At 31.6% G+C, this 144,179-nt stretch overlaps 2 protein-coding genes and 1 non-coding gene across 4 annotated transcripts; 1 reads left to right on the forward strand and 2 right to left on the reverse strand.

Moving 5' to 3' along the window:
* Nucleotides 1–24,010: 24,010 nt before the first annotated feature.
* On the reverse strand, nt 24,011–83,024 carry LOC143052165 (NADPH oxidase 5-like). The gene is made up of 17 exons (XM_076225122.1): nt 82,948–83,024; nt 56,338–57,151; nt 48,446–48,460; nt 44,519–44,630; nt 42,507–42,657; nt 41,087–41,297; nt 39,507–39,898; nt 38,504–38,679; nt 37,743–37,934; nt 36,952–37,084; nt 35,503–35,676; nt 31,857–31,880; nt 29,260–29,309; nt 28,094–28,150; nt 27,212–27,421; nt 26,352–26,627; nt 24,011–24,802 (listed from the first exon to the last, which is right to left on the reverse strand). The coding sequence occupies exons 1-17, from the start codon at nt 82,970–82,972 to the stop codon at nt 24,671–24,673; spliced, it is 3,144 nt and encodes a 1,047-aa protein (XP_076081237.1). The 5' UTR covers nt 82,973–83,024; the 3' UTR covers nt 24,011–24,670.
* An 11,526-nt stretch (nt 83,025–94,550) lies between these two features.
* On the forward strand, nt 94,551–94,657 carry LOC143052980 (U6 spliceosomal RNA). Its single transcript, XR_012971319.1, has one exon. It is a non-coding gene; the product is annotated as a U6 spliceosomal RNA (small nuclear RNA).
* Nucleotides 94,658–97,297: 2,640 nt separating this feature from the next.
* Nucleotides 97,298–135,192, reverse strand: LOC143052166 (uncharacterized). Of its 2 annotated transcripts, none has more exons than XM_076225124.1 (21): nt 134,232–135,192; nt 120,073–120,238; nt 117,614–117,723; nt 113,482–113,636; nt 112,639–112,798; nt 112,155–112,269; nt 111,090–111,234; nt 110,348–110,507; nt 109,661–109,920; nt 108,560–108,719; nt 107,375–107,489; nt 106,240–106,387; nt 104,919–105,084; nt 104,120–104,234; nt 103,509–103,653; nt 101,688–101,823; nt 100,727–100,853; nt 99,879–100,038; nt 99,136–99,304; nt 98,503–98,605; nt 97,298–97,580 (listed from the first exon to the last, which is right to left on the reverse strand). In XM_076225124.1, exons 1-21 carry the CDS (start codon nt 134,331–134,333, stop codon nt 97,342–97,344), a joined length of 3,156 nt encoding a protein of 1,051 aa, XP_076081239.1. In that variant the 5' UTR covers nt 134,334–135,192; the 3' UTR covers nt 97,298–97,341. The 2 variants fall into 2 exon arrangements, with proteins under 2 accessions (XP_076081239.1, XP_076081238.1); XM_076225123.1 differs by lacking the exon at nt 134,232–135,192 and adding an exon at nt 124,989–127,553.
* Nucleotides 135,193–144,179: the final 8,987 nt, after the last annotated feature.

Raw genomic sequence — 144,179 nt, forward strand, 5'->3', positions numbered from 1 at the left:
ATTGTATATACATACACCTACATGGCATGACTTACCTAAACAATTTTTTCGTCTGATCTGTTTGTTTACATTATGATATTAATGTGTTCATGTCAACTTCCATTAAGTGATAAAGTTTGCAATTTAATCATTTTTATTTTGGTACATGCTCAGTTAAAATTAAGGGACTTATTTACGGCGATTTATTTTCGCGTTTTTTTTTTTTTTGTTTTTTTTTTCATGCTCGCGAAATTGGCGAAAAATGAGTTGTTCCCAAAAATAAGTTGTCCATTCAATTGATGTGTTTGAGCTTTTGATTTTGCCATTTAATTAGAGACTTTCCGTTTTGAATTTTCCTCGATATTCTGTATTTTTGTGATTTTACTTTTTACAGTATTCTGATATCTTAAATTCTAAAACTTATATTTCGTTGTTATTTGGTTATAAGAAAAAAGAATTATCGGTTAGACTAATTTAAACAATATTATCATTTGAACAATAAAAATATTAGTGCTTGTCTTCGGCTAAACGTTCATAATAATCATAAAGATGAATATATCTGAAAGAGAACTGACAGAAAAGGCACATGAAACGATTGAGTCGACAATAAACTGACAACACCATGACTTATAAACGATAAAGACAAAAAGGCAAACGACAGTACAAAACTCACAATATTGATAACGATTCCCACCAATAACTGGGGATGATCTCAAGCATAGATTTTATGTACTTTCTTTCATAGTAAGCATGTGTGTTTCCTAAAAATTTCACCATTGTAACCATAGTTGATGGGTGCGATTAATTTATTGCGATTTTAATTCTTGGCTTTTGTTTAACGAACATAATTATCATCAAGATAAACATATATAAAAGAGACGCAACAGATACCAAAGGGACATTCAAACTAATAAGACTAAAATAAACGGACAACGCCATGGCTAACAAAAAGAAGAAAAAGACAAACAGACAAACAACGGTACACAAGACACAATATTGAGACTGAGTAACACGATTCCCACATAAACGGGTATGATCTCAAACATAGATTTTATTCATTTTCTTTCATAGTAGGCATGTGTACTTCCTTTAAAGTTCACCAATGTAACCATGGTTGATGAGCGCGATTACTTTATTGCGATTTTAGTTCAAATGAAATTGTTCCTTGAACTGGATTTGACATTGGTATTTCTTACCTAATGCATATCCTTCGACTGACATTTGAATACTGTATACCAACTATTTTTCCCGAGCAATTTTTTTTTTTGCGGCTTTTGCAAGTATAATAATTACGCGAAAATAAATTATCGCGAATATGTAAAACTTGGATATTTCCTTATTTGACTTCATCAAGCAAATTTGAATATCGGGCAATTAATTCTCCTATGAATGGACTAGTACGGGCTAATCACGAAATAAAGTATTCGCGAGAATAAGTTGGTTTACAGCATATTACCGAACTGTCAATAGTTTATAAAATTGAGAATGGAAATTGGGAATGTGTCAAAGAGACAACAACCCGACCAAAAAAGAAAATATGTCTTTACATGAAGTAAATATTAACATATTTAGGCCTAATTGACTTACCTATACGTATAAAACCACTAATTCATAGCCCCATCGCTTTCTATGTTAAATTCTGCAATTTAAAGCATAAATGGCTACTTTGTCTTAAGTTCAAATGAAGTAGCAGTTTTTTCATGTCAAAACTATACCTTATCCTGACTTGTGTTGAAAAAATCAACATACCTTTTATTGCATATTAGAGCGTACTGTTTTACCGAAGTTTGATAGTACCCAAATATTCCACCTATTGACAAATATACAGCTATGCGTAGGAACTATTTTGTTTAAAATATGTACTACTTTCTTTTATGTTCTTTCCGACCGGGCCAGAATTAGTGGTTCTATACCTATACTAAGTTTTGAAAGACCATGAAGTTAAACCTATATATAAACACTCACCTGTGATTTCGGCCTTTAATAGCTGACTATGCGGTATGGGCTTTCCTCATTGTTGAAGACCGTACGGTGACCTATACATTGTACTGTTAATTTCTGTGTTATTTGGTCTCTTGTGGAGAGTTGTCTCATTTGAAATCATACCACATCTTCTTTTTTATACTCAGTCAAACCTTTTTTCGTTTCGGATTAACGATTTTTATAATCACCTCAGAAATTGTGAAAAAAAGTTAATGTCTATAACTACAAAAATCTTATACTATGAAACAAATTTTAACAGATTGTAAAACAAAAAGGGAAACATTAGTATTTAGTTGGTCGGTCATACGTACTTATTTTGAGAGATAGAATTAAAAGAACATTTATTTTTGACTGAATGGGAATTATTTCAAAATGAAGGCATGATAAACGAGGCCCCTCATGGGGGGGTCCTAGTAATCACATAATCACCATTTTTTTGCCAATATAATCACATAATCATTAAATATTTGCTTATCTTTAGTAATCAAATAATCATAAACTAAAAATACAGTCCTAGGTAATCAAATAATCATGAAATATTTGGCTTAATAATCAAATAATCATTAAAAAAACGGCCAAGTAATCACATAATCAAAAACCCCATGAGGGCCCTCATAAACCTTAATAATTCTTACCTCTAAAACCCTTTACTTTTTCTTTATTGTTTTCATGGTCTTGAATTTACGTGATATTGGAATATATCCAATATTTGTATTTAAACATATTATTTAATTTAAGTAGTTAATTGATGTTCAATATATTCAAAGTAAGAATGAGTAAACTATTTGTCACGTGATATCACGTCAATTTTCATTACATTATCATGTATACAATTTGTGTATTGTAAATGTACAAGTGTTATAAGTTATCGTCAATAACTGTCTAAATCGCAATGATGAAATTCGGGTTGCTGCATAAATTGTCATCTATATTTATTTTCAATTCTGTTTAATCATTAGATATGACTTTCAAACCTATCACAATTGGAATAACTTGATTTATTTTTGATAAGAGTGTCAGCTCAAGGTTTTTTTTTTTTTTAAATTGTAGAGAAAGTGCTTTTTTTTCTTCGACGAAATATATTTTGACAAGAAGTGTTGTTGGGTAAAATTTGTTTTGTAAAACAGTAGACATTTAATGTTGAATCCAGAAATTATTCAACGCTTGGCAAACTGTTTTCTTAACGATATAAATGAGGCATTTTTCAATCCTTATCTTTTCCTGAAATGGCATACCAATAGCATTGACTAAACACCTACTCAACTATGCATGCATTTCAAAGGACAGGTATCATAGGACTAAATATAAAATTCAATACACGACGCATCATTTTTTAAGGATTTAAATCTATCATATTGTAAACGAAATTAATCAGTAGCATATATTAGTATAAAATGGTATTTTATCTTGATAAAATTAAATAGCAGATACACAGACAAGCATTACAAAAAATTAAAATTGCATAATAACAAGGAAATACAGAAATGTAGTGCAACAATGCAAGTAAAAAAATAAGATCGGCATCATGAGGGTGAAATTATAATGAAGTAATGTAATATTTTTTCTGTCTATGAAGAAATAACATAAAAAATTTGGTGCACACTGAATAACGCGGGTAGCGGGTTATTTAACAGTGTGCACCACATTTTTTATGTTATTTCGAATAGACAGAAAAAATATTACAGTCATTTCTTATAATTTAATTCTAAATTCCATTTTAAACCGTAGAAAACCATGAAAAAACATTGATGACGTCACGGTCACATGACTAAATTATGTCTATAGGCTCATAACAAAATCACGTCAGCCAATCAGAAGACGCGTTACATCCAAAATTAAAATATAATGAAGTAATGTAATATGTAGTTGATGCATCTGCATTTCCTTTGACATGTTTATTGCAAACAGTTATATTTAGCTTTCGAATTACTTACATGCTCAAAGTTATATAGGGGGTCAATACGGTTTCAGTGGAGATTGTTGTAAACCTAAAATCAATGTTGATGAAGTCCTTATTAAGAAAACTAATCAAAATGCTAGGCGAAAAAATATTACACACATTTTCAAAAAGTTTTTTTGGCTTAATCATGTCTTTTTGATGTCTTGATACAATGCTCAACACAGGCTAACTTATTTCAAAAGATTAATGAAAAACAATAGAATCTGGCAATACTTCTCAATTGAGCTTGGGAAACTTAACTTCTTATGTTATAGGATGAATCTAACTAATAACGTGAGTTTTGTCATTCTTCAAGATATAAAGTAGATGTAGTATTTTTGCGTATAAGACAGCTACATTTTTAAGCAGATAATCGTAAAAATTTATCACGAATGACTTCAACTTTATATATTCCCTTTCGATTTTTTTGTATGGGGGGATTTGGGGGAGGGGGGGGGGGCGGGGAGTAAGGATTTTTTTTTAATTTTATGGTTTCTTACTCGAAATAATTGACTTTCTTTTTAGAAATATTTTCTTTTTTTTTAAACATTTTATTATCTGACATAATAATAATTTGTATTTCCCAAAGTTTTAAATTCATATGGACTTTAACAGAAAGACTTCAAATATAGGACTATCACATGAATATTTTATAAGTTGTTTTCAAGTTAATATGGAAGATTTTAAAAGTTGCATGAAAAGACAAAGTGATTATTTAGATAAGGAAAAACGATAAAACATCAGACGTTTGAATGTTCCCTAGTTTCTCATCAGAATATATTTTCTGCAATAAAACAAAAAATCCATTTACCAAATGTCTCATCTTTATGAATTTTGCAGTTTAAATGTAAGATTTTGTTTGTTGTGTTGAGCGTTATATATTTTAAAACAATAATTCATATTAAGTTGTTTTAAAAGCCAGATGAACCTTAAATAAATTTTCTTTATTTTCCAAACAAATTTTTAAAAGTTTCCATCTGACACCTGATTAAAAGAGACTCATCGATTTTGTCAGTGTTATGCAATGACAGTCAATTAAACATACCCAAAGTGATTTGGAAACAGTGGAGAAAACTTAACTACTTTTCGTGGTACTTCAGAAGCACAACATGTACCGTCTAACATATATGTTAGTTTTCTTGTTTGCATGGGCAATATGTGAAATAGTTATTATCAAAAAACAAAAAGACATAATATATATTGGACACACATTGTTTACGATATCTATACCGACGTGGACAGTGTGTGCCCATTTTTGCTCGAGAGTGCAGGTATGCAGATCTATCAACTTTATAGCATGGAATAAAACTTGCCAGATAAATGATGCTGATCCCGGGGAAAGTAAATGTGGACTCATTGAAAGTACTGGGAATAGCTTTCTAGCATCCTCGACATTTCCAAAGGTAATTACGATATAGAAACTATAAAACAAAATATTGCAAAATATTTTTAGAACATTTAGGATAATAAAATATTTGATCTTATACCATGTATAATGCTTTTTTTTCGAAAGAAACAAATGAAATGAGTAATATTTAATTACAAACTGGGTTTTAAAGAAGTTTTTGCCAAAAAATTGATCGTATTCATCATACTTATTGTATACATATTTTAGTTTTTAGAAATGCAAGCTTTCAAAACCGAAAAAGCTGTATCAGGTTGCAATTATAAATCCTTTCAATTCTCTATTTAGTCGTGAATGTTTTAAATCGCAATAACAAAGTCACATTTTCATCAGTCCTCAGTAATTCGCACGCGTTTTTGTCTAAATTTATAGTAAAAAATAAATAATCAACATTTGAAATCTTCCTCTTCTAAAGTTGAAAATGTATTTGAAAACGCTTTTGATCTTTCTGTTTTATATTTCACAACTTAGCAGTTTATTTTCTATTTTTAAGCTAAATGTTTCATGATTGTTTATTGGGAAATATTGATTATAACTTTTCTAATCAAGTTAAGTAAATCTTTATTTTATTAAAACTTTATTGCTTAGCAATTATTTCTTCAATACCGTAATCATACCCTTGATTAAAAGACCGTTTAGAATTTACTGCCTATGTTCAAGTTTTCGCGTAATTTGTCTTTATGTAAATATCTTTTAAAAATGATCTTTTAATATTTTTAAGTTTTAGATAAACATAGTTCAAAAGTCATAATCTTAAGCTTCAATCGAAACAATCTGAAAATGCCTTGTAATAAAAAAAAATACCTCGGCTAAACGTGTTTTAACATATCAGTGAAAAAAATTCGAAATGGTTGAAATGAACATTTTCATTTAATCGTTTGATCAACTTTAGCAACTAGCTGGTCAATGCACAGGAAATGATTGTAAGTGCAACGAGGCCTGTATGCCAAGGGGACAGAATTACTACTGTGTTCCAATACCTGAGTTATCTAAATGCAGCAAACGTAAGTTTAATATTTCATTACATATGCATTTATACTCGTTATTGAGATAGACAAAGTATTTTCACCCATGTCATTAAATGTCTTTACCCTCCTCATTTGTTGTTGACAGGAAACCGCATTTGCCCCGTGTATTTGCAGCAGGCTATTTGAAGAATGAAAAACGCTTATTTTCAAAAAGTGTTTGTCATATTCAAATTTTATATTACAGCGATGTTCTACGATGATTGAAAACAAATAGTTCCGGTATTTCTTTCATTTATGTTGTTTCAGAATAAATTAATACAGAAATTTTCCATTATCTTCTTATTAATACAAATGGAATGTATCAATAATTCAAGGCAAGTATGACATTGACAAATTGCACATATCACACCAACAATCATTGGCCTATATAGAGGAGGACATGTATTTTAAATATATTACATGAAAGACCAGTATGTAAGAAGTCAAAAACTGGAAAATATTTAGCTCATATAAATATTATTACCACAAAGTGTCATCATAAATGCACATTACGTATATATCCGATATTCAAAATAAGTACTATACTAGTCCGAAACGAAAACAAATCTACCTTAAAATTATTTTTAGCACTTCTCCCACGTGACTGCAGTGATCTTCCTGTATGAAGTGAATCGGGAGTACATACATCATACATACAATCTACATATATATCCGATATTCGAAATAAATATTAAACTAGTCTTTAACGAAAAAACATCAACCTTTTAAACTACATTTTAGCATTACACCCACGTGACTGTGGAGATCTTCCCGTAGGAAGTCAATCGGGGGTATTTACAATATACCCGTCAAATGAAACGTTTGATGTTTACTGTGATATGGATACAGCAGGATTTGGATGGACCGTAAGTGTAGTGAAGATGTAGATTTTTATTTAGAAATATCCATTACGTAAATGTTACATAGTCTTGTATTTATATAATACAGATATTCATTTGTACTGTAATTCACTTTTGTAAAACTGATGTTTATTTCGCAAAACGAGTGGAATGAATATCAGTTTTCCCAGATAAAAATATACGATATATTCATCAAATCAATAGCCTGATTGTTTCATTAAATGAAAAACAAAAATTAAAGGTTTGTTTTATTTTATTTATTTTATTTTGTTAATTAGTCTTTTTTTCTATTATCTTATTCTTTTCAGGGTTAGTGACATTGTTTTAGGAGGGGGATAGTATTTACTGTGTATGTTTCTAAATTTGTTTGTATGTCTCTTTCATCTCGCGGGATCTGTAAATTCGTATGAAAACCTGCGAAATTTTATTAAGGATATTATGTATTCCTTGACTGTTTATTTGGATTTTTGCTCCATTGTTTTTGTTATCTATACATACAAATGTTGTTTTATATTGGCAAATTCAACCAAATTTGTTATTCGGATTTCTGTCTAGATATTAAACGAAATGTACAAATCTCGAGAGTATTATATAATTCATATGTAAGACTTTTAATATTTATATGAAAAATTTATGAATTTTCGTGATTACAGCAGGTATTTATTTTATTATCAAACAGACAAATTTTTATTGTTTCATTCTTTTTTTATAACTTTTCAACATAAGGGTAGATATTTTACAACATAAGGGGAGATAACTTTGCAACATAAGAGGAGTTAAATTTGCAATATAAGGTGAGATAACTTTGCAACGTAAGGAGAGATAACTTTGCACCATCAGGGGAGATAACTTTGCAACATAAGGGGACATGAATTTTGTAATAAAATGATTTGTTAATTATTCCCTTTTCATTATATAGCAAAAGAAAAGTCCATTGATTCTTTAGTTTTTATATGAAAGCATATCATTAGAGATATCTTCTCATATTTTATCTTTAACTATATGTGTAATTTTCGTATCACACACAATTGTTTTCCCATTGTTTTTTCAATACTTCATCTTTATAACTGCTGACATGCTTGTGCAACCATACATTAGCATAAAAGGAAGCCCAGTGACCCATACTTTTAAATATATCTTTTTTAAAATGCATAATATAAATTTTTTCTGAAAAATTATTAAAAAAGTCAATGAATTTCAATTTAAACCCTGCAAAATTTACCCGATAGGAATTTACGTAAACGTTATAGAGCATCAATATGAAAATATTCATTGCATGATTCCTTTATCAATCTATAGTCAATTACAACAAAAAGGTGACTGAGATCTGTAGGGTAAAAAGCTAAAACCAATAATAACTAAAACAAGACTAAAATTAACTAATTGGGTTATTTTTTCTGTATTAGAAATATAAATTAATTAGCATACAATGGTGATAGATGGAAAATCGAAAACGTGTGAAAAATTGTGAAGATCAAACATTTTAATATAAACAATCTGCATCCATTTCTTTAGGGTCGTAAATAAACTAACAAAATATAAACGTGTTTTACGTCTACGATACTGATTGTAATGCGTTTAACACTTTTTGTTAAACTTTAGATTATGTTAGTTGACATAGTTGACAACTGAAAGCTATGATAGTAAGCCAATTCAACATTTCAATCATCATATTGTCATATTATAGTTTTTTTCTTCGTACAACATCATCTCAAAAGCAGACGGTTTATGCACAGTGTCTATTAGGACATGATAACCAAATGTCTTACACAAAAACAAATGGATATAAAAGATAGCCATATTCCAGAAAATTAGGACCTTGAATATTATATAACATCAATAATGATGTGCGTTGAATATCAAAGTTAAATTCACTTCTTTTATCTTGTTCTATTTCATGTGCTTTATACAGGAAAACTTATTTATAAAAAAGAAGATGTGGTATGATTGCCAATGAGACAACTCTCCAAAAGAGACCAAAATGACACAGAAATTAACAACTATGGATCACTGTACGACCCTCAACAATGAGCAAATCCCATACCGCATAGCCAGCTATAAAAGGCCCCGAAATGTCAATGTAAAACTATTTAAACGGGAAAACTAACGGCCTTATTTATATGAAAAAATTAACGAAAAACAAATATGTAACACATAAACAGACGACGACCACTGAATTACAAGCTCCTGACATGGGATAGGCACAAACATGTTAACGGGATCCCAACCCTCCCCCTAACCTGGTACAGTGGTATAACAGTACAACATAAGAACGAACTACAAAACTCAGTGGAATTTACCTTGAATTAAATTAATGCTACATTTGATTAACTCAATATTTAATGCTCTACGTTTCTGATATTTGTAAAGGTTTTCCAGAGCAGAATGAATGGTAGTACGGATTTTAACCGGGGATGGATTGATTATGAAAATGGATTTGGAAATTTGACATCTGAGTTTTGGTTGGGTAATTTTTTACATTTCATATAATAAAATTTAATTTTAAAGAGGTAGTATTACCTATTTACTATACACATTATTTCTAAGTTTATATACAAGTTTTGGATAGTTCTCTATTTATTTCTAAAACTATTTACTGTATACAAAATTTAAGTTTATAATTTTTTAACACAAGACAACCGTCGTGCTATCGACGTTTACGCTGTAACGTAGACACCAATAGTCTATGTTCGATATCTCTTAAAGAAAAACAACTCAAGTCGTTTTCACGGTTGCGAATTTTGATATGTTAGCTGTTTATTCTAAAATATATTTATTGACTTTAAATGTTAATTAAACTTTCAACAATAAGTATGTTTACTAATGTCATTGGTTAAATCGGATTCAAAAATAACAACAAACAAAAAACATGTATTTCTTTCGATTCTTCAATGCAAAACACATTTTTTACACAACACATAGGATTTAAATAATATTATTTTGTTTGCACTCCAGTGTTTGCAAGTTGTGTTTTTATTTTCAATTATTTCATTTTTTTTGTGAGTGATGGACCTGATACAAAAATTTTCACTATTATGTAGACTGTGTTTTTATCTTCACTTCAGTTTTCGTTCTCGACCTTGTTATTGTCGTCTCTACTAGACTTATGAGTTTAAGGTCTTCCTTTTTTATCATTCCCCTCCTTTCACAGTATTGAATTCAGTACATTTAAAAAATAAAAAATGTATCCATTACGACGTTTTTTTTAGAATAAGTTAACCACACTTTATGCAGGATCTACTCACATTTCCGGAGAACTTTAGATTAACCCCAGTTTTTGATGGGGTTGTGTTGCTTAGTCTTTTGTTTGATATGTTTTGCTTTGTACACTATTTTTTTGTCTTTTGATCTTTTTCTTTTTTTTGTCATGAAATTATCAGTTTATTTTCGACTATTATTTTAATTTTAAACAGGAAATTACTTCATACATCTTCTTACTTCGACTGGAAATTACAAGCTTTTTATCCACCTTGAAGATTTTGAAGGGAATTTTGCATATGCAGAATATTTCGACTTTAGTCTAGGAGATTCTGCAACAAATTATAGGATCGAAGTCGGAGGATATTGTGGGACTGCAGGTATAACATTAAAATTTCATCTGTTTATAAATATCATATATAAATGAAGAAAGTAAAATGACAAAAATACTGAACTCCGAGGAAAATTCAAAACGGAAAGTCCCTAATCAAATGGCAAAATCAAATGATAAAACACATCAAACAAATGGACAACAACTGGCATATTCCTGACTTGGTACAGGCATTTTCAAATGTAGAAAATGGCGGTTTAAACCTGGATTTATAGCGCTAAACCTCTCACTTGTATGACAGTCGCATCAAATTCCGAAGATATAGGATGAACGTTAATGAGACAGCAAAGTAATGGACATTATACAACCTTTACTTAAAATCTGATCATTTTAGTATCTTCCGTCCTTGATATTCATTGAAGAAATTGCAAGAATGTAAATTTGAATTTAAATAGCACGTTATGAATTTGTTACATTCGAAACGTGTTTCTTGATAATTAACTTCATCAGGATTGAGCTTTAATACAAAACCACTGTTTTAATTTAATATGAGGAAATCGGAAATTTATGACGCACAAGTGGCAAAATATTTTTCATTTCCATTGTAATGTTGTTAGGGAACGACCATTCAACTTCAAGGTGGAGATGGGTATAATGAATCCAGATTTTCGATTGCATAAAAAAAACTAAAAAAATTCTGACTCGGAAAAAACCATAACCCCCCTTTTCCTCACCTTGAAATTAAATGGTTGCTCCCTTATAACAACAACCATACAAAGGAAGAACATTTCCGAAGGTGAGGTATGTTTACATTCACTTAGTATTAAATTGCGATAAATGTGGGAAACGATTAACCACTACAGTTATGTAGAGGTTTTAGATGAATTACGTATTATTGATGATAATTTTAATTCTGTGACTTTTAAACCCGTTTAACTCCTCTTCCGAACAATCTTAAATAAAGTTTTTCTCGTAAATAAAATGGTCGTTTGAAAAATCGTATTGCAAATGTATTTGCTGTAACTCATACAAAGCCTTCTTCTATAATAAGAAGAGTGAATATGTTAGATATACTTACTAGAAATGTATCTAATTCCAATTTCATCCAATGTAGATCGAATTGGAAATTGCTAATCTCGTTGACCTTTAATAAGATATGCAAATTTTGAGACCTGAACGCAACTCATCAGTAAGAATTTTTATTTAAAAAAGAGGCGGAAGATACCAAAATTGGCATTCAAATCATCAGTCGAAGACAAATCTACAATTCATGCCAAAAACGAAAACCAGGCAAAACACAAATAATAATACAGCCTAAGAAATACTACAAAGCAACAGGATGCCCCTCAACAACCGGGTGTAATTTCTAAAAGGTACGTTAAAGAAGTCATCTTCCTTATATGGCAACCGTCGATTTGATTCATTGTATTTTTTCGACTATTACCAATTATAAACAGAATATTGGTTTGTTTCATAATCTTTCTTCACTTTCTTCAATGTAAGGGCAAATAATTCAATTTAATATATAAATATTCAGAAAATTTACTTAATATTTTGTTTTGTATATTTTTTTTACTAATGTAGCAAGAAAACTTTTTTTATAAAACATTTTTATTATCTGATATCATATAACCAAAGCTATCTTTGCATATTTTATTTCTGTATTTTATTGTAAGGTTTTGTACCAAGGAATATGACAGTTGTTTTTCCATTCGTTTGATGTGTTTGCGCGTTTGATTTTGCCATTTGATTGCGGACTTTCCGTTTGAATTTTCCTCTCATTTCGGTATTTTTATTCTATTTTCACCGAAAAAAAAGGTTTTTAATTTGGAATATATACAATATTATGAAAGAAATCTTAATCTAAAAAAATAATAACAACAAAAAAATAATAATAACACACGATTGATACAACGATAATTCTAGTGTTTTTAATTTTAGCTCTTAAAAATTTATTAATCAAAAGTATACAAAGAAACACAGATCAAAATCAAAATCAAATTATTCATAACGACTGCACACGTTTAAGGCTTCCTAGATATGTGTCTGCCTATGTGAAGTGCAAACTGCGAATTATATAGTGTCCATCGAATTTCTTATGATTAAAAAATACCAGTTGTTAGAACATGTATAAAGTGCCTAGAAAACCAACCCAACGATGTCACAGTAGATTTGATTCTTTACTTCCTCCCCAAGCGGGGATAATACATTGTGTATTGTATCAAATGTCCTTGTTTAATTCCTACGAGAAGTAACACCTCCCGAGAATATGCAAGAAAACAATATACTATTATAACTTATTTTTGGGGAAACATCTATTTCACTTCAATTTTTGGTTCAGGTAAAATAAAAACATGAATTTAATTTTGAAATATTTTTCCTAAACAAATGAAATAACTTTCAAACGAAATGGTCTATTATAATCTAGTTGTTCCAAGTGTTTCTTGCCTATATTTATATGGAAATCAAACGAACCAATCTTTATTTATTTGCTCAGGAGATAGCCTTTCGTCCCACAACGGCACGATGTTTTCTACTATAGACAAGGATAACGACCAACGTTCAAGATTCAGCTGTGCACGTCACTTTAAAGGAGCATGGTGGTACAAGGCATGTCATACAGCTAATTTGAATGGGGAATATTTAGGAGGACAACACACGAATGCTCGCAAAGGGATCATATGGACAGCATGGAAAGGCGTTAAATACTCACCAAAGTCTACTAAAATGATGATCAAACGACACTAAGAACCATTTTATGAAAGACTAACAATTTCTAGTTCAAAAGTACACAGTCAAATGAATGGTATGAAAGATGTTTAATAAAGTAACCTTTAAATAAATTGAAGATAAGATTATAACATATATGCTTAATATAGAGAAATACATATTTGTATTGTGTTCGTCTTTTTTTTTTAATTAACTAACTATTTATTTTCGGTTTGATGGAAGATCAAGTTTTAAACTATGAAACATCGTAGTTAACAAAGTATAAGATAATGCAGGCGTCTTTTTTTTTGCAAAAGACAATAAACAAAACATTCACAATGCATTGCCTTAGATTTCTCTCGAAATTGACTTTGTCTTAAACAGAAATTTTGATTTTAAAATCATCTGAACATTTTGAACCTAAAGAATGAAGTCTTGTCTATAATTTGAAGTTATTATTCAGATTTTTTTAGATATGTTTCCTGTACTTAATCCAGTTTATTCAATTGCTATTCAGACAACTCAACTGAACACAGAGTAAACATATCTTAATTGCCTATAACCAACGGATGATTTTATAGGGTATTTGGGATATAGAGAGTAAAGCGATACTACAACAGACAATGCTTTAAAAGTCAATGGATATACTGGGGCTTTATTACCTGTTTGTCAAATATAAATGAAGGTATGGGATAAACGTCAATGAGATAGAAACCCATCATACAAAAGTAAAGCTATTGTCAAGTTCTTATTGTACTAGTGCCCTTTCTGCTTTAATAAACATTGGAACTAACTGCATGAATTAAAAACACTTTATTTCAACAAATTTTGATCTGTAATGTATAACTCACGAGTTTCATTTAGAGTTTCATTGTAATATGGAATTTGGTTACTAATTTGATTTGAGAGGTATATAAACTTTTTAATTTTAAAAGTGCACACATTACTAGTATAAAACCGAAATACTGGGTTTTGGAAACAAGAGGAACTTATATAAATCCGTCTCACTTAACACAATGACAACATTTGGAGCATAGTATAAATAATTAATATTACATATTAATTATTCGGTTTGCCCGTAACTAAGAAGTCAATTTGATCGAAAGATGTCATGAACTAATTTCCTATTGTGGTCTTACATTAAGGTGTACATATATGTAAATGATGCACAAATTAAAGTTAAATTACAAGGTTTCAATATCTAAATCGACATAAAACATGTAAAAATTTAAATGTTTAAAAATCTCCCTGTTTCCAAAACAAAGCTTTGTACAATTTCAAAATGTTTAAATATTTTCGTTTTCCTTATCACTGAGGAGTTCACTACCTGATAATAATGTTTGTATATTAAACTGTTCTTTGTAATGTGGAATTGGTGTATGTCCTAATGAGTCTATAATTAAGACATTCTAGCAGACAGTTAACTGCTGTCAACTTGTCGACATACACAGAGGCAGGCATGAACAATATTTTTCTTGAAAAGGTGTTCATGTACGCCACTGCAGTTCAACCGGAGTGAAGCATGAAGTATTTGCCCTTCCTACAACGAGTATTAAAATAGGAAGTTATTTTTCTAATATTATGTATTAAATACTTTTTCAATGTTATTTTTTTAATCTACATTGGCTAGAGGTATAGGAGGAGGGTTGAGATCACATCACCCAACCAAAGAGACGGAAAACAGCCCTTAGTCACAACACACACATTGAATTTGATACTTTATTAGGGACTTTTTGTTTGGAATTTTTCTCGGAGTTCGGTATTTACGTTTCCTTTTTCGTTATAACTTCAAGTCTGGATTCTTCTTTCAGTTTCAAAATTAAATTTAGTGTTAGAACAAAGTTTGTTGGCTTCTGTGACAATACCATTCGATTCTATTCATTTGATGTTTAGTTTGTCTTTTAAATGAGTTGGTATGTTATCCAAAACAGTATCCGCATATGCGAGTATATGCCTGATGAAACTGACATAAATAACTTGCATCGACCCATCAAAACAACACCTGATACACAAATTTAATTACACGTTTAGATATTTGGATGATATTTTGGCTTTCAATAATGACGACTTCAGTTTGTACAATCAAGAGATTTTTTCTGCTTAACTGAATTTAAATAAAACTGAAAGTAGCAATGAACACTGCCTCTTACTGGATCTTGATTTTTCTATCTTTAATAGGAAGCGAATACCAAAATTTAAGATGAAATATTATGGTCTTTCATTTCCTATTATTAATTATTCATTTTTAGATGGTGACTTTCCCTTGACACTATCTTATGTTGTTTATATATCTCAACTTGTTCGATTTGCTCGTGTTTGTAACTAATTTGATTTTAACGAAAGAAATTTCTATATTACGGAAAAATTATTACACCAGGGTTTTCGATATCACATACTAGTCAAAACATTTACAAAATTTTATCATCGGAACAAGGATATCATTCGTAAATATGAATCAACTTGCAATCTTGTTTCACATCCAATCGTTTTTGATAATATTCTATACAAAGCAAACTAAATGTCGTTATTTACCTCAAAAGCTACACAAACCTTTGAACAGACTTATTATGTAGTACGGATACTGTTGTCAGGTCATTCACAATGGCATTATTTGAAACTAATATTGATTCAATCATAGGGTCTTCGCATCGAAAAGAAACACATTTATTCTGAAACCAGTTGTTGTCTCGATACGGGTTATGTTCCTCTCACATATTTTATGATAGTATCATACTTAACCCATAACGGAAGGGATTGTGCATGATTTTTATATGATATAAATCTATCAATCATTGCAATTGAGGTCTGAAGCTGGCATGTCAGTAAATACTAGAAGACCTTAATTGTTAGCTCATGTATCATTGTAATTTTGCTTAGCTTCTTCTGTTACCTATCCTGACATCGGACTCGGACATCTTTTAGAGTGAGTTTTACTGTGCTTATTGCTGTGTGATTAGCTTGTTCATTATATATTAGCTAGAGGTAAAAGGGAGGGTTGAGATTACACAAAACATGTTTTACCCGCCGCATTTTTGTGCCTGTCCCAAGTCAGGAACTTCATGTCTTTGTTTAACTTATTTGTTGTTTTTTTTTATTTTAGTTCATGTATATGTCTCGGTGTTAAGGGTGACCTTCATTTTCACTGAACTAGTTTGCATTTTTGTTAATGTGCCAGCTGAAGCTCGTTTCCGGGTGCGGGATTTTCTCGCTTTGTTGGAGATCCATTTATGGCCTTCGGCTGTTTTCTGCTCTTTGTCAGGTTGTTGTCTCTTTCACACATTCCCTATTCCAATTCTCAATTTTATAGCAGATGATTACTCGCTATAACTTAAAATTTTAGTTTCTCAAAAGATTTCAGCGCAGAGTAACTTTATCAATTATATAAATTACATGACTTTCCCAACAACTGTTTTCTTGAAATATAAATCCTAAATGTGTACCTTGCTCAACCTCTTGTTTAAGCGTATCATTTATATATTAATTGATTAAGGTTTTACTGTTTTTATAGATATGGTCATGGTTTCGTATTTTTTTTCTGATAAAATTAACGAGCAATTGTTGAGACCCTACGTGATTTTTACCAGAGTTCATTAAATCAGCCGTAGTATACTCGGCCTCCACCACTATAATGATGTATCATCAGCGAAAAGTTAGATGTTGCATGATGAGTCGCATACAATAGTATTCATAAATAATAAAAATAATACAGGTTCTAAAATTGAGCATTTGGTGCACCGATTTTAATACTATTAACATTAGAGGTATATCCTCCTATGATACATTATGCCTTCTCTCGGATAAATAACTTTTGAACCATTTCATGAAGATCCATCTTATTCCACATTTTTCTAGTTTATGAATGAGGCCTTTATAACAGACCCGGTCGAACGCTTTACTGATATTTTAAAACATAACTCGGATTATATTCCAGAGCATAGGACTTTCGCAATATCGTGTGCGATATAAATAAGTTGACTAACAGTGCTATCTCCTGCCATTACACATTGTTGCATCTGTGTTGATATCTTACAGTGAGAAAAAATAAATATTTAAAAACACATTTTGTCCATCGTTTTACCAATAACAGAGAGTTTGGTCTATAGTTGGATATCTGTTAATAAGAACCACTGTTGAAAATTGGTATCACATTTTCTATTTTCCAGTATGAATAAATGCACCAATGAAGAGATTAACGGAACAACAGAGATGGAGAAAAGATTAATTCGCGCGCCAAATATTTAAGACATTTAGGACCAATGTTGTCGAGGCCTATTGCCTTAGACAAGTCTAACCAACACAATTGGTCATAATCTTCCTCTTGCGTTATAATTATGTTATCTAAATTATGACATCATTTAAATTTAAGTTTTGAACATTTGTACGCTCGATTGCTCCCCAACATATTCTTAAAATCATTTGCCTTGTCTTAATTATCGCCTAATAGATATAGGAAGATGCGGTGTGAGTGCCAACGAGACAACTCTCCATCCAAATAACAATTTAAAAAAAAAAAAAAAAAAAAAAAAAGTAAACCATAGTATGTATTTCTAGTAGGATAGGGGTATCCTATGATTTGGAAGGAAATCCAGCCAAGTTCCGCAATTATTTCTACAAATTCTAAATGGATTATACATGTGACTGTATTTCAAATTATAGGGATTTTGAGATTAAACGAAGAGATTAAGCGAATGTCCTTTGCTGTCAATGTTACCAAAAGAAATACAAAGATTACCGCTGTTCCAAATTCAGACGTAGAGCGAACAATTGCAGCCTTTACATATATGTTTAGTACATCCAACATACTCTAATTGTTGATTGCTAATATATTTTCGTCCCAAACAGGTATGAAGTATTTATCACTGGCCGGTAAGAAAACAACAATCACTATATTAATCTGCAATCGCAAAGGGCGTTCAAACATGGTTGAATTGGATTAGAAAACTAGACTGAAATGTAAACATGTGTATAATTTCCACCGCTAATGAAAATACATAACATGCGTTTCTGATAGGTTTAATGAATAAGTAGAGTATAACCTTTGACCCAATTAATTTGTTTGCTATTGTCCTATGAACTTTAACATGTTTAACTATGAAGCCGGTTTCAATCATTCGTGTGTCTGACATTTTGAGAATTCGAGATTATTTTCTGAGAAGCTAATACAAAACGATTTTTTTCATGATTTCTATTAATTTTATACATTGCTCATATCTGGTTTTTGTTTGATGATAAGATACATAATGATCGGCTATCCTAATATACACGAACTAATCATTAAAACAAGCGTAAAGTCTGTGTGCTTGGTTTTAAGGGTCCTAACGAACCTACCTATATCATGTATATGGAGGTTTGAGAAACCGTGTTGTAAAAACTGTATATAAACACCAAATCAAACTGTTTGTTCATTTCGGATTTACAAATTTGTATAACCTCCTCCGAAACAGTGAAAACAGCATAGATGTCTTCCTTCTAAAATATTTTACCTTGCCACAAATGTTCACAGAATTTAAAACAAGAGGGGTACATAAGCCTTTTGATAGTCAGAAGTGTTTCTTTTTGAGCGATAAATCTCTATTTCACTAACCGAATAATTATTCAAAAAAGGCATGTTAAACCTTAATTATTCCTACCTTAGAAACATTATAATTTTTGTTTACTGTTTTCATTGTCGTGAACGAACGAGTTATTGTAAAATATCCCATGGATTTCAACATATCGTCATTGATACTAAATGTGTACTATGCATATAAAGTGTAAGAAAAGTCAGAACAATATCATTAACTTAACAACTACTCATTCATGCATAGGACATTTAGGATAGGTTTTCAAAGGACCAAATATAAAATTCAAAACATGACGGATCATTCTCAGAAGGACTTCAAAGTTTGCCATGTTGCATATTCGTTTTTATATGATGTTGAAAGAAAAGATTATTCCAACTTGATGAAATTCATTACAAATACAAGCATAACCGAATAGAAAAACTGTATAAAAACACTGCAATACAGATATTAAGCGCGACGATTAAGTTAAAAAAAGATATCGTCATCTTGAAGGTGAAATTAGATGGACAGGTGAAGTCATTAAGTATGTAATTGATTCATCTGCATTTACTTTTACATATGCATTGCAAACAGCTAGAAGGGGTCTCAGTGGCCGAGTGGTCTAAGTAGTTACTACTGTAATCACTAGCCGGTCAACACCGAGGTTGTGAGTTCGAACCCCGCTTGTGCGGGTGCACTCGACTCCAATCTTACTTGACTAGGATTGTCAGTTTTCCTATCGAAGGTCGGTGGTTTTGTCCGGGCACTCCGGCATCCTCCAACCAATAAAAACCGGCCGCCACGAAATAGCCCAAAAGCGGTGTTTAAAAGTGGCGTCAAAAAAATGTATATCAAATCGAATCAAACAGCTATAAATATCTCTATAATAACTTGCTGTAAACAAGGAAAAAAAACTAATGAAGTCCTAATTAGGTAAACCAAATAAAGTGAAAGACGAAAATTGCGGACTTTAATGAACTTTTTTTTTCTTCTAAATTTAGCACTTTAACACATATCTTTTATTTCTACTTATATAATGCAAAACACAAGCCAAAGTTCAAAAGATTAATATAAACATAAGAACCTAGCATTACTTCTCAATTTAGCTTGGCAAACTTAAGTAATTATGTTTTAGGATGAAGCAAACTGAGGATGTGTCTTTTCCTCTCTTTTCTTTGATATACAATCAGAATATATAGTATGATTGTCCATAAGACAACTATATTATCAGGCAGATATCTAATTTAAAAAAAAACCCAATATTTATCAAAATTACCGTCAACTGTATTTTTTACCTTCCTAATTTTCTTTTTTTTTTAATTTATGTTTTCTTACTGGTAACTGTTCATATTCTTTTAAGAAATAATTTTCTTTTTGAAATTTTATATCATCTTGAATTCTATATGAAACTGAATTAAAAATAGTCTGTATTTTTCTAACTTCCTATCGACTTAAGCAGAAAGTATCCAGATGAACGACTATCCAAAGAAAATTTTATAAATAGTTTGAAAGCTAATATTGAAAGGTTTAATGGAAGATTTTAGAAAATGAATGAAAAGACAAAGTGAATATTTCGAAAAGGAAAAACCATTTAAATAATAAAACATCAGATCTTTGAATGTTCCCTAGTTTCTCATTAAAACACTGATTTCAATAGTTATGTTATGCAATAATGACGAAAATCAATTTACCAAATGTCACTTCTTTATGAATGATGCAATGTGAATGTGAGATGGTCTCTGTTATGTGGAGCGTTAATCTTTTTCTTCAACATACACATATATTTTTAACAGTTACCTGACAACTGAATACAACGAGATTCATTTGCTGGTCGATCTTGTCAGTGTTATGCATTGAGAAATATTCATCAATTTCGGAAAAAAATACTTTTCATGTTATCTCAAAATGCACAATATGTATCGTCTAACATTTTTGTTGATTTTCTTATTTGCTTTGGCAATATGTGAAATAGTTGTTATCAAAAAAACAAGAAGACGTAATATATAGTGGTCACGTGTTGTTTACGCTATCTATGCCGATGTGGCCATTGTGCGCTCAGTTTTGCTCAAGAGTGCAGGTATGAAAATCTATAAACTTTATAGCATGGAATAAAACTTGGCAGATAAATGATGCTGATCCCGGGGAAAGTATATGTGGATTCATTGAAAGTACCGGAAATAGCTTTGTTGCTGCCACGACTTTTCCACAGGTAATTACGATATAGGATTCATAAAACAAAATATTGCAAAATAGTTCCAGAATATTTAGGATAATAAAATACCTTATCTTATAATGCTTTTTTCGAAATAAACAAATGAAATTGGTCATATTTGATTACAAGCTAGTTTTAAAGATGTTTTGCCATAGATTTGCTCGTATTCATTGTAAACATATTTTAGTCTTTAGAAATACAAGTTTTCAAAAGTTCTTGATATAGTAAGTACATTCAGAAATTATTGCGATATTTGTATAAATGCGAAAAGGTGAGAGTATCATGTGTATTATTGTAAAAGCTCTCAATTTTATTTTTAGTCATGAATTTTTTAAATTGCAATAATGAATTTCACATGTTTATCAGTAATTAGTGATTTGCAATAAAAATTGCACGCATTATAATCCAAATTAATAGGACAAAATATATAATCAACAATTGAAATCTTCCTTCTCCAAAGAACATGTATTTATATTGATAGATATCTAATGAAAGTTTCATTTGATAAAATATCTGATAATTTAATGTTAAATTTGAAATAACACAATTATAAAATGACTCATTAAAGCTACATGTATAAGACATTAAAATGACCATACGCCATATTGCTATTTGTTCCTTATTTCAGAATATGTCAAACCTTGACAAATAATTTGAATGACATCGCAAGAAAAATGATGTCATTACATTGCAAAGTGGGTCATTGTTTGACACAAAAAAAGTCACGCAAATAAGGAACAACTGTCACAGAAATCTAAATAGCTGGTGTATACATAAAAAGCAGATTTTAAAACTTCTGTGCAAGCTACAAATTTTCTGCCAAGGAAAATCTTTATTAAATTCCTTTTCCTCAATACATCCTATAATGGCGATATGTATGTATACCTAATGATCTCATTCATCAATATTTTTTGGGTCTGTATATAAATGTTTTGGTCTAGATCTTGATGGCAAAACTTAATTTTTAAAATAGCGTATATATATGATATAGTACCACTTCTATTACACTATTTTTCAGGAAAAATGTAGGATCACAATAATACAAATTTTATAAAGAAATAATTATGATACGACTAGTAAAACAAAAAAAAAACTTCTTTATTTATGAAGATATGAACCCCTTAATTGTGAGAACTTTTTCAGTTTACCAACAAGAACCAGACCCTTTGTAACCATCACCTTTAGTGGCAAATTATACATGTTATAATTATATATTGTGTATATTAATTGCATATTCTAAATTAGGTATAAATACTAAGCTAAGGTTGTAATAATCCCAGTGTATGTTTACATAACACGATTTTGACTTTTCTGTTTTAGATTTTGTAACTTAGCGGTTTATCTATTTTTAGGCTAAAAGTATGTGCGCCCTTTACATAATGTATTAAGACATGCCTGAAGTAGGTTATTCTAGGAAAACGTACCATGAGCATTTTAACTAATATCATTTACATTTTGTATGTTCATATAGCAATTTTGTCATTTGATATTATACAGATCTCAGATCTTCCATCAGAGAGTATTTTATATGTCGTCGTCGTAATTCGCATTCTTTGACGATACTGTATCTTTAATATACCCCAAAAAATGTATCGATGAGTATTTTGGAGATGGGGTGTGTATAACGTATTATAGTCCATTATGTGCGAGGAAAACATATTACAAATAGTTTAATTTTCAAATGTTACTGATTAGTTTGTTTATTGTAACTAGTTGATTATAACTTTTCTAATCAAATACAATAAAACCTTTATTTTATTGAAACTTTATTGTTTAGCAATTATTTCTGCAACACTGTAAAAATTAGTTATACATTTCAGTAAAAGACCAGTTGAGATTTACTGCACATGTTCAATTTTTGTTTTAACTTATTTTGTCTACATGAAAACACGTATTGGAAAAATGATGTTCTAATGTATTTTATTTTAAATAAACATATTCCAAAGTCAAGGTTCAGTCATAACAACCTGAAAATCCAATTGTGATTATTTTTTTTTTCATCTCGGCTGAAATGGTTGTAACATCGGGAGAAATTCGGACAAATGATTGAATGTTAATTTTCATGTTATTGTTTGGCCGCTCAACTTTCAGCAACTAGCTGGTCAATGCAAAGGACATGATTGTAAGCGCAATGAGGCCTGTATGCCACGGGAACCGGCCTACTATTGTGTTCCATTAGAAGCTGGTAAAACTGTCAATAATGTTGAAATAGATTTAAAAACATAAATCCAATACACATTAATTGGACTATTCACGCAATTGAAAAGGTGAAAAGTAAAATAATATATATACAGTAAGAAGTTGGGATGCTAATTTTTTTTTCAGTATTATATATCATGATGGGTGAAAAAATATCATAGACTTAATGATCTCATGTGCTCCAGAAGGGTAAATAGTTATCAAACGTACCAGGATTATAATTTAGTACGCCAGACGCGCGTTTCGTCTACATAAGACTCATTAGAGACGCTCATATCAAAATATTTATAAAGCCAAACAAGTACGAAGTTGAAGAGCCTTGAGGATCCAAAATTCCAAAAAGTTGTGCCAAATACGGCTAAGGTAATCCATTCCTGGGATAAGAACATCCTTAGTTTTTCGAAAAATTCAAAATTTGGAAACAGGAAATTTATAAAAATGACCACATAATTGATATTCATGTCAACACCGAAATGCTGACTACTGGGCTGGTGATACCATCGGGGACGAAACGTCCACCAGCAGTGGCATCGACCCAGTGGTGTAAATAGTTATCAAAGGTACCAGGTTTATAAGCAGAACGTACACATCGGCAGTATAAAATTACCGTATTTTACGATCTGAGGCATAAGATAAGCAAACAAGTTAAAGGTTTTGTATTTATTACAAATGTAGCAAACTTTACAAAAGATATATTACTTGTTGATTTCTGTACTACAGAAACTTAAAAGAAATTACAAAATGACATCATGATGTAAAGTTCACAATAATGTGTGTCCATAGGACACAATGCACCGGTATGCTCTTTAATCCAATCCAGTTTAATTCTGAAATTACACAACTTTTTCCTGAAGTCACAAACCAGTTGAAGCTAGCTGGGGCCCTGTTTAAACTATATTTTGTGCACACAAATATTTAAGGATACATGTTTAAACCATTGTGAACGCTTCAAACATTCAGAGCATTTTTATCGCTTTAATTTTCAAATAAAAAAATGGATCATAAGCTATCAAACTTTCAAAATATTCATATTCTTCCCTGGCTCATTACTGATGACCTTGGTATTTGCGACACTTGAAACAATCAGGACGTTGTCTATGTGACTTTTTTCCCCCGGATTGGACTAAATAGCTATAAACAGTGTGTATACACCGCCCGTAACTTTCAACTTACAAGACAGATAAACTTTATAACACGTCTAATCTATGATGCCGGTTGTCTTTAACGAACCTTCTAATGGTCAAAAGGAATGCTTAACAACATCTGATTCACTGAAATTAAAAATAGTATCAAAGTTTTCCGATGTTAAAAATTTTCCTTAGAAAACGCAAATGAAAATCTTTCAGCTGCTTCTTTTATTATCTTGCCCAACTGTGGTGCACCGCAAAAGAACACTTTTATCTTTCCTTTCTTCTCTCCTTCAAATGATTTGAACAGCTGAAAATAATAATAAATGTTATATTGGTTATCGTTATACGAAAAATTAAAACAAAAACAAATAAAAGAAGAAGGTGTCTGAGGACACGAACGCCCCGCTTAAAATGGACAGACAGACAGAGGGACGAAAGGACGGAAGGTCAAGGGTAACGCATACAAAGGGGGCATACATATTTTGTAAGTGCTTTCGTTTGGTGTTTTTTAACCCTTGATTTTGCAATTTGATTAGGGATTTTTTCGTTTTGCATTTTCCACGGAGTTCGGTATTTTTTGTATTTAACTTTATATCCTACGAATATAGGTTGTCTTTTGACTCTGGAGTTTTAAATTTGTCGACAGGTTCCAAATTATATTCGGAGGTAAATATTTTTTGTATTCGGTCAAGAAAGAGTAAATACAAAATATAAAACCAAGGTTAAAATCGGTGCATTATCGAAAAAAAATGTATTAAAAGTAAAATCACAAAAATACTGAACTCCGAGGAAAGTTTAAAACGTAAGTCCCTTAAGTTATCAAATGGCAAAATCAAAAGCTCAAACGAATGGATAACAACTGTCATATTCGTGGCTTGGTAGAGGCATTTTCTTATGTAGAAAATTGTGGATTGACACCTGGTATTATAGCTAGCTAACACCCTGTTTTAAAAGAAGGTTAGATTATATCAAAAATATAAAAGGCATGGGTTTTTTTAGGCTAGACCCTTTTTATATAATATTTACGTAATATTTACTATCTTATTGTAATTTTTTGTTGATAAAAAATATACTATTCGGTTTTATATTTTGTATTTGCTATTAAAAATTTTAAAATTAGAGCATATATATATATAAGCATGATAAGTTAGACGAAAAAGATAAAAACGAAAAAGCTAAATTTACAAAAAATCATTAAAACCTTATTTTTTAGCACTGCGTATATAACTTATCAAATAATACTTTCCGCTATTTAACCTAGTTAAAACCTGTTATAACAAAGTTAATCTCATTCATTTATCCTAGTATATAATTGTAAAAAAATAACTTTATTTATTTATTTAAACCATAAAATGCTGTCATTCCATTAAGAAATAGGTATAGTTTATATATAAAACTGGTATGGATTTTATAGAAACTCGGACCTAAAATTTCTAAATATATAATTAATAATAAAAAAAAAATAAAAAATCAGTTTATACACTTTTTTTTAATAAATAAAAATTTAATATATTGTCACAAATGTAAAAATTTTAAACTGCATTTATAGAAGATCTTTAAAAAAATTAGAATTACATTATGAATAAACCGCCCAAAATGGTATCGTAAGAGGACTTACAACCCAGTTTTAGTCATGCCACATAGTCAGAAAATTAAATAAAACTGACGTCAAACCATTCCTCCACTTCCCTATACGACAAAAAAAATAGAAAAAGAGTAAAATTGCATCCCAAATTGCATATTTATCTATTGATATTTATTTCTTTTTCGGTAAGCCTTTTAATTATTACCCTATATTTCGTTTAATTGACCCTGTAGCATGTCAATTCTTCATAAATTATAAAATGTGTACAAACCTGATTCCAGTCAGGACGTCCTGGTTGTGTTTTAGTTTTTAACCCCGTTATTAAATCCTTGTTTGATTTTTCATGCATGAGATCTAATGCAATTTGTAATCCTATGCCTTTCATGTCTGTCTTTTTCTGTGCTGCTGTCATAAACATATGCATGTCTATAATTTTACTATCATCTTCTTCTTCGTTATCAAGGGACTGTTCGATTTCTAGGTTTGTTAGAAGGCTTACGAACCATTCGAATGATTTCTGATCTCTGTTTATCCACACAAAATCAACCTGCAATTATTTAAAAAAAAAACAACATTCAAACTTTTTTTTTAATTCGAGAGTTTCTTAAACTTAAGATTTATTTGTTCCTGATCCAAAACATGTATATGAACGTCATGATCAGTAAACGTGCTTTTCTTTTTTATAATTAATCATATCGTTTGTTTCCAGTTTGAATTGTTATCAAGGGGCATTTGATAGCGTACGTCAAGGTTAGATTAACATGAAGTTCATACTTTCAAGGCTAACGGTGGAAGACTCATTGTTGCTAAAATTCTGGTCCTGTGGTAACATTCATGCATGTACCACATCACCTTGTTGATATATCTAACCAATAACTCAATGTTTTAATTTAAAATGAGAACTCAATACTACATTGTGCAGTGACAATCAAGAACGGTGGAAGAAATACTTTCCTAATTCTACGACCAGTTTTCTAGAACTAATCTTCTGCTCGAAGGAATACAACCGAAATGCACCGTCAGGGATTTTCAACAGTCTTACAGTGATATTATATTCCTCGATTTTATTCAGGTATTTGCTTTTGACAGACACCAGGAAATTCAATGTGAAAACTTACGTCTGGTACTTACCTTTCTTGTTTTCATTGCGGTATGAGCTATTGATCCGAACCAGGAATGTGAACATTTAGGACAGGTACGTTTGGATTCTTTATATCTGTACATTATACTTTGAAGAATGGACGCCATTGGGGTTACTCCTATTCCTGCTCCAACTAATATTGCATGCTCTGTTTGGAAAATTTCTCTAGTTGCTGTCCCATATGGTCCATCAATGTAACACTAAAATAACATAGGTTGAGTAAAAATATATTTAAAAACAAGAAAATCAGTTCACATCATACATTTTTAGAATGCCCTACTAGAATTATCCTATCGTAGGCAGAGATTAACAACAAATAACCTTTTATAACAGCTGATAAGGTTTGGGTTTTTCACATTTTTGAAGGCCGTTTGTTTTCCTATAATTGCATACATCCAGTTCATTTTGTCTCTTGATAATAGTTATCACATGGGCGATTATACCACATCTGCATTTTTTAAAATGATACGTTTTCCGTGTGTATTATACAATCCTATATCTGTAGAAACCTGACACTTCTTACCTTTCCAAAGAGCCTTAGTTTATCTATGGTTTTTTGGTGAGATTCCTGTTGAAGGCTTAATCTTTATTTTTCTTTACAAAGTTTTTAAAGTTGTATGGCTGTGTCAGTTGTTTTTCCAAGACTTAATAATTTGTGTGTTGCTCCATTTGCGTCTAGTATATATTAATAAAACCAAAACCTATTCACCAACTAAAAGGAAAGAAATGGGTAAAAATGATATTGGCTTCCCGTTTAGGTGTCGATTTGACCCTTTTGGTTGGGTTAGGAGTCGACCAGATGCTGGTTTTACCTTTTCTAGAGGTGCCGAACTAACAATGCCGAATGGATTTGACTTGAGTGTAATACGTACCTTTACTTTCACATGCTTGTTTTTCTTTTTTATTCTGTTTTGCTTCTCAACTTCTTTCTGCCAAATTATAAAGACATACTAATACATTGAATATTAATAAGCGTTAAAATATATAGGTCTAGCTTTTATGTCAATATATGATTCTTTATCATGCCTGTCAATTTAGAAAATCAATTTAGTTAATCAAATGACGACATTGAATAGAAGGATGATTTGTTTTGATTATTTTTTTTGCAAAACGTCCTGTGACAAATAGTTCATGACTAGTCCGAAATAAAATGATTTGATCAGAATTGGAAATTGAATGCGATGGCGAACGTTTTGAGAAACATTGGCTACAATTAGATATGTATGCTGTCGAGGTTCAGAGATTCTCTCTTATGGCACCAAGACTTAAGGTAGCACAATACAAAGATTTTTCATCCCCAATCAGACATCTTTAAACTGGTGTAATTCCACTCATCTTTCTTTAAATTTTATAAATGAGGTACCAAAAGAAAGAAGAAGGACCAATCTTTCAAATTGTGATAATTTCATTATGACATAATTATTACATCATCAATTGTTATGTAATTAGTTGCCATATTGTGATGTCTATATTTGAATGAATTTAGCTTCTTTGTTATTCATAGCATCCCAAAATATTTTATAAATTCGTGCACAGTATCACTAATGGCATCAGTTTTAAGTTGTCTGATTGGGAGTAACAAAATCTTTGTATTGTGCTACCTTAATGGAAACGTTTTAGACTAAAATCAAAATTAGAATATTGAACATTATTTATTTACAGGAGGTTTCTTATGTTTATAGGAAACGTCTTTGGTGCCACATCATTGTAGACCGAAAGAAAAAGGAGCATGCTATATAAGTCATTGTATTGCAGAAATAACCTAGGAAGTATCAGTGACAGTAAAGAAAACGAAACATTAATTTGTGAGAACAACTGAGTAGACTAAAATTAAAAAATTAAATTCAATGGCATTTTTCAGCGCGTCGTACATATAAAAATGAAAAATAATGTATTATAGGCATTTAGACACCGGTCAGATGATTGTCCAATGGCAAGTTGTACATGTATATTCATAACGAAAAATGGCCAGTAGATATTCATTCATTAAAAAAAATATGTGAAAGGGAATATATCTTCGTTTGTACTTATGACTTACCGTGTCGAAAGAGGGCTTAACGAGGCCCATTGATTTGCTTCTTTGACGACCTGGACAATAAAAATAAAAATCATTATAACATTCGTATACTTTCTTTGTTATCACTGACCATATTAATAATAATCACAATCAATGCTTATATTGATGGAATAGAAATTGGAAAATATATTTCAAAGATTAGAGAAAGGCTAAAATTGAACTAAAAAATAGCACAAAACTACAAATGTATTTATCATACTAAAAGGGTGATTAATCACTGAACACGCATTACGAAGTGATATACATGTACACATACGCATTTTTACTTTTCTTCAAGTGACAAGACTATACACATTACATTTCAGAACTTGAATACACTTAAGAAGTCAAATCTTAAAATCGGAAAGTACAATTGAAAATCTATCTTGATTATTATATATGAGAGCCCTCATGGGGTTTTTGATAATGTGATTACTTGGCCGTTTTTTTAATGATTATTTGATTATTAAGCCAAATATTTCATGATTATTTGATTACCTAGGACTGTATTTTTAGTTTATGACTATTTGATTACTAAAGATAAGCAAATATTTAATGATTATGTGATTATATTGGCAAAAAAATGGTGATTATGTGATTACTAGGACCCCCCCATGAGGGGCCTCATATATTAACATAACGAACTTGAGACAAAAATAATAATCTTGAATAAATAGATAATATTAAGACACACTGCAAAGATATACATTTAGTAAGCTTAATAAAAACATCTCTCAAACAATATTCAACTAATAGAAACTCGTTTAATCTTTCGAGTACAGACCACGTGCAAAGATAACGTGATATTCAGGAAACGCTATCCAACACGGTACTTTCTGTTGCACCTTACTAAAAAAGCAATATGATTAAAATTGGATCCTAATTAAGTCCACACTCGCTGACAAGGATCACGTGACAAGGATCTACGTTCTGTTTAACACCCTTTCGGATACTCAAGTGTTGTCGTAATGATACAAACCTTCAAAAATTAGAGACATAATTTTCATTGGTTGATATAAAATGTATCAGAACAGAAAGTAGGATGGAGTGTTGTAAGATCCTTGAAAGCGAGTCATGCACACGATCTTTTGTTAATCATGATCTGTATCTGAATCACTGGTCTGTATTTTAATGATGGTCTGTATCTGAATCATGGTCTGTATTTTAATGATGATCTGTATCTTAATCATGATCTTCGCATAAATCTGTATTTTAATCATGACCTGTATTTTAATCATTTCGACTAGTATATTTACTGTTGATTAATTCTATATTTGTTAGGGTACTTATAATGTTATGATGTTGACCATGCATTAGTCATGTTAGTTGTATTCGCTCGAAAAACATATTATATCAAGTTTATATTTTCAATACAAGTTTAAGCAAATGTAATAAAAGCATACAAGAAAGGACAATAAGCACTCTATCTTGTAAAGTTATAGGTGTCAGACCACCAATTACTCCCTCCAATTAAGAATGTAAAAGTAGTCCTACTTTGACACAAAATAGTGCTTTTGATGTCATTGTTTACTTTATAAACTAACCAACAAATTGTTATGGGTGCCACTGTGACCTGGAGATGACTGACTTGTTGAATCATATTTCAAAGGGTTTAGTAAACTATTATTCTACAAAATAAACTCAAAAGGGATACTCTATTAGAGTGAATCGTGTGTTCACTTGAAGAGAAGTGAAAACTTCATTCTGGAAATTTTGAAATGAAATGAATTTATATACAAGAGTCCATGTTTGTCCCATAACCTCGTATCTATTTATTTAATTTCCTTGTTCATTGAGATAATTCGTTTTACCTGCACATTAAAAAGACAAGACGTTATTATGACAATACTTTTCTGTTAAGATACATACATAGAAGTTAAAAGTAATAGTGAGTTTATATACTAGTAGAAATAACAGCTGTGGTGGTTCCTTGTCTTCTATCTGTTTGACTTTGATTCAGATACCCGTACGTTGCAAGGGAGAGAACTCCCCGCAAGTTGCAAGGGTGAAACTTAACTTAATATACTACATGCAATGATATATAAATCTACGGGAGCAAGAAACATGAAACGAATATTTTTGTTAGGGCAAACATTAATAGTGGTTGCTTTATTTAGGATGAAAACTAGCATAATAAACTGCATGCAATGGTACATTGTACTTAAATATTTGGAAGCAAAAAACATAAAACGAATATACTTGTTAGGGCAAACATTAATAGTGGTTGCTTTATTTAGGATGAAAACTAGCATAATAAACTGCATGCAATGGTACTTAAATATTTGGAAGCAAGAAACATAAAACGAATATGTGTGTTAGGGCAAGCATAAATATTGCGGGTTGCTTTATTCAGACAAAGCAAGCATTGACCGTTTCAGAACATAAAGGTTTATGGGAAAATTTATTGTTCATACCCCAAAATCAAATAACGTCATTTGATTGGTTGAATTTCCATAGTTTATAAAAACAAATTTAACCAATCACGACTATTTGAAAATATTTCCGGTATAACCCAGTATGCATTAAGTTCTGAAACGGATAATTACTGATCAAGCATTCTATTGTAAAAATATTCTTACCAAACTGCATGGCATTTAATACCTCTAGTAGAAAATATGTTTCATGCATAAAATTTGTAAATGCATAAAAAGTAAAACATGCTTTCATTTGTTAACTATAGTGAAGTATAAAGTAAAAGGAACATTTTTAAAACAAAATTTCAAGAAAGGACTCTTAGATTCATTTATGAAGATTACAACAGTTCTCATGAGAACCCGATAGAAAAGTCTTAATTACCGTCTTTGAAAATTATGAGAATAATTTGTTAATCTCATTGCAACGTTTTAAATAATTATAAATAAAAATTCAATTTATTTACATAATGTAATTGATATTTAAATTTAGGACTATCTTTGTTTTACATTACAGGTTGCAACATTACTCCGAAAAGCCAAAACAACGTTGTTTCTTTAATTAGTGCACATAATATTGAATAACCTGCCAAATCACCGTACATGGAACCATCTTTGAACCATTTAAAACACTTCTACCTTCTTTTCAAATTAACAGGTCATGCTGGTGATGTTCATGTATATATATATATAGTGCTTTAAAAAAAAATGAAAAGTTTTTGCATGCCTTTTTTCGGATCTATGAGTGTTGCATACGTCGGCAGTGTGATGTTTTGCGGACTTATCGTTGTTATTTGTTTTTAGCAATAACGATATCGATAACAGATTACTAAGACTTTTGCATTTTGAATGCCCCTTTTGGTATCTTTTACGAGGTACCTTCAATTTGAAATATTTTGCTACAGAGAAATGAATCTCATTATCACAACTTGCACTGTAGCGAAAAGTGTAAAGCATAAAGCAATGATTAATTTCTGTGTCATTTGGTCTCCTGTGAAGAGTTGTCTCATGGGCTCTCATACCATATCTTATTTTGTATACTTATATTCATATACAATGCGCAGTTACGGTCTTATATATTTTCAACACCAAACCGTTATTCAGTTATTCATAAATTATGGATAAAAGTAGTTTTCCGATGATCAATTCTAATATTTTATTAACAGAAAATAATAAGGATAAAAAATTTGGGAATCGCATGAATTCAAAATAGAAGGATATAAATCGGTGTATCTCCTGCAATGCATTCATCACACGTCACGTTATTATGCATGTTCCAGACCATACGAGTACTTGGACCGTACGCGTACGGTCCGGACCGTATACGTATACTCGTACGGTCCGACCATACGCGTCGGTACGGTCGGACCGTATGAGTATACGCGTACGGTCCAGCTGACCATACATGTTTTGGGATCATATGGGTTAAATGTTAACAAACATTTATCAAAATCTTTATTTTTAGTTATACAAATTGTTATTATTACAATTAGATGGATAAAGTGAATAAGCGAACAATTAACATTAAATATTAAATTTTGTTTAATTTTATATCCGTAAATTCTATATTGTTACTCTGTCCCAAGATGACACTTGCTTCCACAAGGAACGTCATATATTTTTAACATTAACATGTTTTGTTCATCATGTTCCTTTGCATATGCATTTTTTGTAAAGTTCATAAATATTCTAAAACAATTGTCCTCCCACATTATGTTTACTTCCGATAACTTCAATGTCAATGAGCATACTGGGCTGTAATTAATGAATTAATGACATGCTAAGTACAGGAGATTAACATATTAAATAAGCCTGATTTTTTACAAATAGTTAAAATATCAAACTTTTATTTCAATAACTATTCAACTTTTTATGTTAATTTGAGATAAAAGTTATGTTGATCTGTTATATACATTTGTATCTAATGAACTTGACCAAATTCTTAATATTAGTCAGACCGTACGCGTACGGTCCGACCGTATGCGTATATTGAAAAAGTACGCATACGGTCCAGACCGCACGCGTACGGTCCAAATACTCATACGGTCTGGAACATACACTCAAGTAAAATGTCACAATCGTGTATAAGACATTATCGAAAGATTTACTATTGTGACAACTATTTTATTATCTAAAGATTTAAAAATGGGAAAAAATGGCGCTGGTCAGTTTAGACATAGACAGTTATACATAGTGTTGGTCAACAAATCACATGACAATGACAATTAAATAATTTATATTTCAGATATTATTCTTATAACAGCAATTTGCAGGTTTGGTATTCGTTTGTTCAACCGTCGAATGTGGTGGTTATCTCCAGGTGGCATTTTTTCTACCTATAACTACTAGTGTAAGTGATAAATTTGTCCTGGTAAAATATGTCTGGGCGGACAAACATTACTAGTATAAAAAGTCCATGGTAACAGAATTTACTAGTACATGTATATTTAGTCCTATGTTAGTAATATATGTCCCCAGACTAATTTTCCTAGGAAATCATGTCCTTTAAAATCATATAATAAATTCAATTACATTTAAACCATGGAAATTTAAATGTTTTGTTTTAGTATGTTTAAGAGTTGCATAGTTATATTTTTGATATCATTCATGTCCCCAGACTAATTTTCCTAGGAAATCATGTCCATGTCATTAATAGTCCTAAGTTAAAATGTCCATGTCCTTAATTTTAAAGGTGAATATGAATGTAATATGTTTTAATTTTGCTAAAGACAAAACGAAAAAGTTGTGTATCAATCTGTTAAATAAAATTTGTCTCCAGACTAATTGTCCTAGGAAATCATGTCCATGTCATTAATAGTTCTAGGTTAAAATGTCCATGTCCTTAATTTTAAAGGTGAATATAAATGTAATATGTTTTAATATTGTTAAAGAGTTGTGTATCAATTTTTTGAATAAAATTTATGTCCCCAGACTAATTTTCCTAGGAAATCATGTCTATGTCATTAGTATCAGAGTTTGTGAAAAGTGGTGGTCCTCAGAATTTAACCACCAAAATGTTGCATAGGACTGATGCAATTTTAGCATTTTTCAATAGAGTTAAATAAATAGTGAGGACCAAGAGATTTTCTTCAAGGACCACCAGGGAAAAAAAGATTTCGTGAACTCTGTAGTATTCCTAGGTAAACATGTCCATATCTTTTATTATAAAAAGGAAATTGTATAAGCAATGGGAACTCAATATTCATGTTTTAATTAGGTTATAAGGGAAATGTCCTTTATTTTAATTGGAAAAAAATAAGGAAATTTTTCAATCTTATCTAACATTTTTGTCATCTATTTTAAAATAAATATATTTTATGATATAATAAAACTATAAGAAAAACAAGTCTTGGGACAATTATTCCTAGGAAAACAAGTGCCAGACATAATTTACTAGCTATGGACTTATTTTCCTAGGAACATTTGTCCTAGGACTTATATTCCTAGTAAAATCATGGACATGGACTTGATTAACTAGGGAAAAAAAGTCGGGAGGACACATTTTACTACCGGACCAAATTTACTGTTACACTAGCAGCTACGACATAAATGATAGCGCTTTAAGGTGGTACCTAACACTACAGGGAGATAACTCTGTAAATTCAGCTAAACGTTTTAATTACGTTGTGTTGTAAACAGAATATTGGTGTTTGTCAAATTGCTATATAATTACCAGTGTAATTTATATTTTTGTTAAAGTGTCAAAGTAAATACTTTGACAAAATTTTATGAAAATTAAACGAGCCAAATTAATTTTAGTGAAAGTGTTGAACACAAGCAAATCAATCAATAGTTGTTTTGTTATGTTTCATACCAATTGTTGATTTTCTCCTTGAACCTACAGCAGACTTTCGTCGTCTTTCAATGTCATCCATTGGACAATGGTCATCTTCTATGTCCTCGGTTTCTGCGGGGTCGTACTTCTCAAAGTGCTCGTATAATTTCTTTGTCCAGTGACCAGCTGATCTTACATGTAGCCATAACCTTCCTGTTAAAATATACAACAAAAAAACTGTAGTAAAACACCTTACTGAATTGGCCGTTTCAGAATCTAAAGCATCATGGGTAATTTCATTGTTCGTACCCCAAAGTGAAAATAACGTTACGTCATTGGTTGAATTTCCATTGTTTATAACGTTTTAAACCAATCAAAACGCTTTGGTGTACGCTTTTGAAAATATTACCCAGGATGCATTAGATTCTGAAACGGCAAATTCATACAGGCATTTGTGATCAGTTTTACATACTGTAAATCAATTAGTTGTTGCAAGCGTTTCATTTTCCCGACTTTCGCTAGCACAAAATAACGCAAATAAAACGTCACGACAACGAAATAGTTTTCCTATATGTTTAACTTCATTAAATATATTTGAAAATCGCGAATGAAAATCGCCGTAAAATGGACTAAAGGCGAAATAAAGTATAAACAAAAATAAGTTGGTTTACAGTATTGCATACCAATATTAGATATTATGCCATTTTAATTTCCTATACCGGTATTATTATTTTTTTCAATTATGGCTGCTGAAAGTCTTGTGGCAGTTATCAATCGTAGGCAGACATATCACTTTAATCGAACGCATTATTCCGGGTCCGACCAGACCAGTTTGTTCTCTAATTTCTTCAATGAGCGTGCATTGTGAAGCACTCCAATTCAAAAGTTTTATTGATCGGGAGTCGAACCCATTACCGCCCGAACTCGGGTCGGCAATTCTCCAACACAACTAACAACGTAGTTCTCACTGACGTCATACGAATTTAAGGGTACAGTACATCTAAGGATGTTTATTCTTTAAATATCAGCTTAACGTTTTAATCATGTTCTTTTAGTACAGAGAGATAAGCTTCGCTATGATCACTTATTGGTGGGGTTCGTTTTTTTATTTTTTGTTTTTCTAGGTTGTGTCATGTGTTCGATTGTTTGTCTCCTTGTCTTTTTCATTTTAGCCATAGCGTTGTCAGTTTTTTGTCGATTTATGAGTTTGACTGTCCCTCTGGTATCTTTCGTCCCTCTTTTAGTGCTTTTCAAAATACTATTTATCTATCGAAACAGTTCCTGTAAACGGTGTGGTTCAAATTGTTTGAAATTTTATACTTTAGTCAAAGGTCAAAGTAAATATTTTGTCAAATTTGATAGAAATTAAACAAAACAAATCTGTTAGCGAAAGTGTTGGGTATCCCCATAGGCATTAAGCATTTATGTAATGACTCGACAACAGCGAAACTGATCCCTCCACATTCTTTATTTCATTTAAATACGTACCGTCCATCTCAGGTGCACTACTTATTGTAAATGGGTGCCATTCGTGTTCAGCAATTGCAGGAATTTGTATATTCAAGTAATCCCCAGCCTTGTATGAGAAATTGTCAGGTCTTGTTATTTCTAAATGTGTGACCTAGGAAGGAATAAAAGAGTAGATCGTAAATGAGAATTTTATGTTTGTCTTATGACATTTTAGTGGGGAAAAGTTAAAGCAACGAGTTTGTATATACATCTATTACAATTGGTGTTAATATATTTAAGCCTAAGGGATCTTACAAAAAATAGCTATCAAATGGGCATTGTGCATGACCATTTTCATAACTTTTTTCGTTGTAGCTCTCAAAAATTACATTTACAACATCAAAAAGTTAACCCAGTTACATGTACATATCTGCAACTCTTTAACCTACGGAGCTAAAAATATACGTTAATTTATCCAATAATGATAATATAAAAAGACCCGTCTTAATCTTATTGTTTAGCAAGAGTATGGATAAATATATAAAGAAAGCACTTGAAGATGAAAGTGCAGTTTGTTGAAATAATTATAATTTTGTGAAAACAAATGCGCTAAAAATGGCGTTGACAGAAAACTACATACAGGAACAATATGAAATTGCAGTTGTGTGTTCGCCACCTTTAATAAAAATTAAACATAAAAATAATGATTAAAATTAAATGAATTGTTTATTTGCATTATATAGAAAAGAGGTAACTGTTCGCTTCACAAGGTAAATTTAGTTTGCGACAGTAAAATATACCGATGGACGTTTACAAAGCTTTAAACTTACCCCAGATGGCAATAATGTTATTTCTTCAATATAAGTATTTCCATATCGCGCTCTCTTTATAAATTTTGATCTTGAAAGCTTTTCCAAGATGAACAGAAGCCCAGGAGCTACAAACCATTTCCAAAAGTTTGAACCATGGATGATAACAAGAATCCAGAATGGTACATACAACATATGTGTCCAATAGAACACCTACAAGAGAAAAATAACATTGTGTATATAAGAAACATAAAATTATGTGTATAATGTATAACAATTATGTGTGTCAAATTTAAACATTTAATACGGAACATATGTATATTTCGAGCATAACAGCTACAAATAGAACTTGTAATACATGTGTTATAAGTAAAAACTGCGGTATGGGCATTGCTCATTGTTGAAGACCGTACGGTTACCTACAGTTGTTGATTTCTGTGTCATTTTGGTTTCTTGTGGAGAGTTTCTCATTAGCAATCATACCACATCTTCTTTTTTTATATACATCCCTTGGCATAGGACTTACTGGTGAACGGGAGATGTCAAGGTGACCATATAGATTAAGTATATGCATGGTTTTTTTTTCTTCCTTTAAGTGTTTAATTGGCATACGTTCCTTTATATAAATTGGATGAAATCTTCGAAAACATAATGTTGTTTTTTTTCTTCTTAAAGCTGATTAATACTATACTACACATTTGACGGTTGAAATTTATAGACTTATTTTATTTTCAAATTATATTTGACTTTACCTCATGCATATGTGCATACATTGTACATACCTGGAAGTGTCCACTCCTCCGGACAAATGGCATAGAACAGATGACCATTATGACCACTATAATATCTAATCCCCATCCAGTCAGAATAGCTGTGTCGTAAACCCAACCAAAGCCCGCCTTGGTAGTAAATAAAATCTCCCAAAGTTTCAGATCGTCTCTGGATTTATCGAGTAAAACTATGAAAAAGACGAACATTTCATATAAAAAAGTATTATCTACACACTCGACAACTATTTAGAAATTTAATTTCTGAGCTACAAATGTATCTGTCTGTTATCTTTTTTCTATTTCTTTAATTTTGAAATATAATTTGTAACGTAAAATTATTTTTTTCTATTTTTTTATTTTAAAGGAGGATGTGTCTTTCTTCATCATTTTTTTTTTAGAACATTATATGCGAATAAATGAGACACAAATATAAAATTGATTATATATATGAAACACACCAATTCGCTATTTTGAACATTATGACCTTAGATAATGAAATGGTTTCATTTCTACGTATAAACATCGTTTTTCATTTTTGCAATCTTTTCTTTTCTCGTACTATCTTGAAAAAAAATAATTAATACATTAGTCGTTTCTTGCTCTAAAAGGTATACACAGGACTGATCAATGAGCTTATATCATCAGTGATTGAATAACGCCATTGGCAGGTATTTCGAGAAGAGAAGAAATTTAAAACAACAATGTGTCCATAGACATGGATGCCCCAATCGCACTATCATTCCATATGTTCATTGGACCCTGAAATGGGGCTCAGAACTCTAATTTGGCATTAAAAATCAAAAGATCATATCATATGGAACATTTGTATTAAGTTTAAAGTTGTGTGGACTTCAACTTCATCAAAAACTACTTTGACCAAAAACTTTATCGTGATGCGGGACAGACGAACGAAATAATGAACGAACTAACGAACGAATTGACGGACGGACGGACGGACAGACAGACCGAAAAACATAATGCCCCTAGGTGGCGCATAAAACAGAACAATACTTACTTGCATTCCCCAAATGAGCGATTGTATGAACAGCGCTGTAAAACGCTATCATGATTCCGACCATTTTGTGAAATAAAATATGTTGATCGATCGGCAGCAAATTGCCTATTTTTGTCATGCGCAGATACGTCAATGATTTACGCAGCATAAGAACGAGTATAAACATACAGTTGAAATTTAAATTCATTCCACAAACTCTGGCAGCAATGATAAATCCATTCGATGTTCGATAGTTCCAACCAGCATAAATTCCAAATCCAATGTTTGCCAAAACATACCACAAAAAGAACAAAACTTTTCGTACATTATTCAGAATATATCTTTTTGTGAAATATCTTGAGAAGCCATCTTTCTGTTTCTTCTTGACTGGCGGCTTCATCCATTGGGCGGCACTGTTAAAATAAACGTTGGTAATCAGAAAGATAGTCTTTTGTTTATAATAGGTTACAACACTCTTCTATGTTCATTTGTTAATTTTCAAGCAGTTTTTTGGAGGAGTTTCTAAATTTCATTGAAATTACTCCATAGATCATATAATAGAATGCACTCGTCTTACCCTTGTCATTGTGTTTATGATTTACTCTCGATTTTATTGATTTGTTTAGTTCTAACCGGTTTCATTTGTGTTTTTTTTTTTTTTTATTGGCAAACAATCATTCTACATAAAACAGATCGCGTTAACCTTGCTACTTTCGACAGATACATTTGTACTTGTATTTCGCCGTGGTTTAGCCTTTTTATGCTGAGGCGACGTACATGTAAGACAAAATTCAATCAATTAATAGATAAATACTAGATTGAGGCTCGAACACCTATTATAAAAGTTATGTGTGAGTTTAGAATATAGTCTCGCAAGTAAAATGTATTTGCGACCCAAACATAAAAAGTATAAGAAATATCATCGAAAGTTTACTATAAAATTGTGTTCAATATGGTTACATTTAGCTAGAACTAGAATTTAATACACTCTTTGTGTATATGATTTAAAGTTAAGATTCAAGCAAAGTTTCTATTGTTTCAATTGTCCTATTTTAACGTTCGGGGGTTATTTCGTGAGGGGGAATAGGACCTTTATCGGGACTCCGGGATCGGGTGTTTTTAAGCTCGGGATTTCGGGATTGACCCTTTCGGGATCCGGGAATCCTTTTTTTCGGATTTCGGGATGTCGGGATTTGCTTTATTTAAATTTGGGACCTCGGAATTGTGTTTTTTCAAGTCCGGGATTTCGGGATCAAGACCCCTCCTATCCCCCCTCTTTCGTGCACTTGTTTTCTCGTGATCTATTATTACCACTATTTGTTAATCCGTGGCCTTTTTAATAACGTATCAGACAGTATGGGTTTTATTTATTGTTGAAGAAAATATGGTGATCTAAAGATGTTTTATACATCATATTCGTTAGTTCACTGGTCGGCGTGTCCAGATGACAATCATACAACTCCTGATTATTTATTTGTAGAAAGGTACAATGTATGTTAAACTGAATAAATCTGTAAGAAAAACAAAAATCAATGGTATTTTTCACTCAGTGTAAAATTTTGGTTTCATTCACATACGGACTTTTCGGAAAAATGCTATACCTGATTGACAAATTTTCAATAACACCCGGATGTTTCTCTAGTTCCGCTTTTAGTTCGTCAAATGATATTTCCCCACTTCCGTCTTCATCAGCTGATTCAAACAACAAAGCAGTCAGACTGTCTAAATCATCCTCACTCAGCTGTAGGGAACTTTCCTCCATGCACGATCTTAGGACTGTCTTCAACTCATCGATATCAATAGTACCACTTTCTTTTAAGAAAATATTAAAATGTTTAGATAATGCTTCAAAAAAAAAAAAAAAAAAAGGTACTACGAATTGTGTATAAGTTTCATAACATGTGGTTGAGGCAAACTAAATTTGGCGAACACAGACTTTGTTGGGCGTACGGACGGACAAGGGCAACATTCCATGTTTCCTCTGCCGCGACCGAGCATGACAATTACTGTTACTGGTACGAAAGAAATTTCAAATATTTCAGTGTAAGATGTGACCAATATTTCTTTCTCCCAACTGGTGATGGTAATAATATACGGCTTTTTAATATACAGCGGCGAATCAAATGCATATTCAGGACGCAAACATGTTAATGTTATACGAATATTAACCCTACGTTGTTCTAGACCAACACATTGAGTCGGAGTTTTTAACTTGCTAGTTCAAAAGGAAACAGTATAAAGGAAGACATAACATCCCCACCAGACACATGTTAACCAATCTATGCTCTCATTTCATTATATAACTGGCATATGGTGTTCAGAACACATATCAATTACAGTATAAAATCTTTATCTTGACCCGGAGGATATTCGAACCCTTGACTTCCCGCACTCGAGGCGAACACGCTACGAAAAGACCCCCCCCCCCGCGGAAATATCATATATTGGTATAACATCTGATTATTTTGAGTTTACTAATAGAATAGTAGCAAGTTTATTGCCGTATTTAATTATACATTTCATGATGCAGAGCAGGAATGGTTCTGCTTATAAAACTATACGTACTTGTGTAGCAACCGTATGTGCTTTTGCTCATTGTTGAAGTTCGTGTGATGACTTATAGTTGTCAACTTCCTTCTTTGTCGTTTGATCTCTGGTTGAGAGTTGTGTCATGCATTTATACAAAACCTTCTTTTACTTATTTATAATGTAATCAATTGCTGCGTAGCAAGTGCATTTTGAACATGAAATCATTCACGATGTTTCTTTTTAAAAATATTAAAAGTATGCATATACAACATGCATTTCGGGGCCTTTTATAGCTGACTATGCGGTATGTGCCTAACTCATCGATAAAGGCCGAACGGTGACCTATAGAAGTAAACATATGTGTCATTTTTTTTCTTTTTTGGAGAGTTGACTCATTGGCAATCATACCACATCTTCTTTTTTATATTCATTTAGGACATGGTTTATGTCATAAATAAGAAAATAAAATTATTAGTTTATTTAGTAAACTACCATTTGCATCATATACATCAAAGAGGAATTTGAGTTTTTCTGCCGGCGTCCCCTTGGTCAGTTTACGGAGACCAACCATGAGTTCGTCACATTCTATAGAACCACTTTTGTCGCTGTCGAACAAGGTAAAGAAACGTTCAGCAAAAAAGGACTGAAAGAAAATATGAATAATGTTAAATAATACGCATGTTTTGTTTTAAAAACATATTTTATTGTATTTTTTTTAATTTAACTTTGTCTAGACTTTAGATGGGACAATTGATATCTTGAATTGAATAAATCAACGTCCAGTCCAGTGGCAAATATTTCATGAATGTTTAAGTATGATACCATTAATTGAACTGATTTAGTCTATTAAACTTCAAGTGGCTCATATTAAATGCATGTAAGACGTTTGAAACATTGAATTAAATTCATGTTGTGTGTTTTACGTCCAGTGGCAAATATTTCATGAATATTTAAGTATGTTTGTAATCTATAATTGAATTAATGTTGTCTGCTTAAAGTCAAGATGCAAATATCTCATAGATATAGGAAGATGTGGTGTGAGTGCCAATGAAAAAACTCTCCATCCAAATAACAATTTAAAAAAGTAAACCATTATAGGTCAATGTACGGTCTTCAACACTGAGCCTTCACACCGAACAACAAGCTATAAAGGACCCCAACATTACTAGTGTAAAACCATTCAAACGGGAAAACCAACGGTCTAATCTTTATAAAAAATTGAGAAACGAGAAACATGTATAAATTACATAAACAAACGACAACTACTGTACATCAGATTCATGACTTAGGCAGGTGCAAACATTTGCAGCTGGATTAAACGTTTTTATGGTACCAAACCTTCTCCCTTTTTCTGAAACAATAGCATAACATCACAACATAGAAAAACACACGATAAAATATCAATTGGCAGGCTTAACTCAATCAAAAAACGTAAATTAATACACTATGAACGAATAAATTTGATCTGCGATATCTGAATGCAAATGCACAGTTAATAAAATATTAGGGACAAACATTCAAGGCCAAAAATCAAACAAACAAGTCCAAATAAAGCCATGGCAAGACACCACTGCGAAATATTTAACCCTTCGAAAATTATCACTTTTGAAAAAAAACGGTTTTAATAATACAGGTAAATCTTGAAATTTATACAAATGTAGTAAGTGAAAATTAGAAGATATTCCAAATAATCAAAGCTGTTATATAGACAAGATCCACATTAATATAAAATAACAAAAAAGCATTATAAACAGTATCAACAGGTCGAATTAACAAGAAAATACGATTTGAGAGTACTCGCAGTTACTGACAGCTAGTTAAAAGCCAAAAACAATTAATAATAAAAAATCATGCAACAGAGACTAAAATCAACTAAAACACATCCCAGGGATTTAGTATTTTAACGTCATGAACAGTCAGAGAAGACATGACTTGTGCAATGCCTAAAATAAATGTATCGACAGGTAGTAAGATAGTGAGAAGCGACTTCTATAGAGATACAAATTAACGTGTCTGTGTCTCTATACATCCCGCCTCAAAAGAAGAAACAATTTAGTTATGTTTTAATTTGCTAATGACAAAATCGATAATAGTGCCAATGTAAACTATATTCAGAGATCTAATTACAATATAGGTACGATAACCCTTACTTATAAGTTTGTTTAAAGGTTCGATAAGTTTACACGGATCACATATTGCATGTTAAGGACGACTGATACTTTGAATTGATTTCATGGTGTCTGCTTTACGTCTTGTGCCCAATATTTCAGGATGATTTGATACCTTTCAAAAGAACGGTATACATGTATCTTGTATATAATTGTCTGTTGTTAAGAATTATGCTAAAAGACAATGGAATTGCCGAATGTGTCAAAGAGACAACAACCCGATAACCCGATCATAAAGTAAAAAAATCAGCCAAATTCTACCAATGGGTCTTCAACCCCAACGAGAAACTTCAAATTCAATCTTTGATTCAGAGTGACTTTAGACTTTCAATTTACCCTTTTCACCCCCAATGCATTTTTGAACTCTTCCAAACTTATCTCTCCATCTTCCCCTGCAATCTTTTTGAACTGTACTTCCATCCATGCCAACCATTTAACCTCTTCATCTCTATTTAAAAAAAACATACAATCATTGTAATATCAAAACACAGATCATTTAAAAATACTATAATTGTTGAGAATAATTGAAACGTGTTAATGGCAGATAGCTATCTATTACATGTGTAACATGAAACAGTACATGTTTAACGTTCCAGAGTATCTGTGACCGCTCCCAGCTTTTGTTGTGGTTTGTGTTGCTCGGTCTTTTGTTATCTAAATACAGTACTGTGAACTTGTTCGTAGTCTTTCGTGTTTTTTTTTCTACAGCGTTGTCATTTTTCTTTAACTTAATTGTGTTTTGTATTTTCTCTTGCGTCTTTTACCTCTTTGTTATAGAAATCCAGAAACGACCCATTCCGGCTAAAAAATGCCTTGGTAAAAGAATATACTTAAAAAGTTCATTAACATGTCTCAGCCGGGGATCTCTTACCATTAACTAATTTATCAGATCTTGCATAATGTTTTTGTTATTAAGTCCGTCGCAGTGTATTTTGTATACAATTCGCCGTTTCAGAATCTAATGCATCCTGGGTAATATTTTCAAAAGCGTACACCAAAGCGTTTTGATTGGTTTAAAACGTCCTAAACAATCGAGATTCAACCAATGACGTAACGTTATTTTCACTTTGGGGTACGAACAATGAAATTACCCATGATGCTTTAGATTCTGAAACGGCCAATTGTCTTTCAGGACTGCCTCCCGGATCATCTGATATCAGGTGGAGTCAGTTTTCAGTTTTCTATGTATTGTTTGTTGAATAAGCCAGGTGTGTTTTTTCAATATTTTTTCATATTTTCCCGAGAAGTCGTTGGCTTTTCTTTTACTTATGATTTAGATGTTTTGCCAGTGAGAAAGCTTTTCATTATGTACTTCAATGATACAAGCGCATATCAGGGTTGATAAGATGCTCGTGCGAATAAGCAATACAAAAGCCTTATTTTGACACAATCTAGCAGTAATAAATAAATAGTTTTGACTATTTAAAAGTAAGCGCGCGCCGGTTGCGGCTTTTATGAATCCAAACCTGTGGTACATGTATATATTAAAGTAAGCTTAATGTATTCTAACTTTCATTTATGGAAATTAAGCTAGAATGTTTGCCATCACGTAAATGCTTGATTTTGAATAAAATATTACAAATAACCTTCAGTGACATATTTAATACAATCAGTGAAACACATGGGGGAATGACCTTGCGCAGTACCAGCATGCATTGGATATGCACGTATTTGACATGAATATGTCAACAACAAAAATCTAAACAAACAAGTTCGATCCCGGCTTCAAGTTTATATTGCGGATTTAAGAATGATTAAGATATTGAATACTGAATTTCAATTTTCTATTGCAATGATATTTTTTTGGCTGCGCATATGCAGTGTACAAATTAGGAGATGTGGTACATGTATATATTATTGCATAATTTCAAAACGTGAATGACATTGTTTTATTTACGAAGACAACAAAGAACAATGGCTGAAAATACAATAAACAAATACAAGTAAGAGCATGGCAAACAAATTATTGAACGATGTTAGCAGGCAATAATATTTGAAAAATATATAAAAAGTAAACTAAGTAAAATGTTTATATGCAGGAGAGAAGTAAAACGATATAAGAAAAGTATGTTAGTATCAACTCATTGTTATTATAAAAATAAGGATATGCGGTATGATTGCCAATGAAACAACTATCCACCAAAGTCAAATGAAGCAGATGTAAGCAATTATAGGCAACTGTATTGCATTGAACAGTGATAAAAAGCCATATGTAAAGTCGGCTATGAAAGGCCTCAAAAAGAAGAATATGAAACAATTTGATTGAGAATATAAACAGACAAATTTATAACGAAACAATTTACGCAGAGCAAATGCAAGAGAAATATCGAAAATTACTAAACTTCAGGCTCCTGACTTGGGACAGGCACATATACAGAATGTGGCGGGGTTAAATACTTCAGGCTTCTGATTTGGGACAGGCACATATACAGAATGTGGCTGGGTTAAATACTTCAGGCTTCTGATTTGGGACAGGCACATATACAGAATGTGGCGGGGTTAAATAATACAGGCTCCTGGCTTGGGACAGGAACATATACAGAATGTGGCTGTGTTAAACATGTTTGAAGACTCTAACAATTCCATTACCTATGACAGTTGTGTAACACCACATCACAAGAACAAGCTAAGAAAAACAATAAATAGAAACTAACCATTCGAAACAGCAATAAACGACTGCGAATAAATTGCAGGCTCTCTGCTTGCTTGCTTGCTTAAGGTGAAAATTATTTTGATATAACAATTTATAAACTTGTAGTATTTTTCAATAACTTATTAAATAACATTATTACTTTACTAAGAATATTAAATGATTTTACTGAACATATTGAAATATGTGATCATATTTGATACAGATGACCTCTTTTTTCCCCCTTGTCATATTAAGAAGGAAATATATATAAAGGCATCGACTCTCCATTGCATTTTACATGTATATGAAGACATCAGTGGCTTTGTGTCGATATAAAAATTTTACACAAGTATGTATAACATACAGGAACATTTTTTAATCGATGTTGTGTTTATTTTATTTTTGATTCAAATAGATTTGAACTTTATTTCACTTTTTTTAGCGATATTAAGAATAGAACAATACCTCCCCCACTAAAAAAAATTTGAAAGGTTGGTGCATTTTATACATTTTGATGATTCAAAAAGTCATTTCATCCGGAAGATATCTCTAGTAAAAGTAACTATTTGTTTTCATAAACGAGGTAAAACTGCCGTCTTGTTTTTTTTCGTCTTTTTTCAAATCATCTGTTTTGCAGACTTATGATATCTATTATATTTTCTAATGAAATCTGAATTCGTATTAACGCAACATTGAAAGTTATTGAATGACATATTCGTGCTTTTAAACAAGATACGAAGTTTAGAGGGAAAACGAATGATTGATATGTAAACATCATTTGCAGTTTTAACGAATAACACAAAAACGAGTTTGCTTTGCAATCTGTAACATAAATTTACATAGTTTTCAAAATATCGTCCTAGTTCTCCATTTTAATTAAAGATTATCTTGTCTGTTACAAATAACATCACACAAAATAAACATGAATGAATTAAACAAACACGCCTTCTATTTTAAGATAATCATCTTCTTTTATATATGGAAATAAAATATGAGAGTATTTTCAAATAGTGTAAGACAGAGTAAGCTCTTATTGTATATACAACCATTTATCTGAGTATAATTTGTAGCAATAATATATGCCTAATTTGTAATGGATCTAAGCATATGTGTAGCGTTTATATCTAAGTATGATTTGTAGCGTATAATGACCTCTATAACTAAGCATAATGTGTGGCGTATATATAAGTATAATTTGTAGCGTATAAAGATCTAAGTATGATTTGTAGTAATTATCTTGGTATAATTTGTAGCAACTATATAAGCCGACTTTTTAGCAAAATTATATAAGATACATGTACTAAATACAGTAAATCAGAATTAAGATTTCTTTTGAATTGAATTCAAATGGCGGGGAAAACGGCAATGCAGACGACTGTGTAAAAAGCTGAGTTTGAATGAAAGCGATAAAGAGTGGTTAATTCAGAAAGATCATTTTCATTCCGCTGGAAAAAACAATCCTCAGAGATGAAAATAAAAACTGAGATTTCCAATCTTTAAGATTGGAAAATGCAGTTAGTAAATGTTAATGTGAAAAGTTAAATAAGAGAACAACTTGAGATTCCGTACAGTGAAATGGCAAAAAAACTGTGTTATTGATCTGGCATATAAACATGCTACTGAAATCTTACCTGCTATTAAAATAACTAAAAATAACCAGCAATATTTGTTGCATTTTAATTACTATTATATAATTTTGTAATACAAGTAGTTTGAAAATACCATTGAAAGAGCAAAATCTGATGTTTGATATCAAAGAACTATCATAGTTTATACAATACTTTCTGAAAAAGGAAAATGAATAAATGATAATTTTGTCGTTAGTTCGTTTTATAATCTAAAGAAAACTATTCGTAAACTAAACCATTGATAAAAAGTAATAATGTTTAATTTCATGGATACGAAACGGCCTTGCCATTTTTTCACAACATTTTGGTATACACAATTGAAAATAAAGATTCAAGTGACTGATTATGCCTTAAATCTGTCAGTTAATCACAGACAGGACTATCAATTATTAGTTCTTTAGATTCTGAAATGGCATATTGATTCAGTGTACATGATTGTAGCAGCTTGGTAGGCTTTCTGTCAATCAATTATGAGACAAAAAAGTACACTCGTCAAACCTCGATAAGTTGGATGCAGGTAAGCGATAAGGTTTTTGTAGATCAACACTCCTACCAAAAAATCTTTACTTAAATTGATTTTCAATGGTGTTTTTAAACTGCTCGTAAAACGATTTCTACAAAAAAAATCTATAGTCAACATAGCTAAGGATAACTAATGAAATAAAACTATACAATTCGTAACTTCTCGGCTTTTGTGGTGTAATAACAGTGGCAGAGTGCAAATCGTAACTTCTCGGATTTTGTAGTGTAATAACAATGGCAGAGTGGCTACGATCGAGGACTCGAAAAAGATTTATGACTGTCATTTTTAAGCCTTCCCCTTTTTTCCAGAGACAGTTATTTTTCGTTTTCTAATTGTCTGTATACTATGAACATACATTCATTATACAAACTATAAAAGTTCACTGATATATCATATAGGGACTCTATATCAGTGACCGCCGTGGTTAGTAAACTATTGGAATTTATGGTAAATAGCAAACACACGTTATTTAGTTATAATAGTATATGTATGATCAAAGAATACAGAAAATCGCGAAGATGATTGTACCCAAATACTTATGAAAAATTATTGTGTAATTTTAAAACAGTCATAAACGGAAATCTTTTTTGACTTCAAAGTCAGTCTGATGACTGAAACAATATCAGCACGCCTTTCTTTTCGTTTTCCTCCAAAAATAATTCTAACTAAATAGTCATAGGTGAGGATGATAAATGCAACTATGCATGTTACATATATTACATAGCGGCAGAGTAAATAATGTATTGTGGAAGGGAGACAAGCGACACACAAAATGAGGTCTTCTCATTTACAGCCGATTGTATTAGGTGTGTAGGAAAAGATAATACCTTTGGTTACCTGGCTTGCTAGCTGACCCATGACGTAGTTATTAAGATAGGTAGTTTACCCTTCTATAAGAGTCAGTCTATGGAAGAAGCGATTCGATAAAAGCTTTTCTTATATCAACGAGCGATATTGTCTTATATCAACGAGTTGCATTGTGGGAAATTTCAGACGAATGTTAGCATTTGTACGAAGAAAGGCAGATTTCTCGGTATAAAGTAATGACTCTTTTCTTAAAACAGGGTGACATTTAACATGACATACGTCTGGTGTATAATTTTCATGAGTTATTTTATGTAATAACAAGCAAGGTGTATTTAAACGAGAAAATTGAATTATTGAATAAATGAAACATAAATGCACGATTTGTCATTTGTAGATGTACACATTCTATAAATATCATGTAGCAAATTCAGTGGAATGCAATTGAGATGAATTCAATTGTTTGCTACGCCAAAATCAACTATAAGTCAACGATACTGCTATATTTTAAAATATCAATGCGATATTTGTCTTATATCATAGCGATGATTTTTTAATATCAAAAATTTATGAATGCGATACTTTTCTAATATAACTGCTATAGTTTTCTAATATAGAATTAATACGATGACACGTCACAATGCATGTCAAGAATACTGCAAACATAATTCACAAACTTAGATCATGACCAGTTCAATGTTTTAGGATCAACATCACTAAAATTTCGTAACTGTAACACAATTAACGCTTACATGAACTTATCATTCCGAAAATGTTGCTTGACCCTATTGATAGTTGAAAGTGTTAACAACCTGTTCAGTCTATTGTTTTCAATCACATGGTTTAACCAACTAACTAACATGTTTAACCCCGCCACATTATTTATGTATGTGCCTTTCCCAAGTCAGGAGCCTGTAATTCAGTGGTTGTCGTTTGGTTATGTGTTACATATTTTTTTTTCGTTCATTTTTCTTCTATATAATAAGGCCGTTTTTTTCTCGTTTGAATTGTTTTACATTGTCTTATCGGGGCCTTTTATAGCTGACTATGCGGTATGGGCTTTGTTCATTGTTGAAGGCCGTACGGCGACCTATAATTGTTAATGTCTGCGTTATTTTGGTCTCTTGTGGACAGTTGTCTCATTGGCAATCTTACCACATCTTCTTTTTTATAATTCTATTAGAAGTGATGATACAATTGCGGAATTTAAAAGCGGTTGCAAATACGTCTACCGACCTATTAGATTCTAATTTACTGGTCACACTGCTATAGTCTACCACCTTGGTAATATCGAAATAGACAACAAATATCATTACTTAAAAGAAACATTCATTCAAACAATCCAATCCAATACAGCTCCAAATTACAATGACTATTCAAATGGTAAAATGAATAATCCAAACAAATTAAAATGTACAAATGCTGATGTCCCGCTCTTTGAAGATACCAACTGAGTAGCCTCAGACTATAAAAATTGGACAACTTCAGATACAACGAAAATCAAAAATCTTGTCAAACAGAAAATAAATTTATTATTAACATAGCAAAAGATATTGAGAAGGAAGACAGTTCTTTTTGGATATCAAAGACTTTTCCCCGTTGGTAAATCGATATCTCTATGAACATAATCAGCTCGCCGCCTGGACGCTCTTTCACATCGCGATGACCGTGAGGGTATTCCGATGTATTGTTGCCACAGAGATTTGACTTTCGTTTTTGGCTAGTAACCGATCGTATAAATACGCGAACATTTCTTAGTGCAAAATAACAATCCGTATCGCTTGTTATAAATTCATTTCTTCAATGAGTACTAAAAAAATGTTTAGAACACAAATAAATAAGATGTAAATGTCTTTTGACGTTAGAAATGTGTATATTCGTTCATTCGTTCATTGTGTATTAATTTACGTTTTTTGATGGAGTTAAGTCTGCCAATTGATATTTTATCGTGTGTTTTTCTATGTTGTGATGTTATGCTATTGTTTCAGAAAAAGGGAGAAGGTTTGGATCCATTAAAACGTTTAATCCCACTGCAAATGTTTGCACCTGTCCAAAGTCAGGAATCTGATGTACAGTAGTTGTCGTTTGTTTATATACGTGTTTCTCGTTTCTCGTTTTTTTTTATATAGATTAGACCGTTGGTTTTCCCGTTTGAATGGTTTTACACTAGTAATTTTGGGGCCCTTTATAGCTTGTTGTTCGGTGTGAGCCAAGGCTCCGTGTTGAAGGCCGTACATTGACCTATAATCATGGTTTACTTTTTTTTAAATTGTTATTTGGATGGAGAGTTGTCTCATTGGCACTCGCACCACATCTTCCTATATCTATATATCTTTTCTATATTCATAAATTTAGATTGTTCAGTTGGAGGACTGGAAAGCAGTTATTTATAAGGGGAAATTTTAAAGATTTATAGATATAAGAAGATGGTGCATGAGTTCGAATGAGACAACTTTCCATCAAAGTAATAATTTGTTTAAATTAAACCATTATAGATCAAAGTAGGTCCTTAAACACGGATCCTTGGCTCACAGCGAATACCACGCTATATAGGAACAAGAACATTGCTAGTGTTAAACCATTCAAACAGGAAAACCAACGGTCTAATTTAAAAAAAAAAAAAAGGAGATTCAAAAGTACAGGTCAATCATTTTGATACTTAGCTATTTGATTATTTGATTACGGCATTGTTTATTAAACTCTTATTTGATTAGATTTGCTTCCAAAACCAATTGAGAAATTTGTAAGATGTTACCAAAAACAATTTGAATTTAAGCAATGGTCTTAAAACTGCTTATTTACATACAATACTACTAAGAAGTAAAATTAAAAAAAAATACTGAACTCCGATGAAAATTCAAATCAGAAAGTCCCTTATCAAATGGTATAATCAAATGATAAAACACACCAAACGAATGGATAACAACTGTCATATTTCTGACTCGGTACCGGCATTTTCAAATTTTGAAAATGGTGGATTGAACCTGGTTTTATAGCACTTCACCTCTCACGTGTATGACAGTCTCATCAAATTCTGTCATATTTACAACGATGCGTGAACAAAACAGACATAATAGGTAAAATTGTCAAAATATGGGTACAACAGTCTAATATTAATACTAATCGGTACTAATATTGATATAACAAAAACACCGCTATGATATTTTAAAAGTATCGCATATTTAGACTCAATTGTTGTTTATATTTGAACAATAAGTTTCAAAATTAGTATTTTCTTAATTTTTCGTTGCCGAAAACAACATTTTCCGCATGGAAATGTCTGCACATTTACAATTGATATTAGACAATATCGCTATGTGATATAAGAAAATATTTTATCGATACGCTTCTTCCGTAGACTGAGAGTAGACTAGTCCGACTGATAACCAATATATGGGCGTTTTTCAATAAAAACGTACCAACTTTCTTGTCCCAGCCACTTACAAAAAATGTGTTTGATCTTTACAAGTAATTTTTTGTGCAGTCAGTACTTTGAATTAGATTTAAAATTTTTAAGCAAATAAAAAGTCTATTTTGTTTAGAGGGATTGATAATATATTGATTCCTGAATGGTCCAAAACAACCAAAATGGCATGTCCCTAGACCGCCTGTTCAACATTCATACTCTAAATAATCGTAAAAATAAATATGTAGAAATAAATGTTAATATAAGTTGTTTAATAATTCAAAAATATGTTTAGAGGCAACATATTTTAATAAACAACTTTTAACATAGGATTTTTAAGTTCAGAAGGTGTGTCCCTGACAAAATGTCCACTACGAAACGAAGTCATTAAAATTTGCTAATAAACAGTTTAATAAAATCAATGTAATTTTGTTTGCAAGATATATAAATATTAGGGTCTTACAAAAGAAGTGATGCTTTTGTAACGGCAGTTAAATTGTTGGTAAGAAAAACTGAGCACATCAAATGGACCAGAGTGATACCGTATTTTTGTTAATGTCTACTACGAAACGGGTTAAATCTCCTTCAGTATCTGGTTTTAAAATTATGAAAAACATATCAGTGTACAGCTTAATACATGCTTTGATGAATACAATCAGTCTTGTTACTATTGTAATATGGGGATTGTGGAAAAAAAATAAAACGTGAATATGTCCCCTACGAAACAAGTATGGGAGAAAAACGTTTCGTAGTGGACACTACCACTACCATGCAGTCTTTTTTTACTCTTTTTTTCAATAATATTCGTGCAAAACAAATAACAAGGGTTAGTTTCGTGTAATTTTTAGTATGTTTTTATTAACATAGAATAGGGTTATGTCAACTACGAAACTTTTTGTCCACTACGAAACGGTTTTGTCAACTACGAAACGCATCAAAATTTCCACTACGTAACATGAGTTGTACCTTCATATGTGAAGTACTGTCTCATCTTTATCGATAAAAATGGTTCTCCAATTCAGAAGAAAATGAGATATATAAAGTAAACAAACTTGAATGTCTATAGGAGACATTTAAAATTGTAATAAGATGTGTGTTTAGAATTAGTTTCGTAGTGGACAAATGTCCCCTACGAAACAGTACACAAATTATGAAAGTAATATCATTTTAAAGAGTATTTAAGATTGCACTTTTTGTTTACAAACAGGTCTATAATAGAGGTATTCAAAATAACTCTTGAAACAAAATTTTAGACAAGTTGATTTTCTATTTTTTTTAGGTCTGAAAGTCACACTTTTATTGAAAAACGCCCATATCTGTAGGACTAGGCTACTTCGAAAAAAATCACAAAAATACTGAACTCAGAGGAAAATCAATTCGGAAAGTCCATAATCACATGGCAAAATCAAATAACAAAACGCATCAAAAACGAATGGACAAGAACTGTCATATTCCTGACTTGGTACAGGCATTTTCAAATGTAGAAAGGAGGGTTGTATACCTTACTTGATAATGACTTCACCGTTAAGCTAGCAAGCAACCTAAACAAATAAATTATCTTTTCCTACACACTCAATGCAATCGGATGTAATAGTATAGAAGATATATAAGTGAAAGTATACGTGTGGATCGCTTTACCTATTTTCAAAGAAGACACCATTCCATATACTTCTATAATGTATATTTACATCAAAACAAAAACATTTACACTAAAACAAAGAAATGTGCTCAATAACATGCAAAATTAAAATAACAAAAATATCAAACTCGAAAGTAAGTAAGGGAGCTACCATTTGATTTTTATGGGGGGCTAGGATGAAAAATTTTGTCCTGCATTTTTTTTTAGCTGTAATCTCTGTCCTGCCTTTTTATTTTTCACTCTGTTCGGTCCTGCCTTTTTTTTTTAGTTTATCCAGACTTTTTTTTACCTAAATTGTCGTCCTGACTTTTTTTTTTTTGCAAATGTCTCATCCTGCCTTTTTTTTTTACTCAAAACTCCTGTCCTGCCTATTTTTTTTCAAATTTCATCCTAGCCCCCCCTAAAAATCAAATGGTAGCTCCCTAAGTAAGTAAATTGTATTTAGAGTTGCCAGGGGTATGATATGTACAAATTAACACAGTAAACAGGAGCTCTGCAGAGCTCTTAACCGACTCGAAGTAAAATTCAAGATGGAAAGTCCTCAGTTGTCAAAATCAAAAGCTCGAACAAAAAAAAAAAAAAAAAACTCATTATAGATACCAGGATTTAAATTTTATATTTACGCCAAACGTGCGTTTCGTCTACAAAAGACTCATCAGTGACGTTCGAATCAAAAAAATTTAAAAGGCGAATGGAAAACAACTGTCATATTTCTTAATTGGTACAGGCATTTTCTTATTTAGAAAAAAGTCGATTAAACCTGGCTTGCTAAACCTCTCATCTGTATGACTGAAAATTTCCTTTTAACAACATTGTGTGAATAAAAAAACAAGACATTATGTTTAAAAATTAAAAAAAATGTCAAAAAATGTTTGTTTGATTTTGAAAAATGATATCTCTATTTTGTTATAAATGAACCCCATTCAACAAAAAACATCTTGATAATAACCTTTTTTCTAGTTATACAAAGATTTGGTATCAAATAAAAAGTCCATATTAAAATATAAAAAAGTGTGATTTGTCAAATTTCCTGTACGAAGAACTCATATTTAATATGTGGAACAAAACACCTCTTTTTTGCGTGAGGAATTTATATTTAAAAATGTTTGCAACTAACATTGTAAACATTAAATAGGGTTTCCTATGACAAAAATCTCAGGTGTTTAATTCTCGTGCTATAATTCCTTAGATACAGTGAATAATTACAAAATTTATCAGTATTTATCAAAATATACATTTTACACTGAACACAAGAATGCCATTGAAAGTATATTACTAGATTAGAAGATCAACAATTTAACTAGAATATTTTCGTGGCGATTGATTTATCAATCAAAAGCCACTTTAACTTGGTGAATGTTTTTGTTCAATATAATATTGACCTTACATGTAAATGATATCTTAAAAAATAACACCAACACACTCTAATATTCAAGTCAAACGAGACTGAAGAAAAAGGTGCTTGCACTCGCCTTAAAAACCAAAATCAGACGGTATATTGAAACTTTATGTATTCTACTTACTCTGCAATATTTTTATCTCCAGGTACTATATTATTATTGGTCTTGTCGTGGATAATTTTAGATTGTACATCCGCATCCGGTGAACTTCTGGGAAATTCTGTACTTCCGTTTGAATGATTTCCGACATCTTTCACCATATCTATTTTGACACTGTCGCTTAATTCATCAGAGATCTCATCCTTAAAATGGACATTTGGCATAACTTGAGCTGTAGGCGTAGATTTTCCATGGGTTTCTAAATTACTGCTCCCCTTTATGGAGCTGTTAGATTCATGTTTTGAATCATCTTCAAAACCAATAGTTTTTGGATGACCGTTGGTTTTAAAACTGATATCTTGACCAATGGTGACTATGTCCTTCGTTTCGGGTTCGTTTGAAATTGATGATTTTGAGTCAACGAACGCAGGGTTCGTGTATGCAACATCTTCCCTTCTCTTGTATGCCAGACCTTGTGCTGGACTTGTGTGTTTCGACTTGCTCATTTCACTAATCTCAAGCTGGGACCCAGTTTCGTCTATAAAAAAACTTCGTATAATAGGCTTAGGCTTTATGAACTGTTGGTACGAACTTTCAACTGGGCTAGAAGGAAGATATCGTAGCAGACTTAAACCATTCGGAATATCTTGGGTTGTTGTGTATATATCATCGTGAGATTTCCAAAGTTTTGTACTGCTTGATAGTTGATGCGCCTTAGACTGGTTTCTTAATTCCTTCAGATATGTTGAACCTTGAATGTGACTACCAGTTGTATTGTCGACAGTGATTGTCACCACGTGTTTACCTTTCGTTTTTTGTTGACTTTCCAGAAAAACTTCTAAAATAAAAAAAAAGATTGTCTTTATTTAATATAAGTATTAAACATTGACGAAACACAGTTTTCTCTATTGAATAATTATCATTTGTAGTTCGGGCCATTTTTAGCTTACTATGTGATATGGAATTGCTTATTGGCGAAGGGCAGCACGATGACATTTAGTTGTTAAAACATTTACGTCATTTAGTCTCACCAGGAGAGTTGTCTCATTGGCAATCATGCCACGCCTTTTTATTCTTATATTGGATCTAAATAAAATGGTCTTAAAATATTTAAACTACCTGAACGATTCATGAATATCAATATGTTTATGGGGATTATATATGATAATAAACTTTGAAAAATATTTAATCGTAACAAAATGAAAACTACAAACAAAAAAAAAACAAATATCAAAGAACATGTTTCATATAAAACAGACGAAACGCTATTTAAGAAAGAACGGAAAGGAAAAAACGGTACAAAAAGTATTCAAAACATTAAAACTAACAGATTTAAATCATACCAAAAGCCGTATTTTAGTTTAAAGTTTATGGTCTATGATCCAATATATGAAATTTATTTTACAAATTATGTAATTTCTCCCTTTATTACGAACTCAAATTTATTTCCCCACGTTGATACATGTACCACTAAAATCCGTATTTTAGTTAAAGTCTATGGTCTATGATCCAATAAAATTATTTTTAATAAATTATGTAATTTCTACTCTAATTACGAACTCAAATTTATTTTCCCACGTTGATACCATTAACAAAGAAAGTTTTATTTTACATTATTTGAATTATTATATATGATACTTGTACATGTACATATTTTTTACAGGTCTGTTTCATGTTCGTATTATGCTGGAGAGATCTGATTGGCTGTCTCTTGATTACGTAAGCTCATGTCACGTGGTTAAATTTCCTTTGTAGTTGTTTACATCTTGGTCCTCTGGTGTCAACAGTTTAAAGGTCACACTAACATTAATACATCAAATTCTTATTTGCACATATTTGTATCATTTTACCAATTTAAATGCAAAAGTAATGCATGTATCACTGGTACATGTACATGTATGTTAATTTTTCTTCTTCTAAAAGCCACATTTCAAATTGCTAACAGGGGATCTGATGATTTATTTCGAAAGATATATTGAACAAGAAGAAAACCCCGTTGTAAACATGTTTTAATTTTCTCGTTGAATATGTGAAACAGAATATATCTGTCATCTTTCTAAAAAAAAGTTTTATTAAATATAATTTTTATTTTATTATTATTAATATGCAATACTAGAAGGTACCCTACATACAATAATATAAGAGAGTCGTGGTTTATTGGTTAGTATGTAGGACCACTAACACAAAAGTTCCTGGTTTGATCCCCGTTCAGAGGAGAATATTCCAGGAACTAAATTTTCGACTATCTCTTGACACCATTTGCTAGTGTCACAGTGACAAAAATGGAAAAAAAATGATTTTGAGACTTTTCGGACATTTTGCAAAATCACCGTTTTTTTTGTTATATTTGCAATTTTTCTTATTTTTTTTTATTGTGGAAGGTTTAATTCAAGATTAGAATATTAAGATAATCTAATTTCACGTCTTTATTTGTTTGTCAACTAGTGACATTTTACTTCAAATGATCTATAATAATTCGTACGTGACAAGCCAAGACTTTAATTCCATAAATAAGTCTGTATGTTTGTTCTATTGTTAGTTATTATCTATTTTCTATTTAGAGAATTATTTGTCAACTATTCTAATATTTTTTTATCTGTAATATTACTTCCATGGTTATATAAACTGTAACCGGTATTATTTTGATGGGGCAGATTGGATTTAGTATTACACTGAGTAGTTCCAACTCTACATCGCGCTAACCAGAGTCGTCTTTTGATGCAAGATTTAGTACCAGAGTCGGAGTGTTTAGTGTGTGAGGGTGTGTGATTCCAGGCCAACACATTACCAGTTACAAGATACATCCAGTTTCTATGTGTGACAAAGTATGTTAGTTCGTCAGAAGGGAACGATAAATGGCTGACCCGTGTTAAAAGTCAACAATATATTTTGCACGTAAAAGACACCCTTGTTGATTTCTAAAATAAGCGCGCTAATGTCACTACTTTTAAGGCTGCACTCTCACTCGCAAATTAGAAGGCGATTAATATAAGTTGTAATACATGTAACTTGTTTCCAAATCCACTATAAATAAATATGTTTAAACAAAAAATGTCATTGTTTGTCCTGAATCGTGCAAAAATGTAGAAAATATCGAGGTAGACACAACTTTATTCTCCGTTCCTCAATAAATCATCAAATATCTGTGTTCAGCGTCATTATCACGTCAACACTGATATAAGTGGGATTAGATATCTTTGTTCATGCAACCATGCTGGGTCAGGTGATAAAAGTGACGTAATACGAACATGGGCTTTTTAGTGTATAGATGCATTGAAAAGGATACATTTAATCATTGAATGTCTACATTTACACAATACAATTGTGTTTACGTAAAAAGTGCGTGTAGATATATGATGAATGTTCACAATAACGCAGAAGTTAGCTGAAATTCTTTTTTATATATATTTATAAATCAAACAACCTTATTACAAACGTACATGCAATACAATACCACGGTACCCTACATGTAAAGTGACAGTAAATTATTGTTTAGCCATGGCGTTGTCAGTTTTGTTTTCTATCTATGAATTTGACTGTCCCTTTTGTATCTCTTGGTCCTCTTCTATCATTGATGTTATATAAATTAAATGTTTAGAAAAAAGGATTTTCTACCTCAAGAATAGTTTACCGTAGCTTAAAAAAAAATTTCAATATTTTTGGTCTTCAATGCTCTTTTACTTCATTATTTGGATTTTTTTAAATTTAAACTCAAGCGTCTTTTGTAGAAACAACGTGCGACTGAAGTACCTAGTTTTAATCTGAGTATCTTGACTTCAGTTTATCATAGCAGACTTATCTTTAAGGATATTCGTTTGTAATGTTTTGGAATTTTTGTCAGATTTTCGGAATCCTCTGGTTTATCCATTATAATACCTTAAAAAAATTTGACCCCCATTTTTTTTTTTTTTTTTATAAATCTTCTACAGGTATAATTATAAGCCATCTGTAAAAGTCCTAGATGAAATCTTGGCTATTTTTTAATAGTTTTTGAGAACTTAAACTTGTCAATGATAAAGCTATGAAAAATGAAGAGAGAACATATCACCCCCGAATTTCAATGGCTAATATCTCGAGAACACGCACATTGATCTATTATATATTTTTTTGGCTTTTTTGGTTACTTTATAAATCATCTATCAATATATACTAGTGTTATCTTGTTATTTTGAAACTAATCGATGAGTATCTAATTTCCTTAAAACAACAGCCACGTCACCTACCCTGCCTTGTCTTATTATGATGATGATTGGGATAAGGACTAATTGGTGTTGATCGTACAGTGGCAAATATATCATGCATATTAGGACTAGAATGTGCTTATTTTGATATGAAAATGAACGCCGCTTTGTTTTTGATTGGTACATTTGTTATGTGAAAGTTCACAAGATTTCGGTCTACTGATGTTCACGTACATTCTAGTCCCGACTCGTTACTCATAATATTTTACTCCGTATTACCGTTTACGTAGTAGAAAAGCAGCAAATACAATGTATCATTATCCTGAAGTTGGGGTCGAAAATACGACTTTCTTGACTCTCAGAGAGCATATTACTACCGGAACAAGAGACTATATTATGTTTGGAGGACGAAGGTAAAATGAAAGCTGAAAATCTTAACAAAAACTTGCATTCATTTTTTCTTGTCCATTTACCAGCTGTTGGTAGTTTACAGTGGCGAATCTAGAAATTTTCATAATTGGGGGCCCACTGGTTGCTTAGAGGGGACCCGCTTCCGTCACGATTCAGTGATTCTCTATATAATCAACATTTTTTTCTCTCTAAAGGGGTGGGGGCCCGGGTACCCTGCCCCCCTAAATCCGCCTCTGATTTATGGTTAATCAAGTTACGATGATAGTATTTATTTCGTGCAGTTTTACTATACTTATTTTACTATTCTTAATATATTTTGTCGATGCTAAAACATTTTAAATGAAATTTAAAGTCATAAAATTTAGAAATCAACTTATGTTTACAATGTACGGTACGTAAACGGTTAATCTCCCGGATTTTTGCCACAACTTTGTGGATCTGCATACGGAAATTTCACTGGCAACTTAGGTGAACGACCATTTAATTTCAAGGGGAGGGGGGTGGAGGTATTGTTTTTTTTTTTTTTTCTAAAAAAAAAAAAACTAAATTGAAGAAAACAAATATTCTGTTTATGCAAGATTTTGCCCATACCTGATAGTGATTTTGAACAAAACAATTTGAAGTATAGCGTTGTTTATTGATAAAGTTTTTGAAAGTGTCGCCAGAACCTGCTATAGCATTTTAATCAGAAGGAATGGTTTTTTATATAATTGATTATGCTGTATTTTAATGATATTCATAAGCAAATATATATTATAAATAATATGTACAATATTTTATTGTTTTTTAATAATATTGATAATACAGTCTCTCATAAATCTTTTAAGATTGGCACATACAATGTGAATTTAAAGTTTGTTGTTAAACATGTATGTTTTATGTACCTGTATGAATATTTTATTGTGTAAATATATGTAATTGTATGTGGTGAGACTTTAATAAAATATTGAATCTGAATCTTTATTTTTCTACACACACAACAAACCATACCCGCCTATTTTTTGAAAGTTAAATGGTTGACCCTAACATATTATTTTTTAAAAGAAAAGTCATAGGACAGGATTTCGAGAAATGGTAATTTTAAGTATATTTCATACATTTGTGAAGTTCCTCGTGCCCTAGTTGATTGCAAAATTTTACTGTAAAATCCCGCGACATCATCAATTCCCGTACCTGCTACCTCACATGAAGGATGTACTTAGTTGAAATTATAAAAAAATGAAGATTATAAAACTGATACTTTAAGTTGGAAGTATATTAGTTAAGAAAAAAAAAAAAAAAAAAAAGCATAAAATATTGATCGGTTATGGAGCTGTCTTTCGAGACATTCGATTTTGGAAATATGACAGGAAAAGGCTGATGTTATATTTGCATTCATATTAATTGGGTCTCAATTCGAAAAGAAAAAAAAACTACAATCTGATTAAATTCTGGTAAATGGTCCTTTATGAGCTATAACTCATCAAATTTATATTTTGCAGGTTGTTACAATGTAACTTTGTACATGTAACATTTTAGTCCTAAGAGGCATTTTCTTTTCGAAATTCCAAATTGTTTCTATTATGGAGACATAAGTTGATTATACGAAACTTACCGTGATGGTAAAGAAAACGATTACATTAAAAATGTCGAAAAAAGTCCAAAAAATAAACAGTGTTTCTTTTCCATGTATATAATGGTCCAGTGTTTGTTTGGATCTTAATCAGACTTTAAATACCGCCTTACATAAAATGTCATGCTTGCTATATTATATGTCAACAATTATACGGGTATTTACACACAAAACAGTCCTGTCATATGCTATACTAATGTTATCATGCAATTATTTCATTTAAAAATATATACTCAGTTGCTTTGACTATCAACAATTGAAATTAAAATTAGAAATTAAAATTGTATTAATTGATAGAAGTCATATTAAATAACAATTAAATTTTACTTATTTTCAAAAAATGTCACGAAATTTGTTAGTTTAAGGTTATACTATAATAATCTTTATAATCTTAGAGAGCTACCATTTGATTTTTATGGAGGGACTTAGATGAAATAACCTTTCCAGATTTTTTTAGTTGTAATCTCTGACCTGTTTTTTTTTAAATTATTTTTCAGTCTTTTCTGTCCTGCTTTATGTTAATATAAAAGTCTAGCCTGACTTTTTTTTTTAAATAAATTGTAATCCTGCTTCTTTTTGTTTTTGGCAAGTTGCTCATCCAGCCTATTTTCAAATTTCAACCCCTTTTAAAATCAAATGAAATCTCTCTAAGAAGTTTTTTTTTCAAACAAATTAAATTAAAGTGTCTTTTGTAACTCTATAAGTTTTAAATTTATTTATTATACTTTTGAATGATTGTTTTAATTATAAAGCGTCGTTGTTATATTTTCATTAAAGTCTTTCCAAATAAGTTTTCTCTATGAACTATTTCCTCGTTTTTCGGTTGTTTTGAGTTTTAATTATATCTTTGAATATATATTTTTTAAGAGAGGAGAAATATACCAAAGGGAAATTCAAACTAATAACTAGTAGTACAAGACAAACTGACAACGCCATGGCTGAAAAAGAAAATGACCAACGGACAATCAAAGTACACAAAATATAACCGAGAAAACTAGAGACTGAGCTAAACGAACCCCATCAAAAATCAAAAAGTGAACTCAGATGCTCCGGGAGTGCTCCACATGTGCCACCCGTCGTGTTGCTGAAGATACATTCGTCTCAACTCGGCCGATTCCGTACCCTCATAAGGAGAGTAGCGGATTCTACCGAGGATTGCCGAATGGCTGAAGATAGTACAAACCCTGTAATGAGTTAATTCGTAGGTATTACCAATGTTATTTCAATAGCATTCGTCAAAAGCGGATGGGATTGAAGTATAAAACAGCCTGCCAGGAAAATTGAATGTCAAAATGATATTTGAATATCTAAAATCAAATTGATTCAATATTTCAAGCTCTTAACCGTCCAGATTAAACAGCTGAAAAACTTTTAACAGAAAGTATAAAAAAATTCTTAACAAGTTGAACACTTAAATCTAATCATGCTAAAAATAACGTAGAGAACAACCACCAAGATACACGTAAACAAATGTGACATAAGACGATAAGTAAACAGGATGAAATGAAATCAGGGTATAACAGGAAAAGATATTAGATACGGAAGTACAGGTCCTGGACTAAAATTGCATTATGGGTATTTGAGACCAGACCATCAAGGGGTGACATAATTCATGATACTTGGAACCACGTCTTTCCTGTTTAGATTTTGTTTTTACAGGACTTCAATTTGTATAGAATAAAATTACTCCGGAACTAGTTAACGGAAAGGGCAACAGAAGTATTATTTTAAGTCGAATTTTCAATCTAATTTTGGATCTTTTTTAATCTAAATTCCCACTATTTCAAAGAGAGACTCAGTCTGACACAGACTGAAACTGTGGTCGACGTATGTGCTTCACAAACATACTTATTCATTATGTGATCACAGTGTGTTAATTAACAAAAATTAGATATCTCGGTCCAGTACGATAATTCAGATTTTAATGTAGTGCTGACACAGGATGGTTTCAGCAACTGCATTTTCTTAATATAAAAATGACGTTTAAATAAAAAAAAGTCTAACGTGAGGGTACCCAAATTGCACCGAGTACCCAAATTGCACCTATTTAGCAAACATAGCAACGGAAATCTTCCCAGATTTCCTAGAGACTAAACAATTTGTATTTTTTATGATTTGATACTATGCACGTCTTCCAACAAAGGTAAACATATTTAGATATACACAAAACGTTCACAGTATTTATCAACAGGTGCACTGTATACTGAAAAAGCAAAATGTACGGAAACGTCGCCATGCGACGTCATCAAAACGTCATCTTTTTAAAATCAGCAAATACAATATGTTACAAGTATCCATTTCGTAAAAAATGAAGAGAAAGCATGGACTTATATCCAATTGTTCAGAATATTTTAAGAAATTAAACAAAAGATCGGTTTTCAGACTATTGACCATGCGAATTTAAGCATGGATGCAATTTGGGTACTCCTCATTACTGAATCATCGATGGTTTGGAGGTTAGTTCAAACCAATTTTCTATGATTCCAAATGAATTCAAAATTAAATTGGTGAAACCATAAAGTAAATAATGATGCATCTACAAAATGAACACATACTGAAAACTTTTGTGTGAAGCATATATAAACGTAGGTTAAAAAACTGTCAAAATAGGTGCAATTTGGGTACCATCACGTTATATAAAACATATCTTTTTTTTCGGACCAACCGAGTTACCTTACATGTGTTATAACATTTACGGTAATACGTTTACGGATACTGAATTGCATGTCGATTGTCAATATCTCTACAGTGATGTGTGGTCGATTGTCAATATCTCTACAGGGATGTTTGGTCGATTGTCAATATCTCTACAGTGATGTTTGGTCGATTGTCAATATCTCTACAGTGATGTTTGGTCGATGGAACATATCTCTACAACGAGACCAAAATATTTGAAAAACCAAAACATAATAAAAAAAAAATTAAAGTTAAGTTTGGAATAAAAAAAAAAAAAAAAAAGACAGAACCGAAAATTGTAGCCAAATGCACAAATATTAACAGACGTACATTTTCAATAGTATAAACACTAGTATTACGAGCATCAGAAGGATACACAAGCTGCTATTTGTTTTGTAGCGTGCACATATATGTATTATATATGTTCCGATATTGTACATTGTACGTGTCTGTATTATATTTATGTTGCAATTCACATTTTGCCTCAATAATTTATTATTCAACCTTTTATTTGATTTAAAAAAAAAAAAAAAAAAAAAGGCGAAATGCAATATAGAGTCAGAGAGGATCTGTTACGAAATACTAAACTGCATATTACCGTTTGCTCACATTAGAAGCTGGATTCCAGATAACAATATTCCTCTATTATTCTACTTCTAATTGATACACAAATTAGGAGCTATGGTATAAGTGCGAATGAGACAACTCCCTCTATTTAGCACATGTATCTGTGCAGTAAATTGGCTAACTACAGTATAAAACAAAAACAAAGAACAGCTAATTCTAAAATTAGTGTAATGCGTGCAATAATTTAGATATCTAAAACGCATAACTTTTATTTATTGAACTTTAATCTTCTTTTGTATTTTGTGAATCCTATCTATATTGGGTAATCCTTAATTCAATATTTAAAGTTCTTTGTTCTACACGTCACACGATCGTGCTTATGTCTGTCAATATTAATTTATGACCATTTTGAATTAAAAAAAAACTCTTATATATTTCTTTTAACCGAATTTGGAGGCTCGTGCCATATATTGGAAATTTAGTTCTATTTTCGTGACATTAACATTTAAAGATACAACCCTGTTATGTAACTAATACACAACGGTGTTGTTTTTCGACTTTGAGTGCCCAATTATTCAACTATATATGCACTATAATGGACTGATCTTGTAATTTAAATTTGTCAGACCATAACGTCATCAATGATACTAAAAAGTACGTGTACTTTTCTGTCGTTTAAAATTAAATATTTCTTCTACCGATTCATTATTCTTTCTCAAAATATTTGCTTTTTAATGAGTCCCATCTAAATCCAATTACGATTGTTTTAAAGAACGACATTAACATTTTACAAATTGGAAAGGGTTCTCATAAAAAAATATATTAACATTTTAATAATTTGTCCGACTCGGAGAGTAAAATATTTAACATTGCGATTGGCGCGTACAGATCAGAAGATGCTTACGCATCCGTCCTTGCAAATATTTCCTCAGTTCTGAATATTTTCCTTACACGTTGAAATTAATTAATACACTGGGTCCAGTCTTGCTAGTGTGGAGTTCAGGCTTTTTTTTTTACAATGGTTTGCATCTTTTTATGAATTTATACGATTTTAACGTTGCTAAACGACTTTTACCATTATCTTGCGTCATATTAAAACAAGAGTTGTAAATCGTAATCAAGTATTTCTTTTTATGACATAATTAAATCAGTACAGCTGTTGATGAACTACCAGTCGTACAAACAGAAAAAAAAAAAACCGCACAAACAAACAAACAAACACCTTCTCGCATTTCATGTTTTGAATGGATTGAATATTAACGATATACAATGAAAAATAACATGACCAAATTGGGAATGGAAATGGAGAATAGGGAATTGGGAATGAAAATGGAGAATTGGGAATGGAAATGGAGAATTGGGAATGGAAATGGAGAATTGGGAATTGGGAATGGAAATTGAAAATAATTCAGAGACAAAAGAGCAGAAAACAGCAGAAAACAGCTAAAAGTCACCAATGGGTCTACAAAACAGCGAAAAATCACGCACCCAGAGAACTGTTTCACCTTGTCCCTAAACAAAAATATGTACTACATGTAGTTCAGTGATAATAGACGTCAATAAAGATTATGGATACTTATTGATAACACTTTATAGATTTATAAATTCATTTTAAAAATGCTTAGAAAAAATGCGGAACTTTAACTAACCAAAAATTGCATTTTTGAAGAAAACAGTTATCTCCGATTCTATTATGCATAAAGCTACGTAAGTTACGGTTTGTTCCGAACGGACAAATTTGTCTACATGTTCTTCGATAGATTAATACAACGATTGGAAAGCGTGGCTTCAGTGATTTAATACATATTGTCCCGTTAAATTAGTTTAACGTTTTATACCTTTTTAAATAGCTTCCAACTTCTGTAAAAGGATTGGATGCTCTTTCAAACATTTTGAGTTATAATTTTAATATTTGTGCCGTTTTTAAAATATGTCTACAGTTTGTATTTTTTTAAACATCAATGTGAAAAAAATATGACCGAGAATTATTTTACGTCGGTGTTAAAATACGGGACATTTTTTACTAGGTTAATATCTGAACTCTATCATTTCTTTAGAATTTGATCGTTAGTGCTATAGAAATTTATAATATAAGCTTATTAATTTATCGTGACAACTGGACATTTTAAGATACGATCGCCTTTTGTGCAAGTATCGTGTAATTTGAGTTCATGCATTTGTCTATTATAATGTTCTAATCTTGCACTGTCACTTCAACAACAAGATCGTTTAATTTGATCAAAATGGTGCTATTCATTAACTGCATTATCCATTCTTTAGACAGTGCAAACATATTCATTTTTTTTCAATTATTCTTGTCGACTCTCTTGTCTACACTGCTTAGCAAATTGCTTAAATATCCTTTAACACATGCGGTAGCTATTTTGTAAAATGAAGCAGACACGTTTGAGACTCATCGTAGGAATTCAACAGTAACTGCAAATTAATTTTAGTTGACTTGAGACCAACAGCTGTAAGTTTTCTCTTAAAATCTACAGGAAGTTGGAAATGTATATGAGTTATTCACCAGCAATCATATATTTGATTAAAACGAGAAAAAAACAAAAAGAGTTAACTTTCTCCAAATGTGTATTTCGTACAATGACATAATATTAATGTTAATTTAGAAAGCTTTAATATTTCGAAATCAATAAAAATATTTGAAATGATAATATTTATAACTTGGGTATGGTGTCTGTATAATCTCATAACAACACGATTCTTAGTGTTTACTTTTTGCATGCATATCGAAAAACATGAAAACAAATTTAAGTTGTATTTGTACCTTTCATTCTACTCTTGTCCCTATGAGTATACTATAGGAAGCATGGCCAATGTTAAAGCACCCGGTATTGCGATTTTGAAGTTCATGCGAAATCCTCAGGTTTGTTTAAATCCTGACTTGTGAGGACCCTCATGGGAGTGTCCAAGTAATAACATAATCACAATGTGTTTGCCAATATAATCACATAATCATTATTTATGTTTTTAAATAAGACAATCAAATATTGAAAAATACAGTGCTAGATTAATAATCAAATAATAATGAAATATTTGGTCTGGAAATCAAATAATCACTATAAAAAAGGTCAAGTAATCTCATAATCAAAAACCCCACGAAGAGGTTCACTTGTCTTTACAAATGATTTAAAAATGTAAATCACAAAAATACTAAGAAAAATTGCAAAACAGAAAGTCCCTATTCAAATGGCAAAATCAAAAACTCAAACACATCAAACGAATAGACTAAAGCTGCCATATTCCTGACTTGAGAGGCCCCTCATGGGGGGTCCTAGTAATCATATAATCACCATTTTTTTGCCAATATAATCACATAATCATTGAATATTTGCTTATCTTTAGTAATCAAATAATCATAAACTAGAAATACAGTCCTAGATAATCAAATAATCATGAAATATTTGGCTTAATAATCAAATAATCATTAAAAAAACGGCCAAGTAATCACATAATCAAAAACCCCATGAGGGCCCTCACTTGATACAGGCATTTTCTTATTCAGAAAATAGGGATTAAACCTGTTTTTATAGCTAACTAAACCATTCATTTGTATGACAGTCGTATCAGATTCCAGTATACCGACAACGATGTGTGAACAAAACTAACAGACATAATAGGAAAAAATGTTGAAAATAGCGATACAGCAGTAAACATTTTGTTATAATCTTAATCACTGTTTTAATTGAGGGAAAAGAGAAGAAAGATTGAATATATTAGATGGATAATAGATATCCAAAGTTCTACAAACACAGACAAAACCATTCCCAAAAATCTAAGCAACAAAAAGATGAAAAAAGTATTCACAAAACTAATGATGCAGTAACACGCCCGCCCTTTCTCCCCAACGAATAAACAGAAAATTAAAGGTGGCGAAATAATGTGCTCCGTTAGGTCAAGCATTTTCTCCTCTATATGTGGCAACCACAGTGCTGAATATCTGCAAAAATATGACATTTCAATTTAAGGAGCTATCCTTTAACTTCAAAGTTGGGGGGTATGGTTTTTTGTTTGAGTAAAAATTTTAGTTTTAGTTTTTTCAACGCTATCAGTCAAATTATTTTTTCAATATTAATACTATAAGGTATGGGGGAAATCTGGATTCATAACATTTGTTTTCTTTCATCCGCTTGGTCATGTTATTTTTTTCATCAAATTTTGGGTTCTAAATTTTTGTTTGTTAGAAAAAACATTTACCTCAACCCCCCTCTCTGAATTAAAGGGTTGTTCCCTTAGGTATATCTTTTTAATTGATATATTTTAAAGATACATGCCATCTTGTATTTTAAATTCTACTTTAATATTTCAGTATTTATAAAACTTTACAAATTTTAATTTTTGAGATTTGATAATAAATAACTTACCGAGCAGGTGACTTTCGTACATATAAACATAGATTTATCTACAAATTTAACAGCTTATCAGTTTTCAAAATCAAATTACCTAAATATTTTAAAATAAATGGTTGCTTTGTTTTGAAATTACAAATTTCAATTGTTATTTGACTTCAAGTGTAATTTCAACATAGTTATTTCGTTATCATTAAAAAATGTTAAGTGAGGTGACCTGACTCTTGTTTTCCTTTCAATATCATTGCGAAGTTCTAAATCTCAGTGACAAAAAAAATACGTGTGTTTACTCTGCATTTATATTGTCGACTTATGTGTTTATACATTGTAATACCTTTATAAAGTAGCTTATCTACTTAATTTGTTATATTGATAAACATGTTTTATCAAAGATTTTATTAATATTTGTTTACTAAATATACTCGTCTTTCAAGATGTTAACATTTATGCTGACGCAGAGGCATAAGTTTCGAGTTTTTTTATGAAAAATATAAGGATATCCTGTGTACACTCCTATGACACTCAAAAATTTACGATCGACTTGATGTAAAAATAGTGAACTCCAAGGAAAACTGAAAAAAGAAAAAAGTCCCTTAACAATTGGCGAAAATAAAAGCTCAATGACATCAAATAAACGAATAAAAAACTTCTCATTTGTATGAAAGTCGCGTAAATTCTCTTAAAATGAAAACAGAGTTTAAAAGAAAAAAACTTTTACGATTACCCTGGTGTCTATGACATAGAGCAACGATAATTCAGGAAAGGATTCTTTCATTCTTATTCTTAAATACTCTTTTGAATGATTTTTAATGGACAAAAAATAAACAGAACTCTAAAAGTCATAAAAGTTAAGTCTGTTTTCCAATTTTTTTCTCTTATCCTTATTTTCCTAAAGATACGAAAGAATATATTTATCTTTATCATTATCAAACATTAAGTGCAAAATTAGGATGAACCTTTCCGTTCCAAGAATATAATCAGTAGCTGTATCGGTTATTAGGTTACGGCCCATTTCATTGAGTGTGCAGGGAAAGGTATACTAGTAATCCTAGGTTAGCTTGCTTGTTAGCTGAACCGTAAATTCACTATTAAGTAAGGTATACTACCCTCCTATCAATTTGTCATCCTATAGACAGCTAGATTGATTGTTTGTCATGCTAGTCTATTTTAAAGGAGGGTAGTCTACCTAACAATAATAATGTTTGACGGTTCAGTTAACAAGCAAGATAACCTAGGATTTTACCTTTCCCTACACACTCATTGAAATCGGCTGTAAAAACGAATGTACAATAGGTTTTCGTTTACAAAAGAATCACAATTGACGCTAGAATAATAAAAAAAAGAATTAATAAGGCCCAATAAAGAACGAATTTGGAGAGCATTGAGGACCAACAATTCATAAAAGTTCTGCCAAATAGCTAAGAAAATCTATTCCTGAGGTAGAAAATATTCAAACCTCGTATTAAAATGCAATATGGTTATGTGTGCAAAAATACAAGATCATTTACAACCTTCAAGTACAAAATATACTTTTTAAACTCAGTTAGTAGGAATTGCAAAGACTCTTTGAAAATGCCTTTTCTATATAAAACCAATTTAGTCAAAATTAACCTTCAAAACTGATTTATACAAAGATATCTTTTCTATGTCTTACTGTACTTAAAAACTGGTTATAGTAAGATAACAATCATAATAAAATGTAAGTTCGGAAACAAATATATTTTATGAATAGAGGAATTAATTTGGAATATGAATGTTGCACTTGTAACAAGAATATTTAAAAGAAAACGTTAGTTTTGGTTTCGATAACTTTAAAGTAAATAAAATTGAGAATGGAAATGGGGAATATGCCAAAGAGACAACAACCCGACCATAGAAAAAGAAACAACAGCAGAAGGTCACCAACAGGTCTTCAATGTAGCGAGAAATTCCCGCACCCGGAGGCGTCCTTCAGCTGGCCCCTAAACAAATATATGCTAGTTCAGTGATAATGAACGCCATACTTATTTCCAAATTGTACACAAGAAACTAAAATTAAAAATAATACAAGACTAACAAAGGCCAGAGGCTCCTGACTTGGGACAGGCGCAAAAATGCGGCGGGGTTAAACATGTTTGTGAGATCTCAACCCTCCCCCTATACCTCTAGCCAATGTAGAAAAATACATGTCTCATGAATAATTGTGATTCAGTGTAAAATTTGTAAATTTAAAATATTCATCAATTCGTTATGATAACTAATTATGCATACATATATTCAAAGTTTTGTATGTTGTATTGATAGTTATAATCAACGAAGAAAAAATATTTAAACGCAGTAGTCAGAGGTCCGCATAAATTGTACTAAGCACTTGAAATCTTTCAATAGTATGTAAAAGGTAAGTACATGCAGAGGTATATTGAATATTGTACAAGTCTTTACAGCATATAGTTCATTCGAGGCGTATTCAGCAGAGTTTATACCAGGCATAGATTACCTTAGCCGTATTAGGCACAACTTTTTGGAATTAAAGGTCACCAATGCTCTTCAACTTTGAGCTTGTTTGGCTTTCTAACTATTTCGAACTGAGCGTTATTGATGAGTCGTCTGTAGACAAAACGCGTGTCTGGCGTATTAAATGATAAGCCTGGTACCTTTGATAATTTCAAAAATATGGTTTATATCCCAACAAAATATTATAGATCCACACTCTCAACTATTTAACATATACTGGTATATGCATATCATTTATATGTTAATGGTAATAATTAAAAGAGGGACGAAAGATACCAAAGGGGGAGTCAAACTCATAAATCTAAAACAAACTGACAACGCCATGGCTAAAAATAAAAATTACAAACAAACAACAGCACACATGACACAACATAGAAAACTAAAGAATAAACAACACGAACCCCAACAAAAAACTAGGAGTGATCTCAGGCGCTCCGGAAGGGTAAGCAGATCCTGCTCCACATTTGGCACCCGTCGTGTTGCTTATGTGATTACAAATCCGGTAAAAAGTCTAATTCGGTAGGTCACATTAAATTCTTAGCAACAATAACCAGGAAATCTAGACAGTAAGCCAGGCATTATTCATAAAGCCAACGTTTCAAGATTAAATCCTGAAAAATGTGCCCATGCATTAATCTTAATGCCTAGAATACAAATGCAAGTAAATATAAAGACATTTGTTCAAAGTTGAAATTAAACTTATCATAGACACCAGGATTAAAATTTTATATTTACGCCAGACGCGCGTTTCGTCTACTAAAGACTCATCAGTGACGCTCGAATCAAAACATGTTTAAAAGACCAAATAGAGTATGAAGTTAAAGAGCATTGAGGACCACAAATTCCTAAAAGTTTAGCCAAATACAGCTAAGGTAATCTATTCCTGAGGTAGAAAAGTCTTAGTATTAAAAAAATTCAAAGTTTTGTTAACAGTTAATTTATATTTTTAAATGATCATGATATCGTGCTGACTACTAGACTTGTGATACCCTCGGGGAAATAAATCGCCACCAGCAGTGGCATCGACCCAGTGGTTGTAAATAAACTCATCATAAATACCAGGTTTAAATTGTTATATTTACCCCAGACGCGGGTTTTGAAATACTGTTGGTATATAATAACGCAACTGGAACTGAAGTTTAAACAAATGAAGTCACTAGTGTTGGCAAACTAAGTTTTTACTCCGATAAAAACAAAGCCGCCAATTCACAGCCATCGTCACTTTGGAGTATATTGGGCCCTCCAAACATCAATTAAATCGAAAGTCACCCCCGAAGAACATTTTGACGGTGGAGCTCTACTTTTACAAACTTTTTCAAAGTGAATGTATAGCAAATTATAGATTCAATTAGAGTTTGATTGAATATACATTACATCGACTTTTCCTCTAGTGTTGAACTCTTAAAATGAAATGAGTCTAACTATTAATGCTGTCCCTAAATACTTTTTTCATGTTACAATTTGCATAAAGTAAAAGAAATAGGTTCGATGGAATCACGAGAAATATTTGCATAGACATGGATAGATGGGATCCCGATATATGGAAAACACATTAGCATGATCTGCTTACCCTTCCGGAGCACATGAGATCACCCCTAACTTTTGGTAGGGTTCGTGTTGCTTATCCTTTAGTTTTCTATGTTGTGTCATGTGTACTATTGTTTGTCTGTTTGTCTTTTTCATTTTTAGTCATGGCGTTGTCAGTTTATTTTCGATTTATGAGTTTGACTGTCACTCTGGTATCTTTCGTCCCTCCTTTATGAAGTTGGTCAAATCATACGGTCTCTGTCGCCATGACCTGTTTATGTGAATCAATGTTGATCTAGCCACTTGGTCCCAGTACGTAAAGAATTTTAATCGTTTATAGGTGAATTTGGCATACATAGATAAAATTCAAAAATTAGAAAGCGATGGGTGAGGCTGTTTGGTTTGATATATGCCTTTTTTTTGCCTGAGTTAAATATTTGTTTGATTTTGTTGTGAATAAGATGCTTATGGTACGTACTGTCATTCCAGTTTGTGATATTCACGTATGCATGTGAAGTGACTCTGTGTTTATACATCTAGTTATTGTGCTATTTTAAAACGTATTTGTTGCTCGTCTTTCATTTTTTGCTTTAAGCTTTGTCTCTATGCCTTTTATGTTTCTACATTACATATATGACGTGGCTCTGAACTTATACATATCGCCATTGTGTTATTGTACTATGGCAAATTTATGCCATATGTGCTTCTTTGTTGCATATTTGTTTGTGTTTTAGTGATTAAGATTATAAGACAATCTTGACTGTTGTATATTTGTCATTTTTACCTGTTATGTCTGTTTGTTTTGTTCACGCATCGTTGTCAATATAACGGAATTTGATGCAACAGTCATACACGTGAGAGGTTAAGCTAGCTATAAAACCAGGTTCAATCCATCATTATCTACATAGAATATGCTTGTACCAAGTCAGGAATATGACCGTTGTGATCCATTCGTTTCGATGTGTATGAGCTTTTGATTTTGCCATTTGATTAGGGACTTTCCGTTTTGAATTTTCCTCGGATTTTTTTTTTATTTTAATTTTTCCAAAGTTCTATATAATTCCTGTAGAGAAACATTTTCTTTCAATTTTCCTCGTCAGGTTTCCTTCCGTTATGTTTTCTTTTTAAAGCTGTCAATGCTAAAAATGCCATACATCTTTTAATTTCAGTAGTATATATACGACGTCTTTTCTAGGGCTTTAATATGTCAAAAGTTCAATCGTTGCCAAAAAATCATTGCACTATCTTGGGTATATGCTACGATTGAAAGATTAAAGAATATTTTCCTCAAAATACAAATCACTTAAATGCCTATCACACTAAAAACATTGAGTATACGTATACGATACATATCTATGGAAGACTACCCTCCTTGTTAGATGAACCGCATTACACTTAAAATGTTATTTATATTTTTACACATGCAAGACACAAAATACAGTACGTATGACCTGTTATTTTCTTTATAGCTATTACCTACCTTTATGAGAAAAACATCATTTATGCATTGCATATACAATACAATCAATAGAAAGAATATGTGAGTAAAATATTTAATCTACACTTGTCTACTTTTGACAAGACCAAGTCAAGTTCGACCTGAGCATATCCAATATAAATAAAGATCCAGATAAATAAGGCATCCTTGTAAAAAAAAACTCAAATCATAAAGTTAGATAAATAAGGCCGTTAGTTTTCTCGTTTGAATTGTTTTGAATTAAGTTAAAAGACTCTTTGAAATGCCTTGATATATTTCCATTAAGTAAAAAAATCACCTTGAAAACTGATTTATACCAAGATATCTTGGCTTTGTCATACAGTTCTAAATTAATAATAAATAGAAAGATAACAGTTATAATAAAATGTAAGTCAGAGGACAGATAAACTATGTCACTTTCGATTACTTAGTTACTTTTACCAACGGTAAATCAAGGACTAAACTTAACTTTTGTTCTCCAGGGGCCAGCTGGGCCCCTTATTTGTTTTTAAATAATAATCAGTTTAATTAAAGATCTAGATAAATAAGACGTCCTCGTAACTTTCCAAAACAAATCTCAAATCATAACGTTAACATCATTATATTTACGTCGCGTTATTTTGTATTGAAACACCAGATTTAAAAAAAATTCAGTGGCCACGTGGTCTAAGTAGAACTACTACTGTAATCTTTATCCAGTCAACACTGAGCTAGGTTGTGAGTGAGAACCCCGCCAAAAGCGGGTGGACTCGACTCAATTTTTAATGAACAAGAATTGTCAGTTTTCCTATCGATGGTCAGTGATTTATCCAGGCACTCCGGCTTCCTTTGTCAATAAAAAAAAACTGGCCGCCATGAGGTCAAAGGTATCAGGATGAAAATTTAATACACCAGACGTGCGTTTCGTCTACATAAGACTCATCAGTGACGCTCAGATCAAAATAGTTATAAAATAAAGCCAAACAAGTACAAAGTTGAAGATCATTGAGGACCAAAAATTCCAAAAAAGTTGTGCCAAATACGGCTAAGGTAATCTATTCCTGGGATAAGAAAATTCAATGTTTAGTAACAGGAAATTTATCAAAATGACATATAATTGATATTCATGTCAACACCGAAGTGCTGACTACTGGGCTGGTGATAAAACACCAGCAATAAAATAATCAATCAAATCTTTTCCACAGAGTTTACATGCATCTAAACTTTGTGTCATTGTTTGAAGGCTTTTTGGAGATCCTTCATCACATGTTCATATTTTTTCTTTACTTTTCAATATTATTTTTATTTATATTCGTTCTTTATAATACTACTCATTTCTATTCTTTATAATATAGCATTTCACTGTTCGTTTATTTTACTTATATCTCTGTTATTTGTTTTCTCTTTTTATTCTGCATTTTATGTCATTTTTCTTTTTCTTGTTAACCCAATGCAGACCCTTATGTATCAGTACACGTAGTTTAACAAAAAAACAATATGAATATACCCCAATTTGTATGCCGTGCCCACCTATATATAGACATCATATTTCTGAAGTCATGTAACAGGTTTAGTTTTACATTATAATTTCAAGTTCATATGCATGTCAAATTGTACCCTCTTTAATATGTTCGTTTGAAAAAAAAAAACATTTATTTATTTACAACCTGTGTTCTGCATTTTAGTCAACATTTAGACTGCTCGTTATCCAGGTGTGACCTATGTTCTTTATTCAGCATTGCGTCACAAACTTTTTCCCAATCTCCTCTGTTAGTTATTTAATTTTACGAAATACTGTAAACAAACTTATTTTCGCGGATACTTTATTTCGCGTTTTACCCTTTCTAGACCACTTCGCGGGTATTTAATTTCGCGATTTTCTGATTTACTTGATGAGGTTTAATAAGTAATAATGGAAGTTTTACATATTCGCGACGATTTAAATTCGCGTTTTTTTTCTACTCGCGAAAGTCGCGAAAATAAATCGCTCGCGAAAATAAGTTGGTTTACAGTATGCTACAAAGCCATAGGTTCACAAACTCTGCTTATTCAGAGTAAGAGAAACCAATTACGGCAAGGTCCAGAAGTATCCGGGTTTATTCAGTTTTAGAACACTGTATCTATTGTGTCATATTTTTCTCATTACCATTGAATGTTACATAGTTTGCACACCATTTGTTTTATTTATAAAAAATTACAAATGTTTTTGATCTGCATTTCAGTTTGATATCCCTGTATTGTATTCAGTCCGCTCGTGATCCCGGTGAGACCTCTTGTATGTTTATTTATGAAGCATTGCTTCATTCACTTTTTCCAACCTTTTCTGTTTTTTATTTAATAAACTAAAATCTGGTACATTTTTGTACAGCATTGGTTGACACACTATATTGCATTCGCCATAACCCGGCCGATTCCGTACCTCATCTAACGGAGTCACCCTAGTACTGCCGATTGACTTTGTTTTTTTTTCAGAACAGGAGAGACCAATTACAGAGAAAGACCGGACTATCCGGGTTAAGTCCTTTAATAGAAAACAATATATCAATTGTGTCATAATTTTCTCATTGTCATTATATGTTATTTTAGTTTGTACAACTTTTATCGATTCATCACTTGAAATAAAAACTTTTTATCGCACCTTATTACATGTATGTAACAACATTATTTATTAAAAGTCAAACAGAAAGTCATTTTTAAAAACATGTTCAAAAAAGAATATCTATTTCGCAAATACCTGTAAGTCACGCAACACACACTGTACAGTGTTTATTTATTGTATTATTTGCTATTCCTTAATTTATTTCCTTATGCAAATCATTGTTATACATTTATTATTAATCCAGTACACCTGTTTTCGTCATATTATTCCCATGTTCATACAGTTTAAGAACGTGGGTCTCTTATTTATTTCAACCTTTATTTTCGTATTGTGGAAAGACTTTCACATTCTTTTTTCCCAAAGTTCAACATAATTTTTTACCCAGAAGTTTCTTTCTATTGTTTAAGTCTGTGTTGATATATCCTATTTAGATTTTTTTGTTGACATATTTCAATATCATAATATCATTAATCTCTTCCCATACGTTTCATAAAACATGTTTTGTCCTAGTATGTTTCGATGTCTTGTACATGAGTAAGAGATACACATATTGATTCATACACAACTGCTGTGTAAAGATACTTGCCATTTAGAGAACGAGAAAAAACACGAATATCAGAAAAAAATATATTTTCCTTGGAAAAAGATAATTATATACTTTTATTTTGTATTGATGAGAAAAATGATTTGATAAGTCCCAACATTCGGGGCCTTCTATCGACTTAGTGCACTTTCACACTTCCTATTCTAATCCAAATTATATATAATAAAATCGGTTTGCAGTTGGGGACACCCCTCTTTTTAGGGGAAAAAAATGTTGGTTGTATAAGAAAAAATCACGACAAGAGGGGACTCCTCTTATTCAGTCAATCAAACCCCACCCCACCCCTTATGAAAATTTCTGGATTCGTCACTGCTTGTGTATTATACCGTTTAATTTCAAGCATTGGCATTTTCAATCTGACTGGTTTTACTTATGAATGATGATGATAAGCGATGGCTGCTTAGCGTCCAGTGGTAAATTATTATGCAAATTTAGGACGAAAACATGTTAATGTAGTATGACTAACTATCCTGTTTTGTTCTAGAACAACACACTAAGCCTGAATTTCGACGTTCTAGTTCTCAAAGTAACATTCCGCATAAAGACAAGTTACCCCGGACTCGTGATTTTGACTCCGACCCGACCAGTCTTTGTTTTTACTCCTAAATGCCGCGTGCTAAGCGGAAAAGCAGCAAATTATAATTTAAAAGCCTTTGGGTTGAGTGGGGTTCGAACCTACGACGCCCGAACACAATACCACGAGATCAACGATTGATTTAGTGATTGGTATTTAACGCCACTTTCAACACATGTTTTATTTCTGGGCGGCGTTTTTATTGGTAGAGGAATCCTGAATCCCCGAAAAAAAACCCAACAAACACCGACCTTCTGTAGGAAAACGAAACCACCAAGGCACTACACTACCGAATGGAGATGGTGATATACAATGTTGAAATTAAATTAAACCAAATTAAAAAATTAAATTAAGCACCACTGTTGTTTTTTTTTCTTTTAGATATCAGTCATAATAACTGAAAATAATTTTATGGAACTTACCAAGATATTATTTTCTCATTTCCAAAAATATTCAATATTGTCCTCAAATAATATATTGTGGTACCGAATTGGCCACAAGAATTACTAAAATCCAAGTAGAAAGTACAAAAATGTGTGTCAGAATATTCATTTTAGTATAGTAAAAGATAAGAGGTAGATCACTACTAAATTATTTTTTTAAAAGATTAGAATAAGTGTCGATTTTGTGTCTAGTGACTCGTGCACATTTAAAAATCATATTTTGATTTAAATTTAAATTATTATGTATCTTCAATTTTCCATTTAATCATGTGTTAATAATTCTGTGTAAGGATTTAAATTTTTAGTTTTAGTCTCTCGTATTTTTCTACCAAATTGAAATCAAACAAGAAATCAGTGTTTGACATATTATATCAAATATCTATCAACACCCCACGTGTTTTTGAATAAACCTTCAACGTTTATTCTAAAGAACAAACATGTTTGACAGAATAAAAACAATAAGTCTTGAAGGAAAAGAAGAACAGACTCAATTGTCACTGATCGATATTCACATGCCAAAAGCACTTCAGAGTTGTTGTTTTTTTAACTACACAGTCAGTAGCAACTGCTGATCATGCTAATTGGTTCATTTTACTGTTTATTGATTAATGCCATTTTAAACACTACTGTCTCTTTCAAACATTCCCTGTTTCCATTCTCAATTTTATTTTGCTTTTTTTTGTTTAAACATCGTCTGGTCTGCATTTACCTCGTATGTATAAGCTATCAATTTTATTCATTGTTAGGGTCTGTTATATATGTAGAAGAAAATTATATTCGGAACAGATTTTAACATGAGCGAGTTAAAAACAATCAGAATGTGAAGATTACACGTATGATTGTTAACCTGATTTGGTCCGTCCGATTTGATAACTAATATTTTACAAGACATTAAGGGTCGAGAGATAATACACATGTGTATGTATGTGTGTGTGTCTATTCTTATTTGGATCATTCTTTAGTGATGTCCGTTGTTTTAGAGTGTTTTATTTGTCATTTCGGACCTGTTGTGGAATCCAGAGTTTTTTTTTATATATTTTGATGATCTCGGCTTTACCAGCAGATCCATGAGTATTTCTGCTAAACTTAACTATTTGAGACAGTTGGGTATTACCAGGTAAACGTTTTGCATGGTGTCGTGTACTTGACGTAGAGCCGTGGGCTTCAATTCTTTTGTTGTATGGGGTACCATAAGATTGAAAGCACGCTTTGTCAAAATTCTACTGCCATCAAACAACCACATGTATAGCAGACGACACTAACTGTTCGCCACCGAAAAGCATATTTAAAGCATACAGTCCCGAATATTAGCACTTAACAGGATACATTATATCCCACATTTCTGGTAACTAGAATACCAGATAGGGGTATATAACACTATGCTGGGGGTTACTGTGAGAACCAAGAAACGACGAATTAACTGCACTACATTCTTTACTTCATTCAATTTTAATAAAAGCCACGGTCGAGACGACAACTAACTCAATATATAATTGCTAAATAAAGGCAACAGTAGTATAACGTTGTTCGAAATTCATAAATCGATTGAGAAAAAAAAAACGATCAGGGTTACAAACTTAAACTGTGGGGAACACATCATATACAAGAAGAGAACCACGACACAACAAAAACACAACAGTAAAATGCAACACACACAGAACGAACTGTAATATAACAATGGCCATTTTTCTGACTTGGTACAGGACATTTTATGAAAACAATGGTGGATTGAAACTGGTTTTGTGGCTAGTCAATATGTCGTCCTTTTCCGGACTAAAGAGCTAACTTGTGCGAGGCAGTCCCGATAAACAGAAGACACAAAATAGTAATATCACAATAGACACCTGTAGTGGTGATAACCAGACGTCATTTGTTTTTTTTTTTTTGTTTTTTTTTTATATTTATATTGGGTCTCTTTCGAAAAAAAAGACAGACAGACGAACAAAAGTACACAAGACACAACATGGAAAACAAAAGACTAACCAACACGAACCCCACCTGGATAAACTGATATGACAGTTTTTCGACTATTTCACACGGAAATTTGATTCGTTGAATAAACAGATACCAATTAAAAGATGAGTTCATTACAGATCATCTACTGTATGTATTGTGAAAACTAATGGACCGTTGACGATTCGTGATTTTGCGTGAAATTATCGAGTTGCATTTCTTTTCAATTCAGTTTAATTTAAATATCATGTATGAAATTTATAATATGTTGACAAATTATTAATATTTATATGTTAACTTTAATCAATTCATACGTCAATTAGAATTAGTGAAACGTACCTTTAAAATATTAAATACATAATTTATTCTTTAGTTCCAAGGATGATAGAAAACCGAAACCGAAAAGATATGCAGGGGAATAAGTACATTTAAATATGCGGTGTTTTTATTAAATGTGCCTCATACATGATAATATACGAACTCATAAAATATACTAATGCATCAAATCTTATATTAATCGAATATGATGATAAAGAGTTAAGATTTAAATTAGTGGAATCCGCATTTTACTTCCTTTAGTGTAAGACAATTGAGTGTCTGGTGTGCAGATACTTCATTTGATTAGGGACTTTCCGTTTTTGAATTTTCCTTGGAGTTCAGTATTTTTGTGATTTAACTTTTTTCCTTACTTTATTCTTTTTCTATATAATTATCTTAGTGACCCATTATTCTCTATGCTTTATATTTTTGTACCCTTTTATACACAATTCTTTATGTTTTAGCACCAAATATAAAACTCCATTTCTTTTTATTTTAGCACCTAATATTAAAGTCGATTTTAGCTCCCTACTGTGATCCATTCTCTATATTTTAGCACCCTATTACATTTATTCTTTATATTTTAGCACAGCATTATTCTCGTATCTTATTATTTTTATTGAACTTTTATTTTAATTATTTTTTCTAAATTGACCCCCACCCCCACACACACACCCCATTCTCATTATTCCGTTTTCTGTAGGCCACATCCAGAGCTGGATAATAAAACAGTCTATTTTCCCAGTTTTTAAAAAGGTAGTTTTGCACGAAGACATGTACATGTAGTATTGAAGCTATCAGTTTTTTTTTGTCTAGCCAATTTTAAAAAGTATGATAAAAATAGAAATCCTACCTTCATCTTCAGATGACATATTCATGCTTGAAACGAAAATTAATCTAAGAGAACGCGTTTTTCATTTTACCAAACATATACTTCCTCTGCAGTATATAACTAAAGTTTATGTAGTAACTTAAGACTTTTTCTAATTTAAAATATTATGTTAATTAAGTATTAGCTTAAGACAAACATGAAAAACCTAAAAGACTATGATCAATAGATATTATTGACTAAAAAGTCAGTTTCTAGTGGTCAAACAAGGACTATTCTTAATCGATTACCACACTTAAAATGACTTATATATTAACAGTACACAAATGACCGTGAAACATAAAAAAAAAAAAAAAAAACAGAAGATAACTTTTACATTCCAGGGTTGGTTTGTTAGTTTTTGTTTTATATTATTTTTTAATTTTTTTTGGAAAAGGGGGGATAAATTCAGTGTGTGATTCTAGTAAATTTCTTCGGTGGAAAATAACAAATTGTTTCAAAGGGAAGTGAATTTATTCTATTGTTGAAGGCCATACGGTGGCATATGCTTGTTAATTTTTTGTCATTTTGGTCTCTTGTGCAGAGTAATTTCATTGGCAATCTTACCACATCTTCTTATTTTAATATCAACTGGTTAAACATAGCATATGTTTCCTACAACATATAACTTAACCTCTCGCAGAACACATACCATTGATTGATATTCTTAAAATTACGATTGTTTTTAAAATTTTGATAATAAATGTAATTAGCTTAAGCCAAACATTGAAAACCAAACAGTTTATTATCAATAACTCATTAAGAATAATGTTCAACTAACATTAAAATAAAAGAAGTGGTATGCTAGCCAAATGACGTAGAAGTTAGCAAGTATAGATCACCATATGGTCTTTAATAATGTGCAAAAGCCATACAGCAGTATTGGAGTCGTTTTCACGAAGACGGAAAAAAATGAGTTTTATACGTTAAATATCATTACTGCTACATATCTATTTTAAATGATTGCCTTTCAATGGTATTTTTATGCAATGTACAGCAGCACCAATATAGTAAGAGACTAAAATGTTAAAGACATTAAGATAATTTATTGTCTGCTGCCCTGGTATTAGAAAAGAAAACAGAATGTCGGCTAGAAGTTTAGTAATATCGAAAAATTTGAAAAATTCGAAAAAAAAAAAAGTAAAGGGTGATTTTCATTAATACGTCTTCAAAAATTTCGGAATCAGAAAGTATCCTTAAAAACGCAATTTTTAAAAATAAAGAAAAGAACTACAGCACTGTATGTGTTTTGTAGTTTTATCACACAAAGACATTTTTTTCAATGGATTTCTTGTTGTTGTACAAGTGAAAACGCAGAACCCAAAATAGCTTTCATTCTGGCCTATGTAAATAATTACTTCTTTATAATCTGAAGTTTCATTCCTAATTGAAAAGGTATGAACATGTTTCTTTTAAAAAAAAAGGTAGATAAAGTATGATAAGTTTTTAAAGTATTAATAAGTTTCATTCATGACTAAACATGCAATATCTACATCACATATACAATCATGCAATTGTTAATTTTTCATACGTACGCTATTTAATTTCATATTGAAAGTTCAGAGGTGATGGAAACACTATTGTGCAGAATATTAAATTTCATAGCTTTGGAAACTTTCATTCGTGTGACCAACTTCAATATCTTGACATTCTAATGCAACAACGTTTGTAACGTTCATTTTGATTGGATTACGTCACTTTTGTACATGGCATCAATTGACAATTGATGCTATGGGACGTACACGCAAGCGCAGAAGGCATATGCCAGATTTTAATTACATGTTTTAACGTTGTTTTCTGTCAGTTTCATTAGAATGGAGATAACAATATTGTATTTTAAGCTCCGACGGCATAAATTGGGGATTTGATGGTCGCAAATACCCGTTTACTGTCTCCGCTAACGCGTCGCCAGTAAACTTAATTTGCGACCATCAAACCCCCAATTGATGCCGTCGGAGCTTAACATACAATACAGTTATATCCTAAATAACGTATGAGGGTCTGGATGGGAGTAGAGAATAATGAGCAAAAAATTGCAGAATAAAGGGGGGAGCTATAAAGAAAAGTGAAAAGTAGGCACACAATTCAAGAATAGAGAATAATTGGGTGTTTAAATTTAAAGAATAGAAAATAACGTGGTACTTGAGGTGGTATGCGCAAACAAATGGAAGTTTTTAACGACCTTGACTGCCTATACAGCCCTTGCACGGTCGGTGCTATGGGTGTCTTTTGCCACCTTGGATTGTGAAAAACAGAGAATCTAACTTAATGTCACATGAAACCGCAAATTGAAAACAAACTATGCATATGTTTTTTATAACTAAATGGATATCGAAAATTCCGGCTTCAGCTGGTGGAGGCAGCCGGAGTCCCTAGAGAGATCCACCCTGATGGAGGGCCCGGATAAAAGCATCCAATTTGGGCAAGTAAATGGCAATCCTAGTGAATTTAGATTGGAGTCAAACACATCTGTCATGTGCGGGGTTTGAACCCTTTTACTAATCTGTTAAAGTATTTTATTTTAAATATTTACTTTTAAGTTTATCCGTATTTTGATATTTTAATTCTTTTGACATTACTATTATAATTGATAAAGTTTTGTTTCCTGTTTATTTTGGTCAGTTTGTCGTTAAACTATACAGTTAAACCGTTAAAATCCATAATTGTTTAAAATAACACATATATTTAAAGGGCTGACCACTGAAAGAAAATATACAGTTATAAAACACCTTGGGAATTTATAATCGGATGTCATCTGCACGATTTACTTGTATTATTTTTGAAATATTTAAGTACATAATATGTTGATCAAATACAAACATTCTTTCTTTAGTGAAAGTGACCAGTTATGCGATATTTGAAGAACTGGCTTGGGTTTATAGAATAGAGAATAATTGGCAGAGAAAATAATGAAAAGAAAATAATTAGCAATACATGTAAAGTAAAGGCAACAGTAGTATACCGCTGTTCGACATTCATAAATCGATTGAGAAAAAAACAAATCCGGGTTTCAAACTAAAACTGAGGGAAACATATCAAATATAAGAGGAGAACTAAGAAAAAAAAAAAAACCAGAAACACAACACTAAAATGTAACATACAGAGAAACGAACTATAATATAACAATTGCCATTTAAGACTAGAGAATAATGGGTGCCAATGTATAAAGAATAACTGTTAGTAGTAAATACAAGAATAAGTTAGCTTCTTTGTTACATATTTGTTTGTTTTTATAGTGATTAAGGTTATACCACAATGTTGACTGTTGTATCCCAGTTTTTGACATTTTCACCTATTTCGTCTGTTTTGTTCACTCATCGTTGTCAATATAATGGTATTCTATGCGACTGCCATTAAAAGTGAGAGGTTTAGATAGCTATAAAACCTTATTGAATCCAACATTTTCAACATAAGAAAATGCCTGTACTAGTCAGGAGTTTGACAGTTGTTATCCAATCTTTTGATGTGATTGAGCTTCTGCTTGTGTCATTTGATTGGGGAGTTTATTGAATTTTCCTCGGAGTTCAATTTTTTGGCAGCAATCAATTAAGACAACTATTAAAAATTCGGTTATACAACTATGCGTTTGCAATACAAAATATATATGTTGGGTGAAAGGTGATGTAATTGTTTTTGTCTCATTTCATTCGGATTTCTCTTCGCGGTCCCTCTTGACACCTATTTATTTATTTAAGAAATGACCAGTATCAAACATTTCATTATTAATTTTTATTTGAATTTAAATACTTTTTTATACGTTAAACATACTGCTATTAGTAACTTTTACTATAATGAATTAAATTCTGTTTGACATCTGTCTATTTATTTTAAAAAAATTACCAATTTCAAGCATTTCAATATCTATTTTGATTTGAATTTAAATACTTTTTATATGTTTGAAATACATTTAATTAGTAAAATCACATGTATTAATTTTCATTATTAATTTTTATCAAAACATTGATCAAATACAGTTACATCGGATATCCTTGAGACGAATGTGACACCTGGTATTACTCGATTTATTTCACTTGACTGGGCGGAGTTTAACCGGTTCGCTCATAATAAACCAGTCCATCTATAGATAGGTGTTTTAGGATAAACTCATCAATGAAGTGTCGACTCATTGTTTTGTAAATTCCCTAGGTGACACTGATAGGTGATTAGAAATCAGTAATAATTATAACGGCAATCATCCTTATCACACACATCTTCAAATAGACTGTCCCTATACAAATTAAAACGTAAGCTCCGCCCGATCAGTTGACATGACAGCGGTTATAGACATGAAAATATCATTTGCAAAGGTATACCTAGCTAATCCTTAATCCCTCTAAGACATAAAGCAAATAACATTTATTTTATAAAATGTCGAATTTAAAAGTGCATTAATAAAGTGAGTACCGGGGTTGTATGTGAAATACGATACATGATATAGAAATCGCTTAAAAGCATTTGGTAGTATTTTGGTGTATCAAAATCTTGACTTTAATCTCATACCTTGACTTCTTAAATATTTAAATCTTAATCTTAAAAATAGAAGAACAATTTTTAAAGTTATTTCCATACTTTGATAAAAGGGATTTTTTTCTAATTTTCAGAAATTTCGATAGCCGATTTTGGCCATAAACAAGTGTTTTTTCTCACTGCGTCCCCAATTGGATTTCGTATGAAATCGTAGTTTCTTATCGTTTACATTTCTCTAAGAGGAATGTATATTTGATAAATTGTATAATTTCTTGTCCAGGTAATGATTTATACGTGAATGACATATTTGGTGTCATTACTATAGCGTATTTCCAAGATATATGTTGTTTCAATTTGGAGTCTGAAAAAGCCGTATTATGATACATGTTATTATGAAACTCAATAAATAGATTTTAAAATATCAGTGCCCACATTTTTTTTTCATTTGGCCATCCACACTCTGATGAAAATCTGCCGTAATGTAATATCGTATTTGTCCTTAACCATGCATTTCTTTCTTTAAGTCTACAATGTATAAGAAATGACATAAAAATGTGGTGCACACTGAATAATCCGCGTAACTGGTTATTTAAAAGTGTGCACCCCATTTTTATGTTATTTCGAATAGACAGAAACAATATTACAGTGCTTCATTATAATTTAATTCTAAATTCAATTTTAAACCGGAGTAAATTTGAAAAACGTTGATGGCGTCACGGTCAAATGACAACATTATGTATATTAGATGGTAGACAAAACATCGCCAGGCAATCAGAAGACGCGCTACATCCAAAATTAAATTACTTTACAACTTGGAGGACAGCTCTCTGTCGCCCTCTCTTTGACTAATTAGTTTTGATTCTGCCTTAGGTATAGTATTTTCAAAGATAATAGCGGATATTTGCATTCCCAACACGTCGAACGTCTTTATATGTGCTCATCGTTTTTTGAACGTTTGAGGTCGTCAGGTATATTGCAGCTTAATGTCTGACATTTTATGTGGACGTTCTGTTCTCACAGTAAGAAAGATAACTGAGTGATTTCTTATGATTTTTAATTCAAATTATTTCATGAAGATTTAATTTTATAATCTTTTAACACATATTTTCAAATTCGGTTAACTGTGCTCAGTCAAATTGCTATGCATTGTATCCCGATACGGATGACAGTTGTTTATACTTCTTACAAAATTAAGCAAACAACCCATACATACATAATTGGTTGACGCGATAAATCAGTTACAATACATTGTGTAAACACACATCACAGATATTCTATCTTCCAATGGAGGTTCAAAACTCGATGTTTCTACTTTTAACTTATGAAATTGGCGGAATGTCTACACACTTAATAATACACTGCTGATGCCGTAACCGTATTTCCTGCCTAGTTTTTATAATTTTAAGTTTGATTTATTTATAGTTCAAGATAATTTCTTTTGCCCATTATAACAAAATTAATGTTTACTTCTTTTTTAAAGATTATTTTGAAGTTAATTACAACAAATTTCAATTTACACGTGAGCTCTTCTTTGAAATAGTTATCAAAGGTACCAGGATTATATTTAATACACCAGACGCGCGTTTCGTCTACATAAGATTCACTAGTGACGTTCAGATCAAAATAGTTATAAAGACAAACGAGTACTAAGTTGAAGAGCATTGATGACCTTTAATTCCAAAAAGTTGTGCCAAATACGGCTAAGTTAATCTGTTCTTGGGATATGAAAAACTTCAAAGTTGCTTGTAATAATCTAAATCTGTATATAACTATATTATTGTACTTCAGCGTAAACAATTTAATGCAATTAAAGTGTAAAATCACTTTTGAAATTATTCATCAGTTATGGAAAAAAAATAAATATTGAGTTGGTCGTTTATGAATACTAGTTTAATAACAAACAGATCATTTGTATGAGTTTCTAATTTTCAAATCAAGCATTCAGAAAAATAGTTATCATACAATGTAATTTTTAAATTATTTCATATATGTTTTTCAGTTTAGTGGACACAGAAATATATTCATTAGAAGATATTTACTATTTTGGTAAATGAATGTCATACAATTGAATTTGTGCAGGCTTTCTTTATGATATATTGTGTTGTACTGGTAAAGGTGGTATCAAACACCTAGACTTACATTGTACATTGTTTGACTAGTTACTTTGACAAGATATTTACTTTGACACTTTAAGAACAATATAAAATTCAAAAAACTTGAACCGCACTTTTTTTTTGACAAAAAACATTGGATATATAGGATTTTGACAAAAACCAAATATTTGAGAAGCTTAAAATTTCCTCAACAATAAAATGTGATAAAAACGCCCAGCTGTTTTTTACAGCGTTATCTACCTGTAGTGTTTTGTACCACCTTAAATGATGCCAGAACTATCTAGTTCCAGTCTTGTATGTGTTACGTAGTTCAAGTATTCTTTATTTTGTTTTATCACAACAACAATCATGACAAAATTGTATATTTGATAATAAAAATACGAGTTTTCCGGTTTCATGTCAGTTTTTGAATATGATTTGGACTGGATCACACATATGGATATATGGATCAGCTCCAAAATTTCCGTGGTTAGTATTTGGTTTTCTATGGGTTTTTTGATTCAGTTGTTTTTTGTTTTATTCATGGCGTTGCAGTTTAATTTCGACTTATGATTATGGATGTCCCAGTGTTATTCTTCGCCTCTGTTTGAAAAAACGAGTTTATGAAAACCGGCAAAAAAAGAAATCAGTCCACAAAACAATACATAGTAAACTACAGAATGAGCAATACGAAACCCGTCAAAACAACGAGGTTATATTTTAGGTGCTCCGGAAGAGTAAGAAGATTATAATCCATTAGAGGCATCTGTCACGAACATAAGTATGCTTTTTCAGTTGTCTGTGTTTATTGTTTCCAAACTATAAATACGGATGTGAACTAAGTAAAATAACTTCAAATGTTAGCAATAGATACTACCGTTTTAAGATTTCGTCAGATAGGACATGTAACGTTCTAACACACATTACACTACAGCGCATGATAACAAGAAGCCTGCTTACGTATTGCAAGCCTCTCTAATTTCTTTAACCACTTTTTTCTACATACAAATAATAAATGCCTGCCTGCACCAAGTCAGAAATATGACAGTTGTTTTCCCTTCGTTTGATGTGTTTGGGTTTTTGATTTTGCCTTTTTTAAAAGAGACCTCACCATTTATATTTTCCTTGGATTTCGGTGTTTTTGATATATTTTAGTTTTTGTTATCCACTAGAAAAGTGATACGAGAGTGTCACACTTGGTCTGTACGCGTTTGTAATATATATATAAGTTAAATAGTAATCAAATGTACAAGGATTATAATTTAGTACGCCAGACGCGCGTTTCGTCTACATAAGACTCATCAGTGACGCTCATATCAAAATATTTATAAAGCCAAACAAGTATACAGATGAAGAGCATTGAGGATCCAAAATTCAAAAAAGTTGTGCCAAAAACTGCTAAGGTAATTTATGCCTGGGATAAGAAAATCCTTAGTTTTTCGAAAAAATTCAAAGTTTTGTAAGCAGGAAATTTATAAAAATGACCATTTCATTTTTTGAATATCATAAAGACATTTCATTTTTTTTTTATATCTGTTCGGTATTATGTAAATTATACCATAACTTTAGTTGATACTCCGGGCAGGTGCCAAAGAGAGTGTTCACAAAAATTATATAATTTAGAGTACACCGAAAAAAATCCACAAAATATGGAAAACCTGTTTAACACATCACTGCTTTTCGATGTAAACATTTCAAATTGTTTATTCTTATCATTTCTTAAATAGTTCTGATAACAATAAGCATTGCATACCTTCTACAAAAAGCGGCGGTTATGAAATATCACAAACCTCAACCACGGTGAGTATAACTAGAGGCTCTCAAGAGCCTGTATCGCTCACCTGGCTCTGCTTGGGTTTTTGAAATCATATAAAAACAGATAAAATTTGACTACAAAGTAACAACACTTGGCCAGCACCTCATAAGGAAATAATTATTCGTGCTATGTTTGATTTCATTCAATTCCTTGGTTCTCTAGAAGAAGACTTGTGTATGCATTATCCATAGGGTCCTGTGTTAAACTAAGCCCCCCGCTGGCAGCCATCTTGGATGATGGATCAGGGACAAAGTAACAACACTTGGTCAGCATCTCATTAGGATCATTCATGCTATCTTTGGTTTCATTCCTTTCAATGGTAGTCTAAAAGATGTCATTTGTATGCATTTCCCATAGGGTCCTATGTTAAACTAAGTCCCCCTGCTGGCGGCCATCTTGGATGATGCATCAGCTACAAAGTAACAACACTTGGTCAGCATCTCACAAGGAACATATATGCCATGTTTGGTTTCATTCCTTTCAGTGGTTCTTTAAAAGAAGTCATTTGTATGAATTTCCCATAGGGTCCTATGTTAAACTAAGCCCCCCCACTGGCGGCCATCGTGGATGATGGATCGGCTACAAAGTAACAACACTTGGTCAGCACCACACAAGGAACATTCATGCCATGTTTGGTTTCATTCCATTCAGTAGTTCTCTAGAAGAAGTCATTTGTATGCATTTCCCATAGGGTCCTATGTTAATCTAAGTCCCCCTATGGCGGCCATCTTGGATGATGGATCCGCTACAAAGCAGCAACACTTGGTCAGCACCTGATAAGGAACATTCATGCCATGTTTGGTTTCATTCCATTCAGTGGTTCTCTAGAAGAAGTCATTTGTATGCATTTCCCTTAGGGTCCTATGTTAAACTAAGTCCTCCGCTGGCGGCCATCTTCGATGATGGATCGGCTACAAAGTAACAACACTTGGTCAGCACCTCATAAGGAACATTCGTGCCATGTTTGGTTTGATTCCATTCAGTGGTTCTTTAGAAGAAGTTCAAAATGTAAAAAGTTAACGACGACGACGACGGACGACGACGACGGACGCCAAGTGATGAGAAAAGCTCACCCTTCGGGCCAGGTGAGCTAAAAAGGCACCGACCTCTAGAACGGTTGATAAATCAGTTAAACAAAACTCATTGACAGTGGTGGCTTCATTTATAATGACGTCGGATAACGTTACAGGGGAAAATTCATTAAATAAATATATAAAGTTTTAATACGATAGGCTTATCTACGTTATACGTAGCAAGTTACTTACATAACGAATTTCGTTAAGCTACTCCTCGTGGTAAATTGCAACGCAGATTGCTATTATTTTTAGAGAAAATAAGTTTTCCGTTGATTATCAATGAACCTGAAACCATGTCATACGATAAAGCTTGTAAAATATTTCTAGAACAGAACCTCTGATTTATAGTGTCTGAATAACAAACGCAATGAAACTGTCATGTGACGGACGAACACCGGAGTCAAACTTCGCTCTATCCGTCGATGCGGAGGTGTAATCACTCCTTGCAAACAGGCCTCAAGAAACTCATTGAACATACCAGGTTTATAGTTTGGTACGACAGTCGAACGCAATGGTGTTAAAATCAAAACATTTCGAGGGCGAAATCAAATGCGAAGTTGAATATCATTATAACTTAAAAATGTAAATGTCCGAAAAGTTGTCCTAAATATGGCTTTTTATACCTGGGGTAAAACTGATTTTGTTTTTTCATCAGAAATGCTTTAACCCTACACAAAACATTCGAACATCAGAGTTTTTTTTCTATACAGTCATTTTACAAAAAGAAATAATTTGTCATGTAATAATGATGGCTAGTATTCATGATTTATAATATAGAAAGATAAAGGCGAAAGTTTATGCGCACATTTAACGTGTTTATAAGAATCAAATATTCAGTCTATAATCAAAAAGTCTTGCTGGCTTGGATATCAGAAACATAATGTCCATATTTTATAAATTGCAATTTAGATAAACCCGAACTTTATTATGCTGTTCGTTTGGCAGTATATAAGCATTTGAAATGAAGAATTTATGTATCCAAATGAAAACAAAATATAATCGCTTTCGATATTATTTACCTGCAAAAATGTTCAAATTTTCAAAACGGAGACAATTTGCACCTATATCTATATTCTAATATCTATTTCTCACAGAAAAAAAACTATATAAAATAATAACGCATAATTTTCACTTGGAATTGGATAGTAAGTTTTTATTTCATGTTTTGCATTTTAAATCAAAATAAAAAAAAAATCTACCTACCTTAAATCCGAGAAAGCTGAAGATTATATCTTCGCCTGTGTTGTAGATACCCGCTCTGGTAGGTTATATATACATAATTGTACTCGAAAATAGGCGGGAATACATTTTCAATTTTATTATAAAAAATAACAAGTTAATAACACAAATTAAAAAAGGTTTTCTCTGACTGTTTGCCAATAAATTCAAAATGCACCAAAATATTAATACAAAAGTTATGCTTACAGTTCCTTATACTATCACATGTATCAATAGCTAAAACAAAATTATCATTCAAATAAGAGTATGTTTATAATACACGGATGCCCCATCCGCACTATCATTTTCTATGTTCTGTGGACCGTGAAAATGGGGGTAAAATCTCTAATTTGGCATTCAAATAGGAAAGATCATATCACAGGGAACATGTGTACTAATTTTCAAGTTGATTTGACTTCAACTTCATAAAAAAACGACCTCGACCAGACCTTTTAATAACACGACAACTATAACCTGAAGCGGGACATACAGACTGACGAACGGACGAACAAACGAACGAACGAACGAACGACGGACGGACGCAACGAAAAAAAACATAATACCAATAATTGGGGCATTAAAATAAAGTTAGATATTTGAGATATCTTTCAGGTTGAAAAATCACCTTTAAAAACAAAGACAATTACCTGTGAACTTCAAATATTACCTCCCTTTACAAGATATCTTTTTTCTATTATCTCAATTTTCACATATATCTTTAACATTTTCTCTTAATTATGAATATCAGAGGAAAATTAATAGTATAGTTCTTTTCTCAGATTGTTAATTATATGTTTTAGTCACAGATAGATGTTTAAATTGCAAGTCTATGAGAATCAAATGCAAATATAACGTACCACGTGTATATTACTATTGTGAAATATAGCCTATAAATTCAACTCAATTAATGTACTACATGTACTCGCTTCGGCAGTACATATACTAAAATTGGAACGATACAGAGAAGATTAGCATGGCCCCTGCGCAAGGATGACACGCAAATTCGTGAAGCGTTCCATATTTTTTTATACATTTTTGTTGTTCATATGACTTCCTTGAGTATTAAAACGCAGAAGTGATTGCACCCACTCTCTAACTTTTCAATGGACTGGTTTAGGATAGAAATTGCAAAACAAAAAAAAAAAAAACATGTAAATAATTTGTATGTTCTATTTAAAGAATAATAGACAAGTTCTGTTTTACATGGACTGTGTGGATATACCGTACATTACAAAAAATGCGATGTTTTCTTTTATCATTGATGAGAAAAAGACGACACAGGTTTCCTATTATAAATGAATCAGATTCATCATTTCAGCAGTAATTTTTATTCACCCATGTTTCGCAATCGCATTAATTATTCATTGTATCTTTATCAATAATCTGCTATTTGTAATTAGATATGTATGCATTTATTTGTTAACTTACTAAGATATAGCACAGAGTTTGCTTTGCTGAATATGTAAATGGGAAAGTGGCAGCGGCTGAGCTTAATGTGTAAATAGGAAAATGGCAGTAATATATGGCGTTCTGTGCACTCATTTTCCTGCTTGATAAATTTTTATTTCTTATTTCCATTCTTGCGTCATCGTCTTTGCGCTGTTGATTAACCGAAATGAATTATAAATATTTACTGTGCACGTTGTTGGTTTCAAAATGTACACAATTAAATAAGGTTGTGTCCTTCCTCTTACTATCAAATTTATTATGATATGATTATAATCTTAAAAGATATATGATTACCAATAAGTGTGAGTTAATCGTAATTAAGAAAAACTGACCAAAGACAAGTTTTGTACGCTAGATGCGCGGGTTTCGTCTACAAAAGATTTGTCAATGGCGCTCGAAAAAAAACCAACCCGAAATTTAGTTAGCATTCGGGTCAACAATTTAGGAAGGTTTTACTAAGTGAGTAAGGTGATTTATTCCTACGATACAAACCTCCTCGGTATTTTAAACACATCATAATACAAGACAATAAAAATTATCCGTTCGTTTAGTCTGTTTAAGCTCTTGATTTTGTCATTTGCATAAGGACTTTCCATTTAGAATTTTCTTGGAGTTCGGTATTTTTGTTATTTTCCTTTTTTCACTTGATATACCTTAAAAGGCCTATGGTTAAGATCTAAGCGACAAGTTAATCCCCACCTCACAATGGTATGTGCATGTCCAAAAGCAGCATAGTCGTCAATAGTAAAGGTTTGTCACATCTAATTGTGTTTCGAAAATATGACAATTTGGTAAAAAACAGGATGTTAAATTGTTTCTGTTCAGAGTGTATAGTGTTTTAGGTTTACCAATTGTACACAATGTGTGCTGATCTGAAATGTTATTGATGCAAAATTTTCATTCGAAAAGCGTGTTTTTATTTTAAACCAGGGCATGTGTGTGTTCTAAGACAATTAAACACACAATTTTGAAAGTCTGTTTCATATGTCCATTTTGATTGTAAATGATTTAATCTTTTAGACGTTTTTTTTTTACCGCTGTTGACCAGTCATCTACTAGGAAAACACAAGTCGGGTTAACCAAGTTTAAAAAAAAGATAGTTCTATGCAAAACGTGTAGATATTGGCGAATTAAAACACAAAGTTGAATCAATTACAATAATGTACCTATTATGAGTTTATAATGAACGAAGAAATGCATTACATCACATTGTTCGTATTCTATATTTTTTTATCTATAATCGGATAAACGTTAAATCTTTGGATAATAAATGTAAAACAAACAACCCTTCTGATAAAAGTTTACCAACGCATGTGTACAAGTAGATAACTGCTAATTTCAGTAATGCGTATGTAATGATTAGTTACTCAGTAGCATGTCTACAATATATTTGCGAAAATGACCACAACGTTGCAGTGATTTTAAGAAGTGGTGTTCTTTACGCTTTGTATAATCATTAAGACGTGAAATTATCCTTTAGGCGTCAAGAAAGTATGTTTAATCAAAACTTGCTCAATTGAAAGACGATAAATTAATTTCCACCGTTTGTGTTCATGTGTGTTTTCTGTCATGATAGTAGGTATGTTTACAAATATGTGTAATGGTATGATTAAACAATTAAACTTGAAGATGCCGAATTCTACTGACTAAGCTGGTTATGTGTGTTGTGTTTCTTATGAATGTATTCGATTGATAGTTCTGCACATTATTAGTACAGGTATCGTATAATCATAAATATTTCATATACGCTTTCAACTGGCCAACAGCGTCTGTTGATTTTGATATCCACCTTAAAGGTAATAATAATGTACAAGACAGATGACACTGCTGGTGGACGTTTCGTCCCCGAGGGGATCACCAGCCCAGTAGTCAACACTTCGGTGTAGACATGAATATCAATAATGTGATCATTTTTATGAATTTCCTGTTTACAAAACTTTGAATTTTTCGGAAAAACTAAGGATTTTCTTATCCCAGGCATAGATTACCTTAGACGTATTTGGCACAACTTTTTGGAATTTTGGATCCTCAATGCTCTTCAACATTTTACTTGTTTGGCTTTATAAATATTTTGATATGAGAGTCACTGATGAGTCTTATGTAGACGAAACGCGCGTCTTGCGTACTAAATTATAATCATGGTACCTTTGATCACTATATAATCATGCCATTGAATTGCTGAAAGTTTGCATTATCAGTAAAGTAAAGACTAAATCTAATACAAAAATAATATAATTTAATACAAAAAAACAATGAATAACTATGTTAATAAAATAAAAAAAATAGTCAAAACTATTGTATAAAATGAATGGAAAATTAAAACAGATTCCGAACCGTTCGTATGTGAAGATTTTTTTGTTGTTCCTTTAGGCGAGACTGTTGTTGGCATTTCAGGTAAGTCTATGAATAGTTTATCTATTATATGTATAAGTCCATTGGATGATAAAATATTAGCATGTACTATTCTTGATTGAGTATTATTCCACTTTAGAAAAATTTCTGAAACAAGAAAATAAAATGTTTTCAATATGTCAGAAATAATTACATTTTCTTTCTCGTATGAAAAGAAAACTAATTGTCAATGTAAAAAATATACATGTATGTTATTTATACATTTAGTTGTTTCTGACAAAAATAATCATCATATGAGTCATAATTGTCTTCAATATTCGGGTACCTATCCTTTAGGCAGGATTGTATATGTTTTTGATGTTATGTTTTAGATGCTATTATATTCTAAATGCAGTACATCGTATTATTGTCCAGCATTTATTAAGATATATAGTATTACCTAGGAAGAACACAAGTACATTTTTAATATGCTCTAGTGCTTCCGGTTTTTTATTTGGTCACTTATGAGTCCTTTGCACAAGTTTCTTGCACCTCGCATACACATTTCTAAGCCTGGTATCTTTGATGAAATAAAATTAAAAAAAAGTGTGTGTATGCTCTACTTGACCCGTTTATGATTGAATGTATTTATTAATCTTTTTTTGTTCTTTCTGTACATTTAGTTATTCCACAAACCTATGGAAAATATGAATGATTTATTTTGTTTGAATTTAGTCATATAAAAATGATGATTTTGATAGATTAATAATACGTTGTGATTTTCGTATTCAAGCGACCATAGTGCTTTCGTATCATACTTTCTCATTTATATTTGAACTTAACCAATGAAATATTTTGGCTCTATTTTCAGATTCGTTTTTGTTTAAACAGCTCCTAACGCTGTCATTAGATTTTAAATATCTGGTACTGAGTTCCTGTTGTTGATAAATCCAAAAATACAATTTGGACGAACGCAATTTTGCAAAGTTTTATTTTATTTTGCTTTTTTATTCATCTGTTTGCATTTGATTGGATGTCAAGACAGACGATACAGTATCACCAACATGTTCAGGAATCAAACAATACGTACCATGGTCAATATATTCAGCAGTAACATTATTTTTCATTTTCCATCCCTGTGATATATCTTTTATTGTTAGGACATGTTCTTCTATTACATGTCGTGCGTAGAACTGAAAATATAAATATAAGATCTTACATGATTAATAAAAGAGGAACGAAAGATACCAAAGGGACAGTCAAACTCATAAATCTAAAACAAACTGACAACGCCATGGCTAAACATGAAAAAGACAAACAAACAACAGCACACATGACACAAAATAGAAAACTAAAGAATAAAGAACACGAACCCCACCAAAAAAACAGGGGTGATTTAAGGTGCTCCGGAAGGGTAAGCAGATCCTGCTCCACATGTAGCACCCGTCGTGTTGCTTATGCTAATAAAAGGACAACTATTCAACAAAAAAAAAGACCAAAGTACCGGAAGTTAAATATTTACCAGTCACCAAATGCTTTCTACACGGTTATAATTTTACGGAAAACATAATATTTAACAGTGTTCTTAACCAAATAAAAATTGGACAATTCTTGTAGTCATATAACAAGTGTCATATGAAATTACCATATGCAATTAAGAAATTCAATTTCAGAAAATGTAATCTTAACTTTCAAAAAAAAAATGTGCTAAATAATTATGTACCTCCTCCTTCTCTTGTTCTGTAATACTATCTAAAAAATCAACTGCTGCTTTAGAAAGACTGTCAACAACAAAGGCTGCAGGCAGAAATAATGTAAAATTTCTATCAGGTTGTCGAAGTTTCTTACCACTATCAGAGGGCCAAAACCTCAACATGTAGTTAAAAGCATGTCTGAAAAAGTAATAACTGTATGTATACAAAACTGATATATGACATTTGATGCGACTGTCATACAAGTAAGATGTTTAGCGCTATAAAACCAGGTTCAATCCACCATTTCCTAAATTTGAAAATGACTGTACCATGTCAGAATATGACAGTTGTTGTCAATTCGTTTGATGTATCTGAGCTTTTGATTTTGCCATTTGAGTACGGACTTACCGTTTTCAATTTTCCCCTGAGTTCAGTATTTCTTACTTTGTTCTGCAGCGATTACGACGGTATTAGAGGAGCATAATATATTAAACAAACTCATCATAGATACAAGCATTAAGGTTTTGATTTATCCGCAAATACACTCACTGCATCACGTGCATGCATCCGAATGTTTCTATTGAAGTATTCTTTTTATTCGTTTTTGGTAATGTATACGATTGTTTTAAGCGTATTAAATACAAATAAACGATGAAAATATAATCATTCAGTTAAGAAGATATGTACATAAATTGTTCGGAAATTTATGTATTTATTTCCCGCCATATAAAAAGTGATGAATTCAAGTAAATCACATTTTAAAAATACGTACAAGTAACTGTTATCACTCTGTATCTCTTGAATCAAAGTTTTATTATTAAAGTTCAGCAGGCCATCTATCATATACACAATGCCATTACTACAGGCAATACCGTCTGATATGATGTTAAAATAGTAACGTAAATTACTGTAACCAACATCAATAGAATAACCTGGAAAATAACAAATATAAAATCAATTCAGATTTTCTACCTTCTATCTTCATTTTAAATGTTTAATTAGAAGTGATCAAAATCAAGAATGTTATATTATAGAAACTAAAACTAATGTGATCTTTCATGTTCACCATAAGACAAACGTAGGTAGTTGTAGGGTAAGATACATAACTCCAAGTATGTTGAGATATATCAAAATCAACCTTTTCAATTAATATATTTGCAATTTTTCTTTGTCACATAGTTGCTGAAAATGAATTGACAACACTGGCATAGTTCTAGAATGAAGAAGACCTATCATGAGTTTTGAACATCGGTATATAACTATTCAACATTGTCTGTCTTTAAAATAGGACACTATATAATACTCTCTGGTAATGTACAGTACTACGGTTATATATTTTGACTACTTTATGTATTGTGTCTGTTTAGTTAACGCATCGATGTAAATATAACGGAATTTGATGAGACTGTCATCAAAGTGAGAGGGTAAGCGCTATAAAACCAGGTTTAATCCACCATTTTCTACATTTGAAAATGCCTGTACCAAGTCAGGAATATGACACTTCTTGTCCATTCGTTTTTTATGCGTTTTGTTATTTGGTTTTGCCATGTGATTATAGACTTTCCGAATTGATTTTCCTCAAAGTTCAGTATTTTTGTGATTTTACTTTTTTATACTCACCTATGGTTTGATTTGTCATTGAAAATGTAATGTTGTTTCCTGTCACGTTAACAGCACCTTTGGGTTTTTGTTTACTTAGATATTTCTGGTCAATTTTCAATCCCGGCAAGACATGACCAAGGTACAGCTGCAAAAAACGGTTGTTATATTTATTTGAAAATTGATTATCTACACCTGGAAAAAAGTATTGCAACACTTCCATTGAAAACAATGTAAAATGATATGATTGTAGAATGCGTACAATTTGCGTTTTACCAAATACTTTTGTTCCCTTAAAAGGTTAGAATTGAATTTGTGTTATTAACTTACCTTTCAGGTAAAATTAAAAATAGAGAGATGCATTATAAGAGCTGTACTGAAAAAGTTATTCAAACTGTGTGTTGTCTTCTATACCGACATTTTATAAAAGTAATTTTTACAGCAAACTAAACATCTGATACAGAAAATGAAAAGAAAGTTATTACCAAGAATTCAATTATAAAACATAAACGGACCAAAATTATTCGGTAAAACCCAAATTAGACACATTCTACAATCAATGGAAGTGTTGCAATACTTTTTGCCAGGTGTATACATGTTATAGTCACACTGAGAAATAACCATACATCAATTTAAACAAAACAGCTCTTACATTGAAGCATTAATATTTATTTAAAATGTGTACGATGTTCATTTTTATGATGAACCTCAATGTGATATTGATGAATATTCAAAACATATAATTTATAGTTCAAACAACTAATATTTGTCTCTTATGGTAAAGGGTATTATATTTACAGTTGGTGGACATTATTTTACAAAATATGAACAAGCACATATAGCTGTAGAGACTTACAAATTCATGATGGAATAATGATTATCCGTATAAAGATTCGTGGCTTTATAGTTAAATTTGCAACGAAAACGTTTCATGTACAATGGTATGTACAAATGTAGATATATAGGAGGAAATAATAATTACCTGTGTTAAAATTGACGGGTTTGTAGTTATATTTGCTAGTGATGAAGGAGATGGAACAAAAACTGTCATATCTTCATCAGATGCATCAGACAAATCTTGAAAGTCTTCATTTTCAAACATCATATTAAAGAATGGTCTAATAAAAAAATTAACAATTATATAACAATCATCTGCATATTTTTGGTATATGAATACAACGAACACTATTTTTCTTGAATGATTTCTTATTTGAAATTTGTTTCTGAAAACATAATGTTGTATTTATTCTTAAGGGCATACAATACAGTTACAGGAGAGGTAATGACGTTGGTAACGTAAAATGTTATTTTCGCGACGTCAAACTGTGACATATCGGGAGAAGATGCATTTTTGACTGATTTTTATCATTCAAACTGATTTAATTTGAAGACGAGTGCATGGACCCCTACTTTTTAAAATGAAATTTTGTTTCTTTGCAAGGAGATTATATGGAGCAAATTTTATAAGATTGTAAATAGTGCAATCTTTTTAATTTTGATAATCTACAGCAAAATATGACGTTTTTTTTCTCAATGCATGACCATTTGATAAATATGAGTTATTTCTGAATAAAAAATGCATAAATTTTTAGCATAATTTGTGTTTATCTTTTAAAACAAAAAAGTTTTTTCTTTCTTTCGAAAGGGAAAATACGGCCACAAATCCTAATTTTGAGCAAATATACAAAATTTCGACCTCGTTTAACTCAAAAAGTAGCACATGACGGTATATTTTTTTATTACATATTTGATTAAATCAGGCAAAAAATAGCCTTTATGGAAATTCTCATCAAACTGTAAATACGGGATCAAAACTTATCGTATGCCCTTAATGAACCTTTTATAAAGTAAATAAGTACATGTATATTTGTCAAATTAGCATAAGTTATGACCGTATTAAATAGTCTTTATTTGCTTCTTATTAATTTATCTGCTGTATATGTAAATGCATGTTCTTAGAAATATAGACTATTTCAGCTATCGACAGCGAAACAAAACGACGACATTTATCATAGCAATATGAGTATCTCCCGATTTTGTATTATTAAATGGAATGTAGCCACGATTTACTCTTTGCAATTACATCCATTTATTAGTTATTTTACTCTCTTTTGTCACTTCATTTGTTCAATAGTATCCAACTATTTACATTTTGAAACGAATCAAGATGTAGAAATACAATTTTCTCATATTCTTTGAGTTTCTTTAATTGTTCGATTATAAATTTAGAAATTATTGATAGACAAAGGTTTCAACTCCCTCGGACAAAGTTGAATTTAAATGGATTTTACTATGTGCGTATTGTTATGCGTTTACTTTTCTACATTGGCTAGAGGTATAGGGGGAGGGTTGAGATCTCACAAACATGTTTAACCCCGCCGCATTTTTGCGCCTGTCCCAAGTCAGGAGCCTCTGGCCTTTGTTAGTCTTGTATTATTTTAATTTTAGTTTCTTGCGTACAATTTGGAAATTAGTATGGCGTTCATTATCACTGAACTAGTATATAATTGTTTAGGGGCCAGCTGAAGGACGCCTCCGGGTGCGGGAATTTCTCGCTACATTGAAGACCTGTTGGTGACCTTCTGCTGTTGTTGGCTTGCAAATATTCATCTGTGAATCTTTCTGGTGAAGGTTATTCCATAAAGTCGCTTCGGACGCACGAGATACAAACAATTGATGTTGTGAAACAAAAAGACGACATATGTCTCCTTTATTTCAATATGCCTGGATTTAGAGTATTCACATGGAATGTCGCCATTTTTTTTTATCATTCAATAAAAGTATTTTTTTTTTAATATCTTACATCAGTCTTTCATCTTTTGACATAGTTTCTGCTACCGTAAAATATGGATAATAAAGTAATCTGTCCACCATGTGAATAACACCGTTAGTAGCCATTACGTTACTGGTGGTTATCCTTGAATGAACATTGTTACTAACCAAACCCACTATAAAATAAATAAGAATTACATTTTAAAGTATAGAAGTACAACTGTGTTACAATAACATATTTCAATCGAAATAGAACCTCGAAATCTCGACCTGATGGTTTCATAAAGGAGGTTGAATTACTCTGGTGCATTTGAAATATTTGTGAAAAAAACCTGAATTTCATTAATTAGTATTCATTTGATGACTATTCGATTTCGAGGATTAAATATTTCTTAGTTGCATCTTTTCAGAAAAAAATGGTTGTTTCTTTTGTCCTTACCACAAAATGACCGTGTCATAAATGTGCATTTAAAGATTATTTATAAATATTTAGGAATTCTTCAGATTCGTGTGCTAAACAAATGAATAAATTGTTTGATTTTTTTTAAGATAGAAAATCCTTTATCAATAGTTCGTGTTCCTTTTGATATCTTATACTGTTTTACTTCAGAAATGTTATACATTTGATTTGTAATACTATACCTGTATTGTTAGACTTTCTTATGTAAATTGTGTCTTCGACAGATATAAGATTTTGTTCAGCGTATAATTGTTCAACTAAATGACTACCGGATGTTACAACGTGAGCTTGGAGAATCTGAAAAAGTAAGATAAAAATATACATCTCAATATTGATCTGTGTTTGTTCATTACTTATTTACGTCACAGTTCAGAATGTATCACAGAAAGTAAGAAAATACAATATATATTGTGTACAACTTATCAATATTGAATATAATATAATGTCCAATAAAAGAGGGACGAAAAGATACCAGAGAGACGGACAACCAAACTCATAGATCGAAAATAAACTGACAACGCCATGGCTAAAAATAAAAAAACAAACAGACAAATAATAATACAGAAGACAAAACTAAAGACTAAGCAACACGAATCCCATAAAACACTGGGGGTGATCTCAGGTGCTCCGGAAGGGAAGCAGATCCTGAGTTGAACATAAATAACTGTTCTAAGCTTACAAATCGTAACTTAATAATATGATTATCATTTTCAATTTTATACAATAACATTTACTTTGAGTGTGAATAACATTCTGTGCACTATGTACATGATGTATGCCTCTTGAAAGTAAAATGCGAAAAATACTGATTTCCGAGTAAAAGTTCATAAGCAAATGGCAAAATAAAAAAGCTCAAACACACCACACAAATGGATAACAACTGTCATATTCCTGATATTGTACAGGCATATTGTTAAGTAAATAATGGTGGATTGAATCTGGTTTTCTACCTAGCTAAACCTCTGACTTATAATGTCTTACCCTTTCTAAAAGAAGACTATCCATCAGAAGTTTATCAGCACGAGATCTTGGTATGTCATTGAAGGCATCATTGACAGGCACAAAAATGGTAATATCTTCATCTTTATCAGAAAGAAGATTTTGTAGCATTTGCATGGTGTAAAGTCCAATGAATGATGATACAACACTACAATTAAATATATACATATATTATCAAAATATTAATTATTCGTTTTTCTTCAAATTGTGGTGATAAATGTTTGACACGTTCCCTTATTTAAATCCCGACTTTTATTTTGTATAATGGTATACCTAATTTTTATCCTTTATGGAATAAAACAATTTAATAAGAAACAGAGTTTGTTTGTGTGAACAGTGACTTTACTATTTATGTTGAATAGATCGACTTTACTTTTTATGTTCAATTGCTCTAAATACACGTTAAATGCTACAATGGTTATTGCTGTATAGAAAAAATAGAAATCTCATCACTGGTTCCGTTAAGTGAATTATAACATTATCTTTACAAATTTTAATGCACTAATGGTGATCAAGAATATAATGTTTTTCAGCAGACTCTAAGTCGAATGGTGTAAGTAGTCGAACTGTCAGTAGCCTACGAACACTGAGGCTGCGAGTTGAATCACGTACATGGCAAGTGCGCTCGGCTCAATTCATAATTGACTAAGATTTTCTGTTTTCCTACCGAAGGTTTGTTGTTCTCTTCAGGAACTTCCGATTTCCTTTAACGCTACGAAATACCACTTTAGTGTTACTAATAGAAATGCAAGAAATTGTATTTTTTGTGATTTAGGAGTAATAGAGGATGCATTTCATTTTATCCTTCAATGTAGTAGATATATTGATTTGCGAAAAATATATATAAAAAAATATTACTGGTCTAGGCCATCAACTTTTAAATTAATAGAATTATTGTCAGGTGAAAACACAAAACAGCTTTGTAACTTGGGAAAGTTTATACATTTCTCTTTTAAATTAAGAAACAGTTTATTGTAATAAAGGATATTTTGTATTGATGAAACTTCTGACGTCACCTATTGTTTATTATGCATATTGTTTATATTGTTTGTAACATGCCATATGTATATACACTGTACATGTACTTGATTATACTGATGAGCCGTAAGGCTCAAAGTTAATACAGAAAAAAAGTGTTGTAAAATGCTTTAAACACTAGTCAATTAATCCATATCATGGATCTTTTATTTCAATAAATTTTTAAAACGTTGTCATATTTCGTCCCTTTTCCATATGAAATACTTTGTTTTGATCCATAATATAGCTTTAAAGAAACCTTTGTTAGATGAATGATCTGGGTTACCTAATTTCCTTGTGTCTTTTCATTTCATCTAAGACATTTCTTGTTGCCACATGCATCAAGTTGTCAATTATGTGAATAACACCATTAGAGCATAATATATCTCTAACAATTACTCCAGCTTTAATGTAACTTCCAGTCACTGATATCTCTGAAACACATAATGAACAATTTCTTAGAGTTTTTTTCATTATGTTAACCGTTTTAAATAATATATCAATGGTACATAATGCTATCTCGACGCGTTTTAGCTGTTATTTTAACCGTTCAAAACTGTATCTCAACTATTCGCAATGTTACCTGAGTTTTCCAAATCTTGTCAACCTATTTTAATGTTATCTCAATTGTGCTACGTGATATTTTACCCATTCTCTATAACAGTTCGACAATCTATCTGAACTACAAAATTGTAGTGTTGAATGTTTTCTTTGTGCATCATTCATGATTTAATTCCATTTTAACTGTTATATATGCTGTTCTATATTCCATCTCAACACGTCTTGATATAATCTGAATAATCTCAACCGTTCTTCATTGCGTGATGAGGTATGCTCATATTGGGCCATTCCAGTTAATGTCTGCTAAAGGGGGATGGATGGTCCTTTCTGAGGGGCGTAAAATTTATACATCTTAGGGGTATTATTTGGGGTTTTTTTCATCTGACATGTACAATTATATGCAAAAAAAATTCTGAGGGTCTCGCAGCAGTAGGAGATTTTTTCCCATGGTCTTAATTTTTAGATCTGATGGGTAGTTTTCATGATGTTTTTTCTGATGCCTATTAAAAAAAATCTCCCCATCTATCCCCACCTGTCAGAAATTAACTGGAATGACCCATTGTTCCATAAATGCTTCATACATTTATCTGTCACAATGTTTGTCCCGGTCGTACATATGAAGGCTTATTCCTATATTTGCTATAATATACAGCTGATGTAAACACACAGGGTTTTAATACCTGTGACGTGACATCAACGTGATTGCTTTATTTGATTTGTCTTAGCTTGCTGAAGCAGTATAGCATTTTAATTGGACATAATACTCATTACTGAATATGGTATTGAACCTACACTGCATTCATGTACACACTACTTCTACACAAAGTTAAGTCTTCCGTACTCTGTTATGTTATATCTACCTTCTTTAGAAAACACTGTAGTCAGTTGGTGTCCTCCGTATGTATTAAACGTTTCCTTGCTACTCATATTAAATGTGGCTAATGTATGACCAAGTATGATGTGTCCACTCAAAGCCTACATATAGAAATAAAGAACATTGAAAAGTTGTCTGCCACGGAAGTTATAAAATCAATAGTGTACATGTATGTTGTAATGATATAGGAGAAGGTTTCACTAACTCTCATTTTAAGCACTTACATTCATTTTTTGAATCTACGATGCAGATGTGGAAATCTTATGAAAAGGTACGTTAAATTCCCAATTATTTCAGCTAAAGGAAGATAAAGTACCAGTGCCAATTAGTGACAATGTGAAAAGGGTAAATATCAACATCAAAGCATGGCTTTTTAACTACCTTTTAATATGTGTATACCAATCAGTTTAGATTGTCATGATGGATAATACATATGAAGATTCGAACGCTTATCCTGTCTTGCAAAGCACTCTGTTTTTCTCTTTTGTTCTTACCCTAGGCAGAAAACCCTAGCCGTATTGGTCACAACTTTTTGGAACTTTTGGTCCTCAGTGCTCTTCAACTTTGTACTTGTTTTGGCTTTCGAACTTTTTTCATCTGAGTGTCACTGGTTAGTCAGGTATGGACGAAACGCACGTCTGGCACATTCAATTTTAAACATGGTACCTTTTGTTAACTATTATCCGTGCGTTTCTCTGTCCTATATGTTCTCCTTTTTAATTGTATTGTAGTCCTGTCATGTTATGTTGTCATTTTGATGATATATTAAACATTCCCATAAAAGCGGGAGGTTTGGTATACCTCAAAACCAGGTACAAGCCACCATTGTTTTTCTTAAATGTCCTGTACCAAGTCAGGAAAATGGTCATTGTTATATTATAGTTCGTGTCTCTGTGTGTTCAGTTTTAATGTTGTGTTTCTGTTGTGTTGTAGTTCTACTCTTATATTTGATGCGTTTCCCTCAGTTTTAGTTTGTAACACGGATTTGTTTTTTCTCAATCGATTTATGAATTTCGAACAGCGGTTAAGTACTGTTGCCTTTATTTTTGAGTATTGCGTTATCCTTATTTTCTGTGTTTCCCATAATTTGTATTTTCTTAATAAAGTAATGATATTTCAAGGCGATAAACTAATCTTATATCTAAGTGATTGTATAAGAAGTAATTCTTACATCATACAAAAGATCCGGATTTGTAGAAAAGGTACTAAGTGTAGATCCTGGAATATCATCCATGACGTAATCAAATGGTAAGAATACTGTGACATGAACACCGGCATTGTTCAATAATGCTGGTAAATCATTATAATTCTGCATAAAACTTTTCATTTTTCTGAAAAAAGAAAACATTTAACAACATTATATTGTGTACAAACTTACTTAACAATTAAATCATACATTTATATTTCAACATGTAAATGTATATGTAATCGGTTGATTTATTGCTGGTTTGTTAACCTCTAATAGCAAACTTGCCGATCAGATTTAGGTAGTTGGACAAAGTTGAGTTGATGGGTAATATTTAAGAAGTTTGCTGAATTCGTTTCTGTTCTTCACTGAAACAAATATTTCTTTTTTGTTCCTATAAAGTTTTAGGCAATTTAATAAAAAAAATGTGTACTTTAAATATTTAGTGAGGTAAACTTTTACTTTCATGAAGTAGCTGATTAAAGACAAAGTAAAAATTTTCAATATATATGATGGTTCGATTAAATAAAAAATCTTCGTTTTAGAAGTTTGAATGTACCTTAAGTATCTTCGACTCTCGTTCACATTTATGGTATCTCAGAGTATCGCTAGTCAACTTAAGAGTGTTCACAGTCTTGTGTAACATGTGCAATGCATATGGTTTGAGTGTTTGTCTATAGCTAGGAATTTAAGCGATCCATCTCAAAATGAGCACTTTCTATATTTATACTTGAGTACTTGGTTAGCTTTTTATATGCATCCAAAATGTTTAAAAAATATATTCGAACACATTGTACTTAAAGATATATTGTTTTATTCAAATCCCTTTATCAAATGTCTTGCATACTATGCAATTAATACATATTATTTTTTCAAAATAGTAGAAACAGAATTTTTCATTTACAAATGTATGTTGTTAATATCATAATAAAATAAGTTTTTTATATGTTGTAGTGTAGACAATGTTTAATGTACAACTTAAATTGAGAATGGACATGAGGAATGTGTCAAAGAGAAAACAAACCGACCAAAGATCAGAAAAAAACCGAAAGCCATCAACACAGCGGGAAAATGAAGTTTACTTACATTAACTGATCATTGCCAGTAATTGCTTCCCACACCGTATAATCTTTCCTGAGTATAACATTATCAATTAGGTGGACAACACCATTGGTACAACCAATATCTGTTTCTACCACCTGAATCTGCATATCTTTGGTTTCCAAATAAAAGGTTTGATCTTTTCTAATAACTGTGATAGTCTTGTTTGACAATGTTGTGAATGTTTGACCGTCAACCAAAGATGTTTCATCTACCTCTGAACTCAGAATATGGTTGTTCAAAATCTGTAAATATATAAAATATATAAAAAAAGACCTGTACTGTGTTGGTTGTTTCCTGTCCTATTAGTGACCACACATACTGCTTCGACATGTAAAATGGTCGGTTTACAGTTTTCATGGAATATTTGAGTTGTAACACGATGATTTTTATCTGTTAAGCGAAAACAGGTAACCCTTCAGGGTGCATCAAAGATCATTCTCTTTTTCTTAATTAAATTCATTTTCCTCATCACTTTTGTGTGTTTTGGAGACTGACCTTTGCCTTCTCCTCATTTTCAGTTTTTTCTATGGCATTGTTAGCTCGTTTTCCACATCTCTTTGGTGACTTCCGCATTTCGTTTGCACTTAAGATTTGTAATTCGGAAATTTTACACCACTATTATAATAATATTCACAATGCCATATTAAGTAAATATCAATAACATTTTACCTGTGACAAGTAGGTAAGATCATTGGTAAATTGTTGTTGTTTATTAGATGGTAATTTAGCAAAAGCTGTATCAGTTGGTACAAATACTGTTTTTGTTCCGTTAAGACTTCCAAGATATGATTTGACAGCTGATTGTCTTTCTAAATATAATTTAAATGTCCTGAAAAATACAAAACAAAATGTTTCTTGTAATATCTTCCAAAACAAACACTGCAGACGAAAAGATTAAACAAAATCCTTGCAATGTTAGAGAGCGTTTAAGCTACAAAGGGATTTAAATTTGCAGTTTAAATATCCCCTGTTAGTTTTAACACATAAATAAAGGCAACAGTAGTATACCGCTGTTCAAACTCATAAATCCATGGACAAAAAACAAAATCGGGGTAACAAACTAAAACTGAGGGAAACGCATAAATATAAGAGGAGAACAACGACACAACACTACAATGTAACTAACACACACAGAAACGGACCAAGCATCAGACAAAATCCCACGAGAATAACAAATATAACATCAAAACCAAATACATGAATTTGGGATAGACAAAATTTTACACATCCACATAAATATCAGAAATAAAACACAAAATCAAGCAGCCGGCCCTTTAAATTTATATTTGGCTGTTCGTGAGCTTAGGCTCCGTACTTTTACTTATAGTTTCTACCCTTGTATACCCTGTGACTTGGATGGAGAGCATCTTTTAATTGGTTGCTTTTATAGATGTAACTAAAGATTACTTACTGAGTATTAGGTAGTTTCTGTATTGTCTGCACAATATTCATGTAGATAAAGTATAGCAGATTGTCTATAACATGGATTATACCGTTAACAGTAGGTACATTAGCTTGGATTACCAAAGCTTTTACTCTGTTACTCTTTATATATACTGAAAAAGAGATCATGCGTTTTACCTTTGGTGTGTAAGAAGCAAAACACGCAAATGAAGAAATACATTTTAGTTTCTTGTGTACAATTTGGATATTAGTATGGCGTTCATTATCACTGAACTAGTATATATTTGTTTAGGGGCCAAAAGGACCCCTCCGGTTGCGGGAATTTTTCGCTACATTGAAGACCTGTTGGTGACCTTCTGCTGTTGTTTTTTTCTATGGTCGGGTTGTTGTCTCTTTGGCACATTCCCCATTTCCATTCTCAATTTTATTGTTTGTATGGAATTTAAAATTACAAAGAACAAGATAATTTTCCTTCCAAATAGTCTTGACATTATCATGATTTTTCCACAAAAAAAGACTTTCCGTCATGCAGCATTTTTAAAGGCACTAATGTTTGTTATTTTTTATTTGGAACGAATTATGATAAATAAATGTCGTTTTATTTAATCTATCTTTCATTTTTTTTCTAGATAGTTGGTTTATTTTAACCAAATGACGTATTTATATTCAATTATCCCTGTAAGTATGTGAATCAGTTTAGAGTCAAATTATACTACTAAACTGGTGATTATCGTATCCTTTTCATACTAAATTATGTAATATTATATAGTTACGTTGGGTGGACAACAAAATGTTTTGTAATATCATATTATTTAAAATACTAAGCATTATGGAGAATACATTATAGAGGGTGTGAATAGGGGTATACAACATACATAGTAATAGGCTTTAAAAGGATAATGAATAATGGTATTATATTATTAAATATAATTAAACTAATAAGACTAGAAATGATGGGCTAAAGCACAAATAATAGAGAAACATGAACTAATAACTAAAAGGATACAGACATAAAGGACCCCCTCCCCCAGCAAGAAACTCTTTACACGGGCATGTAATATTCTTTTCTTACCTCTATTATTCTCCCTGTGGAAGGTAATATCACCCTGCATAGAGGTCAGTTTTGGAATATCACCCTTAGATGGTATGAAGGAAAATGTATCTAGAACTGTATGTGCATGGTATATCTGAAAAAAAACACATAGAGTTTGGTGACTTATATGTTATATGTTTTATTGTATATAATACATTTTCTCTGAATATTAAAGTGCACATTTTTGTTTCAGGAGCCAACGGAAGCCCGCAATCATGTGCGGGGTGTGTTGACGACTCATTGGTGGTCTTAGGCTGTTGTCTGCTCTTTGGTCGGGATGTTGTATCTTTGACACGTTCACCATTTTCAATCTCAATTTTACTAGTCATTAAATGTGATTTCGCCACCAAATTCTATATTTAAATGTAACACAGATTTTGTAGATAGAACACAAGTGACTCATATAAAATATGTAATATAAGCTTTTAAAAATAATATACAGACACCAATCTGTTTGTTTTACCTTTCTAATTAGGTACCAGTCCTTGAATAATCTGTCCTGTCCGTAACTGGGCATAGATACTAAATGGCCATCATTTGGTAAGAATACTGTAAACTTCCGGTTTGTCTCTGTTGTCCACTGTCGTAAGTCCAGATCGACTATGGAAGCATTATTTATAGATCTATAATTTATAGTAAACAAATCAATGAATTAATAACAGAAGGCAGATTTGACTGAGCTAAATCAACTAAGATCAACTTAAATTCTAAACAATAAAAGTGTGTTCGGTCAATTTATCAAACTCTAAAAATGTTACATGGTCCTCAAAATTAACAGAAATTAAAGAAATATCATCAATACACAAAATTGTAATGATAAATATAAAACAATTGCAACGAAAAAACTAGCGGTCCGAATTACGTATAAAAACAAAAATCAAAAATCAAATATGATATACAGCAACAAACGGCAATTAGGTTAATTACTTGGACAGGCATGCACATATACAATGTTTTGGGAAAATGTGATTGATTGCGCTTAACCCTTACTTAAACTTAGGACAGCTGTGTAATTGTAGAATATCAACAAAAACTATAAAAATACAGTTGAAAAGGGCTATAATAATCAGAGAGATACAAAACACAACACAATCATAACACATATACAAAAATACAAGAGAGTGTGTGCAATTACTCAAAGCTCATTCAAAGTCAATAACAACCACATGTAACAAAAAAAAAAATCATGTACCTAAGACTAAAATCTCGTGTCGTTATTCATAAAATATGTATTCAATCGAATAGTTGCGTTGCAGATTAAAATTAATATAACACATAAACTACAAATGAAAGATATAATACTTACGAAAATGAATAACTGGGTATCTCAGGGTATAAGATGTAGTCATGTACTGTTTTGGCACTGGTGATAGGGGCCATAACTCTGTCAATGATATGCAGAACACCATTACTTGCTGTTATGTTAGAAGTGATCAAAACTGCGCCATTCACAGTAAATATCTGAAATGAAGAATGCAGGAATGTTTAATAAGGGATTCGTAAGTATACTGACTACCTCGTCATTAGATGATTAATATTGCGACGATATAACAAAAAGGGCAGACTAAGGAACATGTGTTTATATCACAAATGGTTAAGTTCAAGACAAACAACGTAACACCTTTGATTGATATGAATATATATAATCGCTTACACTACTATTTTCGATTTCAGCTGCCAATATCAACGAACCAATTGTGTTTATTTGCTAGAGGGTATCATTTCCAAAGTTATATCCGCGGTGTTGCTATGATAGGAAGATCATTGTAGTCAATATCGGGGTCACTGCTACTATATATGCAATGAGAAGTAAAAGAAAACCAGTAGAAAGTGTCAGTGTTCGAAGTCAATTGGTCATGTTTGCAAAACGAAATAAAACCACATACGAGAGCAGACTGACAGCCAAAAATTCTACAGTGTATGTCAACTTTGCACACTTTACAATAACTTGGTGCAATTGAAAGACGAAATAAAACCACATACAAGAGCAGACATAAAACCAAACATTTAAAAGTTAAAGTCAACTTTAGACAAGAAGATTGATTGATTGTTTAATATGTGTTGTGCCATCTTATGGCAGTCAGCCTTTATGGGCGAAGGAAGCCAAAGTATCGGCAGATAACAACCGCCCTTCGGTAGGAAAACTCACAATCCTAGTAAATTAGGATTGGGGTCAAATGCATCTGTCTACGTGCGTGATGCACAAGAAGATCTGAACTTCATCGGTTATATATTGGAAAGTCTAGACCTATTTAATTGGTAAAGAATATGCATTTGTTTATCGTATTTCAGTAATATCCGATTGCTATGTCAAAAAAGAAGAAGTGCAATTGTCAACAACATATCTGTCTAATTACTCGATTAGTCACGTTTCGTAAAGATTAAAAATATGTAATTGTTTGTTTTATGAAACTTCTGAATCAAACCAGATAAGACACGTTTCTAAATATGCTTTTGATACCCAAACGCCTTGGATTTAGATTAAAGTGAAAATACAAAAAGACACGTTTGCTTGATAATAATCAATTATAGGTAGTAATTTATAAATGTTATCAGAAGGTGTAGGGTTTACCACAATGAAATAACAACTTTAAAGCAAAATTGATTAATTTTTTAGTTTTATAAAAGGACAAGCGACCATACATGAATAATGTCACAATCTTGTAACTGTACCGTGTTTACAGGGATAATACAAATCAATCCCAGACAACTGAATTCGAAAACTTAGGGTGGTACCTAACACTACAGGCAGATAACTCTGTAATATCAGCTAAACGTTTTACTTACGTTGTGTTGTGAATGCAATATAAAGCTTCTCAATGATCAAAATCATTGTTTGTCAAACTGCTATATAACCAGTGTAATTTTTCTGATAAAACGCTTGGTTCAAATTATTTTAATTTTTTTTATATTTTTGTAAAAGGGTCAAAGTAAATACTTTGTCAAAATTTTATGAAAATTAAACGAGCCAAATTAATTTTAGTGAAAGTGTTGGGTACCACCTTAAGATATCTTTTTTCTGGGCTTTTTTCTGTTGTTGATTTATTGTAATGTTATGATGAGAAAGCAACAAGAATGAAAGAAAAACAAAAATTGAAAGAAAACGCAATTATAACAAATAGGAAAAAGAAAAGGACATAAGAACAAGGAAGCAATTGGCACAAGAAAAATAAAAACTGGTTGGAATCATATTTGATAGGGAGCTATGATCATTTGATTTTTAGAAGGAGTTAGTGTCTTTTCATGCTTTATTTTTACTCAAAACTCCTATCTTGCCTTTTTTGTTTTAAATGTTATCTTAGCCCCAATAAAGTAGATCCCTAACACTAAACTTCCATCTGATAAAAGTGGATACATAGAAAGTACATAGAAAAGTTAAATGTGTGAAAAAAAAAACCTGTTAGGATCCTTATATAATTACAAATATAACCGCAAGTATGGTTAAACAGGTTTTTTTTTTATTTAAACATCAATTTTCTTATTGAAACCTTTTAAATTCAACAATTTTAAGTATATTGCATATTAACTATTATCCAATACAAAAAATAATAATACAACTTGTTTAAATTTATATATTTAGGTAGTTAATAAATGGAATCAGGAGCTGTAAATCATATTTAATGGTAAAATTTAATTCATATAATTTACATGAAAATACCAATTTTCAAATGTTTTATTATTCATGCACCGTCCGTGTATATGCATGTATATATAGGGTTGGTGCCTTAAAACTTGTAGTTTAACCCCGCCACATTATGTATGTGCCTGTCCTAAGTCAGTATCTTGTTATTCAATGGTTGTCGGTTGTTGCTGTATATCATATTGTTTTTATTCGGTATTTTGTACATGAAATAGGCCGTTTAGTTTTCTCGTTTGAATTGTTTTACATTGGTTATTTCGGGACTCTTAATAACTGATTATGATTATTTTTTTCGTTGTTGAAGGCCGTATGGTGTTTTATGGTTGTTAATTTCTGTGTGTCCCTTGTTGAGAGTTGTCTCATTGACAATCATAACAACTCTTCTTAATTTTATATATACATGTATACATATGTACCTGTATATGCATTAATTTATATATTTGGACTTAAGATCGGAATATTGTGAATGAGAACTAGGTAACATGATATAGGAATAATAACCCGAAGTAAATTTACATTTTTTTTAATTACTAACTTTTACAATTGAGCAAAGAAAATATCTCAATGTTTTAATTATTATCATATTATCACGAACTTTTAAATAACTGTTACATACATGTACTTTATAAACAGTATTAGCAAAGCTCGATAACTATTTTTACAAAAATGTATGACTGAATTTATTAATTTTCGTGTGAATTTTACTTTTCAAACTATTAATTTGATTTTCTTCATGAATCAAAATAAGCTTTTACAAGTTGAAACTATTTATGAAAGGAATGGATAGGTATACAACTAAAAAAAGAATATTTAAATATATTTATCCTGAAAATTTGTTGCAGACGTTCAGGGAAAAATGATAAAATTAAAGTTCGCCTAAGTTGGATTTGGCTATCATGCTATGTCCTTTTTGGGCATTATGCTCAACAACTGTTTCGGTTCCCATACATAATTGGTTATCAAATATTCACTTTTTATCTTTCCTGGGTCGCCAGAAAGGCGCTACGGGCGCGTAAAATGTATGAACTTATATTTTCACTTTAATGTCATAATAATGATGAGGTTGGTTTTAAAAGACATTGATTATCCACTTTAAAATTCATAATAGATACAGCCAAAAAATTAAACAAAAAAAAACAACAACAAATGACAATTGCTTTAATAACCATGTTCGTGTAAAAGCTGTTGGGACTTTGAAAATGTTGTAATATCGTTGCATTATAGTTATGCACATCGCATATAGAATTACTATACTTAAATATTATATATATATATCACTTGAAGGAATATTTTTTTGATTGCATATATCATGAATAATATATAGTAAACAAGAATGTGTCCCCAGTACACGAATGCCCCACTCGCACTATCATTTTCTATGTTCATTGGACCGTGAAATTGGGGTAAACCCTCTAATTTGGCATTAAAATTAAAAAGATCATATCAATAGGGAACATGTATACTAAGTTTGAAGTCGATTGGACTTCAACTTCATCAAAAACTACCTTGACCAAAAACTTTAACCTGTAGCGGGACAGACGGACGAACGAACGGACGGACGGACGAACGAACAGACGAACGAACAGACGGACGAACGAACGGACGCACAGACCAGAAAACATAATGCCCCTCTACTATCGTAGGTGGGGCATACAAATTGTCTCTAACTATTTGTTGTGTGACTTTTCCGTTGATTTCCCTGGACTATTTCGTAGCCTATGCAATTACTTAAACACGATATCGGTAAAGTTTCAAATTAAATAACCTGGTACCTTAACTGTTCAGCAAACCAACTGACCTTTTCGGTGCCTTCTGTGAACTGGTTGAAATAAAGTTTATAACCGGAAGGATGAAGTGATCTCGCTTCTTTTGCTGATGGTAAATCACTGTCTACATACGTACCTTTAACTGAAAAGACACGGACATGCATTAACAAGATAAAAATTAAGGTGGTACCCAACACTTTCACTAAAATTAATTTGGCTAGTTTAATTTTTATAAAATTTTGTCAAAGTAAATTTAACAAAAATATAAAAAATTTTAAAAAATTGAACCAACCGTTTTGTCAGAAAAATTACACTGGTTATATAGCAGTTTGACAAACACCAATTTTGATCATTGAGAAGCTTAATATTCCTTTTACAACACAACGTAATTGCAACGTTTAGCTGACTTTACAGAGTTATCTCCCTGTAGTGTTAGGTACCACCTTAATACAGCTTTTCCTCATTAATATTTGAAGGCTTTGTAAATGTCATGGTTTTTTTTAGTTTCATTCATATTGAAGTAAAACTCTGATTGTTTTACGGGCGTACCAAACTTGTCAAATGTTTGGGACTCTTTAAACATTTTAAGTAAAGTTTCACTCGTTAAGCATGACATTTTATGTAATTAAATACGTCGAACGTTTAAGCTTTTTTCAACTGTTTAAAGCAATACTGTTAGATTACACTAATGTTAAATAACACAACAAATTTGACGAATAAACTTTGTATAAGGGAGTTGGTGCCTTAAGTTTCTTAATATATTCTTAGTTTTCCCGTTTGAATTGTTTTACATTGTCATTTCGGGGCTTTTTTAGAGCTGACTATGCATGCGGTATGGGCTTTGCTCATTGTTGAAGTCCGTACGGTGACCTATATTTGTTATTTTTTTTGTGTCATTTTGGTCTTTTGTGGAGAGTTGTCTCATTGGCAATCATACCTTATCTTCTTTTTTTATATTATCATAAATTGAATCTATGGATTATGTAAGAAAAGTATTATTAATCGTGTCGGTACCAAAGTACTGACATTATCCATACGATACTGAAATAACAGTGGCTTCGTAAAACTAATAGGATGGGTTATGATTGCCAATGTGAAAACTATTAACCAAATTTCAAATGAAGGTGTTGTTAGCAACTTTAGGCAACCGTACGCCATTCAACATTGAGAAAAATCCGTTATATTAAGTTTGGGGCTTACATGACCCTACAAAATTATGCTTCCGCTCTTTTCTTTCATATATCCCCCGTGAATACAGAGAGGAGCAGCATAAGCAAACCACTGATATTGTAATACTGTATATGGATAAGAGCAAGAACACATTGTAAAAGTAAATAGAAGATTAGGTCCTATTTTTTTTACTTTCAATACAATATTTATTAAAAGAATAAATAAACAAAACCACAAAACAAAAACCAGAATAAAACGTGCGCATATGTAATAGCAGAAACCACATATTAACAACATAGTATGAATTCTTTAGGGTGGGCGCACAGATTAATTCAGCTGTAATTACAGAGATCTTTTCTTTCTTCCAATCGCATTGATCTGTTTGACCTCTAGCTGACCAGCAAAAGGGTTTGACACAGAAGGTCAACTTTTGAATTTCATAAAATTTTGACATGTAAAATAACAATGGTTACTGTTCTCTAACAAATACAATACTGACGCAAACTGATAGCTGCTATTAAACAAACAGTTAACAAGTCGTTAAGAACAAAATCTTTTAAAGGCATAGAGTAACTAGATCAACTAAAGAGTCAATAACGTATCGTCGTGACCGGATGTTTTACCGAATCGAATGACAGCCTCTGGTAAAAAAAAAAGAAGAAGAAAAATACCATTGGTCGTGTTTTCAAAACTTACAATGACACCAGAAATGAAAATCGGAAATAGTATGTAACTTTGTCCTAACTATTCTAAAAGGTCGTGGTCTCCTGGAGTTAGATAGAGACCGTTCTGCTTTTTATGAGAAAAAAAAACACATTTTTTTGTGTGGCTCCATCTTCTTCCTTAGCGACAAAATGCAAAACGAATGTCTAGACTTTTGTGCTAACAGTATCATAAGCAAAAGCAATTGACTTGATTCTGCATTTCCTGAAACCTCGTATACAGTAATATTACAAATAGTCGATTTAATCACGTTCCTGGCTGAGTTACCAACGTGGTAAAATGTAAAAGGAACCGTTTAGACTATCGTGTGATACCAAAAAAGGTAATCGGTCGTAGTTAAATCAATATTGTCTTTCATATCAGTTGAATTTGATTGAGCATTCGATTATGCCTATGAAACCTCTGCACAATCGAACGTTTCTATTATTACACGAGACCTCCTGTAGATTACTTGACTGGCTCACATCCCTTTCTCAATGTGGTAGATTAACAAGGAAAGGTATGTACAACTATCGTGTTCTATTCCAGGCAATTTCATTTTTCGGGACCATTGGACAGCAAAATTACAAATACAAATGTAGGTGTCCAGACCACTTACCCATATGATATAACAGAAGAGATCTGACTGTTTCTCTGTCTGTTAAATCGTACCCGTACTTCTTGTCGTCGAATGTCAATAGAGCTTCTGTTGTAGGTATAAAGGCAGTTATATGACTCTGTTCAAAGAACAAGGACAAACCAGCGTCTTCTATCATGGTTGAAACCTACAAAATGGTGGAATTGAATATACAGTATCAATGATAATTAAAGCAAGGAAAATACGATATGAGTATATTTGATTTCCAACACGAAACAGACATATTGGGACCTTTTAGAGCTTACTAAACGGTATGGGTTTTGCACATAAGGCAGTCAGTAGACTTATAGTTGCTAACATCTATGTCATTCGGATTTTGTTCGTATAGTTTCCTCATTGGAAATCATACTACAAATTATTATTTTTTGGAATGATAGAGAATTGATTTACTAGCTATTTTGAAATCAAAAGGTCAACTTGAAAATCTTGATGCAGAGGATGATTATTTACATGTATTGTGTTTATCGCCCAGTGACAAACTAAATGCAAATTCGCCCAGTATGATTATGTACCGTAGTACAAGCTCGACACGTTAAGACGAATTTTCACAATGAGAACATGGCAGTCAACAAGGACATATTTAAAAAAAAAACCAAGCTGATCGGCTTTTGCACTTTAGAGAAAATACCGATTTAATAGTTTGACTCTGCCTCCTGTACTCGAGAGGAGAACGTTACCACGAGACCACCAAGGAAGTCCGAACAACCAAAGATGAAGCATACTGTGAAAGAAAATATCAATAAAACTTATATTTGTGCAGTAGGCGAGGCATAAATACGGGCCGCCCGCATATAACTTTACCAATTGAAAATAATGTACATTCTCTTGTACAAAATGTCAATATATGTACACCAATTCAATACAAACAAATACGTAGAAAAAAAGAAAGACATGCCGACACAAGTTTTACTACATATTTTTTCTCCGCTCTTTAAAAGAAAAACATCAACAGAGAAAAGAGTTGTGATTTTTCTCTTTGGTCGAATAGCGTGTCAAACGTATATTATGGTTTAATAATCCGCTCTGAATAACGCCCATCATCCAGATGTTATTTGATAACATGGTAATTTAGATATAGTTTGGTATTAATATGTCGATCTAAACATCGTATTTCAAATATGAATAGGTTAAAAGATTAAGTTATTGTCAATTTTAATCTATTTAGGTCTTACTCGTGCGTATCTTTATCTTTTTATTACATAAATCCTTTACATTTTGTAGTTTTGACCGTTATGACATGTATTTTAAAAATATCATTTTCTAGTGAGAAAAAGTCTTCTTTTACAAACCGTTCACGATCAAAAATAGTTTTAAAATCCGGCACTTTTTTTTTTATTTATTCTTTTCATAGTGAATAGCTCAAGAAAAACAAAATGTATATACAATAAATACAAGGGATATGACGTGAACGTCAATCATTCGGCAATCCTCGGTAAAATCCGCTACTCTCCGTTAGATGAGGGTACGGAATCGGCCGAGTTGAGACGAATGGAACGTCAATAATACATCAAATATACAGGAGAGACGACCACATAGACAAATACCAGCAGTAGAAAGATAATACGATGCACTCGTCGTATGCTCGGGGTTCGAATTTACAATAATATCAGTGTTGACAAGCTAGTAATATAGTAGTTGAACTACAAAGGCCACAAGACACCGAGGCCTAACAAAAATTAATACAACCATTTTGCAATAAAAGTTTTCGTTCACATTATGGTGCAAATACTTCTGTAGTCGTTAATGCATACTATATTCATTATTCTTTGTATACCACTTGATGTGTTTCGCTATTTAAGTTTACATGCAAGGTTATTCAACTTTACACGATAAGAGGTTTAAAATAGTGACACGTTTTATTGAGGGGCAATTTGATAGCAGACCTTTATTTACAACAGATCTACGCAACATAAAACGTAGTATGTTTTTTTTTTTTTCAGTTTAAATTGTAAATGTATCCCTAGAATCATGTTTAACCCCGCCACATTATTTATGTATGTGCCTGTCCCAAGTCAGGAGCCTGTAGTTCAGTGGTTGTCGTTTGTTTATGTGTTACATATTTGTTTTTCGTTCATTTTTTTCGACATAAATAAGGCCGTTAGTTTTCTCGTTTGAATTGTTTTACATTGTCTTATCGGGGCCTATTATAGCTGACTATGCGGTATGGGCTTTGCTCTTTGTTGAAGGCCGTACGGTGACCTATAGTTGTTAATGTTTGTGTCATTTTGGTCTTTTGTGGATAGTTGTCTCATTGGCAATCATACCACATCTTCTTTTTTATATTCACTCAAACACATAATTCCTCTGTAACAAGCAGTTTTGTACAAACGAATTTCAGTGTCAGATTTGCTTGTATGAGGGTCTGGATTGAGGGGGGTACCTTACCTCTTATCTTATTCTTCTTTAATTGCTTCGATTTTTTCGGTCTCTATCTTTCCTTAATTAATTTTCTTATTTTTCTATCCTTTTTTTCAAAGTACGATACCTTATCTTTTTTCGAAATAAAAATGATGCAACAGTGTGCTTGCTCAAAGGAAAGTCATACAATTTGTATATCATGTATACGCTTAAGTTTCATGGGACACTATTGAAAGACTTAAACTTTACACAGTTACACGACAGACAGAGACATACTGAGATCTTTCCATGATAAATAAACATGTCATGTAAACATAACGATGGACATAAACATCTAATTAAATCAATAAACCAATAATTGGAGACCAATACATCAATATGAAAGACAAATATCTACATTTGATGACGTTTTACACAATCTTACGACTTGTCTTTGATAACTAATTAATACAAGTTTTGGACATGTACATTTGTACATGTTTACCTCTATCCATATGTTTAGTTTAATTTAGAACGAGAAACTTACAAAATTAATATTTATTCAAGCCAACTCAGAACGTATACAACTTACAAGTGAAGTCAGTCAGTCAAACCCAGAACGTGTGACTTACAAATATCGTCATATAGTCAAACTCAGAACGTGTGACTTACAGGTATACATGTAGTCATATAGTCAAACTCAGAACGTGTGACTTACAGGTATACATGTAGTCATATAGTCAAACTCAGAACGTGTGACTTACAGGTATACATGTAGTCATATAGTCAATCCCAGAACGTGTGACTTACAAATATAGTCATATAGTCAAACCTAGAACATGTGACTTACAAATGTTGGGACTGCCATAAATGATTCATTTCTACGTTTTTCAACGTTTATATCCTGCATGATTTCTGGCTTTTTTTGAATCGATTTTAACATCATTATGTCGGTTTCCCGTCATTAAAAAACTATTTGAAAATTTTAAATGCACGTAGCTAATAGAAAATACGAGCCACTATACTGGAGCTCTCATAACGGTCAGTCCAAATAAATCTATATTTTTCGTTTCGTGTCGCTATATTTTCATCAATACAACAGAACCCGATTGAGCTCCTATTCCATAGTGTCAGTAGACCCTCACTTTAAATTTTAGATCCTTTACTTGGTATGGTTAATTAACATAAACAAGTGTTCCGCCCCTTTTTCCGTGCCTGGTTACGTACATACATATTTCATATACATCACAATATTTCAAGAAAAAGAGTCATCCCCTGTTAAAGAGTGCTTTCAAAATCCATATTCTCGCCATAATAAAAAGACAATTACATCAACATACAGTAAGCCTGCATTCTGTACTTGTACATGTTGTATATACTGTTGTTATACGAATTAGCTAATTTTCATTTTAACTTTAGCCCTGTCAAGAAAGAATGTCAATTGTAATATTGTGTATTGTATTCTAATCTTTAGTATAGTAGAGGTAAACGTTCTACATGATGCAAAATATAATTAACTATTCATTAGTTTAAACAATTCTCATTTACTTTGTGCTATGTACACAAATGATATGAAACGCAAGGCTAAAAAGATTGGAATTTTAAAGTTTAAGTCATGAATACGGGTTCTTCTGCAATACATGTTATATGTACATAGGTTGCCAATAAATGAGCGAGACCTTCATTTTTATAGTTATTTTCTATAGATTACAACAAAATTAACTAAATTAGTTTTCTCGTTTGAATTGTTTTACATTGTCTTATCGGTGCCTTTTATAGCTGACTATGCGGTATGGGCTTTGCTCATTGTTGAAGGCCGTACGGTGACCTATAGTTGTTAATGTCTGTGTCATTTTGGTCTTTTGTGGATAGTTGTCTCATTGGCAATCATACCACATCTTCTTTTTTATATAAAATATAAAGAATAGAAATGTGTGGTAAGATCGCCACTGAGGCATCTATCCACCAGAGACCAAATAACATAGAAGTTAACAACTATAGGTCACCGTACGGCCTTCGACAATGAGTAAACCACATATCGTAAGTAAACCCGAATAATTCAGTCCTTATATTCCGCTAAATTCTACGATTACTTCAAGTAAAAACTAGCAAGTAGGATAGATCGATAACATGTAGGGACTGAATTATACAGGTTGACCGCAAAGTATATCTTTGAAACAGATGTAATACATAAAAAGCCAAGAGTTCACAAGTTCTACTAATTGATTCGATTAAGCCCTAACATCGGACGCACATTAATTTATATTTTCCCATGCTATATGACCAACGTGCTTCCCATATGATGTTTTTTGGAGATTCATAATTGATTATTAATATCGAAAATCGGACGGACATTATATTCTCCCATGCTATATTACCAACATATTACCCATATGATGTTTTATGGAGATTCTCAATTGATTATTAATCTCGAAAATCGGACGGACATTCTATTTTCCCATGTTTTTCCCATATGATGTTTTATGGAGATTTTTCACAAATTTTCCCATGGTCATTACCTGACAGATGGCCAAACTTACCTGTCGTAATCTATTAGTTCCCGATATCAGTTCAACAATTGTTTTAGACTTCGTGTATAAATTGTCAAGCAATACTCCATTGAAATTTAACAAAATTCCTAAAAGTGCATACTCCACAAAGATCCTCATTTTATTTATAATAGCTGAATAAACACTTTTTTCTAATTATAAGTAATGTAATCCTACACGAGATTGTTTATTTTCAATTATTCACATTTTACGGAGGTGGTTTTCCCTAGAGAATTGAGGAAATAATACTCCTTTCATGGACACTTTCGATGTGCAATGGACCATGACAAATTCAAATAGGTCAAGTTAATAATTTATCAGTTCGTGTGTTAATTGTCGTCTTTTCCCATTCACAAAAGTCATCGATTTTTGGAACATGTGTTTTATGAATGGAAGATTTATTCCCAGTGGCATACAACTTAATTTTCACAACACTCCAAAACACATAAATAGTTTACCCCATATATATATTTCATATACACGAACAAAAATACTTCGATTCATCTATTTATTGCCGTCGACAGATATGCACTCTCAATAGTTTGTTTACTATTGATTTCGGTGAATATGAATAGTATTTGTTTAAAACGTTTATTTACCACTGAAAATCCTCAAAACAATATATATTCCTCTATCTTTTCCTGAATTCCTTTAAACAAACACACATAATAGTACTTTATGAGTGTAGAAATAGTTCATTTTCTTATTTATTGCAGGTGTCAAAAAATAACTTTTACGACCGAATTTGTACTATTTACTTAATAAATAGCTGACGTTTTTACCTTCCGTGTATGCTTCAGTTAGCATGTAAGTATAAAGATGCGATTGCACATAATCTATAGATATATTGTTTCTTGTTCAACAAAGCTCACACTAGTAGCTGTAATAGTATACAATCTACTAATCATTGTCCTTTTTACTTATATAGATTGTTCACAGTGACGAATGAGGAATGTGAGGTTGTCAACAATAGACTTAGTTAATAAATTGTCTCGATAAAATCTCAGATAAATATAGAACTTGAAACGTATTTTTGTATTGTATAGTGTTACGACTAAAAGGGCCGGATATTGGATTTTGATAGACACTTAAAATAATTCACATAATACATAATTGTTCATCGGATTTGCGTTTGTTCTTTTCGTGTCTTTCAAGAAGAAAAAAATCACGAATTGTGTTTAATTTTAAATCGATCGGAAATCAGCTCTCCCTTTAATAATCCGATTGAATATCATTAAACATACTCATTTCTAAATTACGATCTCCTTTCGAAAAGAAGTATATTTGATAGAAAATTTATTATTCTAGTTTCAAGACACAAAAATGTCGATATTATTTATTTAGATGCAATAATCCCGATTTAGTACGTCTCGTCTGCTGCACTATAAACACATCTGCCTGTAAACCAAAATAGAATCACCTTTCCCGCTCACTTTCCCGCCAACACAGAATTCGTTGTCAATTTCATTAATAAATTTCATCACCTAATCACTTTGATGCCGCATGTTTCAAAATGTCATATTTATCCGAACATGTGCAGAATTTGCATACAGACGGCCAAGTAGTTGAAGCGATATATCGTTATTAATCCAACATAAAAATATAAAAAATATTTGGCGGTTGCGGTACAAATGAGAAATCACTTATGAGTGATCTTCGTTATACACTTAATTAAGATCTTGTTTTTACATACATTATGAGAAGATCATCTAATTTACAGCATTCTGTTAACAATTACGAGAAATGCACATTTTCAATTATCGCATCGCCAAAACAAATACACGAGGTATGTTTCTGTTTAAGTTTTCGTATTCCAAAGTTTACGTCACAAGACAATGCATTCCTGATAATAACAATACTGTTCGTTAAACAAATGCATGAATATTTCTATTTTAATTTCCTCTAAGATTTTGATGCTCCACTTTTAGATAATACAACAATGATAATATAAACTTCCTGTTACGATATTTCAAGCCAAGCTTTCGAAGTTCTATGCAAAGTAATAAATGTCTAAAAGTTGTATATACTTCCAAATAACCGATGTTTTAACAGCCGGTTTGGAGCAATGCTGACCTTTGAAATCTATCAAGTAATTGTCTTGTACAACTATGCGTGGTTAGATATTTCTATCAATTTAACGTCTCCACTTCACGATGTTATATTAACATATTACAGCATCGGCGACATGTTTCTACACATTGGGAATAGCGGGAAAAAATATAAAACAGATCTGTCATAGTGTAGGCAGACTTCTATAAAATTGATCACAATAATCCGAATTATTGGAGGCGGTTGGACAATAATGCATAACTGTTTTATGTCCTACACAGAAGTCCTATAACATACGGTATAGTGTACATGTATGTGGTTTGAGTTGATTGCAAATCCCGTGACAGACTTTTAATAGCTGAAAATAGATAACGTCTATCGTCCTCAGAGAAATTGTTCAGAAAGCCAATAACTTTCTTACAAAAAATAAATCCAACTATGTATATTAGTATTGCAGATGCGTTTAAAATATAAAGTTATTTATACAAAGTGGTATTCCAAATAGTCCGAATCATAGATGTAATACCCATAATGAAAGCAATTCTTCCTTCAGGAAAATGTGATTTCTTAAATAATCACGTAATTATAAAGATTCTTCTTTTCAGAATGATATTCAGCTATAATGAATAGAAAGTTTGTTCAAATCACTAGTAGTCTTCTATCAAATCGATCTATAAATCTTTTCACACAGATATCAAATCAAAACTTCTTATAAAACTTCCAAGGTCAATTTTAAAGTGCGTCAAGTTTCAAAAACAATATATTAAATCAAATCTTCTATAAAGTCCAAGGTGCCGGATGCGATCAATAGTCTTGTGTGTCAATCAAGGTTTTAATATAAAATATTCAAATATTCAATCAAAATTTCTTAAACGTCCAAGGTATAGTCATTATACATGTAAATTCGATCAATAGTCTTGTGTGTCAAGTCTTCCGAAATAAAATATTGATCCAACGTTATCACCCCTTGTCAATAGTGACTTTACCTCGGTCAATTTGTTTTACGGTAATCGATCGTAAAACGTTATTTAATAGCCACTTAAACGGGAAATATTGATGATATAAGCTGACGAGCGCAAAGTTCGAACTCGTCCATCATTTGGCAGTCATGCAAAGACGGGTTTTCTTCAGAAGTTGTTTGCGATCATTTGTGTGTGCATGTGTTTGAGTGATAATCGGTTGTGTGCACATATTTTGAGGACTGTACATGTGTAATTTCAGTTAGATACATGTAACCCGAATTTAAATAAGAAAGGACTTTTCAAATCAATTGTTTCAGATTCACGGTTCAGTTCGAACACCCCGTCCACTTTTTTCAAAAGAAAACAACTTGATTTAAGAATAATTGCTAATCTAATATGGTTACCGGAACTAAATAAAAAGAAACTTCAACAATGAAAGTCCTATTTGAAACGAACATACATGATGTGTAAACCTTTAATATCAGCCCATTGCAATGCCGCCTGTATGATAAAAGATATTAATTAACATTAACATTTAATTATTTATCTTATAGGCATGTTGAAAAATTTGATTCATTCTATATATCATGATTATCATTCAGGTTTATTGTGTGAATGTTCAATACAAACCAATATCTTTAATCTCCGAGTAATTAAAGGGGACACAGTGGTATTAGTGTCTCGTCAACCATATAAATATTATTTCAAATCAAAGCTCATCGCGTTAGTAGTTTCAAAACAGCTGTCGGAAGGCTTTTATCGCTATCAATATTGAAGAACCTTTAAAGTATTTAAGACCTTTTGTGTAAATATTTGTACAAATTCTTTTCGGTTTATTGTTAGATTCTTATTACTTTGAAATCTCGTACTACCACATAAGAAACCGAGGAAGCGATGCCGGTCTATGAGTTTATTGTTTGTTCGTTCTTGCATGTATTATCAATTAAGTTTCTAGTTTTACTTTTATTGATTGCTACTTGCTGTAAGGAGAAGTTTATTTCCTCAGTCTGGTTTTTACAAATGCAGTTGTCTTATTGGCAATTTTACCAACTATTTTGTTTAAAAGCATACAACAAACATTCCTAAACTTCTATAACAGCAAATACCACTTAGAAATACATCAGACTCAGATCTCGCTTTCTTTCAAAATCTGTTATTAAAATGTTTTGATTTATTAATATACTTATGTTGATATGTTAAACGTTCTTGTCCTTAGTTAGCCCTATAACCTGTTTAGAATAGTGTCGATTAACGGTACATGTACATGTAGATATGACGTGTCTTAATATATATTCAAAACGGTTAAACACATATCTCCGATTTGTTTTGATTAGCCTATCTTTTTAGATAAATAAGAAATATCTTATATAAATTATAGATGAATAAACTTAAAACATGCAAGTATATTTTGCAAAGTGTAAAGTCCATTCATACATGTACATGTACATGTAAAAAATGTACCTCTCTGACTGATATGAACTATTTCATTATATCATGATATGTCGTATAGGATTTTAAATGGATTGCATAACTTTTTTCGATTTTATAGGCAAACTAATCTATTATGTAAGATTACTCTTTCTTGTTTCTTTCACTTTCATAAAAACACAGATAAAGTTAAACCTCTTATCAAATACACGTATCTTACATTACTTACAAGATCTATTATCAGGTATTTACTACTATTTTCTCTCTCTCGTAATGTTATGACATAAACTATGACACATTCCAACGAAGATTAAACACATTGTGTATTAAATGGATATAAATGTTTTACAATTTCTAGCGTTTTCAATTTTATATTTATAATTATGTAAAAACAAGACACAACTTAGGCCATAGTTATTATATTTTTAGTTTTACGAAATTTTTTGACAAAACCAATGGGTAGGAGGACGAAAAAAAAAAAAAAAAAAACTGCTGCTGCTGATTGTTTTTTTTAATACCAACCGTCAATATCAAAAACAAATTTTTTTATTTCACCAGGAGATTTTCTACTAGTGTAACAACTATTTTTTTTTCTTGACAAGGTTTGAATTGAAAATCAATGTGCAACAACTTACTAAATCACCAAGAGCATAAATTTAGATTCTTTCATGCAGTTATGAACTAAAATTTATTTTTTTTTGCATGAAAAACACTGGGTCGGAGGAGAAAAAAAAATAAAAATCAACATTTTTAATTTTATTTTTTTTCCTATTTGGCAAAAATTAGGGTAGGAGGGTTCGTAAAACTAAAAATAAAAAAACTACGGCCTTATAGAGAAAAAAAATCGGAGAGAGTAATATAAGTGGAAAGAAACTGATTCAATGTTAATTTCCATGCAGCAACAATCATTAAGCAACAAAGAACATTACCATTGAATTATAAACTGAATATTAAATTTATCCCACGACTGTTTAAAAGTAGAACGCTGAAATATTTAAAAAATAAAATAAAGAACCTGTACTAGTATTTTAACAAAATTAATAGGTATTTAACGGCCTACTAATAGGTACATGTATTGGAGGAAGACGTTTTACTAGTACAGTGGTAAAACCTAAAGAGATAGAGGACTGCAGTGGCGGATCCAGAAAATGTCATAATTGGAGACACACCGACTACATAAGAGGGGGCCCGCTTCAGTCTTGCTTCCTACTTTAATATTTCCTACCGAAAGGAGGGACCGGTGCCCACTGGTCCCCTCTAAATAAACCTCTGAGGAGGGGAGTTATCATTTTATTCTTAATAAAAGTACAAATAAGCATGTATATAAATTATGCTTTGTTTAGATCGAGATACCTTTTCTTTTGGAATATGTAATTTGCCTTTCTCTTTGTTTCTTTCAAGGGAGGTCATAAACAAATTCGCATAGAAAATGTGTAAAAGATCCATGTATGAACAGGTGACGTCGAACAACACGATTGTCCGAAATATGTTGGATAATTCGGAACACATGTTGGCCAATAAAGGACAATACAACCCTCTTTAATCCTTGGTGAAGTGTTCAATCTACTTAAGTCATTTGAAACGCATAACGCAATACTTATTTCAACCATTCTAATACAGATAAAGAAAATAATGTGCCCTTCAGACAGTTAACAAATGCAACTTTATAAGCCTTTTCACAAATTCCCATCAGTCATACGTACGATTGTCAATTTGAAAAAAGTAATCAATGAAAGAAAAAAGCATCTTGTTTACCACGGCTTAAAAAGAAAAGATTTCCAGGGTTATGAATTTAAATTGATTTTTGTCTTTCAATCCGTCGTATACGTACATGTATGTATGTCTAGAAGAAGGCAGATGATTATAAACCGATTAATAAAATGCCATTGATATCAACAAGGCCAATGATTCTAATTCACTTAAGGACATATTCCTCCCCCAAGGGAGTAATTTATACGGGAGATTTAGATTCAGTCTAATTGAATCTTACAAACCAAGTTGCCATTATTTGTTATATACAAGTCATAATGTCTATACCAGATGCATTAATATTCTTAAGACGATAACTTTCCATGTAACGTCTCCGATAGGAACACTTAATAGAAAAATAACATATAGTTGCGAGACAATTTATTGATGATCGAAAGAGATCGTTTGTTTAAACATGTTTGTTAAAGGGTAGGGAGTAAAGAGATGACAAACATGTTGAACCCCGCCACATTTTTGTTTGCCTTTCTCATTACCCCCCCCCCCCCCCTCCATAAAACTGTCATTTTATGGAATTACACCTGCTGTCAGAAATCCTGATTCCGCCCCGGATTTAAAGCTTTCTATAAGGTTTTGGTTTTTCTCATTTGATTCAGACAATATGAAGACCACCAGTTGTTAACATTTACGGTCTATAGTCTTTTGTTTGTACATTGTAGTTGTCTTAAAAAAGTTCAACTGAAAATAGGTCAACGTTTTGTACTTTTTATAATAGGTCAAACATACATAAACATTTACCCAGTTTCAATTACAAATATTGACCATTTAGATTACCCAAACAAAACAAATAACAGGAAACGAAAACTATAGACTTTTTTAATCCAGGGCTTGTTTATTATCACAAAACTTCACAAAAATAATTACCATATCCAAACAAAATAAACTAAGTGGACAACAGAAAGTGTCACAACCTTTCACTTCTTTTTGAAGAAATTCTAAAGTGTTTTAAATTGTTGTTGTTATATCGGAAATAAGACATTTATTCGAATTTTAAATTAAATTTACAACCTTTCCCAGTCAGCTTGACTCCTAGTTGAATTAATTGGTGGCGGATATAATCATTTAATGTTATTTTTTTCTGAGTCATTTTATTTTGTGGGTACGGTTAGGTACAATCATAAAAACAGATTTGTTGGGTACAAGCTACATGTACTTAAGAGAAAAGGCGCGACCGAATTTAACATGATGTATGATAGTACAAATGTTATATGTATGCATTCATTTAGGTTTTAGACAATCAAAGGAAAGTGTAGAGTTAATACTCAAAATTTCCAACCGTTCACAATCTTTTGATTTTGCACTCAAAATTTGCAACCGTTCACAATCTTTTGATTTTGCACTCAAAATTTGCAACCGTTCACAATCTTTTGATTTTGCACTCAAAATTTGCAACCGTTCACAATCTTTTGATTTTGCCATTTGTTTGGGACTGTCCGTTTTAAATTTTCCTCGGAGTTCAGTAGTTTTGTGATTTTGCTTTTAACATGTTTTGTCCGAAAGCAAATCAACCATTCGATAGAAGCATATATATGCGATTTTTTTTTTAATATAGCTGTCTTAACACTCTGCACGACATGCACATACTGATGAACAAATAAGGAAACATGGTATGATTTAAGAGACAACTATCCACCAAAGGTCAAAAGAAGTGGATTTATGCAATTATAGGCCACCGTTCGGCCTTCAACTATGAGAAATACCCATACCATGTAGTCGGTTCTAAACGCACCGACATTCACATACTTATTCACGTCTCAATGATTCCATACCCGCAGCCAGGGGGGTTCGGACGAACCCCCCCCCCCCCCTTGAAATTAAATAAGCACTGTTAAAGTCAACGTTTTCTTCAAATTGTGACTGTTAAAGTCGAGTTCATGAGTCCAACGAACCCCCTTGGAAATTCCTGGCTACGGGCCTGGATTCCGTATTGTTTTTTACCTTTAAGTGCATTTTTAAAAAAATAAATCAGTCCAATATAAAGACTAGATGATATGAAAATTATTCAACGTTATTTGAATACATTAAAATCTCCTTTCTTTATTTCAATAGCCATCTCGTGCATGCAAAGACTCTTTGTGTTATTGTTTATCGCACAGCTCGAAGGTTGAATCAAAACTATATTATCAGCATAATTATATAACTATAAAAGGTTGAATATATTTTAAAAGGTTGAATATATTTTGAATACCATGAGAAATCCAGAAACTGCACAAATTCGGGATTAGAATAATTCAGGTTGTTATAAGATGAAAGCATTCCCTGAGAAAAAAAGAAAGATATAGTTTTACCAAAACAGGAGATTGGAAATCTTCACTTTAGTACAATATAATTTTTTGATTAGGGAGCTACCATTTGATTTTTATGGGGGGCTAGGATGAAAAATTTTGTCCTGCATTTTTTTTTAGTTGTAATCTCTGTCCTGCCTTTTTATTTTTCACTCTATTCGGTCCTGCCTTTTTTTATTAGTTTATCCTGACTTTTTTTACCTAAATTGTCATCCTGCCTTTTTTTTTTGCAAAGTGTCTCATCCTGCCTTTTTTTTACTCAAAACTCCTGTCCTGCCTATTTTTTTCAAATTTCATCCTAGCCCCCCTCATAAAAATCAAATGGTAGCTCCCTTACATCAGATACGAATAGTACCTAGAAATTGACAGTTACAATCACCTATAGCTAATGACAAACAAAAATAAGTAGATGTTGCTCAATAACAAGGAGACAATTCTTCACAAGAGACGCAAAAGTTTGTTTCCATGAAATATTTGAAAATCATAACACGTATCCAGTTTCTGTATAGTTAACTACCGCTGTTTAAATGTCTACTTTTAATAACGTCAATCACCTTTTGGCTGCAAGACTTTCAGCATTCTACAATTCATGCTAACAGTATAAAAATCTCTTCTATTAATATTATTGATTTCAAAGGGCTTAGCTTTTTATGTTCAGTAACTGTTAAGCAATAAACCACCCAAATATAAAAAAACAAAAAAACAAAAGGAGGTGAAATTAAACTCTTTTCAAAAGAACTCACCTTTCGGAATCTATTGTCATCCATTATGACGTCATACAACGTAAAATTACGGACGTATCCATTCACAATTCCGACAAATATTAAGCACAGTATTAACATCATCCTGAATATTCTAGTTCCCAAAGCCTTGAAGAATATACTGTATGAATTAAGTTATTTTTTCTGTCACAGTGGTTGCATTAAAGATCCATCCAACCGGTTCGTTTTAATTGAAGTGTGTTAAATGGTTCATATAGATTCTTCACTGATGTACTTAGAACTTATTAGTTAGAGTTTAATGCAGCAGTTTTGTTATAATTTATAACTCGCTTCAATGAATCCTCTAAAAAGTTTCATTAAATTCGATTTTTTTATCATAAAAATTCTGATTAAACGCTGAAAGTTATCAATACGGAAGCTGCCGATAAAAACTAAATCCTTGTTAAAATCACGATTCCATACTTTTTACTTTATGCACATAATAAATATCCCAAATTAAGATTGCTTTAATTCTGCAGAAACTTCTATATTCCAGCTTGTAGAATGATCTGAAACTCTAAATAAAGTATGTCTTTTTGAAACGATACTTTTGCATTAAAACTCACTCGGCATTGTCCATGATGTTGACCGTTATATCAATAATGGACATAAGAACATACCGCCTACTTATTGAAATATATCTCCTTTATTGAAATAGAAATTTCCTTTTGAAGAATACACAAAACGAATTTATTCGTCATTCGCTTGACGCATACTGTTCTTCCTTCCTATAAATGAACACTCAAATATCACATGTAGTTATAAAGTAACTTGGATAATAACACTCCAATGATCCTTATGTTTGAATTATATGGTAGCTCTGAGCATGTATAACCGCAAAAGTTCAAGGAAAACAAATAGCAAAACAAACTATACTACATGTTTTATGAAAGGTATAATGTCAAAACACCCTTGAAACTTGTTAAATATAACAAAACCTACCCGAATGAGTAATTCTAGCGAAAGTAATTAGATGAAAATGATCCAGTGTCAATGTTTACATATTTAGCTTAGTGGAAACTTCAATGCCTTTAAATGTAATACGAACTCTGAATGTACATCCCTGAGGCACCCCAAGGGATAGTTTGTAAATAAAAGGTAACGTAATTATTTAATTATGTAATTATCTAGAATCTAATTGCAGATGAATGTACGTAACTAACCGGTACATGTTTGTTTAAATTTTATATCTGATTGTACTTTTGAAATTTATGGTAATGTATTTTCCGTTTACACGACAATTGCCTCTTAAGATCTCTTTTTTCATTGAATTTGTAGACTTTATTTAAAAATTGAATTAAACTCCTTTTAGTTCACGTTTCAGTAAATTTTGTTTTCATCAAAATCATCGTCGTAATAAATTCAACACCGTATAAGTGTATTTTAAAGAGGTTTCATAGGGATTTAGATTTGAAATGATATACAAGAACTTGATTCATTGGTTTTTAAATACAATAGTAAATAAAATTGAGAATGGAAATGTGGAATGTGTCAAAGAGACAACAACCCGACCATAAGGAAGACAACAGTTCAATTATAAAGTATATTATGCTAAATTGTTTAAAGATTATAGAAAACTACAATTTGGTACAAATTTGTTTTTCTTCAAGTTTTGCGTGTTGTTCCTTTTTTGAATGGAGTAGGGATGTATATTATCTTTTAGGCACACACTACTTGATACTGGTTAAACATATCCCAAAAGATGCAACATTAGGGGACGACCATTTGATATTCTGGGGGGGGGGGGGGGGGGGGCAGGAGGATTTTAAAAATAGATAACTCAGCCATGATAATCACAAAAATAAATGGTTTGTTCTGTGGTAGTTTGAAAATAAATTACCTGACTGGCAATGTATTGAAAATAAATAACTCAGCAGGTCTAATCCACAGGCGCTTGGGTATATGATACAATTTTTTTTATTTTTTTTTTGTTGATTAAAATATTCAATTTTCTATATTTATAATGCATATGCACAGAAGTGATAGATATGTATTATAAATATAGAAAATTTAATATTTTAATCAGCAAAAAAAAAAAAATCCAAAAAAATCTGTATCATACACCCAAGCGCCTGTGGTCTAATCGAAAGTATGAGATGGCACCAGATTCTTCGTAAATTCATCTTTTCCCCTAAAAAAAATCGTGAAACACTTCCCAAATTTTTTTAATAATAAAAGTATACTTTTAAAAGAGGCGTTACAACCAAACTTTAATACTATGCATGCAATACATGTAAATGCAGTTGGGAATATAAAATATTCATTTTTGCAGAGGATGATGATTAATTCTGATTGAAATGGTACATAATGACTTGACTATTACATGCGTTATTTATAATAAACAAATCATTTAAAAATTGTATGCTTACGAATATCATAAATATTGTTGTGAAAATGAATAATCAGTCCCTTGCTTTAATGAAAATGAAAAATCTTGCTTCAATAGTGCAGAAAATGAATAATCGGTCCTCTTAGTTTACAAAAATAAATAACCGATCAAAAACAAATCCTCCTGCCACCCCCCCCCCCCCCACCCGAATATCAAATGGTCGTCCCTTTATTCGACAACACGTAACATGTGCATTATTGGTACAAATATCTGAATAGAAGGGATATGATCTCTGCTCTGGAGAATTACAATGTACATGAGCATCCAGACTCCTAGGACTTTCTGATTTTGATAACGAGCATATAAAGAACGAATGACGATTTTATTTTTATCATTTGTTCTATACTGAACTTTCAATGGTACTTTAAAACGTGGTGTATGCCCAATAGGCCACCTGAAATGGGAAATTTGTTAAATTCTAAATATAAATTGTATTTACCCAGGGAAAATGAAACTGTTGTTTTGTGTATTGTCAGGCATGAAAGTGTTTGTAAGATTTCTTCTAAAAATTTGTTTATTTTCGAAAAAAAAAGTTCAGTTCAGTGGGAAATATATAAGTTGTATTGATGTCAAAGACATTTCGTTATTGTTTAAAATCCACAAGGATGCAGCAAAATAGTTTGATATGACTAAATAAACGATTTGGACTAGTACTGTCTTTTAGTATGAAGCGAACGGAAGACATTGTTAAGCCTTGTAAGATATTTCCATGCACTGAATTATCAAAAGTATAAGTGTAAGGTTTATGAAACTTTTGTAGTTCAGAGCATTGTATTCAGATCTCCAATTCGAAACAAAAGAAGCCACAGAAAAAAAAGTTCCTAAAATTTATATATATTTGCAAACAAAACATATTCAATAAACAGTTTGTAAAGTCACGCACCACCTGAATTCATATTTTCACAAACAAATAACTTTTATAAACAGTCCATTTTCTTGACTCAGTAACACTGAATGAGTGAATGCTAAATAATCGTTTTAAAGAACAATTTTTTTTTTATAATTCTGTTTCAAACCATTTGTATATGCCAATAGGTTTATGTGAGAACGGTTATATTTTAAAAGTCAAATCTGCACCCAACTTGATCTTCTTAACACCGTGTTGACTGTTTTATCTTTTAAAATCGCAATATAATTTAATAATTTAATAATAAAAAATTTGTAAACAGATTTCCCCTAATGTACCTCTTAAAATAACATCTAAAGACATTATATTTAGATTTAAGTAAACGAGAACCTAATTTGCCTATCATTTTAACCTTCAGCAGTTTTAAAGTCTATTTAAATACTTTATTTATCATTTCATTGCCTAATTCTACTTTTAATATTTGGTTTACTGTGAAAATATTATTATGGTACAAAAACATGTTTAATTTTTTGCATTACGTAATGCAAAGTATTTTTGATTGAAAGTAATAAAAACGAGTAATCTTTGATAAAGAACATATCAAGATTCATTTTCTGTTCGTGTAATACGTGTTCATTTGATGTGAAAGGATTTTGTATTAGAAAAAAATATGAAAGCAAAGCTATTAAAATGTTTGGTACCGATTCCAAATATCCGGTAAGCGTGTTTCTAATTGATATGTATTTTACCATGCATGCTACGCCGTTTACACCGATACTTATAGCTTTTCAGAGAGTTATCTTCAAATCAAATATTTGAGTGGCAATTTCTCAACACCATATATGATTATGATTAAAAGAGAGACGAAAGATACTCAACTGATCTCAACTCTAAAGTTGGAAACGAACTGACAATACCAAAAATGAAAAAAAAAAAGATCAAAAGACAAAAACAAACAAACATACCATGCTCAAAATAGAAAACTCAAACAAGAGCAACTAGAACCCCTTTAAAAAGTGGGTGTGATATTGAACGGGGACACAATTATTTGCCCCATTGAAACGCATTGACAATCATAGTAAATAAACGGAATCCTGTTCAATAAATAACTTTGATAGCCACCTTGGGACTTCTGGTTCATATTAGGCATTCATTTTGAAGTGTGTAAGTACAATCTCAGTGCCTCATGACCAGCATTCTGTTGCAAAATATTGTTTTTATTGACAACAGGGTCAGTCTGTCTACTTCAGGGGAAGAATAAAGGCTAGAATTTAGGCAATTTACTCTATGTACTGACGCCAGATTACATTTAAATCAATAACTTTTTTTTTACATGCATAAATTCAAACTAGAAAGCCTTTCAAATAAATCTACATTCAGTTACATAACTAGTGTATTAATAATAACTACATAATTTTAAACAAAAGTGTTTTTTATAAGAACTACATTCGTGGGAACCAGACTGGTTGCCGTAACTGGGATCCTATTCCGTGATATTACGTGCTTCGGAAGGGTAGCTGGTGTGACAATCACACGTAACGTTCCTATTGCAACGGGCATAACTACGTATTTATCAATCCCACAAAATGAGCTGCCAAGAATTTTAATTTTAAAAGTCTTATTTTCGAAAGAAAAGCTAGATACATGTCGAAATATTTGTATCAATTAGTGTACGGGCAAATATTAGGCTTCGCCTATATATAGAAAGAAAATGTCTACGGAAAGAGTGAATACAAGTTAGTTTAAAATAATTGAAAGTCCAGATGGTTTTTTTTTATTTCTTTATTCATTAAATATTTTCATGTTATTTTCCTCAGTTCTTTATTTATTTTGAACATTATTATGTATTTTTTATATTTTTGAATACCATTATTTCCTATTCTGTACATTGGCCCTATTTCTTTGTCCTTCTAATTTTGATTCGTCTGTACTTTTTTCTGTTAAGCCCACCCATACCCTAACAATAGTGACAAAGTACGTGCGACAATATAAAAAAAAAACAGCAGTTCTTTTTAAAATTGTTAACGGAAACGGTGAAAATGTCAAAAAGACATCAACCCAACCGAAGAGTAATTAACAAAAATGAGTCTTCAACACAGCAAGAAAAGCGTGCTTCGGTTGCCCAATGATAGACTAGGCTAAGCCATAAAGATCAAAGATCAAAGATCTTAATTGTTACAGTAACGAACTGACTATATTTAATTGGTATACAAGGGTAATAGGCTATTTGCCAATTCCCGTAATTGACCCTATTATTAGAGACCTTTATTTTTGTTGTCCCCCTTTATGAGGGACATTAATTTTTATCTACAATGGAGAGCTAGCAGAAAGAGCAAATTTACCTATGCGTAATGTGAGTAATCTATAAGGTTTTTAAATCTTTTAATTACATTAATTTGTTGTTTAGCTAAATACTTTTGACATCAGAAATTATTTTTCATGAAAAATTAGTTTAACCGCCGATACATCACTTTCAATTTATCATGCTTTGCATTGGCAAAAGCCAATTTTGTCCGGTATGGAACCAGTCTACGATTGACAAAGGGAAGTAATTTGTTTAAAAAGTTTCATTCAATATGCAAGGTTGATCATCTACACATTTGGCTATTATTCAAGGTCCATTGTGGTTATTAAGGTATTCAGCTTTTTCGGTTATAGAACCTCTTGGCTTCCAAATATTCGGTTATGAACGTTCACAGTCATGAAGGTAGACATTGCTTTTTTTTCCAGACAGACAAGTTTTCTACCTATCCGCTCTGGCATATTGCCTTATAATTACAATGATAAATCCCTCAACTGTAACATTATGTTACTACTGGACAAGGCACTGTTGGCTTTTCAATAGATAATATTGAATTTGAAAGACATCATAAAAAATATTGTGAATATTATTTTCTTTACTTAACAAACATCTTTATAAAAAAACCTGTAGGAAGGTAATTGACGCAAAAACGCTTAAAATATTATTAAACTAATTCTTGTAATTTGTATTCAATTAAAGAAAAATCAGTTTTTCTTTCAACAAATTCCTAATTAGTTAATATGAACATGCTAAAGGCTTAACCATTTAATTTAAGCGATATAAGGGGTATACAAGTAAGTTTGTGTTATACCCATACCAGGCTGCCAAGCCTCCAGTTTTGAGTGCGAGTCTCCAACGCATACGACGAAATTTGTCCCCTACCACGAGCGAGTATATATTTGATATCACAACCTGTTTCACTAAGCAATGCGTATTCATTTTCAATATTATGCTTCACCAATTTGTGTGTGCTGCTGGTGGTCTGTACGACGTTTCAAAGCATGTTTGAACTAATACTGACAAAAAACCATACTATGTAGCGTTTTGAGCTACTTTGTATGAGTCTTATAGATATTGAAAAATGGGGTAAACTTGCTTGTTTAGATTTTAATCATGAATTAAAGAAATACAGTATATTTGTAGGACTCGGAGGTGCGATGGGGACGCTGAAGTGCGATGGTCACGCTGAAGTGCAATGGGCTACGCCAAAGTGCGATGGTCTTTTCGCTTGAGCGGCGTGGGGTTGCATTACGTTTGGACAATGTGACGTTTTCAAATTCAACGTTATTAGATTAAATGGCTCCATGTTGAAGACCGTACTTTGACCTTTAATGGTTTACCTAGATGAAGGTTCATACGTACAAAGGAAAAGAAACAGATGAAACGAACAATTCAAATTCCAAACAGTTTTGAGCATTAGAGGTGGGGGTTACAAAAATATGACAAACTTAGTCAGACAACAAACCATGGAGGAAAAGGCGACTATAAGATGATCTATGTCTGCAAATGAGCTAACCAGTGTTTGCGGAAGCATGTATTATGAATGCCGAAAGCGTTAAGTAAAACAGATAAAATGTATTGCTATTAATATTAATGTTTACTTATCTTCAAGTATACATGTACATCACATAATTTTGTGGACAACTTAATTATAAAATTAATTTTCAGCTATAATTTAGTTAATTCTTGAGACGAAACCTGCTTTGTAAAAAAAAACAACCTCAATCTTAATAATTCTATTGTGCGTATATACAGTATTCATCTTCTGCAATTGGTAAGGCAAAAATAAACCCAAATGGTCCAAACTTGGTGTACTTCTCAATTTCAGGTGTTCAGCAGAGAAGCATCTAATTCTCAAGGTTTTTTTTTACAGAAAAAGCGTCACGTCGCACTATATATGAGTGAAGCATAAATGTACTTAATGGTTTTTATTTCTAAAAACTCTTATGCTATTAGATAAATAGATAAATGAGTGTTGTGAGCAATTTCTTAGCTATTACATGCAAATTACAAGTTAATAGTGTATTTGACAATGTGTTCTGCTAAGTTATTACTATAGACGTCAAATTAAGCCTATCGCACTTCAGCGTACCCACCAACGCACTTCAGCGTATCTAACAACAAGTTAGCACATCGCACTTCAGCGTGTTAACCAACGCACTTCAGCGTGGACCATCGCACTTCCGAGTCCTACATATTTATTAGAGATATTTTATAGATGAAACAGTAAACCGGTTATATATTTGTAGGACTCTAAAGTGCGATGGGGACGCTTAAGTGCGATGGTCACGCTAAAGTGCGATGGCCTATGCTAAAGTGCGAAGGTTTGATAGGCTAAAGTGCGTTTTTCCGGCAAAAATATCGACGTTAGCAACGTTCCACAGCATTAATTATGACGAGAATGTTTGTCCAGATTAAAGATTTTTATTACACAAGAAAAACAGAAGAAAAAAACAATTGCTCACAATCTGGTTTGTTGGTCGTATCTGGAAGAGGTTAGCTTAATTTGTGAAATTGTATAAATAAATTTAATAAAAACAGTTACTTTCTAATTGAAAAATTCAATACAAAAGCATTATATTTCTGTTAAATAATGAATATACGTCAACTAGACAGCAACCTAACGAACAGATGTGTAGTATAATCATACGTTATGATAGCCAATATGACAACTATCTATCTACGACCTAATGTCATTGAAATATGCAACTTAAGGTATGACATTTAGTGTAAACAATATTTTATTATGACATTTAACGCGGGGCAATGTCTCAGAACATATTATTTTATTAAAAAACGACTTCCACTAAATTCCGGATGTACTAACTATACTGCATGCAGTGTAACAATTACACCTTTCGGACAACTATCGTACTTTAAATGATGCAGTATAAACTATTCATCTAATCCAAAATGTCGTTCCTGTATGCAACTATAATAATCATACGGCCGTCAACGTAAAGCATTGTCACATGCCGATTAACAAGCTACACAATGTATATGGGTTATGCAATGACCGGTGTAAAACAATTCAAAGGAGAAAGACTACGGCTTGACACATAATTAAAACAATAAACGAAAATGTAATACGAACTCAGCAACAAACAAAAACCACTACCTGAACCACATTCTACTAGTTACACCATCGGACTTAAGCGTGTAAAACCAACGCACTTTAGCGTGATATTTGATCGCACTTAAAAAAAACCAACAACCATCGCACTTTAGCGTCTGACACCATCGCACTTTAGCGTCTGACACCATCGCACTTTAGCGTCTGACACCATCGCACTTTAGCGTACACCATCGTACTTTAGCGTGACCATCGCACTTTAGAGTCCTACATATTTAACTGGACAATGTCGTTCGCGCAAAATCTCACCCTCAGCTATGCCGACTAAAAAGGGGGGGGGGGTCTATATAATATTGGTTTAAAAATTTGAACTAGAGAGTACTAGACATATGCATTTCTATGAAATATTAAGTTGCTAATAAAGTTTCTAATGGTACTGACATTGATGGATATTCAGGAAAGATTGGATCCCATTGTAAAAAGATAGATTTAATAAGCGGATCCATGGTTCGAGGAGATAATTCGTTATTGGTCGAAATATTTATGTTTACATGCATGTATGTAGAGCAATTACTATATTTTTTTTCGACCTGAAGCGAAATGTTTGCTAATAGTGTGCATAAACTATAGATAAATTATCATATGTAATAAGTTTAAACATCGGAATTACATGTACTACTTGTAATAGTGTACAAAAACTATAGATAAATTATCATATGTAATAAGATTAAACATCGGAATTACATGTACTACTTGTAATAGTGTACAAAAACTATAGATAAATTATCATATGTAATAAGATTAAACATCGGAATTACATGTACTACTTGTAATAGTGTACAAAAACTATAGATAAATTATCATATGTAATAAGATTAAACATCGGAATTACATGTATGAGATGATAAATTTAAAATTTTAATGGAAGTTTTAAATGGAGTGTAGAAATGTTCATTGATATAAGCAAAATGATTTGGCTTGATAAGTTACACATGATCAGTGAGGATCAAAGGGTTCATTTGACTGGAATTTAAATGATTATTACATGCACATGTAAACATTCTATTTTAAACGGGAATTAAACTTCAAATACTCTAATCAAAATTACAACAGTGCATATAGGTGATTTGTAGTTATTTAACCTCATCAAAGATACGACTCGGAGGCTTATACTGCAATAAGCCAGACGTGCGTTTCATCTTTAAAATTATGAATTTTTGCGATGATTTTTTCTTGGATATCGTATGTACAATAATACAATATACTTTTGAGACAAAGTACTGTTGCAAAAATAGAGTGCAATCTTTACAAAAAAAAAA

Source organism: Mytilus galloprovincialis, chromosome 11, assembly GCF_965363235.1.
Source record: "Mytilus galloprovincialis chromosome 11, xbMytGall1.hap1.1, whole genome shotgun sequence".
NCBI lineage: Eukaryota > Metazoa > Mollusca > Bivalvia > Mytilida > Mytilidae > Mytilus > Mytilus galloprovincialis.

Bases quoted from the DNA above. Each gene is read 5' to 3' on its own strand.
- LOC143052165 (XM_076225122.1), bottom strand. From the start codon at position 82,972: ATGAATATGTCATCTGAAGATGAAG. The intron at 57,152-82,947 runs GTAGGATTTCTA...TTTTTATTTTAG, and splicing joins TATGTCATCTGAAGATGAAG to AAGTTTTTCTGGAAAGTCAA. The intron at 37,085-37,742 runs GTAAGTTTAAAG...ATTCCTTCCTAG, and splicing joins TAACATTATTGCCATCTGGG to GTCACACATTTAGAAATAAC.
- LOC143052166 (XM_076225123.1), bottom strand. From the start codon at position 125,117: ATGAGGATCTTTGTGGAGTATGCACTTTTAGGAATTTTGTTAAATTTC. The intron at 112,270-112,638 runs GTAAAACAAACA...GTTTTTTTTCAG, and splicing joins ACTGGTACCTAATTAGAAAG to ATATACCATGCACATACAGT. The intron at 97,581-98,502 runs GTACGTATTGTT...TTCTTGTTTCAG, and splicing joins TGCTGAATATATTGACCATG to AAATTTTTCTAAAGTGGAAT.